Source organism: Lepidochelys kempii, chromosome 21 (genome assembly GCF_965140285.1).
Source record: "Lepidochelys kempii isolate rLepKem1 chromosome 21, rLepKem1.hap1, whole genome shotgun sequence".
Classification (NCBI taxonomy): Eukaryota; Metazoa; Chordata; order Testudines; family Cheloniidae; genus Lepidochelys; species Lepidochelys kempii.
Window position 1 is genome coordinate 13010258 of NC_136400.1, and position 142247 is coordinate 13152504.

At 46.6% G+C, this 142247-nt stretch overlaps 4 protein-coding genes, 1 long non-coding RNA gene and 1 other non-coding gene across 20 annotated transcripts; 4 read left to right on the plus strand and 2 right to left on the minus strand.

The window, feature by feature from the left end:
• Window positions 1-5795: 5795 nt before the first annotated feature.
• On the minus strand, window positions 5796-36366 carry PROK1 (prokineticin 1). 3 transcript variants are annotated; one of them, XM_073319934.2, is made up of 4 exons: window positions 36203-36366; window positions 35917-36039; window positions 12755-12880; window positions 5796-7292 (listed from the first exon to the last, which is right to left on the minus strand). In XM_073319934.2, the coding sequence occupies exons 2-4, from the start codon at window positions 35953-35955 to the stop codon at window positions 7173-7175; spliced, it is 285 nt and encodes a 94-aa protein (XP_073176035.1). In that variant the 5' UTR covers window positions 35956-36039; window positions 36203-36366; the 3' UTR covers window positions 5796-7172. The 3 variants fall into 3 exon arrangements, with proteins under 3 accessions (XP_073176035.1, XP_073176034.1, XP_073176033.2); XM_073319933.2 differs by lacking the exons at window positions 35917-36039; window positions 36203-36366 and adding an exon at window positions 35800-35903; XM_073319932.2 differs by lacking the exons at window positions 35917-36039; window positions 36203-36366 and adding an exon at window positions 24065-24245.
• A 5785-nt stretch (window positions 36367-42151) lies between these two features.
• LAMTOR5 (late endosomal/lysosomal adaptor, MAPK and MTOR activator 5) lies at window positions 42152-46806 on the plus strand. The gene is made up of 4 exons (XM_073320164.2): window positions 42152-42291; window positions 43879-43940; window positions 44882-44999; window positions 46435-46806. The coding sequence occupies exons 1-4, from the start codon at window positions 42257-42259 to the stop codon at window positions 46493-46495; spliced, it is 276 nt and encodes a 91-aa protein (XP_073176265.1). The 5' UTR covers window positions 42152-42256; the 3' UTR covers window positions 46496-46806.
• RBM15 (RNA binding motif protein 15) lies at window positions 43453-82741 on the minus strand. 5 transcript variants are annotated; one of them, XM_073320157.2, is made up of 6 exons: window positions 74017-82741; window positions 72513-72561; window positions 68187-68303; window positions 49928-61612; window positions 49118-49171; window positions 43453-46862 (listed from the first exon to the last, which is right to left on the minus strand). In XM_073320157.2, the coding sequence occupies exon 1, from the start codon at window positions 82650-82652 to the stop codon at window positions 79779-79781; it is 2874 nt and encodes a 957-aa protein (XP_073176258.2). In that variant the 5' UTR covers window positions 82653-82741; the 3' UTR covers window positions 43453-46862; window positions 49118-49171; window positions 49928-61612; window positions 68187-68303; window positions 72513-72561; window positions 74017-79778. The 5 variants fall into 5 exon arrangements, with proteins under 5 accessions (XP_073176258.2, XP_073176257.2, XP_073176256.2 ...); XM_073320156.2 differs by having other exon boundaries at window positions 43453-49171; XM_073320155.2 differs by having other exon boundaries at window positions 49118-61612.
• Window positions 46911-64305, plus strand: SLC16A4 (solute carrier family 16 member 4). 8 transcript variants are annotated; one of them, XR_013634880.1, is made up of 11 exons: window positions 46911-48093; window positions 50145-50214; window positions 50310-50422; window positions 52401-52533; window positions 53357-53500; window positions 54158-54319; window positions 55019-55606; window positions 56522-56733; window positions 58071-58164; window positions 62035-62925; window positions 63978-64258. XR_013634880.1 is itself a non-coding variant. In XM_078849809.1 (10 exons), exons 1-10 carry the CDS (start codon window positions 48022-48024, stop codon window positions 62184-62186), a joined length of 1740 nt encoding a protein of 579 aa, XP_078705935.1. In that variant the 5' UTR covers window positions 46911-48021; the 3' UTR covers window positions 62187-64278. The 8 variants fall into 8 exon arrangements, 6 of the variants coding, with proteins under 6 accessions (XP_078705935.1, XP_073176261.1, XP_078705938.1 ...); XR_013634881.1 differs by having other exon boundaries at window positions 62035-62245; window positions 63978-64246; XM_078849809.1 differs by having other exon boundaries at window positions 62035-64278.
• Window positions 82742-89439: 6698 nt separating the features above from the next.
• On the plus strand, window positions 89440-92581 carry LOC140901393 (uncharacterized). 2 transcript variants are annotated; one of them, XR_012155835.1, is made up of 2 exons: window positions 89440-90597; window positions 91621-92581. It is a non-coding gene; the product is annotated as an uncharacterized LOC140901393 (long non-coding RNA). The 2 variants fall into 2 exon arrangements; XR_012155836.1 differs by lacking the exon at window positions 89440-90597 and adding an exon at window positions 90728-90774.
• Window positions 92582-138962: 46381 nt separating this feature from the next.
• On the plus strand, window positions 138963-139069 carry LOC140901530 (U6 spliceosomal RNA). The gene has a single exon (XR_012155887.1). It is a non-coding gene; the product is annotated as a U6 spliceosomal RNA (small nuclear RNA).
• Window positions 139070-142247: the final 3178 nt, after the last annotated feature.

Below are 142247 nucleotides of genomic sequence, written 5' to 3' on the forward strand. Positions count from 1 at the left end.
GCACTCATGATAAAATGCGGAGGCTAATTTACTTGGTGGTTTGAGGCTGGATTTTTTTATATAGATATTACATGCACAATTTTTTGCATCAAATATTAATAACTAGAACATCAATTTATAATGAGATGCGGAGCTTTCCACTTCAATCCCAGGCATGCATTTGATGACTTTCAAAGAGGGAAAACTTTTCTGGTATATCGGAAGCAACCCGGGTTTGCAACGACACAAAGAGAACATTAAATAGCAAGTGACACATAAGTGCAGAAGAACTGAGCTTGGCATGTCAATAAACAATGCAATTAACCTCTAGATAGCAGCCTTTGATACCCTTGATGATGAGGTTCTATTGATTTCCCTGGCAGGAGAACATGGGTTCTTGCTTCATTGTTTGTTCTTTTTTCACACAAAGGATGGATGTGCGTAATTGCTCATCCATCCCCTGGGTTTTCTCTTCGGAGCTCCAACCAGGTTCTACGTGTCCCCCCTCAAGTTGTAAAGATAGTGTGAAATCCCAGGGCCTGGGTGAGCTTGGGGGAATGGCTGATAGAAATCTGGCTAAATCTAAGGCTGAACAAAATGAAGATGATGCTGATAGATCAGCTGAAACATCTAGAGAGTATGGTACAGCTGGGGACTTACCTCTCCCCATCTTCACCACAGGCTATAGATGGGTCTGGATCCCTGATTCCTCCTGCAGTCCCAGGTAGCATCACTTGGGGGTGATAAAGCACCTCTTTCCATCTGCGTTTGCTTCGATATTTCTCTCTGATCCAGGCCTTGCCATAATTTATCCACTGTCCGAGCCCCAGACAGGGTTACTACTTTGTGTCCTACGTGTCCTTACCCTGTCAGAAGCTGCAGTGTTTGGGAGCATCACCGTAGAATTCAGAAGCACTTATTTATTAGGTTCTTGTTTATTTATAGCACTTACTTCTGAAGACCATCCAGAGGCTACAGCTACTGCAGAACATGTCTCTCCCCATTCAGTGGACCACTGTGTGGGGAGCATATTACACTAATTCTCCCCCCGGCTTTACATTCATTTCTGGGTGCATTTCATGGTGTTGATTTTTATCTTCAAAACTGTCCAGGTTTAGGTCCTGACTAGAGCTGGACAAATAACTGATTTTTCAATTCACTGGCAGCCCTGAAAAACAGGGGGGGTGGGGGATGGGAATCTGTTTGGGTTGAACCAAAACGGTTTGGAATTTTCAGCTAATCAGAAAAGTCTATTTTTTAAAAAAGTAGGCCCAATGAAATGTTTGGGGCATTTTTTAATAAAAGTAAAGGAAATGAAGGGCAAGACAATTTTATCTCCTGCTCTCTTTAGATGATCTTTGCACGTTTTGCACATAGCAAGCCTCTGAGTGTGACCCCCCCCCTTATAAATTAAAAACACCTTTTAAATATATTTAACACCCTTATAAATGCTGGAGGCAAAGCAGGGTCTGGGGTGGAGGCTGACGGCTCACAACCACCCATGTAATAACCTCATGACCCCCCTGAGGGATCCCGACCCCCAGTTTGAGAACCCCTGCAGTAGATCAAGCCATACTATTTGATGCAGTATCTCTGTTACAAATGATAAGTTTAAAGCTTGTAAAATTGAAGACAAAGGTAAAAGAGGAAGTTACTTCACAACTTAGGAAGAGTATGTCATTAAATCTAACTAGTTAGCAGTTATAGTGACTCAACCTACATCTCCTATGTGTGAAACAGACAGCATCTGCTGTCTTACATGTTTTAAAGGCTTAGGACTGAATTATACCAAGGATTCTGGCCTATAGGTGGGTGTATATAACACTATTGTTAGTAAGCTCCTTATCTTCTATATTGTCATTACAATCAGTTTCTCTGAATACAATGTTTAGTAGCGCACCTTTCTGAAAAAGATGGTGGAACCAAAATTGCTAGTGACCTCTAAGTTTCTGCTTGATGGGTACCTATTGGAGATGGTCTAGAAAATGCCGTATTCTGGGTCCTTTCCAGTCCTAATGTAAATCTGCGACCAGCATATTCATGTGTCCATCTATTTAAGGGTTTGTGTAATTCAGTCTCCTCTATGTTGGGTGTCTAAATGCTATAACATTGCTACTTTAGTCAGTTTTCATAATACAGAGATGCTCATAAAAATGCCATAGATTCGGGGGTGCCAGAACAGTTTTTATGGGGGGGGGCGGGCTGAGAGCCATTGACCCAAACCATAAACCCTGTATATGATGGAAACCACTTGAAGCCAGGGGGTGTGGCAGCCCCCTAGTTCCAGCACCTATGTATAGATTAGCTTTCTGGATAATTCCACCTTCTCCAAGGTCTTCGCTTCAATACGGTTGAAGAATAAAATGCTCCCTCCACGAGGTGGCAACAGAAACAAGCATGTGTTCGATAAAGGAAAACGTCTGGAGTAAGATAAGTGACTCAGGATGACGGGTATGTCTGCTACGCATGTCGAGTAGAGCTTGTCCACATTTTGACCGAAAAACAGGGTTTTACAGGAAAATGTCACTTCCAGGCTACATTTTATTTTTTTTTTTCAATGGGAAATGTTTAACTGCAACCATGTTTTCGGGGTTGAGGTGCACTTTTCGGCTTGATATTTTTCCAGAACGGAAATGGAACAACAATTTTTATTAGAATTGAAAAGAAACAAAAACCAAACTTTTCAAACGTCCTGTGACAAGCGTGTGTGGGGATGGGGGAGAAACAAAATAATAAAACCTGAACAAATGTATTGTTTGAAATTTCTGGCAGGGGAATTAAAAACCCTCAGTTTTACAACCAGTCCTCATGTCTAGTGAAATTCACCCCAGTGCAGATGGCATGAGACCTAGGTACGATCCTAGTCTCATTTAAGCCCTTAGGGTAACTGTAGTGGGGTGGCTGCCCCACTCCTTTACTAGGTGGGGCTTCAGCAGGCCAGGGAGGCGGTGCACATGGGCGGCCAATCAGAGAAGGCCTGCTAAGGAGCCCATCAGAGGCTGAGTGAGAGACAGCCAATCAGAGCCAGGCTCAGCCATATATAAAGGCTGCCCAGGGAGGGAGCAGGCAGTCTCTCCCTGACTGGCAAGGGAGGAGGACAGGCTCCTTTGTGGAAAGGTAGCACCTTGGACAGAGCAGAGCTGGGGAGCTCTGGCCAAGGAAAACCCAGGCTGCTGGCCTAGGCCAGGCAGGTGCATAGGGCTGAAGGGGAAGTGGCCCAGGGACAATAGCAGGACAGGGGAGAGAAGGAGGGCAGGGAGGCTGCCACTAGAGGGTCCCTGGGTTGGGACCCAGAGTAGTGGGTGGGCCTGGCTCCCCCCCCTTCCCCTTGTGCTACACCAGGCTGAAGAGGAGCGTGGCCCCATCCAGGCTGTGGCTGGTCCCGGTGATAAGGGGCTAGACTTAGAGGCTGCAGCAAGCCACTCCAACAAGGTGCAGATCGTGTACTGCCGATAACACCAGACCCCGGAAGGGGGTGAGACTGGAGCAGTGGGTACTGCCGGAGGGCAGTGTCCTGAAGAGGATGCTGCTGAGCGGGGAGCAACAAGGATCCCTGAAGCAGCAGAGCAGACGAAGGGCAAGGCACCATGCGAAAAAGGTGCTCTCTGACTGGACAGAGCTAATTCCCGGAGCAACCAGCAGGAGGTGCCAGTGGTGGTGAGTCCTAACCCCGTCACAGTGACTTTAAAGACCATAATCCCTTATGGGGGTATATGTCATTGTGAAACTGTATTACTCCTTTTTCTGCACAGTGCACTTTTTAGAATGTCAAAGAACTCCACCTATGTGCTGCGACAGTGGCCATTTTGTTCTCAGCATTACTGCAGCTTGTTAGAGGGGGGTCATGCACTGTGCTCGCGCTCTCTCTCTCTCTCTCTCTCTCTCCCACCCCAAACTTTACTTCTGTTCATTCTTGTTGCTGTTTTCTTTAGTTTTAAAACAGTCATTCCGACTGAATGCAAAATTCTACAGGGGTAAGTGGATAGTGGTCCCTTGAATTCAATGGAGTTGCTTCCATTTACACCAGCAGAGAATCTGGCTCTGAAAGTGTATCTTGGTGTGCAAAACAAAATGAGAAACTCACTAGCAGGGTATGTGTTGTCACGTTCTGCTCTAGCAGCTGGTCCATCATAGGGTAACAACCTACTTCTGCAACACTCTAATGGTCTTACTCCTTTAGCTCAAGCCAAGCCCTTTAGTTCTTTAGTACATACAGAGAATCGTTCCACTAACGCTTATTTTATTTGGTTCCAACAATGAACTAGGATCCACATGGCATGTCCCCAGAAAAGTGCCAGATAAGTATCACATCAGCCCGCTCACCTATTATAACACTAAAGATGATGTATCCTAGTCAATAAGACTCTGCAAACTCAATATCTCATCTGATGTTCCAGATAAAATTAAGTGGAAAGAGACAGATACAGCCTTTCTCTCACCCTTTGCCTGCCTTGTCCAGTTAGATTGTAAACTCTGAGCAAGGACTGTCTTTCTTTCTATAGTTGTAAAGAATAACAGGGTCCTAACAGCAGTTGCAGCCCTATGGGTGCTACCGTAATACAAATGAATGGTCTAGTGCTGAACTAGATGGCATAAAAATTGAGACCTCAAAACACAGTTTTACCATTGTATGTTTATCATAATACAGTCAAACACACAGGTTTCCCACGTACATATTACAAGCAGAATGTTATTTTCCCAGTGAACAGGGTTTTTGAATCCATTCCAAAAAAGTTTTTTGCATTGCTTCTATCTTCTTGGAAACAAACCTCCATTTTGCAATAGCTGCTAAAATTAAACCAGAAATCAAGGTCAAATGATGCAGAAGGATCTTAAACAGGCCTTTAAAAAGGACAAGTGCATACAGGCCTCTGAACTGATAAAATTTCCTGAAGGTAACGTACTACATATATTAGTGAACAATATTTAATTGTATTTAGTATATTTTTGGAGTGAGCTTGACAGACCTAAATGTAAAGACCAGCCTGTGATATCATAATGATAGGATATCTGAAGCTTACGCAGATGCTGAGTAGGGTGTGAATAACTAAACCTTTCCTTTTTGTATTACATACTTTCCCTAAGGACTGATTCAAAACCTACTGAAGTCAATGGAGATTGGTTCAAGCTCCTAGTGAATAAATGCTAGACTTAACTGAAACATTACGATAAAAGGTTGTATCTGGGTGAGCACCTAAAGGGAAATCAAACCGTTCAATAATTAAAGGGACACACAGTATAAAAAACGGGTTGGGCTGGTTTAAACTAATGTCAATGGTGGATTCTCTGTAACTTGGAGTCTTTAAACCATGATTTGAGGACTTCAGTAACTCAGCCAGAGGATAGGGGTCTCTGGCAGCAGTGGTGGGTGAGGTTCTGTGGCCTGCAGTGTGCAGGAGGTCAGACAAGACGATCACGATTGTCCATTCTGGTCTTAAAGTCTGTCTCTCCACTATTACCCATGTTGAGTAGTAGCTGATTCTGCAAACAATCCCATGAAGAACGAATAGGACTGCTTGTGGAGTATGCTACTACACAACATGTGTGTGGATGCTAGCACCTGGTCCTATCCTTAAAACCTAACTGTTAATCATTACAGCTTGGATTAACAGCTGTGCAGAGGATGGAAGTTCTGTTTTGTGCAGGATTCTGAGACTTCAATGTTTAGCTCTGTTCTAAATCAGGGTAAAAACCTACCATATTGAAATTCTCTGCAAATGACACAATCATTTCAGGTTGATTTTAAACAATAAATTGACACAGTTGTTTAATTTTGATTCTTTATTATATTTTAATATAATAAAATTTAATGACAAGTCACCACAAAACACAAATCAAAAGATTTTATTCTGAAAACGTCTTTCCCATTTTGATATTGTTGGGGCTTTTTTCCAATTCTCTTCTAAAAGGAGATTCCACTGCAAACAACCAAATTTCGCAAAGCATTTTGATTTGATGGACCTGTATGTTCTCTCAAAATATGGTTCTATGAAAGTTTCTCTGACCAGCTGAGACTTTCAAAAATGAAATGGGGCAGGGGGGGAGAATGTACACTATTTAGTTTGCAATGTTGTAGTAGCTGTGTGGGTCCCAGGATCTCACACACACAGTAATAGCTTTTATTGGACCAACCTCTGCTTGGCGACAGAGACAAGTTTTTGAGCTCCACAGAGCTGCTGTTCAGCTTAGCATTTCACTGTGGTTGGTTAATGAAACTCGGCTGGTTAATTTCACCTGCTGTTTATTTTCAGTTCCTATTCCCCGGCACTAGTCTGATTGTAAAGCCTGTACTCACCCTGATCAGTACTTACTCCCAGAGTAGACCCACTGGATACAACAGGACTGCGTGGAGCAGCTGCTGTTGGTGTGCAGGGATGTGGGGGTTGACTACAGAGGCCAAAGTTCCTCCTCCTTTTGCAAGGTGGAGCTCTGGTGTAGACGGCACGGAGCAGATCAGACAGTGGATGCCATAAGCTGCAGCCTGCCTCTGGTCTTATATTCTTTTTATTCAAGCATCCCATAACTGTTAAGCATAAGCTCCATGCCTTACTAAGAATAACAGCACAGGGGTTATTTGGGTGAGTAAGCACTTAACCATATGAGTGAGGGTTTTTTAATCCTGAAAACCTTTCTTTCTAGTAAAACCCCTTCGTTCCGTTATATAAAATAAATGTTGGGTCTGAAGTATTGTTGACAGCATCCCCCACTTTTTTTTACATGCAGAGTGACATTTTCAGAAGATGTTGGAGATTTTCAAAGGGCAGTTAGGCACCCAGCTCATTGAAAGTCAATGGGAGTTAGGTGAGTGCACACACGCTAGTGAACAAAGCACTGGATGTGGCCTCAGAAGACCCAGGTGCTATTCCTGTCTCTGCCACTGGTCTGCTGAGTGACCATGGGTAAGTCACTTTGCCTACTTGTGCCTCAGTTTTCTCAGCTATAAAATGGGGATAATGATCCTAACCTCTTTAGTAATGCATTTTGAGATCTACTGAAGGCTGTGCTTAATCAGTGCTCAATGTTATTTGTGCCTTTGAAAATCTCCCTCTACCTGTGTTTTGTCTTTACACTCACTGTAGAATACTTGGTGGTGGTGAAGGGAAATTAAAAAAGGTGTTGGATGGTGCTCGTTTCAGAGAGCAGTGCTGCCCGGTCCTCCAGCTGGGAAGGGCTCTGAAGCTCCATCCTGTTTGCTAAAAGTCTATGTTCTTGAAGTCTACTGAACACCGGAATCTGCCATCAATGAACCTGGAGCATATAAAGTTTGGCAAACACGGGCAGGTGTGGTGTTGGCGTTTTCCAAGGAAAGGGACCTTCAGCAGAAAATGGAAGAGACAAAAGACACCGCAAAGAATGTCAGAACTTCAACCACAGAGCAATGCTAGGAAAATCCTTGGCTGGGTGAAACAGACTCCTCCCTGTAGGTGTTTCATGTCCAGTGACAATGGGCCAAATCCTGAAGTTCTTTACTCTGGCCCCAATCCAGCAAAGCACTTAAGCTAATGGATAACTTTGGCCATGTGACTAATCCCCACTGGCTTCAATAGGACTGGTCAGGCACAGTATTGTCAACGCCAAGTGCTCAAAACTCAGGACTCAAGCCCACAAAACTCAGGGACTTGACTTGACAAATCACAGGCCTTTTTAAAAAGTATTGGCTTATTTAATTAGCCTCCTAGTGTCTGAGCTTTCGGGGGCGCCCAGGTCTTGTTTAACCAGCTTTTCTCTCTAACCATGGGAGTTAGCAACTGCCTAATTTTAAAATGGAAGTTGAGGTTCTCCCATAATGGCATGACTCCAAGAGCTGGGGCCTTGTGAGAAAGCACCCGCTGCGACCAGACTGACAATAAAATGGTCAAAGTGGGCAACACTGCAAATCAAGGCCTAATCCTGTAGCTCTGATGGGCAGCACGGGTCCCCTTGCTGACCACGGGATTCCTAGCAAGAGTAAAGGGTTGCAGGACTGGGTGCTTGGTCCTGACTCGGGTATCCTCTTGGAGCTCATTTGGACCACAGCCAGCTGAGGCTTTCAACTCAGAACTCCTTACAGTCATGAGTGAATTTAGCCTGGCAACTCCAGGGAGTAGGGTGATCAGGTGTCCAGTTTTGGACCGGAACACCCAGTCAAAAAGGGATCCTGGCGGTTCTGGTCAGCACCGCCGCCTGGGCTGTTGACTGTCCAGTTGGTGGTGCTGCCATGCTACACAGCAGGGCTGGCAGCTCCCTGTTAGCCGCTACGCCACACCGCATGGCTCCCAGGTCGGGAAGCAGCCGCCATGTCCGGCTCCTAGCCTGAGGGGTGGCCGGGGGGGTGCATGTGCTGCCCTGCCTGCAGGTGCAACTCCCATTGGCTGGGTCAGGGCAGGTGAGGAACTAGCGTGAGCCTCATCAGGCGGCTATTGAGGGGTCGTGTGCTGTCAGGTGTCTTGATGGTACAGGTGGATAAATACAGTTCTCCTTCGGATCCTCCCTTAAAACATGCTAGATTCACAGGCCTCCCAGCATGATCCCCCTGCCCAGCACTTCCCCGCTGTCTGCCGCTAGGGCTGTCCTCTCACATCTCGCATGCATCTGTTAGGCTGTCACCCCTTAGGGATAGGGGCCTTGTCGCTGTACGTGTTCTGAACAGAGCAGTGTACGCTCCCCGTGCTCTGTAGACAAGTGGAGCTTCAGTCGGTGCCTTGCAGTGCATTGCAGGTCGAGTTCTGAGCTGAGCTGGGAACAGAACCCAAGGGTCCTGCATCAGAGCCCACTGCTTTCACTATTGGACAATGCTGCCTCTTTCCCTTGAAACTAGGAACCAGCATTTTTCATAGAATATCAGGGTTGGAAGGGACCTTAGAAGGTCATCTAGTCCAACCCCCTGCTCGAAGCAGAACCAATTCCCAGTTAAATCATCCCAGCCAGGGCTTTGTCAAGCCTGACCTTAAAAACCTCTAAGGAAGGAGATTCTACCACCTCCCTAGGTAACGCATTCCCGTGTTTCACCACCCTCTTAGTGAAAGTTTTTCCTAATATCCAATCTAAACCTCCCCCACTTTTACACTGGGGTGCGTGAAGTTAGGCCTTTAAAGTGGGGATGGAGGGGCTAAGGCACCCAATTTCCCTTGAAAGTCACTTTGGCTCCTTTGACAATCCCAGTGGGCAGTGACATAAGAACAGCTTGACTTTCAGAGGTGCTGGGGTTTGCAGCAGGCCCCCCCTCCTGTTTTTGTCTCATTCTGCTCTTAGGTTTCAGAGTAGCAGCCGTGTTAGTCTGTATCCGCAAAAAGAACAAGAGGACTTGGGGCACCTTTAGAGACTAACACATTGATCTGAGCATAAGCTTTCGTGAGCTACCACTCACTTCACCGGCTCCCTTAGTTCGCTTTTCATAGATTTAGAGATTCCCGGGGCAAGACTCTAGTCTGACCCCCGTCTCACCTCGGCCAGAGAACTGCATCCCAATAATTCCTGGAGCAGATCTGGTAGGAAAACACCCATCGTGATTTAAGAATGGTCCGTGATGGAGAACCCCTGTGACCCTCGGTAGATGGTTTCGGTGGTTAATGACCCTCCCCTGTTAAAAATGAATGCCTTATTTCCAGCCCGAATTGTCTAGCTTCAACTTGCTCCCTGTTCTCACAGGGATCGGAGAACCAGACCCTCAGCTGGTGTGAGCTGGGGAAGTTCCATTAAAGTCAGCCATTCTGCCTGCATTGGGACCTGCTCACAATGAGTATCCTAGAATCAGAGAATAGCAGGGGTGGAAGGGACCTCATCTAGTCCCACCCCCTGCTCAAAGCAGAACCAATCCCCAATTTTTGCCCCAGATCCCTAAATGGCCCCCTCAAGGATTGAACTCACAACCCCGGGTTTAGCAGGCCAATGCTCAAACCACTGACCTATTGCTCCCCCATGAGAGTTAACTCAACTGTGATGCATGGTGCTCCTGATTCTCCTCTCACCTCTCCAATTCCGCTGGAGCCGGTCCTGATTGCTGACATGCGTGAGAGCAAGATCAGGTCCTGTGAAGTGTAGTGGGAGGAGAAGTTTTGGAGTAAGATGTGCTGTTGTGTGGGTGTTTGTGAATGGGGGACTAATTGCACCGGATCTCTGGGGGTGAAGGGAATACTGATTGTCTCCTTGCCTCTAGACACTAGAGAATCCATAGGGACATAGGCCTGCCGCATTATGAAATCCTGTCCCTGCTGTCACAGGCAACCCTATCAGAATCCCATTCATCTACTGACCAAACTCCACCTTCAAATCACTTAGGAGGTTTGACCCCCCACTACTTTTACTGCGAGGCTGTTCCAGAACCTCTGCTGGTTAGAAACCTGCTTCTAATTTCCAGCCTCCATTTATTCCTGGACAGTTTATCCTCCGTTGTTCTTGTACCAACGGTGTCCGTTAGCCTCAATGGTTCTTCTCCCTCCTGGATATTTATCCCCTGATGTATTTAGAGAGCCCTAGGAACCTCTTGTCTCTTTCTGTAACATATAATCTCGGGCAAGCTCTCTGCTTTCCCCAGGGTGGTTCAAATTTGCTTCTAACCCTTCACCTGCCATGTGAACTGCTGAGTCCTTGCTCCATCTCCTGGTGGATGTAGCACACACTAGAGAGTAGTGGCTGGGGGGTTTGCAAATTCAGTATGAAATCCTGGCCCCATTTAAGTGAACTGGGGTTTTGCTGTTGATTTGGTTGGGGGTGTTGGGATTTCACCCCTTGATTCTATTCCTAACTCCAGCAGGGGCTGCATGAGTCTAGGCTATGCAGGATTGTAGCTGTGTTGGTCTCAGGACATCAGAGAGATGAGATGGGTGAGCTAATATCTCTAATTGGTGAGAGAGACACGCTTTTGAGCCACAGTTGCTAAACTTGTTTCCCCGCCCCGCCCCAGAAGTTGGTCCAATAAAAGCTATCGCCTAGCCCATCTCATCTCTCTGATCCTGGGCTAGCCACTTAGGGCTAGACATTCAAAAGAACGTGGCATCCATTTGGGCGGTAGAATAAATGGACAGATTTCTGCAACAGCTCATCATGCTGGCCCCAGCTGTGTCCTTGGCGATACTGGCCTGGAGCCTCTGATTATGCAGCCATTACAGGAGTGGTCTCATTGAATAAAGGTTGCAGAATCTAGACCTCTGTGCCTCAGTTTCCCCTAGCTTTAACACGAGGATAATGCCTCCCTCAGAGGGAGACTTATACAGCACATGGAGGTCCTCAATAATGAAAGGAGCTGAGCAGGACAAATTATTGGGATAAACTATCCTTTGGCTATGAGCAGCCATCGTTTAGCTGTTACCTGTTTTTGCTGAAAATTAGGGGACACCATGAGATTCACCATTAGAACAGCCAGGGTGGAAAGGGCCTGGATTCCCCAATGTCTTCAACTTCCTCCTTCGCCTCTCCTCCATTTGTCCTTCTCATCCCCCATCTTCTCTCCCTCCTTTCTGGTATTAAATGGGAAGGTGAGGTGACAGACATTTATCTCCTGTCTTTTCAAAACAATCCCTTATGAAATTTAAGCCTCGAGAATGTATCTTTATTTCCCCTTGGCGGTGATTTTAATAAAGTCTGATTCCCTTCTGAATCTTTCTCCATCTCCTGCAGGCTGATCCTGGGCAGAAAGCCCTGCATTATTTACTGAGTCTCCCTCCTAAGAGATCAATGTCTGAGGAGTTATTAGCAGAGTCCCTCAAAGGCCTTAGCGACTGGTGCTAAGTACTTCCACTTTGGGGTAATGCTAAAGCTTTTGTGTTGCGTGCTGGACAAAGCCACAGAGTTCTGAAGGTTCACAGACGTTATCCTGGCTTCTGGTTTGCTTTGTTGAGTATTTAGAATTAAATCTCAAGTGACAAAAGCACCTTTCTTTAAATAAACTGAAAGCACAGATTGAGCCCCCTGGAGCCACGTGCACAGCACGACTTGAGCTGTTAAACAGGCTTGTACAGCGCTGGCCATAGGCCAGCAGTGACCTGTAGAAGCTTTGACAGGTTGATGTTAGTAGAGTGCTGTTTGAGGATCTGGCTGGAAGCGTGAGTGGTCATGGTAGGGGTAGCTGGGTGTTAGGACTCCTGGATTCTCTTTTCAGCTCTGCATGTTTGGATAAGCCTCTGTGTGCTGGTGCAGATAGGGGGAAACTGAGGCACAGATTAGGCACCACATGTCATGCAGGGATTCTCTCCATTTGAGAGCAGAGCCCAGAGTGCTTGAGTCCCAGACCGTGCCTGCCCCACTGGAGTATACATCCACAGATGGATGGCATCGTGCACCCTGATCCCTGAAAGTCCTTCAGATTACAGTGTGATATGTTAAACTGTAAAAATTACAAGCTGTAACTTTAAATCCTAAGGGGTTTCCTTGCCTTGCTAGTAGGCTGGGGGGGGGGGTCTGTAGGGAAGTCTGCAATTGGAAGTCTGCAGCGAGCCAGTCTAGAATAAGATGGGATGAGTTGTGCCTCTGTTTTAGGGAGCAGCCTGTTTTCTCTCTCTCTGTTCTGGGTTCTTCTATGTTTATCAATCTGAATTCTGAGAAATAAGGTAATGTTACGTTGCAACCTTCCCGCAAGAGAATTCTCTGTGTATGCCATGAACATACCTTACAGGATCTGGTTAGCAGGGTTATAGCACTGCCTAGACTAATATGATGTAGTATTTTTTTTTAAATGGCACCTTTGAACTCATCCCTCCCAACAAAGAGTTGCTCTAGAAAATATAGCTGCAGCAGTATTGAAAAAGATCAGCCCCTGGGCCATTGCTTAGACGAGACTGTGAAAGGGTTAAGGGCATACCTTGTGACTGAACGGGTGGCATTCATCTCCTTCCTGTCCCAGCGGAGTGCACATCCTGAGTCCTCGAAGCCACAGGCTGATGGCACAGCATGTCCCGGCTCCACACTGCAGATCCCTCTCACAAGCCTAACGGGGAGGCAAAACAAGCATCAATTAGCCGGAGGTGCATTCAGATCAGCTTTACTGTGAGCAGGGGAAATCCCTGCTCCAGGGCAACAGGTAAATAAGTCAAGCTGCACTGGCAAGTGCTTCAAAGACAAGCATCTATCCTTAATCGGAACAAGAGACCCTTTAAAAGCCACATATCTCACGTTAAGTTGATGAGGGCTTGTGGTGAGAGTGAGAATCCGATTCTGGCTAGAAGGGCTTTACACAAGCTCTTCTGACATGTTCAGGACTCAGATGCCAAAGGGGAGGAAAGGTCTTTGTGCTCCTGAGGCTGACAGGTGATGCAGGAGGTGAGCTAGGGAAGCCAGCCATGCTGAGTTCAGCATTAAACCAATGGCTACATAATAAAATAGTCACTTATTCGTTTGCATTACAGTCAGGGATCAGGACCCTGGCGGAAATCACTGTTGCTCCCACTGAAACTAACAGCCATGCTGATTTACACCAGCCGAGGATCTGGCCCCAAATCTTTCAGTTTTTGGCTCCCAGATTCTAGAGAATGAAAGCTTGGAACCGGTAACGTGTACCAGAAGGTCATGGTTCTAGGCCCAAATATTCTAGGAAACGCTTAGAGCTAAAGCAAGCTATTTTCTTTTGACAATCTGCACAGATTTGAACTTTGGAAAGTAGGGGCACTTTTCAAATCAAAGACACAAGTGGCTCCCTACCTAGCATTGGTCTCCTGTATCCAAAATCACCAAGCTACTGTACAGTGCAGCGTGGCAAAATGCTCCATGTCTGAGACATTTGGCTAATACCGAGCAAGCTGATACCAGTCAATGCCTGAGACAGGGCGGCAGGTTTTAGCTTCTCAGCTGCTGAAATTACATGTGTGGCTAGAATCAGATCCCTTCCCTCAAGGTGCCTGGCCGTTTATTTCACAAGTGGTCCTACTGAAATCAGTGGGAGTTTTCTTTCTGCTTTGGAGAATCTTTACAGTTTACTTGGTGGTGGAGTGTCATAATTCTAGGGCTAACTTTTCATTTTTTAGAGTACCATTTGGGAATGGATGAAATGAAGTGAAAAAGGCCTTTGTTCTGTGTGGCTTTATCAGACTAAGAATAGCCACTAGATTTTTTTTTTTTTATAAGGGAAGAATAGTGGAGCTCATAACAGAAACCAGTGGGATAGAATTGCAATCTCTTCTGGAGTATTTACATGTGTGTATTGAGAGAGAGGAACTATAAAAGTTTCAATTTTTAAAACAAGCTAGATTTGATCAGTAAAGTGTAAAAACTTTAAACCTTTTAGAAGGAGAGCCTGATGCTGATCCTGTTTAAGTCAATGGTAAAACTCCCAGCTGTGGGACCAGGATCAGGCTGAAATTGCACGGAAAGGCAGGTGTGAATTATATTTTGTACATTCCTTTTTTGAAATGAAGCTCTCTTCTTTAAACAATTCTTTGGGCATAAGAAGTCTCCACTACACATTTTATTTGCAGGGAGAAGAAAGGGATATTCTAGGATTTGCTTTCTTTCATGAGAGAGTGAATCTGCTTTTTCGTATTTTAATCCTTTTCTGAATTCATGTCTCTGAAATGGAAAACAAGGGAAGCCAGGACTTTGAAATGTAAAGTAACATAAGGGGCTTTGGAGTGATGCTCAAGTGAGCTGTAGCTCACGAAAGCTCATGCTCAAATAAATTGGTTAGTCTCTAAGGTGCCACAAGTCCTCCTTTTCTTTTTGCGAATACAGACTAACATGGCTGCTCCTCTGAAAACTATTCCTCTGTGCTTTGACTTCAGCCAGGCCCTTCCAACAGCTCAGAGTTCGCTCTAACCCAAGAGCAGTTTAATAATATGCTCTCACAAAAGCAGAATGTATATACCTCCAACACAAATTAACACTATTTAAATAAATTAGGATATATTGCTTGGACTCTTGGCCTCTCTCCTTTTCTCTTTAAATTTGGATTTTTTTCTCTGGGTATAAATTAATGAGACTGACATTAATTAGGATGCTGGGGCAGATAGGCGACGCTGACTTCAGTGGCGTTAGGACTGCTTATGCCAGGGCCTCTGTCTGAAGGTGCTGTGCTCCTCTCACATCTAGTGAAGTCAGTGATGGTTTGGGATGCTCAGTACCTCCTAGGATCAAAGCCCCCAAAATGCTCATGGGCCAGTTTGGGGCTGTCTATTAACATGTCCTGACCTTTGTGTTGTGTTAGAACTTGACATTTTTCTCAGCTTGAAAACTTTTTAATATTTCTCTCCTCCCCTCTTTGACTCAAATACCAGTTTATGGCACTATAGTGTTATGAATAAGCACTTATGATTCCCCCGCCTGCTTTTTATCTGCATACATTTCTCTCTGTGGGTTCATAGCTGATAGAGTACAAAAGATGATCAGTGAGTAAGAATTTAGCGTTTAGTCTAACTCATACAAAAATCCAGTACTTTTTATCCTTCAGCTAGCCTGGTCTCACTTTGGAAATAATGTAATTAGATACGAGTGATCACAGCTCAAAAAAATCATGTACAAGTAAAACCATTATTTGTGTTACTAATAAACCTCTACAGAAACCAAACAAATGTAAAAATCATAACCCATTTTTCCGTATTTATTCTATTTCTATTTTTTTTCTAGAACTTTCTGCTGAAATGTAGGGGTGGGGGAATCAAGTCTGTTTCACTTTTGTTTATAGTCAGTGTCACTTTCAGATTCACTGGGCATCAAGTGCTGCTGGAGGAATGTTGACTTAATTCAAACTGAGTTTCCATCAGAAACAGAAAATTCAAACGGTGCAAGCATTTCTCTTGGGTTTAGGGTTGCTTATTTTTTATCACTGATATGTTGGGACCCAAAAGTGAGCTGTTAATACACACGCAATGATATTTCATTATAATTAATATAAAGACACGCTTTGAAGATATAAGCACAGTATAGATTTTTGCTGTATGTATTCTTAGTTGAGCATTCAGGAGGAAATTCTTTTCTGAATTTCAGAAAATAAATATTTTCACTGCTAGAAGATGCAATTATCTTCTCCAGTCTTAGGGAATCTTGTAGCACCCACATCTCGGAAGGAATACAAGATCTCTGACCTGTTCAGATGTCACATTAGATAGGCAAGAAAGTCAGACTTACCCCAGTGATGACTGCACATTTGTAAAAAGTTATTAAAAGGAAGAAGCACAAGATTTGGATGACCGTTTTCATGGTGACTAGGAAAATAAGGAAACTCTTCTCTCTCTGGCGTGCCAGAATAACAGCGCGATGTCTGAAGTCCTTGTCCCCTTTCTCCTTGCTCTCCTCCTGATGAGATCTGAGAGCACCCTCCCTCGCCTGGCTCTGTATATAACATCTCAGCCCCTTCAATCTCCTTCACTGATGTTTTTTCTGATGATCTCAGAATAGGCAGATGAGACCCAACTCTGCTGATGTGTGGGGGGGAAAAAAAATTAATAAACTAGAATGAGAAGACAATCATTCTACCCTTACAAATTATGCAGTTTTTAAATGATTTCTAAATCATTTAAAAACTGCATAATTTGTAAGGGTAGAATGATTGTCTTCTCATTCTAGTTTATTAATTTTTTCTCATTCTAGTTTATTTTTTTTATTTAATTTTATTAATTGTTTCTAAACATCTAGATTTGTTTTAAACTGTCCTTCTATAGCCACTATAAATTTGTGTTAGAATAAAATTAAGGATTTGCAACTTTTTGCAAAAACAAAGACAAAATTAGGCTGATTTCCCCCCCCCCCCCATGCTAGTGCAGAGTGTGCAACGTGTTGGTATCCGTGATAAGTGTGTTGTGGGGGAGAGGGGGGAGAATTGTGTGACTATATTACGTCTGAATATAGTATGTAAATATCCTTGAAAATATTCTGTGTCTGCTTATATTTGAAATATCTTCCAAAACATTTTAGGTCCAGGAAACAATATGAACACACTTGTTTAAATAGATAAATGGATTTATAGACGAGAGAATTATAACCTGTGAAAAGTCATATTGGTATTTCACATCATGGTCCAATGGACAGAGAACCCAGCTGGGTTTCAGAAGACATTCCTGACTCTGCCACTGACCTGCTGTGTGACCTGAGCCAAGTCTCTTCACCATGCTGTGCCTCAGTTTCCCTTCCCTCTAATGCTGGTCGAAATTCAGAATTTCTGTTCTGTGGGAAATTTCAAAATTTGTTTTCATTCCATACTGGAACAAAACCAAAAAGTTGCCCACAAAATGAAATTATTTCAAAGAACTATTTCAGGTCCATCAAAATGTTTTTATTTCTTACAAAACCAAAAGGTTTCATTCTGATTTTGACTTTTCAGTTTTGTTTGATAGGTTAAAAATAATATAATTTCAAAATGTAAAGTCATTTTAAAAAAAAAAATCAAAACATCCCATTCTGAGGTGGTCGAAACAGAATGTTTCATCCTTCTCTTAAACACTTTCACTTTTCTCCCCAGGGCCTGCCTGCTGGAAATGAAGTGATATTGAAATTGACGCATTGTAATGGAAAGCTTCGCTTTCAACAACCCGGCATTTTCATAGTATATCAGGGTTGGAAGGGAGCTCAGGAGGTATCTAGTCCAACCCCCTGCTCAAAGCAGCACCAATCCCCAACTAAATCATCCCAGGCAGGGCTTTGTCAAGCCTGACCTTAAAAACCTCTAAAGAAGGAGATTCCCCCACCTCCCTAGGGAACCCCCTGGAGAGAATTTGACAGCTCTACCTCTAACCCCTTTGCCTGTCTTGTCTACTTAGACTGTAAGTTCTTTGGGCTGGGGCTCTGTCTCTCAGGTCGTGGCAGCACGGAGGGAGTGTCTGGCAACACACAGCAGTGTAAAGCAGCCTGCATCCACACTGTGCTGTGTAGCAGCACGCTGCCATGAAAGACTTAGGCAGGGGGGAGGCAGCGGGAGCTATGCTGCTTTTAAAAAAAAATAAAATAAAATAACAGCATAGACATGGGTGGCACTTCCTGAGTGTGTAGAGAGCTGGGTAGGGTAGATGCTCCCAGTGTTGAGATGTCTGTCCTCACCTAAGCAGTGCCTCCCTGTCTACACTGTTCTTTATACCCATGCTGGGGGGGGCTACAGGGTTCTCTACACACCGCAGTCTGTGTACACATAGCCTGACTATATATGTGCAGCATCCAGCACGAAAGGGCCCTGATCTCAGATTTGGCCTCTAGGCACCACTGTGACGAAAACAATAAGACCGGGATAATTATACTGCCCTTCCTTTGCTCAATGCTTTGAGGTTCTACAAAAGCTCTAGCTAAGAGGTAAGTATAACTGAGGCTGACGTTTGGGGGTTTTCCAAGGTGCCTGAATCCCATTGGAAGTTAGGCACCTAACTCCCTTAGGTTCCCTTTTGAAAATCCCTGTCTGCGAGGGCTTTTCTGCCCTTATGAGAGAAACCTAGAAGCCAGATGCAGGCCTGGGTTCAATGTTCACTGGAGTCAGCGAGTCTTCCTAGTGATTTCAGTGGGCTTTGGAGCAGGAGCCTGGAGAAGACCACGTTTGTCTGTATCGGGTCCTATCCCTAGGTTGTCTTCATAAGTAGGCTTGGCAGAATTCTATTTCTGGGGGGGGGGTGTTATAATTTCAACAGATAATGTTAATTTTTAAGCATTCCCCCCCCCAAATTTTCTCAGTTTAAGTTTTCACAGTTGCAGGAAATTATGGGGGTGTCAGGCAATAAGGGGGGGGCGGACAATTATTTAATGACTGTAGACATTGTGATTCGAAAAGTTATAGCTTTTTAACCCTTAGCATGCATGCGGTCGTCATCACTGGTCAAAATACACCAAGTAAACAACCCTAAATGAAACTCGAATCCCTTCTCAGCCCTATCTTTCTTTCTTTGCCTAACTGTAAATTTCAATTCGCATGAATAGAAATATTTGTGCATACAGTGAAATCGATACCTGAACCACATTTACCAGTAAAAATCGAATCCCTCCAAGCGGCATCCTAAGCCTATTAGTAGCTGTGTTTTTATTCCTTAACCCTTATAAAACCCACATAACGGCATGAGCAAGAACTGCTACACCTGAGCCTTGCTCTGGGGGCATGGCAAACCGTTCTCTTCCCCTTTCATTTTCCTGGCTTCCCTTCTACCATTCTCCCCATTCCCAGATGCTGCATGCTATCCCCTCCCCATCACCTCTCGGCCCACTTTTGTCAAAGTGTTTTTTCCTTTTTTTTGCATCATTTTCTCCGAGAAAAGGTTAAAGCAGCCAATAAAAGGTTCCGAAGGAACAGTCCAAAAACCTGGTGGACTGAACAATTGACAGACTGTGGCTCCAATCCTGCAAGGCGTTCTGCTGGGTGGGAAGATCCCTGCAATGCATGGAGCCCTATTAACCCCGATGAGCAGAATAACTTGCAGGAGAGGGGTCTCTTCCTGAGAAGAGGGGAAACGTTCCAAAGTGCCGGTCAAGGCTCAGATGGGCATATTTGTTCCCTGGATGTTGAACATTTCCATAGCTCATCTCATAGCCTGACACATTAGCAGGGTCAGAGGCAGGCCAGCATCCCTGCAGGATGTTTCGGTCCCGTAAGGATATCAAGAATTACCTCCATTCGCGTTAGCAAAGGCGGCTTGGGTGACATCTGTGCTAGCTAATTCTCTGTGCAGCGCACTCTTGCAGCATTAAATTGTCTCCTAAAATGGATCACCGCTTGTTAACGAGCCCTCAAGTGCCTTGTTTCTCTGTGCCTGCTATAGACAGAAGTCCTCCCAATTGAGATGGGGGTCACGTGTTTGCTTGCTCTAGGAAACACTGGGGCAGGCTTCAGTGGCTGACACTGTCTTCTCTGAGAGGAAGGGTGCCTCTGTGGTTAAGGCACTGGCCTGAGCTGCAGAGGATCTGGGTTAAATTTCTGGTTTTGCCACTGAATTCCTGTGACCCTGGGCATATCCTTTCACCTCTCTGAGCCTCAGTTATTCATCTCTAAAATGGGAATGACAATACTTTAGTCTGTATGGTCTTAATTGTCTTAATTGTTTTTATTACCATAGCACCCAGGAGCCATGGAACCCATTGTGCAAGGTGCTGTACAAACACAGAACAAATGGTCCCTGATTGTAAGCTTTTTGGGGAAAAGGACTCTAAGTAGGTGTATGTAAAGTGCCTAGCACAGTGAGGCCCTGATTACAGCTATTTGGGAATTTTCTGACCATGTTTGGTTGCCACCCCGCCCCTCCCGCGGCAGGTGCTGATTCATCAAAACCAAAACTGTTCACTGGGTAGGGTCAGTTTGGACGACTCTCTCAACTTCAAAACATTTTCTAAATGAAGAGTTTCATTGTACAGTCTGAAGTGACTGTTCATTTAGAAATTTTAGTTAATTCAGACTTTTTAAAAAGTATTTTAAAAACTTTATTTTTTCAAAGTCAAAATCAAAACACATCTTTTTGAAATTACTGAAACACCTTTCATATGGCCCGAATGCAGTTTAGTTTCTGATGATCAGTTCACAAAATATTTCAAGATTTGACATTTTTGGTCAAATGACTTTAGGTTTTGTCCCGACTTGGGGTGGGAGTGGATTTTGAAATCTCCAGCTCTTGTAGGATTGGAAAACCTTCCCCATCCCCAAATCTAGCCCTGATCTCCATTGAGGCCTCTAGGGGCTACTGGAATACAGCTAATACCGACAGACTTGGCCCACAAATGTAGGCTTTTTAAAAAGCAATGTGCCCAGTTCCTATCCCATGCGCATTCTGGGGTCTCTGAGCTACTTGGGGCTGCTTATCTCATTTCTCTGTGCTGTTCCTCTCACAATGGAGGGGTTCATCCTTTGCTCCTGGTCCCCCAGGCTCTGGTGAGCTGGGCCAGAGAAGACTCACAAGGATTGTTTGGGGACCATGAGGGAAAAGCTCTAGAAGGCAGGATGGAAACTCAAAGTTGCAGCCTTAATTAATGAGCAGCTGTTGGTGCTCCACAGTATCTATGGTAATATGTAAGAGGGGGAAAATGACACCAGACACTAATGCAATGAGAAGGAGAGATGGGCTTCAATTAACAGCAGTAACATTCAGCTGGGATATTGGCGGGGGAGGGGACAACATTAAGGGGAAGGATGATCATCACAGAGCAGGACAATTTGCCTAATGAGGGGAGGGGAGTCGAGCACAATGGGTAGGGGAGAGGCCGATCCTGCTTGATGTAGAATCCTGGGGTGGGTGACCTTGAAAGGCTACTTGTAATCTATGGGTCAAGTTCTCCATTGGGGTAACACTGGGTTTATTCTGAAGCAACAGCCAGTACGTCCACACAAGTAGATCAAGTATATCCACACGGGCAGACCTACACAGAGAGCACAATCTGGCTCATGGGCTTGACGGGGTTGGAACATGGTTTATAGCACACAGTTTGGTCCAGTCCAGGCAAAGCAGAACTAAACTGTATCCTGGCTAAGGCATTGACTATTGCATTACCGTGGTATACCCTGACATACTAGATATGAGTCAGTAAATTGGCCCTATGGATATAAATCCCTAAGAGGATTGGTCCTCCTTGCTATATTTAAGGTACCTGATCTCATGTTGGTTTTGTATTGGGGCCAATCCAGTCCTTTTGTTATGAGAGTGCTAGGTCCGTAGACCGGTAAGCAGTTAGTCAACTGTAGATGGTGCTCAGGAATATGTAGCATTGTCCAGGGGTCTGAGCGAACCCATCCTTTGTTAACATTGTGCCCTGCAAATTCCTTCCTTTTTTTGCTGCTCTTTACAGACCTGACTGGAATTACTCCTGCTTCACACGGGCAGGAGTGAGCAGACTCCGCACCGATACCTCCTCCCTAAGCCTTGCATTGATGCCACCTGCCTGTTAGGGAGCATCTTAGATTGGTGGATCATCAGCCCACTGCTGCAGTGACCCCCAAGGCTGTGGACCTTGCTCTCCTATGACGGCCATCTCATAGAATCATAGAAGATCAGGGTTGGAAGGGCCCTCAGGAGGTCATCTGGTCCAACTCTCTGCTCAAAGCAGGACCAATCCCCAATTTCAGTCCCTCACATGGACAAGTTCTTCTCCATGGGTGTTTATTTAGCATGATCATCATCACTGGTCCGTTATTTCCTTCTCTTTCTCCTTTGTTCTGTGTCAGTGCCTTCCTCACGCTCTTTGCTCTCTTAGCCCAGAGCTTTAGGAAGAAGGTACCTTTGTTTCAGTACCCTGAGCACCTGGGCAGGAAAAGGGGAGCGGATGTGCTTCCCGGAGGCACCCAGAGCCAAATCCTAGACTAGGTGACCCTTGTGGTCCCTTCTAACCCTCTGCTTCTGTGATTCTAAAGCGAAACTGACCGGCTTTAATCTAAATCACCATCTAAGCTGCGTGAATTACAAATAAAGAACATGAACAGCAGAGAGAAAAAAGTGCATCCCTCCTGTTTTGAATTAATCCAAGTAATGCAGAAAAGGGATTTTTAATATAGAGGATTTTTATGTTGACAGTGTCCCTTTCAAAAAGCAAATGGGAAAATCGGAAGAGCAAAATGGTATAAACAGAGGGGGCTGTGGAGCACTGGAGATCTAGGGTGGAATTAATTCCTGGGCTGTGGACCAATGCCAGGCTTCAAAACTGGCATGAGGTGGGACTTAAGTGTGCTGGCCCCCTGAGTGAATCTCCCCCTAAGTCTTACAGAGGTCTGCTGCTATACATGGAATTGATGCACCTAGGGGAAAGTCTATTTATGCATCAGCTGTGTTCATTTCCTCATGTAGAGAATGATTGGGTCCGGCCCTGTTTGATTCAAACAGACAGGTACAAGAGAGGCTCTAGCAGGCTGGGCAGAGGGATCACTTACACCCAGCCCAGTTGCCACTGAGCATGTGGCATAAGCCTCCTCTTTGCTTCCACTAGGCAGAATTACCCCCTGTGCAGAAGGCCAAAGCGCAAAGCCCAGGCACCAGCTAAACTCCAGTTAAGCTTCCAAAATAGGACGTAAATGATGCTGAGGCCCCTTTCTGGCCCCTCTGCACTGTAGAGAATGTATCTCTTTTTGCAAACTCGGGGTACAGTTAGTCCTCACCCCCACCCCCGCAACACATACACACTGGTCCTTTCCTTTCAGATTTTTAGCACCCACTGTAGGCCCTGAGTCTGCTATTTTCAAAAGTGCCTAAGAGAATTAGGCACCCAGTTCTCCCTGAAAAATCAGTGGGAGTTGGGTGCCTGGCTCTCAAAGTGTGCTTTGAAAATCCCAGCCTTACTGCTTAGCACACACGTAGGGGCCTGCCCATATTAATCACAGCCCCATCCCACATAATAACTCAGCAGTCACTTCAATAACCCACAAATGAACTGGCTGCCGACGAGGCTCCTGCCTAGCAAGTTAACAGGGGGAGGCCATGGTTCCAGTTTGCCAGAAAGAGCAGCTTGTGGCCGTTGGTGCATTAACCTCAGACTAGCTGTGCGATTAAACCCGACAGGCGTCTGCATCGCTCCCCAGGGGCTTGTGGGGCTGCGGCTGGCCATTAATCAGCTACCACCCTGTCTCTATTCGGTTCCATAGCATTTGCTTTATGGTGACATTTACTCACCCATGAGCTCGCCTGCCTCTGGCCACTAGTGGAGTCAGCAAGCTTGTCTGGTCCCTGAGCAAGCCCAATATTATTATTATTAAGTATTTATAGAGAGCTGTAAATTTACCCGGAACTTTACAGACAGCAAAACGCTTCCACGCCTGCCCCCTGGGTAAAATCCTGGCTCTGAGGCTGAGATCCTCAGCTGGTACCTGTCAATATCTCTCTAGTGGCTTCAAGGGAGTTATGCTGATTTATATGAGTGAGGATCTGCCTGCCAGGCAGCAGAATTCACCTGGAGACAAGCCTATACGCCTAGTTCCCTATTCTCTGCATTGCCCTGCAAGCCCTTGGACAGCACAGGGGTTCCTCCAGCCAACAGCTCCCCCAGAGATGCCTCTCAAGAGCAGGGCAAACCACAGCTGGGGTGGCAGCATAAGCTATCTGCCAAGCCCATTGCGGGGGGCTGATTTTTGGGCAGGGGAAGGGGAGAGAATTCATGAGGACCCATCTCGTTGCCTGCTATCTCAGACGCATTGTACTTGGGTGGCTAGCCCGTGCCTCTGCAGCCACACTGCTAATGTTCCTGGGATAGCTCATGTCTAGCTACCCCAAGCTGGGAATTACACCTCCCTGCCTCGGTGTAGACGTACCCACAGAGAGTCTGAGACGAAATAAACCGGACCCAGATCTCCCACATCCCAGACCAGTGCTCTATCCACTGGACCATCCGTCCTTCCTTGCCACGAGATCATCCTTCCGCTCTGCTGGTGGGGTTCCCCGTGGCTTTCTCCCCACGTTCCATGTCGTCGAGACCAGCTGACCTGTGCGTGGGGCTCTTACCTGCCCTGTTGAGACAGCATCTCCAAAGGCTTTGGTGTTGGGATCGTCACCTCGCAGCTAACTCCAGGCCTCCTAAAACATGAAGCAGAGGAGACGACTGCTCACCACTCAGTGTTTATCTAACATTCTGGTGCGAGGACATCCCTGCAATTGCTTCCCAACCAAATGGGCTTCCCCTGAGCCGCTCTCCATCTCCAGTTGATTGGCCCGTCCTTCCATCTCGCGCTCTGTTCCTCCGGAGCTACTCAGGAATTGTTTTTGCTTTTGCTGAGCGATAGCGGCTAAAACAGGCGAGCGCAGGAGACATGTTACGACGCTCAGGGTCGTCTACCTATAAAGAGAATCACGAGGGTTTCTGTGAAAGGTCGAAACGGCCAGAGCTCTAAGGTCCGGTTCTAAAGCTCGCTGAAGTCCATGGGAGTTTTTCCATGAACTCCAATAGGCTTTGGATCAGGCCCTAAGTAGAATGGGAGACGCCATGCAGTTCAGAGAGAGCTCCTGTCATTGTGCTGTGCAGAGCTAAGCTGGGAATCGGAGCACGGGGGTGGGGGCGGGGAATGGAGAAAAGGAGGGTCGACGATGCAAAACAGGGGTTGATGGTAGCGCCCCATCAACATGAACTGTTTGCTGGACACCTCCTTCTCCATTGCTAAGTGGAATCGCAACCTCAAGAGGTTTTTAAAGCCCTCAATTATTAAATATTTATATTGAGGTAGGATCTAGAGGCCAGTCTGGCTGGAACCGCTGGGTGCTGCACAAACATCTAGAAAATGACCATCCGTGGCTTGAACAGCCTGTGTCCGTTCCGTGGGTGCGGGATATATTGACCGTAGGCTTAACAGGCTCACACCTGAAAGCGAGCACCCATGTGTATAGAATCCCATTCACACAGGAACTCTGCGTACCTTTAAAGCTTCCTGTTGCTCTGCTGCATTATTAGGCCTGGTGTTACTTAATTAACTCAATGATTAAGACAGAAGGGGCAAATTCATGAGAACGGCCATAGTAGATGGACCCTTGGTCTGCCCCAGCCTAGTATCCTCTCTTCCAACAGTAGCTAATGCCAGCTGCTTCAGAGGGAATGAACAGAACAGGCAATCATCAAACAGGGGCTAGGGACACCATCCCTGCCCATTCTGGCTAATAGCCATTGATGGACCTATCTTCCATGAACTTATCTAGTTCTTTTTTTGAACTCTGTTATGGTCTTGGCCTCCACAACATCCTCTGGCAAGGAGTTCCACAGGTTGACTGTGCGTTGTGTGACGAAACACTCCCTTTTATTTGTTTTAAACCTGCTACCTAGTAATTTCATTGGGTGACCCCTAGCTCTCCTGTTATGAGAGGGAGTAAATAACACTTCTCATTTATTTTCTCCACCCCAGTCATGATTTTATAGACCTCTATCATATGCACTGTTCCCTCTAAGCTGTGCGAGTGTGCGTGCGCACACAGATCCTAAGCCCCGCGCACGGCAAAACATTGCACGCACAAAAATTTTCACAGAATCACAATAATTGCACAGAAGAAATTTTTTGCACACACACCCTGTCAAAAATTAGAGGGAACATTGCCCCTTAGTCATCTCTTTTCCAAGATGAAAAGTCCCAGTCTTATTAATCTCTCCTCATTTGGAAGCTGTTCCACACCCCCAATAATTTTTGTTGTCCTTTTCTGAACCTTTTCCAAATCTAATATATCTTTTTTGAGATGGGGTGACCACATCTGCATACAATATTAAAGATGTGGGCGTACCATGGATTTATATAGAGAAAACATGATATTTTCTGTCTTATTATCTACCCCTTTCTTGACGATTCCCAACATTCTGGTCACTTTTTCACTGCTGCTGAGTGGATGTTTTCAGAGAACTACCCACAATGACATCGAGATCTCTTTCTTGAATGGTAACAGCTAATTTAGACCCCATCATTTTATAGGTATACTTGGGATTATGTTTTCCAATGTGCATTGCTTTGCATTTATCAACACTGAATTTCATCTGCCAATTTGTTGCCCAGTCACCCAGTTTTGTGAGATCCCTTTGTAGCTCTTCGCAGTCTGCTTTGGATTTAACTATCTTGAGTAGTTTTGTATCATCTGCAAATTCCAGTCTCATTTACATTGGTGTAAATCCAGAACAACCCTACGGAGTTCAACAGAATGACTCCTAATTTACAGCAGTGTGAGATAGGAATCTAGCCGAGGACCCACAATCCTTTGCAATCTCCGCTCCACTCCACTCTCTTCTCACTGTGTAAAGGCCTTTCTAATGCAACAGCATCTTTCTCCTTTAACCCCTTGCCTGCACTCCTCACTTGGACCCGCCTCCCATTGTCATTAATATTTATTGTTCATATTGCAATAGGGCCTAGATGCCCCAGGCAGGCCCCATTGTGCTAGGTGCTGGAAAGACAGCCCTCTTGCCCCAAAAAGCTGACAGTTAGCCCTGATGTGTCAGGCTATTTTCTGCGAGGGAGATTAAAACGATGGGGCCGGATTCACCAGTATGCTCTGGCTGCAAAACTGCTGTAATCCCAGTTTAACTGGCCAATTCAGCCAGGTTTATGGCTGCTTGGCCTGGTTGGAGTAGCACAAAGCAGGTGGAGTGGACCAGTGAATCTGAATTATTGAGCCCAAGTCTTCCCCGGGATAACTCAGTTGATACTGATGGAGGAACTTGGCCAAGGCTGTTGGAATTAAGAGTCAGATGGATGGACAAAGCAAGTGAAACTGAATATCACTGCAGCTCACTCTCTATGTTTTGGCTGGATTTTTCCACTGGGAGCAGAACTCCTTTCTGTGAGACTATCAGCGAGATGCTGAATTGTCTATATATTTAATTAGTCTGCGGTCTAAAAATACCCAAGCAGTTTTCTGCACTGGAGTTCAGTCCTTCCTTTGAAGCGGCAGCTGTTCTAACTCGTCCTAGTGCTTCAATAAGGTCTAACTCACGTGGACCCCAGCTAATTACTTCCAACCATAAAGAAAACAAGGCAGTAAATGGCCTGGCCCAGGGAATGACCTGGAATCAATCGCTCCGATTTCTCCCCTCAAGGATTCCTGTGGGGCAGAGAAGACCTGGGCCCTGAACCGAATCATGCAATTGAGGTTTTTCAGTCTTTTTTTGTTCCTCTTGTTTCCTTCAGCTATTTTCTGGTCCTAGATTCCAAGGCCGGAAAGGACCTTGGTGACTCTCTAGGCTGACCCATATAACACAGGCCATTGAACTTCGCCCAAACTAATTCCTAGAGCAGATCTAGGTGCAGCCTCCTATGGAAAACCTACATGGGGGGACAAGTTGCTCAGAAAACTCAGCAGCTTTGAAGCCAGGAAGCTTCCAAGGCAACGTGTCACTGGAGAAGCCAGTCTTGCGCGCTCATGGAAACATGGCCTCCCAGGTGCCTCTAGAGCGGCAGGGAAATCCCATGGACTTCGGGTCATGCTCTACGGTGCTACCCTCTTCCCACCCAGCCCCTTCCCCTTTGCAGCATGGCTCTCTCTCATGCTGCACTGATTGTCACTTCTACATTCAGTGACACATTCATGTTTTCCCTGGCTCATGCAGTGACCTATTTCAACACATCGTCATCTAAATATGAGACCAGCTGGGGTGACATTCCCCCAAAGGCTGATTGTCAGGCATTGCCTTTTCTCAGCGGGTGGGGAGGGATGCTCAGAGTGAAGGAGAGCCCAGACCTGCTGCTTCTTGTGCTCCCCACTGAGGTCCATGGAGATGCATCATTTCAAATCAGTGTCAGTAAGATTAGGTTCAGGCCCTCTCTTTTCCATTGGAATAAATACTCACTTGGGTCCAGCTAGCGACAATTGTTAGAGAGAAGAAGAGGGCTTGCCAACCCTAAACATTCAAAACTCATGAGTCAAGACCCACCCCCCCATAAAAAATCATGAGAGTCTTTAAAAGTAACGTTGGGTTCTTTTTATTTGCCTTCTGGTGTTTGGGGCCTTTAGGAATCATGTTTTTCCAGCTTTTTCCTCCGCAACCAGAAGAGCGAGAAACATTCATTTAAAAAAACCCAACAACCCCAAATGGGAAGCTGAGATTCTCACGTAATCACGGGGCTCCAGGAGCTGGTGATTTAAAGAAAAACAATCAAACATTGTGAGAGTTGCAATAAAATGAGAAGTGGCAACACTGGAACCTGGGAGGCTGTTGGATTGAAACAGTAAACGTGGACAATGTGAAAGGAAACATGATTAAATTAGACACAAATGTGCATCTCCCCTGCTCCTCCTCCTCCTCTTTTGCATTGGTTAAGCACTTGGTTTGACTCCCAATGAAGGCAAGGGGAAGAGTGCCACAGAGCCTTCTTTCTGAGGATCTCAAAGTGCTTTACCCACATTCAGTTCCAGTCTATTCCATTTCTTAGGCAGCATCCATTACCGGGGTATCCGAGTGCCTTCTGGTGATGTAACTAGCATCTGTCACATTAAAGTCCTTACTCTCAGCTGGTTCAAAGCAGCATTGCGCCATGAAAATCAAGGACATATTGGCAGCGTCACTGAAGTCAATGGACCTACACTGTTGACATCAGCTGAGGCTCTGGTCCCTCAGCACTTAAACCGGAAATCCCCAAAGAGGGAGGTAAGTTTAATCATAAGGAATTGAGTCACAAAGGGTAAGTCCGCATAGCAGGCGGGAGGTGTAATTCCCAGCGCCGGTAGACCTACACGGGCTAGCTCTGCTCCAGCTAGTGCCTAAAAATAGCAACATGGCCATGGTAGCCCAGGCCACAGCTCCGGCTAGCCGTCCGGTACGTACCCAGGGGGTTGTACTCAGCTGGCTAGCCCAAGCTGTAGCTTAGGCTGTGGCGGCCACGCTGCCATTTTGAGGCGCTATCTCGAGCGTTTGCCTCTACCCGAGCGCGGCATCACGTCTCCCAGCCGCTACACAGACCCACCCAGAACGGTTTAAGTGACTTGCCCAAGATCACCTAAGCAAATCAGTGCCAGAGCTGGAAACAGAACCCAGGAGTCCTGACTCCCCTTCCTCTGGCTCAGGACTTTCCAAGCCTTTTGCAGGCATCTCTTGCCCTAGAGACGGCATGAGACAAAGTGAGTCAGTTCTGCGACGTCTGCTGTTGGAAAGCAGCGTGAAAGCTGCACCAGCTCTGCTGACGGGTGGCATTTCTCAAAACCATTTAAAAAAATTCCTTAACTTCCCCTATCAATAACATTTTAATTTTCTCCTCCGACAAGCCAAGATCTATTGAAATGACTGCAGCAAACGCCTTATTTTGTATCTCTGAGGCTCTCCCTAGTACTCTCCATAAATCAGACTCTTTCTTACAGTAAGGCTTTTTGAGAGGTTCCTGGTGGGCAGAGGGGAGCCTGATCCCTCGTAGAGGTAAAACATTTCATGCTTAGCAATTGTCAGAGTGCATATTTCATGATGGGCTAAAATCCTCAGAACTCAAAGCCCCAGGAAATAGTTGGATCTGAGATGCTTAGGACTCACTTAGATTGTAGGCTTTTTGGGGCAGGGACTGCCTTTTTGTTTTGTTCGTACAGCGCCTTGCATAATGGGGCCCTCATCCATGGGTGGGGCTGCTAGGTGCTACTGCACCACAAATAATAAATACTATTACTAATCATGGTCACTCCAAGTAAGACCCCCTTCCCTGCTTGCTGAGAACAATGGGCCTCCTTTTCAGGTTCCGTGTTCGGCGCCAGGGTGGAGATGGGGTAGTTGAGGTAGCTTGTAGACTTTTTCTTCATTCTAGAGCTGTTCAAGGGACCGCGCAAGTCCTTCAGCGTAAATCACGCAGCCTCAGGTCTGCTCTGCCTTACGCTCGGCTTCCCAGAAGACCTAAGGCTTCAGCCAGCACAGATGAGGATGGGGAGGAGAGACGTTACCATTATCCCATGTGAGAGTCCACCTCCCCTCGCTCCTGATCTTCCTGCAGCTGCTCCAAGGGAGGACTGAAGAGGCTGGTTTTATTATAAGCTTTCCAACTGGAGTGACAACGTCCCGTCACTCCCACCTGCCAGGCTCCATGCAACCTCCGAGGTGTAGAGAGACCTGCAAGGAGTCTCCACTCCTGCCTTTGAGCTGGGGGCAGCGCTTCATCTGTGCCCGGGCTTGCCAGGGCTAAGCCCCCGGTGCCTCATAGCCCCAGCACCTCTGGGCTTGCTGCATAAACAAATGAGAAAGGTCGGCCCACTTAACAATGCAATAAATGAGGGAGCAGCATATCCAGGTTGGGCTTCTTGCAGAGATAAGTCACCTGTGCTGTGGAACTCACAAATCAAAATAACTTGCCACCATTTAAGGCCAATTTTCACAGCTGCTGCTGCTCTAATGTTCTTTCATTAGAGATTATTAGCCTTTACTGGGCATGGCTAATTTCCTTTTCATCTGAGGGCACAAACTCCCCTCTACTTCTTCCAGAGAGTTGTCTGCAAGTTGTCACAGCATCAGGAGATGCAGATGGAAATAGGAAATGCTGTGAAACCAGCCATACCCTGTCCTGGTCTCTCTAACACCCCCACAAGTGTCCACTTTCTTTAGGTTCTCTTACGGGGCCAGATCCTCTGCTGGTGTAAATTGGTACAGCTTCATTGACTTCTGTGGATCTCTGCCTGTTTACACCAGCTAAGGATCTGGCCCACTATTACAATTTTATGATGCACGTTGTAGCTGCAACCAGAGACCACAACTGAAATCCAGGCCTTATTGTGCTAGGCGCTGTATAGACATACTAGGAGATGAGCCCCGACCTGGAGAGCATACAATTTAAATAGGAAAATGGACAGTGTCTTGTGAGGTCCAATATTTCACGCGCTGGCCTGGGAGTCAGGGAGCCTGTGCTCTACTCCTAGCTCTGCCACCGGCCTGCTGTGTGACCTTGGGCAACTCACTTACTCTTTCTGTGTCTCAGTTTTCCCAGATGTAAAATGGGGATAATGAGACCTATAAAGTGCTTTCAGTTCTGTGGCGAAAGAGTAGGATATATGAGCTTGATATTGTTATGGGATATGGCATTTCACAAAGGGGTAGCTGAAGCACAGATTGATTCAGTGACTTGCACAAGGTCGCACAGGGAGTTTGTGGCAGAGCAAGGAGTTGAACCCACATCACCATGCTAGTATTTCAACAACAAGATTAACCTGCATTGCATGCCCAGGTGCTCCAGCTATTGACCTTTACCTGGACTACGCATCACTGATAGCTGAGAAACAAGAACAGAGGTTTGGGTCTCCAGTTGTGACTTCTTAAATCAAGGAGAGGCTGGTGCCACGGGATGAACAATGATAATTCAGAGCACACGTCAAGTGCCTCTCTTCCTTGTTCTCCAGCTGCTATTACCATTCAGGCTCTTAAACAAAGGATATTCTGGCTCAAGGACAAATGAAGGGACTTTCTCCAGGGTGATTGACAGAAACATAGTGTCACAGTTATGCACGACTGCTCCCCTGGAGTTCAGCACCACGACAGGAAAAGTGTAGCAGAGTTACCGGGGCTGTTCAGAAGACGAGAAAGCAAAGCTTGACCCTCACCCTCCGCAACTGTAAATGGAGCCTTTGAAATAAAGACGACCCCTGAACTGCCCTCGGGGAAATCTACAGCAGCAGGAGGATTGTAACCCACACACAGCCCACCCCAGCAGCACTTGGCTGGACACATTATCCGGCCTTTGACGGAACGTGCTGATAAATGTATGGAGCTGTTGTCCCGGCCACTGCTGATGGAATCACGTGGTTCTCCTCTGTAAGATGCTTGTCTGACTGGCTTCATAAAGCCATTCCCAGGAGAAAAGAAAAGGTTTGTGTGTTGTTTGTATATATAGGGCTAAAGGCCTCAGCTGTGATCGGTGCCCATTGTGCCAGGCGTTGTACAAACACACAGTGAGAGACAGGGCCCTGCCCGCAAAGAGTTTACAGTGGAAATAGACAAACGAGACAAAGGATGGATGAAAGCAACATGGCTCAACAGTTTAGGACAGGAAGTGGAGAAAAATACTGTTTCCTATTGAAATTGCAAAGGCGTTTTAGGGCAGCAGGATATAATCATTTCAGTTATAATTTGGCGAGGATGGGGGGTTGTTGGTGTTTAGAGTGCAATCAGCCAAAAACACCAATCAGGACTGAGGTCCTATTGTGCTCGATGCTGTACAAACATGGGGACTTCTCCTCTCACATAAAAGGCTCTGGGATCTTTAATGTCCCCCAACAGCTGTGCTAAGATTTTTGGTGCTCTACCAGTTGGAGGTGGCCATGAATAGATAAGCCAGAAGCTGCAATTCCAATCACTATCCCCTGAGCCATCTGGTCCCTCTGGCTTCTCTTCTTGTGGAACGGAAGGTGATTGTTTTTGTGTTTGTGGTGTTGTTTCTGATCAGTGCACTGCCAGGGTTCTTTTCTGTCTGGTGCACCTCAGCTGCCGTGGGATCTAATCGAAAGGTATGTCTTTTTTGCCTGAGGGTACAGCGTCTTCTTTGTTTCCGCCAGAAATATTTAGTCATGAGGCTTAGCCACATAGAAACAAGTGAGCAAAAATTTGCCGCTGGAATATGATGATCTGGGGTTGATGCAACCTCCTCTTTGCCATCCCATCTTCAGGGGGAACTATTTGCCAGAAGGGGCCATTCAGTTTCCTAATCGGACCTCCTGCATAACACAGGTCCTTCAATTCCCCGAGCCCCCAGCATTGAGCCCAATCATTTGTATTGGGCTAAAACATCTCTTCCAGAAAGACATCCAGCCTTGATCTGAAGCCTTCAAAAGATGGAGAATCCACTGCTTCCCTTGGTAGTTTGTGCCAATGGGTAAATCACCCTGACTGTTAAAAATTTGTGCCATATTTCCGGATGGATTTTTTCTGGCTTCAGCATCCAGCCATTAGTTCTTTCTGCCTGTGCTGAATTGACTGATGGGCTCCTCCAGTTCAGTTTGCCCCATACTATTTAGCACATGAAACTGGCAGCCAGGGAATTGGGGTATAAAGCAAATAAAACCTCCCTCGTGCCTGGGCTGGGGGTGTGAGGGGCGGCTCATCCCAGGCCCATCCTTAGGTGGTGCTGACTGCGAATGGGGCATGCCCAACAATGTGCTGACCCGGAGCATCCCCTCAGCAGCCTTTGTGGCATCTCTGGAGCCCAGAGTGCAACCTGGAGCTCTCCTGCCACTCCGGGGGGGGGGGGGGGAACCCCCCACCCTCCAGTCTGGGAAGGTGGCAGAGAGTGCTAACGCTTCCTCACCCTCCCTTGGTGTGAATTCTCACCCTCACTGGGACACAGCGGAGAAGGCCGGTGATTGGGGTGGAAGGTCACCATAGCTGCTGGCATAACCCCGTAATGCAGCCTACACCGATAGAACGGGGGTTTTCAGTCAGTGAAGGAACGTTTCCCTTGGACAACAGTAGCTATGCGGACGGAAGCGTATAGCATAAAACAAGTCTGAATTACAACATTGTAGCGAACACCTTTTTTATAAAGCCCACCTTTTTAGCCCAGTGTAGACATGGCCTCAGGTCTGGTGCGTACAAGGAAGGGTTTGCCGGCACAGCGATGCCGGAGTAACTATGCTCGTCTGCAGAGCAAGTAACAGGGCTGCAAGCCAGGGTGTGAATTTACAGGACACGAGCTTGCTGCGCTGTAACGTCCCCCGAGGACGCTGCTACAGGGCACTGAAAGGACCGGCATGCAGCTTCCATTACAACGGCTTGAAAGTGTAGATTCACGCCCTGATACTGTGTCCACCCTAGGGCTTTTTCTGGCATTGCTCTGTTGGTTAGGTGGGTGGTATTTTTCCTCACACCTACCCAATGTAGGTAGCCTAGGCCAGCAAACTTTTAAGTGAAGATCAGGCCTTAGAGGGACACTTCTAAGGGTGGAAAACCAACCTTCCCATTTAACATCTTCATCTGGGACACAGCACGTAGTCATCGCCGGCCTGTCTGAAACAGCTATGTCCAGAGAGAGGGAGGGAGGGAGGAATATGGATCATCTGCAAGCATGAACCCTGATGAATTTGGCAGCAAACTGAATTGCTGAGGGGCCTGCTTGTTGTGTGACTTCAGAAGCAGCCACTCGCCCTGATTTCCCCTGGGGGAGGAGGGTAAATTAAAAGTCTCCCCTTAATCCTGGCCTTGTGAACATTCTGATTCTGACATTTCCAAATCAATAGGCACCGTCGCTGGAGTGACTCTCTATCCTTTGGTCGACTTGTGGGCTGTGCATTGTTTAGGCTTGCGGCAGGCAGGGCCTCTTTTGTGCTGCGACAGATCATCTCTTTCTGGGGTTGCATCTGTGCCAGTGAAGTTTGCTCTGTTTCCCTTCTGTCTGGCGTTGTGCCTTGGGTGATTTGAAAACCAGAAGGTGAATGTTATAAAGCCAGAGGGGCTTGGGCACGGGAGCCATTGAAAATGGATATGGGGGGGCAAACTCTCACTGGTCATGTGTTCCCCACGTCTGGATTGGAGCGTCTGGATTGGAGCTACCTCTAAGCCTGAGCAATGAGGCTTTCCTGAACATGCCCCTATGCAATTGCTCATCTCTGATTGCTAGGGAGCCAGGCCATCCGGGCTGCAGAACCTTGACAAATTCCGAGCTCCTCAGCCAGGCACAACTCACATTAAAATCAGAAGGCGTTTGCGTGTGTGAAGGCCGGGTAGAACTGGAGCACCCAGGTTTTTGTTTGCTGTTGGTGTCACTCAGTTGACTTTAGGCCTGATTTACACTGGGATGAGCCAGAGGGGAGTCAGGCCCCCCCTGTTTCTTTCCAGCCCTCTGCAGCCTGTGCATACTTTCTCTATGGAGCATTAGGAGTAAAGCTAACCGCTCTCTTTTCCTCTCCTCCTTGCTGTTTGTTTTGCTTTCACCCTCCCTCCGTCATCTTCGTCGTCTTTTTCCTTTACGCTGCTTTCCCTGGTGAGGGTCTGGGTGGCAGCATTGAGAGTAGGGAGGACTAGACCTCCCTTTCCTCTGCAACAGGTTCCAGCTCCTCCTGGGGGATTGCCCAGCGTTCCCAGGCCAGCCAGGAGATATAACCCCTGCAGAGTGTCCTGGGTCGGCCTCACGGCATCCGCCCAGTGGGACATGCCCGGTAGAGTTCCAAAGGAAGCATCAGGTGCCCAAACCACCAGGAAGCATCAGGTGCCCAAACCACCTCCTCTCGATCCGGAGGAATAGTGGCTCTACTGTGAGGCCCTTCTGAATAGCCAAGCTCCTCCCCCTGTCTCAGAGAGTAAGCCAGCCACCCTGCGGAGAAACCTCTTTTCCTTCGTTTGTACCCGCGATTCATAGATATTAAGGTCAGAAGGGACCATTATGATCATCTAGCCTGACCTCCTGCATGATGCAGGCCACAGAATCTCACCCACCCACTCCTGCGATAAACCTCTCACCTATGTCTGAGCTATTGAAGTCCTCAAATCATGGTTTAAAGACTTCAATCTCATCCTTTAGGTCGTTACCCAAAGTTCATGACCATCGGTGAGGATGGGGACATAGATCGACATGTAAACCGAGAGCTTTGTCCATGAACTCAGCTCCCGCCTCACCACCACAGATCGGTACATCACCTGCCTCACCGCCACACCCATCCGCCGGTCGATCTCATGCTCTCGCTTGCCATTGCTCCTGAACAAGACCCCTAGATACTTGAACTCTTCCATTAAGAGCAGCTGCTCCCCCCTCACCTGGAGCGAGCAGTCCACTTTCTTCCGGGAGAGGACCATAACCTCTGATGTGGAGGTGCTGACTCATCCCTGACGCTTCGCGCTCGGCAGCGAAACGTTCGAGTGTGCATCGGAGATTGCAGTCTGAAGAAGCAAGAAGGACAACATCTGCAAACAGCAGAGATGCCACCTCCGAGTCCCCGTACCAGATGCACTCCACAGCTCGGCTTCACCTTGATATCCCGGCCATGAAAATCACAAACAGGAGTGGGGACAAGACACACCCTTGGCAAACTCCAATACCCACCTTAAATGAACTCGACTTAATGCCAAGAATGTGAATACAACTCTCACTCTGAGAATAGAGGAACCGGATAGCATATAAAAGCCCAGTGCTCTGGTTCTACCCAGTCCTCTCACCAACAAACTCCTTTTGATTTAAATGTGAGTTTTGCCTGGCTGAGGAGCTTGGAATTTGTCCCCATGAAGCCCAGCCTCTGGTGAGCTTAAAAGGCAGAGTCCAACTTGCTGTGAATGGTTGGTTGCCAATGAACCAGAAAATACAGGCTTGCAAAATACCCCAAGAGAACAGCTACCAACCCCTGCTCTCACCGCCTCCAGCTGCCCAGCTCCAGGCTCTCCCTTCTGGGAGCTACCACAGGCCAGACAATGACTCAGGACTTGTTTCCCCAAATTAAAGAGCTGATGTCATTGGCCAACATGTGTATCTTCCTATATATCCTGTTTTCAGGCATGGGAGCCATACTCAGAGCTGGGGTGTCTAGAAGAGTTGTGAGGTGTAATGACAGCTGGATAAGGGGTCTGAGTCCCAGTGAGTCTAGAGAGTTTTATGGGTGTAACATACAATGAAAGGGGCTGGTCAACTCTACCTCCAGAGGGTCCCTCTTGACTGACTGCTGAATTTGACCTTGGATCGGCTCCTAGGGTGACCAGACAGCAAATGTGAAAAATTGGGACTGGGGATGGGGGATAATAGAAGCCTATATAAGAAAAAGACCCCAAAATCGGGACCATCCTTATAAAATCAGGACATCTTGTCACCCTATCGGCTCCAGAAGGCATTTTCACACCTACAGTAAGTGAAAGTTCATCTCCTTACTAACAAAGCTCATATCTCATGGGCTCCAGGGTGTGTGTTTTGGTCATTATAATACCTATAACAGCATCTTAGATTACAGCGTGCCTTCAGACGTCATAGATACAGTCAGGAATTGCTTTAAACCCTGAAATGCAGCCACCTCTGGGGTGGAATTTGGCAGCTGCATACCCGCACATAACAACACGGTGTAAGAGCTGACGCCCCCCCCCCATTGAAATCGCAGGAAGAAGAGGATGCAGCTCAGCTGGTACGAATGGGCATAGCTCTGAAGTCGGAGCTGTGCCATTGATGCCAGCTGAAGAGTGGCCCAGCTGCGTACAAATAATGCTGTGGGATCTCCAATCCTAGGCGGTTCACAGTAGCAGCTGAGTAGCTCAAATGGCCACAAGGGGTCACGTCTCGGGCTTACCATCTCCTCACTGAATTTGGCTTTAGCAACCTTGATGTGCAAATATTAAAGGGTATCGAAAGAGATGCTCAAACAGATTGTGTGTTAGCACGGGAGGATTTGCTGCTATTTCGTCATGGTTACAGCCAGGAGTCCCCTACCGCTTACCGGCTATGTCAGGACAACCTCTCTGAGCTTGTGCTGCCCTTTGTGTAAACGAGTGACCAATATGGCCGGGGGCCCCAGTTCAGTCCCAACCTGACTAATGCCCAGTTCTTCCCCCAGGAAGCATCAAGTGCAGAATTCCTCCCTCCCCCTGCCAAACACCCATCATTGCAAAATATCTTTCTGCCAATGTTACCGTCAATCGAAGACATCAGCTGCAAATGGCCGGGCAGAGGCTGTGCACCCATTTGCATAGATGTCGAGGGAGCATTAATTCAGACCGGCATTAGCCTTCAGGGCAAGAGAATGCTTCGGAAGGTCTTCTGATGGCTGTAAGCCACCACTGCTTAGATCTGGTCTTCTCAGGTGGAGGCTTTGGGATGCCAACCCCAGCGCTATTTACTTACATGAAAGAAAGTACCTGACAGTGAACTGATGCCTCTGTAGTGTGAGCAGAAGACTTTCCCACCCTGCTTAGGGTGACCAGATGTTCTGATTTTATAGGGACAGTCCCGATTTTTGGATCTTTTTCTTACATAGCCTCCTATTACCCTCCACACCTGTCCCAGTTTTTCACATTTGCTGTCTGGTCACCCTAACCCTGCTCCAAATAAAGTCTACACACATGCACAAGGTCAGACTTCCCCTCTTCCTGGATAATGCCGACAACAATGGACCATAAGCTTTAGCTCCCAATTTGCCTGCAGGGTCTCCTTCTCTGTCTGTACTTCCCTCTGACCAGACAGTCACAACAACTGTTGTTATGGTGATAATCACCAGAGTGTCCCGTTACAAAGAACTGTACATGTTCTTTTCCTTAGCATGCGAGCAGTGTTTGGTCCTGGAATTTTCAATATTGTGTTCAGGGTAGTCTTAGAACAGCTAGCGAGGTTCTTCTCTGCCTTAAACTCGCCAACGAGCATCAATTCATGGGGCAGAGTTGCTTGCTGCTAACTGGGCAGCGGTGGCTGGGCTGAGATTTCAGAAATAAGGGATTGCCTGTGTGCCCACCTCTGTTCCAGGACTGCTGTCTTCGGCGTAAATAAACAAGTTACTTTACGAATATACCCAGACTTATCCCTGAGATCTCCGCCAATGGGAAGCTACCCTGCTAGGCCCCCAACATCTGCTGCTGCTCGGCAGAGAGATGACGCTTTCCTGGGGGAATGAACACAATTGCACTGCGGGGCTTTCTTCAGGATTCTGGGTAGGCTGGTAGAGGAAAGTGTACAGCATTAGGCATGTGTACGTGATGTTCATGGAGTACGAGTGCCTGGGGTGAATTGCAAATGTAGGGTGAGCAGTGCAGGATTTAGGAGGGCGAGGGAATTGCCCCAGGGCGGCTGGATGCGCTGCTCCCTGGGATGATGGAGGAGGTCTGGCTCTGTTTCATATCTCCATGTCCACAGAGTGATAAATTTTTATCTCCCCCAAGTAATTGACACTGCCTGCCAGCGAGGGCCAGCGCCACTCTGACAGATGGGATATTTTGCTGCTGGCAATTGGAACTATCAAGAGAGGCATTATTCTCGCTGCCTCCGACTTTCTCATCAGGGCGAGAGTGCTGAAGTGCCAGAATTAACGTGCCATTTGATTTAATATGCAGCCCCCAACACTCAATTCAGATCATTACACAGGAAAGCTGGGACCAACCAACTGGGGCTGGCCAGAAAGGGAAGGCTGGAATATCATTTCTATTCCAGTCTGAGTTGCGGGGAATGTAGTGTACAGGAATTGGGTAGTATCCCTTTAAATAAAATCAATGGCCCAAATGAGAAGGTGCTGCCCCAGTGTGGAAGGATTTGACTAAGCCCTAGATCTGACCATCCCTTAATGGTCTAGTTTTTGACGTTGAGCTTCTGGCTTCTGAAGCACCTTGCCAGTTAGTGGCATGCCATTTAAACCAGTGGTACCCAAAGGTGGGTCAAACGCAGTTCACTTTGCCTCTGATCTCGATCACTCTTCCATGGAGCAGACCCCTGAGCCTGCATCTGCCACAGCTTGCAGGCTTGGGCCCTCAGCTTAGATATGGACGTGGGGCAAGCCCTGACCAATGATTCTAACCTGCAAGTTTCAGGCAGGGGCAGAATTTGCCTGCCTCACGCAGGGCCCCATTGGCCTGGCAGGAGCTCCCTCGCCCCCCCCCCCCCAGCTATGGAAGTCAGACTATGCCTGTGGAATAAGGGAGTCACAATGGAGGTTCTTGGGTCTCATCTTCATCTCCCAGGAACTGAAATCCTATAATAGATGAGAGGCTTCAGCACCAGCTGAATGGTCTTGAATAAATTTCCATCTGTAATTTCCAACAGCGACCTCTGTAATGAATTTTCCATTCATTTCCAGCTCCTAATTCCATTTGCTGTGGGGATGGGGCGACTCATGGCGATTTGATCCAATCTGCACTCCCACCCCGCCAGCGTCACGCTGCCCTGAACGCATCACCCTGCAGCCAAGGAGGCATTTACGCCAATGTCTCTTACGCAAGGCGTCTTCCTTTCCATTCGTCACGTCCGCCCTGCGTCAATAGGGCAATAAACCAGCTTCAGAGTCCAGCTTAATAGGGAGGAAAAAATCCCAGCCCTATAGATTCTGGGTCTGACTCACCGTTGTCCTGCTCCAGGGGTGGCCAACCTGAGCCTGAGGAGCCAGAATTTACCAATGTACATTGCTAAAGAGCCACAGGAATACGTCAGCAGCCCCCCATCAGCTCCCCCACCCCCCTCCCAGCGCCTCCCACCCACTGGCAGCCCCGCCCCCTCCCTCCCCGCACCTCCCGATCAGCTGCTTTGTGGCGTGCAGGAGGCTCTGGGGGGGAGTAGTGAGGGCACGGCAGGCTCAGGGGAGGGGGTGGGAAGGGGTGGAGTGGGGGCAGGGCTCGTGGCAGAGCCAGGGGTTGACCATTGAGGCCCGCCCCCCGGCACATGGGAAAGTTGGCACCTGGAGCTCCAGCCCCAGCGTCGGTGCCTAGACAAGGAGCCGCACAGTAACTCCTGAAGAGCCGCACGTGGCTCCGGAGCGACAGGCTGGCCACCCCTGTCCTGCACCGTGGGTCATCGCTTACACCAGTGGGCAGAAAACAAGACCATGCTGATCTGGGAGCCTTTTACCCCTGACTTCCAGCAGTATAAATGACAACACAAGGTGCAAAGTAACAGACACCGGCTTGGTGCAGGGTAGCTGTCACCTCAGCGCCTCCTGTTGGGACAAGCTGGAAGCGTCGTAGTTATGAACTCCCCCCCGCCCTCCATTCCCGGCAGCTGGGGAGGCTTGGATTGGAGTAGCTGTGGTTTCAGCCCTCAGGAGCCATGAACTCCCATGCGACCTGGAACCCAGTCTCTACACAGCGCTTAGCTCGCGTATGCGTATGCTTGTGCCGGCTGCTGGTCAGGTATTTTGTTTGGAAAGGCCTCTGCATACCGGATTTAGGTGTGCGGTTCCAGTCAGTGCGGTCTCCATTTGGATGCAAGTGTAATGCCCTCCAGGGGGGGAGTGAAGAGCGTCACACCTCAGGAGATGGGCTCCTCTATTCTATCGCTTACTGAAAACAAGTGTGTTAAAGTATTAAACACCTGCCATGTGCTGGTGTTAGAGCTCTTACACATGAGCTCAGGGGCCTAGAGGAGGAGCAGGCAACGGAACAGGGCCGGGCCTAGATTGGGCATCTGCCGTGGGATTTTTTTCATTCCAAATCAGACTACTCATCAAGCCCTGTCTCTCGCCGTAACCAACAGCTGATACCTTAGGGAAGTGGCTCACCTGGGGGCACTCAGAGATCTTCCAGAAGGAACTCAACTCATCTAGATCAGTGTTTCTCAACCGAGGGGGTGGCAGCCCCTGGGGGGGGCGGGGGGTGTCATGGGACAGGTTTAGGGGGGTTGCAAGTGCAGGGCTGGCAGCAGGGGGCAGCAAGCAGGGCAATTGCCTGAGGCCCCATGCCACCGGGGGCACGGCGAAGCTAAGTTACACGCTCGGGTGGTGGGCCCCGGGCTTCAAACGAGGCTCACAAGTGGAAAAACAAGCTCAGGTGTCACACGGAAATGTAAGTACAGTCGATGTATTTGACAGTGGTAGGGTTAAAAATGAGAAAAAAAACGTCGTTGTTCAGTACTAGTGGCTGTGAGACTTTTACATTTTGCGGTCTGATTTTGTACGCGAGGTGTTTCTAAGGGAGGTGGATCTTGGGGTTATGGGAGGGACAGCTCAGGGGGTTGAGCATTGGCAGGGTTGCGAGTTCAATCCCCGAGGGGGCCATTTAGGGATCTGGGGCAAAGATTGGGGACTGGTCCTGCTTTGAGCAGGGGGTGGGACTAGGTGACCTCCTGAGGCCCCCTCCACCCCTGATCGTCTCGGATTCGGTGAAAGGAGCGCAGGAGGGTGGAAAAGTCGGGGGTCAGGGCGCCACACCCCGCTGGCCTGCCGCAGCAGGAAGCCCTGCCCCGAGGCGGGCTCGAGCAGCCCGGGGCGCCCCGCCAGGGGGCGCTGAGAGCCGGCCGGCCGCGCTCCCGCCTCCCGAGCCCCGGTCGCGCGCCTGCAGAGCCGCCGCGCGCCTTGGAAAGTGTGACCCTCCTGAGCCGCCGTCCGGGAGCGCGACTCGCGTCGGTCGCGTGGGTGGGGCCGCGCAGGAAGGGCGGGCGGAAAAGGGAGAGACCGAGGACCCCCCCCCCCCCGGGACGGCGCAGCCGAGCAGCATGGAGGGGACGCTGGAGCAGCACCTGGAGGACACGTACGTGCCAGGGACCGGGGGCGCTGGGGCGGGGGGCGCTGGCTGGAGGGAGGGGAACGTGGGGAGCACTGGGGGGAGGAGCGCTGGGGCGGGGGGGGGCGCTGGCTGGAGGGAGGGGAACGTGGGGAGCACTGGGGGCGGGGGGCTCACTGGGGGAGGAGCGCTGGGGCGGGGGGGCGCTGGCTGGAGGGAGGGGGAACGTGGGGAGCACTGGGGGCGGGGGGCTCACTGGGGGAGGAGCGCTGGGGCGGGGGGCGCTGGCTGGAGGGAGGGGAACGTGGGGAGCACTGGGGGCGGGGGGTGTATTGGCGGGGGGAGGAGGAGCGCTGGGGCGGGGGGGCGCTGGCTGGAGGGAGGGGAACGTGGGGAGCACTGGGGGGAGGAGCGCTGGGGCGGGGGGGGCGCTGGCTGGAGGGAGGGGGAACGTGGGGAGCACTGGGGGCGGGGGGCTCACTGGGGGAGGAGCGCTGGGGCGGGGGGCGCTGGCTGGAGGGAGGGGAACGTGGGGAGCACTGGGGGCGGGGGGTGTATTGGCGGGGGGAGGAGGAGCGCTGGGGCGGGGGGGCGCTGGCTGGAGGGAGGGGAACGTGGGGAGCACTGGGGGGAGGAGCGCTGGGGCGGGGGGGGCGCTGGCTGGAGGGAGGGGGAACGTGGGGAGCACTGGGGGCGGGGGGCTCACTGGGGGAGGAGCGCTGGGGCGGGGGGCGCTGGCTGGAGGGAGGGGAACGTGGGGAGCACTGGGGGCGGGGGGTGTATTGGCGGGGGGAGGAGGAACGCTGGGGTGGGGGGCATTGGTAGGGGGAGCCCTGGGGATGCCGGGGGCACTGGCGAGGGGAAGGAGGACTGTCGGAGGAGGGCTGGGGACACCTGATTGGTACTGGGAGGGGGGTTGGCAGGGGGTGGTTTGGGGACACCAGGGGTGGGGTGGATGCTGGGGTGGGGAGGGCAGAGCATTGGGGTTACTTGGATTGGGGGCATGTGTTGGGTAAGTGGGCACTGGCATAGGAAGGATCTGCAATGGGCATACCTGGGTAGGTATGAAGAGGGAGTGGTGGGGTGAGAATGATTTCTGGTTGGTAGGAAGTGGGGGTGATGATTTTATGGGGCACAGAGGGTAGGAATTTTTCAAGGGACTGGCAAGTGTTGCTCTTTTCTCCCCGGTAATTGAGAACCCTCTCTTCTTCCTTATCTCTCTTTTTTTCTCTCTCCTGCTTCCATGGAGCAGGGTTTCCTGTTGACAAAAATCCTTGAGCTTTTCTGCTCTCTTGCTCCAATGGAAGCAAACCCCCATTCTGAACAGGGGATTCTCAGTGAGGCTTACCCCATTGCCTAACTGAGCTGTCATCAAATTAACCAGCATTTCTAAATAATGAAATGCATTTTGCAGTTATGAAAGTTCCTGCTTTCCCTCCACCCTGAACTGTTTTGACACCGTTTCAAAGGGAGCTGTTGTCCTGTTATTGGGCTGAAAAGATGGCACTTCTTAAACTGTTTCAGATTTATGTGAGGCTCACACTGCGGTCTTGACTTCGTTTCTTTCCCCTCTAATACTTAAAAATTGCTGATCTCAGGTTTTGTCTTTATTAGAATGAAGAATCCCTCAATCGTTGGAGTCCTGTGCACAGATTCACAGGGCCTGAACCTTGGCTGTAAGTAACAAAGCAGCTGATTTGCTTCAGAAAATGGGCCCCTTTCCACTTTTGTGTTGTACCAGGAACGTTTTAATGTTGAAATATTGTACATGCTTTAAAATACACCCTAGAAAAATAAATCTGCTGTCTGCCAGCGTCGGGCATATCCCTGCAATTTCTGTTTAAAAACTCTCCATTTCTTACTCCTTTAAAATCCTGTGTTTTATTCTTGCTTTCTCCTGTCCCAATACTTGAAATATCAAAGTGTATGTGGTCTGCCTGCCTGCCTCTCTTTACCAGTGATTGCCAACTAACTCATTTTAAAAAAAAACAACTAATCTATATAGGGGGAACAACTAGCCTTTGTTTCAATAATGAAATTATTTGTATTGCTGTAGCTAGGGCTCCTTGGTGCTATGGACCAAGTTCCAGTTTGTCCTAGCACACACAACAATCTAAGTATAAGACACAGCTGTTGCTGATTTGGTAACAAATATCATCTGATCACTGGCCATTTAATTAAAAGGTGGCTCAACATTTGGAATGAGGACCCCAAGAATGAATTGTAATTGTAAAGATTGCTGTTGACATAGGTATGTTGATGGGCTTATAGGTAAAATGATTAGCCTCTTATTTGAGTTAAAATTAAAAGAATGGGCTTGCCTGAAATAAGGCAGCATTGGAAACTGAATGTTAGGGTATGCTGCAAATATGACTATGTAAATCCACCAAAATCACAGTTGTGATGACCATATTTATCTGGGAAGGGTACAGATAACATGGTGGTGTACGCTGGCAGGGAAAACTCCTTTGAATGCTTTAGCAGTTATTGGGATAACCTGACAAATGGGTTAAATTAGGGCACACAGTTCAACTAAATTCTTGGGCTGGCTGGTTATGTAATTACTGCAAAGTAATGAGGGCTTTTCAGCTTACATAAAGACTTGTGTATTGTATAGGTCGTGGAACCCTTTCAGATGAACATGCAGGTGTGATCTCAGTTCTAGCCCAGCAGGCAGCCAAACTCACTTCAGATCCTACTGATGTTCCTGTTGTGTGTCTGGAGTCAGATAATGGGTGAGCATCTGGAGTTGTATGTCTATCATTCCCTTTTCTTTTTGGTTTGCCCTGTATCCTATCATTAGGATCTTCTGGGAATATTAGATCTTTAGAACAGCCTCTTTCACTTCAAGGTGGTTCTGCTCATGTGTCCCTGGTTACAATGACAGATATAAGGCTAGAAAGCTTCACCCCCAGTGGCACATATGGCAGCAACTCTAGGAAGGCCATTCTTGCCTTTCTCTGGAGCTTGAATGTGGATTACTTATTAAAATTGGGGCCCTAAGGCAATGGTGAATGTAACCTTATTTCTATACCTACTGCATGCTTTAAAAAGCAGAGAGGCTGCTGCCAGATAAGGATACAATGCTACCTATTAGTCATTCCTGCATCATGTTTGTAATGGCTACCTAAATAGACCTTACGATCCTGTTTTAATCCTCCTGAAAACTTTTCACAAAAGGGAGACCCGATTCCTAGGAATCTCCCCTACTTCAAGCTTTTGGAGTATGTGGAGGTGTTGGAGTTAGGTGAGAAGATTTGAGCCCAAACTTTTTCAGAGTAGGCAGAGATGGAAAATGGAGTCCTAGTCCTCTGTGCACAGGATCTAGTCCAGGGGTCTTGGCAACAATTTTTTTGGTGGCCTCAGTGTGGCCACAAACTCTTATTGGTGGCCGCTATGACACCTTTTCCTAAAATTCCTAATTAACTTTAAGAAAAACAAATAAATATGCACGTATACATGTCCAAATCATAGTAATTTATGTATTTTTATTATTCAGTCTGTGAAAAACCATGTACAGTTGTCTGTGTTCTTTACTGGACCTAAACAGAAAAGAAACAAACAAATGTGCTTTGCATGTTCTTGGGGGGGTTTTTGTTTTTGCTTTTTTGGCTGCATTTTCTTTTCAGACTTGCTAGCTAGTAAGTCTGCATCTGTGAAAAGTAATATTTGTATGTTTATAATCACTTTTCACAACAGCAGCCTTGTTAGCTAGGAGGCAGTGAAAAGTGATATTAAACATGCAAATATTGCTTTTCACAATGGATTTACTCAGCCCTGGCAAAGGGTGGGGGGGGGGGGGGGAAGGTAAATGAAGCTGTGGATAGGGAGGCAGTGGGGGTCCAGGAAGGCAGCAGAGGCCAGGGTATCGAGGGGGATGGAGTCTGCTGCCCCTGGGAAGGTGGGGAACATGAGTTCCCCACCTTCCTCTGGCTCCAGAGGGGGGCAGGACCCAACCCCTGCCAGCAGCCCTGTGGGAAAGGCTGTGGCTGAAGAAAAGCCCCTGGTGGCAGCATTTGAGAAATGCTGATCTAGTCAGTGCTTCCTCTCTGACAGCATGCAGCAGATACTAAACTTCTACTAGTGACCTGCAGATAAGCTGCAGTGTGAGAACTCTTCAGGACTGTAGTAGCTATAACTGTCTTGAACAATGGTTTCTGTTTGTTTCAGGAACATCATGATCCAGAAGCATGACAGCATCACTGTGGCAGTGCACAAAATGGCATCTTGACCTTTCATCCATCAGCTTGATTCTTTTCCACCCTTGGATCAACTCGTTGTTGGACTGATCTATTTCCTCTGCTGATCTAATACAGAAAGTGCTTGCAGAACTAAATTTGGGCCAATCTTAAATATGTGGTAGCTTCCCTCCTTATTTAAACTGGTACTGTACTTCAGTCAGGGTCTTTAACTTCCAGCACAGCCCAGAATTTACTGTCAAGCATGGAATGTGGTTTAACTCACCTTGCTTGTGTAATGATCAGATACCCTAATCTGTGGCCTTACTTGTTGAATTCAATAAATTATACATTATAAAACACACAGCTGACTCTGTAAGCTTCAGTTGAATGCTGGTTTGTCTGAAGCTCAGTGACTAACTATAGAGAGAGAGAGAGAGAGAGACTTTTTTAGATTCATCATCCTCCCCCTCCAACTAAGGTGGTCATCTTACAATAAAGATCCCTTGGACTTCCCAATGTCTCTCAAACATCAGGCAAGCGCTGATTTTTTTCTAAGATAAACAAGCAGAAAAGTTTACTCATGCAGGTTACATGTACACATCAAAGAAAGAGCCAAGCCCCATTAAGATTCTTTGTAGACACCTTTAATCCCATTGACTAAAAATACATACATTTATAAACAGTTTCCTTGTCTGTTACAAATGTCTTCGTTTAAAACTGAAGTTTTAAGTTTAAACTTCACTACTTAACGGGGTTTTGCTTCTTGGGTTACTGTTTTGACACTGGAAATGGATTTGTCAAGCTGTCAATTTCACATCAGGAGTCTCACACTTTAGCCCCTAATGATACTGTTAAAACAGCAAAGGCTGCAGGGGAAACATTGTTTAAAAAGCCCCTCCCTTGGTGTTCAAGTGGAAACATTTGTTTTAGGTATGGTAAAAGTTTACTTACAAAACCCAGATTTGAGGCCAAATTTGACCTGACTGTGTCCCAATTACTGAACCCATGGAGGTACACATATCTCTGCTGCATGATTTTAAATCAGTATAAGAAAGGTGGCTTTAGTTAGGTAGTGGTGGCCTCAGAGTGGATAATGTTGACATCAATCAATAATACTAGACCTAGTGATTCTTAGCATGCTATTAGCTGGAAAATGGTGCAACTGTTAGTCCTAAGTCTCCGAGCAATACAATCCCTGACAGGGACATGGCCAAAAGGATCCCTACTTTTCAGACTTCCTGTTTGACTGTTCCTTTTACATTCGGTACCCTCAGGCCTCCTGTAGTGCCAATGGGGACTAAGTAGTACTCTTACAGCTCTGTTGATTATGGTCTCTCTCCATTATAGCTTTGACCAATACCTCATCAAGTCTTTTGTAAGGAAGTGAAATGTCCAGTAGTTTAATTTTTCAAGTGATCAATCATAGCTACCAAACAATGCATTAAAGAAAGTACAGTATATTCTTAAACTGTCCAGGATGCATTAAGATCCTCTTAGTTTCATTCTTATTTGGAATGAATACATAGTTACTTAAGGGGAAAAGTTACATTCGCTGAGGAGTGGACACAGACAGCAGATGTATTCTCTCCCCCAGCCCTTCCATCAAACACCACATACTGAGAAAAGCTGTCAACTATCTGCTAGTAAGGTAAGTTGTCAGATTTTTCTTTAAATTCATTTTCATGTTTATAGGCTCTTGGCCCTTTGTACAGCTTGCTCTTTGCTGAGTGAGGGCTGTGGTATTTTGGAGGGGGTTTAAAACACATTAATGATAGTGAAACAGTTGCGGCTGCTTTGCCAAATCTGAGATCTGACAGGATCTGTGCTGGGGATCACAAGCTTTTGGTGTTCCAATTAAAATAGGGTGGGGCACCGAATCTTTACACAGCAGAGTGGATAACTGCGTAAGGTAGAGGAATAAAGCAGGCTGAGTATAGAGGAGATTGGGTAACACAGGAATACTATAGTCTAGGATTGTGGGGGCTGGTAAGCTTGCTCCCATTGTGTTTCTGTTCTCATGTAGCAGATTTCCTAAGCCACTTCCAATGGGAGCCTCTACAGCCAGAAGAACCTCCATGCTGCTGCACTGAAACTTATGCCACTCTTTCTGAAGTGACCTGAGCTGCTGCAGGAGAGCCTAGGATTGCAGATGAGGGCAGCAGGTCTCACCTGTGGCCACTGCTAATTAATAATCTCACTCACTGAGCTCTCCTCCCCTGTTTGCAGCACAAATCTGTCTGTGTATAGATCTCCACTGCAAAAAAGATGTTTTCCTTTGTTTAACAGTATGATATTACATGTTAGCTAGTCTACTGTAAAATCCTAGAGGAGACAATACATTACAAGATAACCAAGTAACATCAACATTTTATATTTATTTATATAGAGAGTTAGTATTCCGATAAGGTCTATCAGTGGTTGACCTTATCTGAATACTACAGTGCGTTGCCTCCACTAGGGTTTTACAGCAGGCTAGCTAATGCATGTTAGTTTCCCTGCAGTAAAAACACACCATTTTTGGCAGTGAAGACATTCCTTTAGCCTGGAAGCACTGGGGCAGGTGCCAAGCACCATGCCTCACAAGGGTCTCTAGGCAGTCCTTGTGTCAGGACTATACAAACATTCAATAACAGTGAATTAAGAAATAAGGAATATGATCTTCCTTATGCTACCTGATATACAGCAGGGAGGGAATCCTTCTGTCTCTGGTTCCCCATCTCTACCTGCTGTGATAGACACACACAAATTCAGATGTGGCTCCTGTACTGGAAGCTGGTTTTGTACACTGATGCCACCTACTGGGCAGCATGGTGACTAACAAGCAAAACCTCATGCCCACCCTCAAACCTTCCCTTGCAGTTTTTGGGCAGCACTCTAAGGACTCAAATTTCCTCCAAGCAGGATACTTTTAGCAAAGAGCTTCGAGCTTTATTTCCCCACCCTCAGTCTTGGGTAAGGGGTGGGGCTGAAATGCCTTGGATATGCTAATTACTTCCTGAGGGGAGGGATAAAGTCCAAAAGGCCCTGCACTTAAGGGGGCTTTTTTTTCCCTAGCTCTGCCTCCTTTGCTTCGTGGCTTCTTTTAGAAGAATGAGCCCTGTGTTCCCTAGTACAGAGAGGAATTAAGGAACAGACTTGAACTAACTCAGGAGGCTGTAGCTAGCCCCAACAAATGAAGACAGATTTTTCTTAAATCTTATTTTTGCAGCATCTTATGCTATGCATCATCCAGACGGTAAGAGAAAAGTTTTGGGTTACAATCCCGCTAACCCCCTTGCATGTCTCAGCTGTACTATGAGGCAAAACTCCTAGAGCAAACTCAGTAATGGACAGAAACCTCACAGATAAATGGTGGAGGAATAAAACAGCACAGAGGCAATGGGGTTGGGAAGAAGTTCAGAGGGGCACAGGCAGATGGTGAAGCAGGCTCCCTAGTTCTGGCACAGATTCAATGATGTATACGTACGCCAAAGGAAACTTACCTGAACATGCAGGAGTCTTCTTTACTTGGGGACAGCTATAGTCTAGAAAGGAGTAAAAGTGTGGGAGTTAGAAGACCTGAGTTCCATCTCCAGCTCTGCCACAGTGTGACTGTGCAAACTTAAGTGCCTCTTTCCCAAAGGTATAACCGCGCCTAACCAGCTTTAAAAAGCAACTTGTGATCTCTGACTAAAGGCAAAATATTGTCTCCCATGGCAGCAGCAGCAGAGGCTGGTGAACAGGAGGAAGGATAGATGGAAGCAAGTATCAGCTTTTGTTTTTAAAGTAGGTCAGTCCTGCAAAGTGAATCCTGAGTCTTGTTTCCCTAAAAGAGCCTGATCAGTAAGGTGAAGTGTGACTATTTCCTGAAATTCTCATTTTCAGGAGAAAGGAAGGGGGCAGAGAATCGGCCAACAGCAATGAAGGAGGAGGAGGAACAGCAACCCATAACTCCTGATGGAGGATGGGGATGGATGATAGTGCTTCACTTCTTTCTGGTAAGTAGAGAGAACCTTGTGGGACCCTCGGGAGTTAAGTCCTGGGAGGAAAGAGATGCTTTCACAGGTTGTGTTCTCACACAGAATGCTTCTTAGACAACAAAACCAGCATATGATGCACACAGTGTTGATTCTAACATGCTCATGGCAGAGACTAACATTGCGAAGGAGGGCTAGAGTCCTACTTTAATGAGTCTAGCACACTGGTCTCTAACTTTACACGTAGAGATTATGCTCACAGTGAAATGGGTAACTAGTTCTGAGAAAGGATTGATCTCTGTCCTTCATTAAAAAGCAGTTGGACTTGGTACTCTTTGCTTGTGACAGTTTCCTCTTCCCCTCCCTCCACCCCACAAGTCTCCAGAGGTACACATTGTCACTGTAAAGATCATACAGCTTTCCTATTACTTCTGGTAGCTTGATAACTATAGAGGAACCCAACTCCGGTCTCCTTCATGAGGCTCTGTGGGGAAAAAGGCCACGGATCCTCAGCTAGTGTAAATGCAGTTACATCAATTTACAGCAGCTGAGAATCTGGCAGGGATGGCATTTACCAGAGCTGTTTTTTAACCCGGTAAAATCACGGTTTTTACCAACTAGTTAGCCCCAGTTCAAAGTATTTTCTATTTTAAAAAACTGTTTCATTAATGTTGCTTACCCTTAGTTACATATTCAAAGTGTGGTTCCATAAGGCAGAAGATTCTGAGATTAATTTAGGTTGTTCTACAAATACAAATTAAAACTGCAGTATACATAATACTAAACTTCAGAATGTCCGTATACATTTTGGTTAGGTATTTTCTCAAGGTAGTTATAGATGTCTTGACTCATTTATTTTCACATTTATATCTAGCAATTTGATAAGTTTTTTTGCAATCTATATTTTTTAGTAATTTTCATTAGTATTCTAACAACTTTATTTTTCCCAGTTTAAACTGGTATTTACCAGTGCTCTGTCCCAAACTAGTTTTTCCCAGGAAATTGCCAACCCTGGAATCTGGCTCACAGTCTGTATACAAGAATCAATTGCTAAGCGGCTGCAAAACAACAACGCATTTACCTGCAATTTGGACGTTAACATCAAGTAGTACATAGTTATTTCTATAAGCACATTTTGACCATGGATGTCAAAGCACTTGACAAGCTTGTTTAGCTAAGCCTCCAAGGTAGGGAGCCTTATATTACCCATATTTCAGAACATCACAGCTCAAAACAGCAATGCTATGAATAGAAGCTAGGCATCCTGACTCAAGTGTGTTCAGTATATTCTACTACCTGCTTATTTTCCAGTCAGCTACTGGAAAAAGAAAATTACGCAGCATGGCAGTTTCTGACTGGGAAATCTTTCCAATGCTCATGCCAAAAAGCCAATCAGCTCTGATCTGTCAATGACTACTGAGATTTCCAAGAATTAAAAAGCCACCCAAGTACTTATTAAATTACTGACAATAAGTGTTTAACTATTTCAAGATTTTTTCAGTCTCTAGTTTTTATAAGAACTAGTTATAGAAATATGCCAAATAGTGTTCAAAGGAATCTGAATTTTTAAACACATCTCAAGTGCAATGCCATTCTGGTCTCTTGTTGGAAAAATGTCCATATCGTGTAGGCTTTGCTCCAGTTAGAATGTGGGCACCACTGAGACCTAGTCACTGAAAGTCTCTCTCACAATCCTACCAGACAAATGTCCCAATTTCTGCCACTAAGCAATGCTACTAGATGGCTTAGAAAGCAGCAACGCTGTCCCATCCCAATATTGCACCTACTTGCAATAATGGGAGGAGGGAAAAGGAGTGTGTGTGTAATGTAATTTATAGGGGAGGAAAGGGAATTTTTTTCCTGACTCTAACTTGTCATCAGCTTTTCTCCCAATACATGAAGATTTGTCACAGTCCTGAGGAACAGGGAGAGGATATTGTGGCCAGGAATCTATTTCCAACTATGTGCAGCCTTTCACTTGTATCTGCTTTGGGTTTAGGTAAATGTGCTTGTGATGGGAATGCTGAAAACCTTTGGAATTTTCTTTGTGGTCTTTCAAGAAGAGGTGGGAGGCTCTTCAGAACAAATCAGTTGGATCGGCTCCATCATGTCCTCTCTTCGCTTCTCAGCAGGTCAGCAGGGATACGCAAGTTCAGAAAGTAGCAGAGGCCGGTCTACACGGTTTGAAGTTTACGTCCATTTGATCGCATTAAATAGCTGACATTAAATGACCTGCCAAACTCCTAGTGTCTACGTGACAAACTAGTGCAATTGGCACATTTGTTAGCACTCCTAGAGAGTCCAAAAATTAACTGGGCCTGGATGCTGAACAACCTTCCAGGGCTAGAGGGCAATCACTCCAAAGCAGGGTTCAGTAGCACTAAAAGAAGCTATCAGTAGTACTATCATACCGGTTCTTTGAAGACTTCCGTCTGAAGGACAGTGACTCTTGGCTGACTAGGGGGAAGTGCTCTTGTCTACACCAGCACTCTAGGGGAGCTGATCTGGTGGTGGTAGCCCAGGGAAATCTTTGAAGAAGAGGGTTTGCATAAACACAGCGTTTGACAAGTCACTGTGCTTCTCTGTACAGGATTGGCTATGCTAATCTGATCCATTTAGTGCAGTATCCTACCTCTAATACCCAGTTTTTCAAAATAAAGTAGTCTCTCTCCCACCACGAAATAATCCACCAATTTAACTGAGCACTGCTGTCTAAAGGGGGAAGGTTGAGGAAATCCTTCCTGACCATCTCCAAACAGGAGACTTGATTACCTTTCTCTCCACTATCCTACTTCATAGATCATAGCATGAGTGCTCCTTGCAGCTCTGATGGAATTCTCAGAGCAGGATCAGAGAATATCAAGACTACTATCCTAGATGTTGTTGTACCTTGAGCTATTGTGTTTTTCCTCTAGATCCTCCAACTGCTTACCTCACTACTGACTTATCTTCCAGGTCCACTGGTCACTATAGCCTGTGGGAAGCTGGGGGACCAGCTGACCTCCATCATTGGGGCAGGTCTAGTTAGCAGTGGTTGTCTGATCAGCACACAGGCCACTAGTATCTCCTTCCTGTGTGTGTCTATGGGACTGCTATTGGGTGAGTAACTTCCTACAGCTCACAAGTTTCGCTCTGGCTGCCTTTTTGCCACTTTCCTGAGTAATGAAAGCATTTACAAAAGTGCATCAGCAGATCCAGACAACTGTTAATCCACGTGGCTGCTTGATTATCCTATGGCTATTAGTGTATCACCCAAAGGCTGCAAAAAGAAGACAATTTCTTCCCTGCAGGCTTTACATTCAGGAATGCCTAATGACACTTCTGACTTACTACAGCCACTGTGTGAATTTCAGGTTGTTTTTTTTTAAACCGACTACATGTAGCAAAGCTTGGTTTTTTAAACACCACGGGTGAAATCCTGATCACTAAGGCCAGGATTTTGCCCCATGTACCTTGGAGAGCCACGCCACTGCATTTTACCTGGGTTCCCAGAAAGCACTATTGCCAGTCACCAATCCCTGCTACTCTTCATTGTTTCTAAACAGGCACAGCTTGGGCATTTCCTTGTGTGCGTCACATCCACTCTCCTGCCACATATAGCAAGGACTCTCTTGTCTTTACAATACAGCTGTTAGTTGAGGTGACTCATTGAGGGTAGGTCTTGAATTAGAAGTTCTGCTCCTCACTTGCATGAGATGAAAATTCCACTCCACAAGAGTCACTGCTTGGGCACTGACCTTCTTTCTTCTATTTCAGGGCTGGGCTTTGCTTGCTTGTATCAAGCAGCTGCTGTGATGACTGCCAGGTACTTTAAAAAGCGACTGGCTCTATCCAATGCAATTGCACGCTCAGGAATGGGACTGACATTTGTACTAGCACCTTTCACTCAACTTCTGATAGATTTTTATGGTTGGCAAGGTAAATTGGTTTTTACTTTTTCCACATTTCACCATCAGCACCAGGTACCTATCACTCAAGGTGACCTAGAAGGGATTGTTGTTTTAAAGATTGTGGGGTTGGTTTTTAGCACCTTCTGCTAGAGAGGCTAAGCTACTTTGACATATCAGGAATGGCAACTCTGGTTGTCTTAAATCTTTAAGAGATCCTTCTTCCAAAATGTAATCAGTCACTGAAGTTATATTGGTGTTAAACAGTGACTATAAATTCCTCTCTTATTTGCTAAACTTTCTTGCCATGTTGTACTTTCGCTGCTCATCGTGGAGTCTGCCAAATGAGACAGACTAATTTTTTTAAGAATAGTAGAGGAGAAAAAACACAGACCTTGAAACATATTTAGTTCTTTCCTTCCCCTTGTTTTAATTTATTAGGCAGGCAATGGGATGGAGAGTAGCTATGTTTCTTATCTGCTTCCCAGCTAGAGTCTGCTTTCTGTTTGACATGACATTGCTTATTCACAAGCAGGAAGGTGACTTCACCTCGGGAAGAAGTCTCACAGAAGGACTGATGCAAGACAAATACTGTTTTTCTTGCAACAGATAATTCCGTGTGTTCAGTATAAAAACAGAGCCAATTCTAAACACAAATGTTTGAGTGTATTGATCAGAGCATTATAGTGGGGGGAAAAACCACTTATCTTCCTTCCCCCTCTTCTCTCAGGTACCCTACTGATCTTTGGAGGGATCATGTTAAACCTTGTGCCTTCTAGTATGTTACTGCGACCTATCATCATCAAGAATCTCCAGGACTTTTCTGGTAGAAATGTAGACAGTGGATCATTAACACAAAGTAAACATCCAGCAACTCTTACAAGCCACCTAGATGAAATCAGTACCACAGAAACACAGTTTAATACTAGACTGGATTCTCCTATGCAAGATTCCACTGTCACAAACAGGCTCCAGGCAGCTGGAACATTAGGATCACTAGTTCCTGTGAACTCTGCTGGTCTGGAAGGGCCTGAGAGAGAAACCTCCAACTGCTGCTCTCCTGATGGAGGCAGTGACAGGGACTGTGGCTATAACCACCTTCCACTGCAAAAGGAATGGAATTCCCACTTATGGCCAGTTCCCAGCAGGCAGCCTCTTCTTGATTTCTCACTGCTGAAAGATCCCTTCTTCTGTATTTTTGCCTGGTCATTTTTATTCAGCCAACTGGCCTACTTCATTCCCACCTTTCACCTGGCAGCAAGAGCCAAAACCTTGGGCATAAATGGCATGGATGCCTCTTACCTCATTTCAGTGGCTGGTAGGTAAGAGTCTCCTAACCTTATTTTAAGAATATATTTGTATTAAAGAAATGTAATAACCCCCTGAGAGCAAAAAACAGTATAGCAGTCAGCCAATCCTGGCTGCTATTGTGACCTCTCCAACTGTTACATAAATGCAAACAAAGAATTTTACAGGCCTGCCTATTTTAAGTACAGCTGTTGTACATGAAGGCTGTCTACCTCAAAAATCAAACTTTTCTAGTTTGTGGTGTGAGTGAAGATATTAAACTTCAAAATATGCAAATAAGATAACATTAAGGAAAGTAGCTTCACTCTCAATCATTAGGTAAACTTTCTTTGTACAAAGAAAGGGCTCTGTAAAGTGAAATCAACATCCTTGGAATGTTATTTAGGGGCTACTTGGGCTAAAGAGGCAACTGATATAGATTAAGGACACTAGCAGGAATACAGGTAATGAATATTCAGTGGTAATCATCACTTTCCTGAATTTGAGACTAGTACATATAACATATCCAGAAGGTAATGTATATTTTATTAAAAGCGGCCCTGCACTTTTAAAAGTGTTCAATTTATGCGTCTTCATTATGGATTAAGGTGGGGTTTGGTTTTGTTTGATCAGGAATGCCAAGTTTGGTCATCTCTGATTTTGCTGGATGTCTTTGTACACGTCAGGTTTACTGTAACTCTCTCACCCTTTAGAGCATCCTCTCTGAACTCCAGATGCCTACTGGATGCTTACCAAGCACTGAACAATCTAAGAATCCCATTCTCCTCTCTTGTGATGTCATATCCTAAATGTAAAACATCAGCAGAATTTTCTTGACAAACACTTCACGCAAATGTTTTTGTAGATTATGAAGAATCAAGAGCCCAAAACCAATTTCTAAAAGATTTGGCTAGAGCCTTCACAAGAATTTTCTGTTTCTCTCTAGGGATTACAGAGACAGTCAGCCAATTGCTTTCTGGTTGGATTGCTGATCAGAACTGGATCAAGAAGTATCATTACCATAAGACTTACCTTATTCTGTGTGGCATCACTAACCTGCTGGGTCCTCTTGCCACATCCTTTCCATTACTTATGGTCTACACCATAAGCTTTGCCATATTCTGTGGTGGATACCTGGCTCTGCTGCTCCCTGTACTGGTGAGTAAAGGATCTCATCAAGAGGTAATACAGTAATGCTTTGCACTTCCAACTGAATATCTCAAACACCTGAAATCCTGTGGCCTGATTTTCAAGAGTGATGAACACCCACAGCTGCCACAGATTTCAGCCTGAGGGTTGTGTGCTCAGAACTCTCAAAAATCAAACCACTGGGGACCTTGTTAGTTTACTGCTTTTAGGATTACACAGTCATTTGCAGGCCAGACACAGCAGAGGCACAGTATTGGGCACTTCAATGTATTTCCAGTGACTTAACTCAATCACTTGGCTTCCCAAGTCCTGTCTCTCAATGCCATAGTTCCATCTTAGGTATTGCACTCTGTCCAGTAAAGACAATAAGAACACTAAACTTCATTCATTTGTAACATAAATCAAGATTAGTAAAATGAAGGGCCTGCATTGTGCAGAAGGTCAGACTACACTATCATAATGGTCCCTTCTGACCTTAGTCTGATTCTATGAATGCCTATGACCAGTTAAGGCAAACTGCAGTAGAATATTGCTGCATTTTCATGTAGCTATGTACCTGTACAAATCTTGCTTGTGCATCACATCCCAAGAGAGTGAGTTTAAAATATCTTCAAAGACAAAGATTACTAATTTCAAATGTTTGTACAGCCAAGGGCTAGAAATGCATCAAGCATCCTAATGTCAATTTTGGGTTTAATTCTGTATGGACAAACTCTTTTCAAACTTTAACAGAGTGAAGAGGAGACTCCCCAGAGAAACACTTTTCATTCTAATGTGTCTGTACATTGTATAAAGTACACGTCTAACGCAACCTGATACAACGTGGGTTCACATACAGCGCAGTAAAACTCCAACACACTGCTCTGAGCAGAATATTAAAGGGGTGGTCAGGGGCTTCCCCCCCAGGATCTGGGAGGCAGGAGCTGTGGGGACTTTTGGGGGTCCCACAGTGGCCTGGGGGATTAGCGGGGTAACAGGAGCAGCCTGCTCCACTTCCCTTGCCCCAGCTGTGTTGCTCAGGGGAGGGATCCCACCTCACTCACCAGCAGCAGTGGAAGCTGAGCAGCCCAGCCCCAGCCAGGTGAGCGCGGAGGGCGTCCTTTCCCCCAACCTTCCCGCAGTCACCAGCAACAGGAAGCGGTGGAGTGGAGCAGGCAGGGGGTGTGGATAGGGGTCAGAGCAGGGGGGTTGGGGTGATTAGAGAGAGGTGGTCAGAGAACAAGGGGGGGCAAAGCAAGTTCAATACAGTGCGGTCTCACCTATAACACGGTGAGATTTTTGTGTCTCCCGGAGACCGTGTTATATCGGGGTAGAGGTGTAATAATTATTTCTGGTTCCATAAACAGGTAGATCTTGTAGGTGTCCCCAGACTCCACAGTTCTTTAGGATTTGCCTCATTCTTTGCTGGGATAGCAGCCATCGCTGGACCTCCTATAGCAGGTAACATATAAGCAATATTTTCCCTCTATTCTCTTGATAGAAAATACTTAGTTCTTCTCTAGCATCAAAGTACTTACTAGGAAACATTTGAGAGCCAAGGTGAAAGGTAGTTAAGATGACACTTTTCTTCAAAAGGTAAAACTAATTCCTAACAAAAGCTGTAACTTGCAAGTGAATGAGTTAATGGTGGTAAAACATAGAGCATTTTCTTTAGCTCTGACCCTCCCTTCAGAAGAAGAATTGTATTCATCTAAAGAAGAGTAAAAAACTGACTTTACCAGACTCAAACTGTTATTTCAGTTTAACTTGATGCTGAAGGGGTGATGTGGTCCCAGCAGCATGAGGGGAAGGTGCTATATTTGCAGTGCTTTGCATAGAACAGAGGGGACCGAAATGGTTCTAGCTGTCATCTCCTGACTTGACTAAGGATTCAAAATCTTCTCTGCTAAACAGCTTACATAGGCTCAAATATAAGCCTTCCCCCTCCCCTCCCCAAAATACCATCTTATTCTATATATAGTGTGGGGCACATTTTGGGTGCTATATTGAATATTTTTATTAAAGTCAGATATTTCTTTATCCACTTAAATTGAGGGGGAATTGGCATGTTTCATGCACCTCTGCCCAAGGCAAAGCCTGTCCTTCACTGAACCTTTCACCTTACCTTCATATCTGGATGTGGGATCAGTATCTTCAGTTATCCCCAGGCTAGTGTTTTACAGTGTATGGATAAAACTGCCAGGTCAAATACCAGTGAGTGAATGGCATTAGGTCATCTATCTTGTTCCTTGTATGTATCCCCACCCAATAATCTGCTTCATTCCAAGTCTGCCTCAAGTACCTTATGTGGGGAATTACTTCACTTTGTATTTTCTTTGGTCTACGCATCATACATGGCGATTGCACTTTCAGCTGCTTGTAACATATCCACTAATTGGTGATGTCTCCTTTATTTCTAATTTTTTATAAACACTAACCATTAATAGTTTATTTTGGGGGGGCAGGGGAGTGCGAGAGGAGGGTGCAGGCTATTCATATGGCAGCTCCTGGCAGTCCACGTCCTGCCAATACAGCTGAGATGGGAAAGGGCCAGCAATAGGAGGGAGAGGAAACCAGGCAGAGGAACGAAGCAATCTAATTTTTCCCGCCCCCTCAATTGTGTGTCCCATAAAAGGGAAGGGAAGATTTTTGGGGGGAGGGAGAAAGATAGCTCAGTGGTTTGAGCATTGGCCTGCTAAACCCAGGGTTGTGAGTTCAATCCTTGAGGGGGCCATTTAGGGACTGGTCCTGCTTTGAGCAGGAGGTTGGACTAGATGACCACCTGAGGTTCCTTCCAGCCCTGATATTCTATGATTCTATAGGATCAAGCACATGATTGTATGTTCAGGGTACAATCCTATGATCTAAGATTTTCCCTTGAAATCAAACCACCCTATGCTAAAAAACTTGCTCCTTGCACTTCACACTGGAAGTGAATTCTGGTGAAAATGAATGAGGCTTGTTACTGCTATTAAAGATGGGTCTAGGGTTTCTCTTCCTGTGATTAAATGAATTATTCCTAACTTATCTACAGTACTGAAGGTTAATTTAAAAATTTCCATAAACTCAAAGCATCTACTACTCCTAGTACACTATACACAACACCAAGAAGAGGTGAAGGATGCATATTTTACACAACAAAACAAAAAACCTATCAAAACAAATACTAGAAAAAGAGCTACTTACCTGAAAGACTCATTTCCCAATTCTTACTTCTAGATCCAAAAGTCAAAAGCAGTGGTTGAACACCCAGAGCTAAAAAGTCTGATGCCTCACCAGCAAGTAGGGACCACTTACCTGCTCATCATACAAGGGACACCTGTTTAAGCGGTGAAAACTTCTGACATTCTAGAAACAAAACTAAAGATAACACAGGAGAACAAAACAGGCTGATTCTTAGAGGCACAAACAAGCATAGGAAGAGAACCATGTTAAGCTTCGCAGGAACAATACAAACCAACTACCATGCTTTTAACAAAAAAGTTACAATTCAAAGCAAAAAGCCACTTTGCAGCAAGAGAGCACAACAGGCACCTCCAGCTCCATGACTGGTGATAAAAGGCATGATAGCTATACTTAAACGTATAGCAAAGGCATATGCTGTGAGGGGTTAGAGCGTTAAGTTACAGAGGAAGGATTTATCAGCGCTACTTACGTTTAGAGCAAAGATGCTTTTCGAGATTTCCACAGGAAACTTTGCATCCCCTTTAGTTTCTCTCCAATTCACAGACTAATCACCTGCAATCTGCTTTCTCCAGTCAGTAAGCAAAAAGAGAAACCATTAAGATAGCTCTCTGTGATCAAAGCCTCTCAGATGTATGTGCTGCAGAATGTACTGTAATGCCAGCTGGTAAGAGGTGGTAGGCAGGCACCACCTACTGATGAATTTGAAATCAGCTGAGTTGCAGAGAAAACATGAATGTGTGTTCTTTCCTTTACGTAAGTAGGTATTTTTCAGTAAGCTCTACCCATAATGGGTTTAAAAACTGGAGCTCATGTCATTTCATTCTGGACATCTTAATCCCATGATTCCAGAGTTTAAAGTAACCCACCCATCTAACAGGTTTCAGAGTAGCAGCCGTGTTAGTCTGTATCCGCAGAAAGAAAAGGAGTACTTGTGGCACCTGAGAGACTCAAATCTGTTAGTCTTTAAGGTCCCACAAGTACTCCTTTTCTTTCCACCCAACTTTTGTACAGCAAGCTTCTGTACAATATGAAGTCACCACATCCTATGAAATAAAGTATTTATCTCATCCCATTAGATTACAGATAACATCATTTAAAACCTACAAGTTCAGGAAGGGCCCAAACAATATCCCTGAGAAAATGAGACAAGATGTCACTGTAGTGAAGTGATGATGCAGGGAATTGAAATATCCCAATTAGTTAACTTGAGTTCAGAGCAGCAGTTAGTGAGATGCAACTACAGGCTCATAAGCGCCTATTAGCCTTCATCTCTTAACATGGCCATTAAAAACCTTAATTACATTTAAAAATGATTTTTCCCCTCTTCATATTTTCCTATTTTTATTCACGTCTAAATTTGAGAAATTATTTTTCTATTACTGTCTAGGCTCTCCCCCCACAGACAGAACCACCAATTAAAACAGCCATGTGGCTAAGGAAAAGTAGGGGCTCTTACATATTTCTTCCAGATTGGAGACTAGTTTTAGAACCTCTGATATACTGGGCCATATCCTGAACTGGAGTAACTCCACTGGCTTCCATGGGTCTGGCTCATCAAGTCTTCATGTTATCAACATGCTTTGTATATCCAAGTGTCTGTCTACACTGCAATCAGAGGTGTGACTGCAGCACATGCAGACATAGCTTGAGCAGTGGCAACACAAGGATGTCACGGTATTCACCAGCAGTGGCTTTTACCAAGTTAAATAATGTTTTGTACCACCTGTGGAAAAAACTAGTTAGTCCCATTTAAAGTATTCTCTATTTTAAAAACTCTTTAATTAATACACACCACATTCCACTTTGATTCAATAGATTCAGAGATTGATTTAGGGTTGTACAAATAAAACAAACCTGCAGTAGGCATAATGCTAATATGTAATCTAATACTGAGCATTGGAATGTCTGGAATGCATCCAATGAAGTGAGCTGTAGCTCACAAAAGCTTATGTTCAAATAAATTGGTTAGTCTCTAAGGTGCCACAAGTCCTCCTTTTCTTTTTGTACGCATTATGGTTCAGTATTTTCTCAATGAAGTTATGAGTCATAGCTCATTTCAGTTTTCAATGTTAGTAAACCTTCCAGGGTGTAATAATATGTGGGAAAGTCCAGCAGCTTTAATAACTGAACCCTCATCCATTGCAGGTTGGCTGTATGACTACACTCAGACATATGCCTGCTCCTTTTTCTTTGCTGGAACCTGTTATCTCATCGCACCCATTTCCTTCTTCTTTGAGCCTTCAGCCCATAAGTGGAAGCTACGGAAAGAAGCGGAGTTGAACAAAGTGAGCACTTAGTGGCGAGGCTCTGCTGCAGTTGAAAGAAAAGAAGCCTGCCTTCAGTATATGATCAGAAGGTGATAATTAGGACAGACTTTTCACTAATAAATAAAACATGGCAGAAAAATGAAAACTGACATTTGTCGCAACAAAAGACTCAAATGATCTTATTGTCCATAAATGTTACTTCATGAGCAAGTGGTGTTTAAGATCAAGATGAGCCCAGCAAGATATGCATTTTGGCTAAGACTTTTTAGTTCCTAAAATATCCTCAGTTTGCCATGAAGTCTAGTCATCGCTTAAAACAACTTCACAGCTTCTGTTCTTCCCCCAGTGTACGTTATCTCATATGTTTAACATGATTAGTAAGAGCCTTTGTATTAGGTAATTCATTTCTGCTTTTCCAGCTTGCTTAGCCAGTGTCCTTAGCCTGAAGGGTTATCTAAACCCAGTCAGCCCAATATATGGAGTTAAAAACTGACTCACCTTTCAACATAAAGCAGATGAGACACTCAAAAGTGCTAAAACATAGAGGATCTTGTTAATTAGGTTAAAAATAACTGGAATAATGATCCGGGGAAGAGAGTGCACTAAAGAGGATTAAATTTAAGCTTCAGTGAAACAAAGATGGAGTCCACAAAAACCGGTTTTTCTGCACCAAGAAAACATTGTGACTGCTAAAAGTTCTCCTGACCATTGGCATGGTACATCTTTGTTAACACACAGGATGGAACCAAAAGTAATTTAATTAAAGAAGGTACTATGATATGATAAAGTTAAATTCAATCTTCTTTTCATACAATATAACCAATTATTTGATGTGCTGGGTATATTTTCATTAAAAATTTAACAGCACAACTGAAATTCTTGAGTTGGAAAAAAAACCTAGAAAAGGAACGGGACAAGAAAAGAGACCCTTCTGATACAGAGAATGGGGAAACCAGCAACTCACTTCTAGCCCCATAAGTTATCATACTCCCGTATAATGCAAAAGGGAAGGTATACTAGGTCAGATGGTCTTTTCCTGTTATTTGTATAATAGTCCCCGAGGCCCAATCCAGACTGTACTTGACACTGGGCAAATGACTTAAGATAATTTTTGGTCCAAAGATTTTACTATCAAAACAGAAAAAAAATGGGTGGGAGGTACAGAGGTGAACACATTTGCTCAGCATTACACAGAAGGTAAGCAGCAAGCTACAACCAGAACCCAGGTCTCTGGGCTACCCAGTTGGGTGCATTGTGTACCAGGCCACGCTGCCTAATGTGTCATACAATAGCAGGTTTAAAGGACTGCAAGGCAGATATCAAAGGCTCCTCCGATCTCCACATCCCTCCAAGTGACTGGGGCATGCACACACTACATGCAGCTGTCGGAGCCAAGGCAAAAATTTTAGCTTAACCTTATCTGGTTGGGCCTACGTATTAAATGAGTCTCCAGATAGTCTTATTTTACATTCCATACAGAAATAGAAAAAAAAACAAAAAACTGGAAGGATTAAGAGGTGTGTGCGCATTGCAGGGAATATATTCTTACTTTCTCCTAATGATAGAGAAATTGAATATTCTCTGAATATTCCCAGAAAGGGAAAAAACTCTAGATATCTGTGTATGTGCTCTAAGGGGGGAGCGTGGTGGGGGATTTCTCTTAACTTATAGCAATCAGTGCAGCTCTTTCCACACAAGCAAGCATCACTATCGTTAAACATCTAATTCCATTTATGCCCCAAAATATCGTTAGTATCCTTAAATATTTGGGAATATTGTATTTCTGTTCTCACTTAGCCTCCACTCTTTGTGTTTATCTAGACACTTCACACCAGTTTGAAGGTAGCAGAACAAGAATGTTTAAAGTGATCTCTGAAGGGCAAGACCTAATACAGCAGCTTTAGCTTTCTTCACACTGCAGTGACTTCAAGCTTTGCAATATCTATCACCAGCTATTTGAACACTTATTAATTTTCTGGAATCTGCAGTATTTTTAAATGAAAATTATTTTGGTCAATGGCACAATCCATTTTCTACCATTAAAAGAATTTTCCATTACAGAAACCTCTCTTTAACATGTAATTTCAAGTATGAAAGCAAGTGGTGTATATTTAATAAAAAAAACTACTGAACATTACAAGTTTATTAAGGATCTAAGACATTGCTGAAGGCAAGAAGATTCACGTAAGGATAATGGGCTAAATTCAGCCCTCATCTAACTCCACTGATTTCAAAGAAAATCTGTGCCTGCTTATAGCAGGGAAAAATTTGGCTTTAAATCTGCAAAATTTGTCAAGTATAAATATTAAGGTACCTGATTTTTCAAAGATTCAGAGCACTCATAGTTTCAAATAATTTCAATGGAAAATGAGGCAATGAACACCTCTTATAGTCAGTCCATTAATCTCTAACTGTAGCATCAAATGTTACCCTAGGATTTGGGTGTGTGAACTAACTCTTAAATCCATGACACAAGACATATGCACTAGACAGGGATTTCTAAGGGTCCTCTTTCAACTCAATGCGGTTCTAACAACATGTTCAAGGCAAGGAAATTCTCTTAAAGATAGTGGGTCAAGTTCAGCTCTCAACTAACTCTGCTGATTTCAAAGAAACTGTGCGTGCTGAAAGAGAACACCTCAATGAGTTAAATAGGCTTCAAAATCTTTTTTAAAGAACAAGAGCAGGTATTTTGTGGGTTACTCCTAGGTTATGTCTACACTAGCAGCACTTTGATGGTATAACTACACTGGTAGATTATACCAGCAAAGCTCTCTTAGTGAGGATGCAGTTTATAACAGCAGAACTGCCCTTTTGCTAGTATAGCTTATTTTCCTCAAGGGGGCTGGGATAATTTAAAATCAGCAAGAATTCAGTTTGCCAGTATAACTGTGTCTACACTAGGGGCTTTTGCCAGCACAGCTATGATGGTAACAAATCACTCCTCATCAAATCCCTGACCAGCACAGCTATGCCATCAAGATTTTGTTGTGTAGACCTGACCTCAGATTAACATTTTGGGACAGATGCTTTTGTCTCAATTTTCAAAGTGCCTGAGATTCTATATGTCTATAAAATTGCATATTAGAAATGTGTTAAAAACAGAGCCAACTGTCTTGGACAGGGCTGAAGACTTTTTAACACCTACTCATCTGAGGCCCAAGCACACTAGCCTGGATGAAGAACACCTAGACTGCCATATACCTTTATCTTCACTATGATTCTGTGAACGCCAGGCAAGACTAGTGTGGCAGCTGTGTAGCAGCACTCACTAATGCCAGTGGGAGGAGAGGTAGATACGGAGGGTAGGGATAGGATACAGAGGGACCTAGACAAATTAGAGGATTGGGCCAAAAGAAATCTGAGGAGGTTCAACAAGGACAAGTGCAGAGTCCTGCACTTAGGATGGAAGAATCCCATGCACCGAATGGCTAGGCAGCAGTCCTGCAGAAAAGGACCTATGGGTTACAGTGGATGAGAAGCTGGATATGAGTCAACAGTGTGCCCTTGTTGCCAAGAAGGCTAACAGCTTTTTGGGCTGTATAAGTAAGGGCACTGCTAGCAGATCAAGGGACGTGATCATTCCCCTCTATTTTAGATTAGCGAGGCCTCATCTGGAGTACTGCGTCCAGTTTTGGGCCCCACACCACAAGAAGGACGTGGGAAAATTGGAAAGCATCCCGCGGAGGGCAACAAAAATGATTAGAGGAGAGGCTGAGAGAACTGGGATTGTTTAGTCTGCAGAAGAATGAGGGGGAATTTGATAGCTGCTTTCAACTACCTGAAAGGTGGTTCCAAAGAGGATGGATCTCAACTGTTCTCAGTGGTACCAGATGACAGAACGAGGAGTAATGGTCTCAAGTTACAGTGCAGGAGGTTTAGATTGGATATTAGTAAAAAAGTTTTTCCTAGGAGGGTGGTGAAGCACTGGAATGGGTTACCTAGAGATGTGGTGGAATCTCCTTCCTTTGAGGTTTTTAAGGTCAGGCTTGACAAAGCCCTGGCTGGAATGTTTTAGTTGGGGATTGGTCCTGCTTTGAGCAGGGGTTGGGACTAGATGACCTCCGGAGATCCCTTCCAACCCTGATATTCTATGAATGCAGGATCGGGTTCCCAGGTGCTCCATCTTGCTTTTCACTTTTAAGTGGTCATTACACTGCACCTGCACTGTGCGTGATCAAACAGATATCAATAGGCCACTGAACACCTTTCAGGGAGTAACTGCTTCCATTAACAATGATTGAACCAATGACAAAGGCTCTTTCGCCTCATTATCCTGAGCCATGCAATTCATTTCTTCCTCTCCCAAGCCTACCTTTTGCATGTTCTTAGGCTCCCCTTAGATGCTTTCATGAGGAAAAGTGAAATACAATTCTTATAATCAATGAGACTTGTAGGAGTTGATTCATATTGTTGTTCCTATACTTGAGGATCTGTCTAAGAGCAGTTTTTGGGAGATGGTGAAGTGAAAGACCAAAAGGATAAATACCACATCCTAAGGTACAACCAGACTCAGAATGGCAACAAGACTCACTGGGATGATAAATGATTCCTTCAGCCTGGGATATTCAAAGGTGCCTAATTGAGTTGAGTGCTTACTTCCTTTAATGTCAATGGAAGGAGTTCCCTTAGCCTTCACTGAAAAGCCTAGTTCTATTAGATCCAAGCTCCTCCTCAAAAAAAGGTCCAAAGGGGAAGGTCTTTAGTTGGTATTTTTCATCAGCACAGGATTTGGAAAGAGTGATCAAAATATGAACTCAGGATTTGTCCAATGGAATAGTCACAGTATTATTCTCCTGAATAAGAATTACTATGGGTTTTGGGGTACTCAAATGTGCCATAAATAATTAAAATAGATCCCAGCCAATTTAACCACTGTGTGACTATAACCCATTTTGCAAGTTATAGTAAAAAAAAAAAAAAAAAAGTTTCCTTTTCATGGAGTCTAATGGGCCATTTTACTGTGAAAGAAAACGTAGTGCTCAGGAAGAATTCCTGTTAGACAGCTCTAGATGCTACTGACCCAGTGACCAGGCCGAGATACTGTGAGTTCCCTTATACCTCCTTGGCTGCTTGCACCTCACTCCTGACCCAAAGGGGCCATCTCTAAGTGTGAAAGGAGAGCTCATCATCATTGCCCACTGAAACCCTTGCCCTTGCTGCTGAAATTGCCAGTGAGGGCCAGTTCGGGCTATTTAGCGTCAAATGTGGTTGTAGTTTGTTATATGGACACCTGTCGAAGCTGGACTAAGACCCTATTGATTTCATAGGTCATGCTTAAAGATTTGTCAGAGGGGTGAGAATGTCATGGATACCGTAACTTCTTTGTTTCTCAATGATTTCAATGTGGGAAGGCTCTAGGTAGGTCACACCCCATTGGCCCAGAGGGGAGGTAGTGTCAGAGAGTAAGCCAGCCCCACACTCACCGCACAGCAGGGGTATGGCCAGATATTTGAGTGAGTGGCACTGTGGCCTGATACAGAGTTGCAGCAACACTCACTGCTGCTCACGCCTGGAGTGAGTGAATACAGGTCGGGCTCACACTCAACTCCCAGACCCAGACCCATGGGACAAGAGCTGCTGTCATCTGGGGCGAGTGTGGTCAGGCTCACTCTCTCTCCAGCACAACCTCCCCTCCCATTCAGGCCGTCCCCTTTCACCATGCCAGGATTAGTGTTTAGTGCCAGGGCAGAGGGTGCTGCTGTGGGTGCTCATGGCAAGGAGGCAGGAGCAGAGGAGAAGGATGCTGGCCTATGATTATAGCAAGGTACAGCTGAATTTCATTTGTCACAGAATTTTTTAATCAATCAGCACAAAATCCTTGACTTTTACTAAATTTATTGTGACTACTCTGATTTTTGATAAAAATGCAGTGACAAATCTAAAACCTTAGTCATGGTGAACAGCCAAGATTAAAAAAAATTAAAAAACTCTCATCTTGGTGGCTTTTTTGATTTGTTCTGTAGAAAAAGGAGGTCACATTTGCAAAAAAGTTAAAATAAGAGTTTATACAGTATTTTAAATCCTTACCTTATGTATCTGAAGATCCAGTACCTGTCTCCACAAAAGCAGAAATCATTGTAAATCTGTTAGTACTCTGGATCTCAGTGGCGAGGTTTCAGTTCCTACTTCCATATCTGTGGAAACCTACATTGGATCATCAAAAGTCAAGGTAAAGGTTTAAAATATAGCTTTAGACAACTCCAAGGTACACAAAACAAGTCTTATCCCTGCCTTATAGTTTTTACAGCAACCTTTTCAACCAAAAGAATTTAGATAACAGCCAAACATAAGACCATATAAAGAAAAGGAGGACTCGTGGCACCTTAGAGACTAACCAATTTATTTGAGCATGAGCTTTCGTGAGCTACAGCTCACTGTGAGCTGTAGCTCACGAAAGCTCATGCTCAAATAAATTGGTTAGTCTCTAAGGTGCCACGAGTCCTCCTTTTCTCTTTGTGAATACAAACTAACATGGCTGCTACTCTGAAATAAGACCATATGTTGTCAATGTCAGCTGCTAACTGCTTGCTAAGCTAAGGCCTTGTCTATGCACGGAAATTGACTGGAATATTTATTGTGGAATAAGCACAGTGATTAGTCCAGCATCAAGTGACTTACTCCAGAAGAGTGTGTCCACATGGGGAGCTATTTCAGAACAGCTTATTCCAGTCAATCCCCTGTGTAGACAAGGCCTAAGTGACAAATTCCCAAGCCAACTGAAGAATTAAAACCCACTTAACATTTAAAAAGTTGACGGCATCATGGCCAACCAGTTTGAGCACAAGGACTCCTCACTTCAATCGTAGCTCTGCCACTGGCCACCTGTGACCTTAAGCAAGTTACATCACCACTTTACCTCCATTTCCCTATGTACAAAATGGGGCTAATGCTATTCACTGCCTATAGGGATACTGTGAGAATAAATATTTGTACAGTTTCAAAATGTAAAGCATGTATAGTGAGTATTAGTTATGGGAAATAAAAAGCATATTTAAAGTTTTACAACTTTTTAATAAGAACTCATGCTTTTTAGCGGCTACATTGGACACCCACACTTTTTTTGGCTGATTTAAGGTACACACCAAGACCCCCAAAGTTGAGTACTTGGCATAACTACACCCCTTAAGTTGCTGCTTACTTGTGCCCTAATTGAGAATAACATGATGTGAAAAATAATCAACACACACTCAGGAAAAGATGTGACAATATGGCTTCCCATCATGCAGGCACTGGGAAGCAGGATGGTTTTCCCCTCCTCAGTTTGGCAAATGCTTTGTATGGTTGTGACTTGATTTGTCCCCATACACAAGCACTGATAACAGGAATACTCAGAGCTCTAGGAACAACAGTCTCTAAACAACATGAATGTGCATCTGTGTTCACTATTGGTTTAGATGAGGAAAAAAGTTTCCCCAACAAAGTTCTGCAGAGCGAAAATGGGAAAGCTTTTCTTTTAAAAAACAAAACTCTGTAGTTTACAGCATGCTTGAAAACCCGAGAAAACCGGAGGCGAGCTTTTCAAGAGTGCTCGGTGTTGGCTTAACTCTATTTCCACAGAAGTCAGAGGGAGTTTTGCCATTGACCTCAGTGGGAACAGAACTCGGCCAACAGAGTACTTCTGAAAGTCCCGCCCAGGAGTTTTCACTTAGGTTAAAGTCTAGGGTTTAAAAGGTTCACATTATTCTGAACTAGTTGGTGAACTATTGGTGTAATACATGAAAGGCAAAAAATTCTGTCTAATCTATGGGTAAAGTTTTCAAAAGCATCTAAGTGCCTCAGGAGCCAAAGCCCCGATGTAAGGTGGATTGAGGCCGCCTCCTGAGTCACTTAGGCACTTTTGAAAATTTTACCTTTACACCAGTGATACTCAGACTGAGGCTTGCGAGCTGCAAGTAACTCTTTAATGGGTCTCCTGTGGCTCTTTGCAGCTTTTACTATGTTATTAACCGACTGTAGTTGATAAGATGATAATACTCGGTCAGTCATTTTGCAGTGAGAATACACACACACACACACACACACACGATATTTCCTGACATACTGTTTAAATATGAATACATAGTACCATAGTAAATGAAATAATGAATTCATACTACTATGGTGCTTTTGGGTAATGCTGATCACTAATTTGGCTCCTGAACCACTGAGGAGTGAGTATCACTGCCCTAGACTATTTTTTCATCTGGGCCAGCAGGAACTAGGATCACAGCCTGGGCTAAGAGAGACAAAGAAGAGCATCTATGTTGCTCAATAGCAACTTCTTCCCAGGGTCACTGAGTGCCCCCCCCAAAGAGGGGGGGAAATCCATCCAGTCCAAGTATTGTTGAGGCAATGAGATGAAGCTGTGGGCAAAGAACAGCTGCAACTGGGAAAATCCCCATGGATATAGAGGATCTAGTTTTAGATGCTAGAGTTCAGTAACATTCTAGAGCCAACTGCTTTCATGTGTTTTAGAAAGCTATATCTAGAAAAGCCGTATGTGTGTGGAATCAGCACAGTGCAGTCAGGGTAGCTTCCTGGTCATGCCAGGCCCTTCTAGTCTAGTTCAGTTTGAAATGAGAAAGACCAAAAGGCATTTATTAAGAAATATTTGACAGTTAGGAAGCATGCTGATACATCCATCCTCATTTCAAATGAATTTTAGTGTTGATGAACATATATGGGATTGACAGACACAGAGAATGAAGTCTTTCATTCATCCACGCAAGAGTGGCAGTTCAGGAAACACGTTAGCTTCCTTACATTGCCCCACCAACGTGCCTCAACCCTGACAAAGTGGTGATCTTTTAGGGCCAAAAGGAAAGTTCATTTTCAATTCCTTCTCCACTGAAATTGACAAGGAGTTCATAGCACTGAATGAAGACTCATTTCACATATGCTGACCTGGGCTAAGTTTAAATAACTGACAGAGCAATTCCTCGGCCACAATGAGCTAGAGACCTCATCACCACCCACAATACAATAGCCCATTGTATGAGGACTTAGGAGTCAAGAAGCACTATCAAATCCAGATCTTCACAATAGCTTTTGGAAGCCCTAGGCCATGGAAGGATAGGTGTTTCACACACCAGAGGTCCACCTGGCACCCTAAATCTAGTCAAGAAGTAGAACAATTTAGGGTAGTCATGTCTAGGTTTGATGTGATTCAAATGTGTGACCTGGAGATTAGAAAGAAGGTGCAGCCTAAACATGAAATACCTAAAAGCTTATTTGTTGCACACTGCAGAACCCACAAGGAAATAACCAATACAAGGTTGCTTCCAAGACTAGACATCATTGTCACGTGCTGCAGAGATACTGCCCTGAACAGGACAGCACATGTATCTCTTAGTATTAATTTAGATAATGCTGCCTACATGCTAGATACTTTAGTCATCATCATTAAATAGTCAAAGAATCACACTGAGAATGCAGCAACTCTGAACCAAAGTTAAAATCTGAAGCCAGACTGATCTTCAGTTCAGGATGTAAAACTAACATGAATGTAACTGATTCTCCAGTCAAGTTTATTTTTTGGATTTAAGTAACATATCACTTGGGTAAGCACTTCACTGGAGGCAATACAAGGACTAGCCAGCGAAAGGAATCCAGACTGTTTCCCATATAATTAGTTCTCTGTTCCTGCTTGAGATGCCCTGACTTAATCAAAACGACATCAATTAATATCCAAACATCTCAGGTCCCTCATACAGGGCCCAAGCTCCCATTAAAATAGTCAATGGAAAGACTCCTTTATGCTCAAAATGAAGTTAGATTAGATCCTCTTTGGTTTATGGTTTACTGGAGTGAGAGCTGAATAGTATCTTATCAAGTGAGCAATAACACAGTTCAAGTGAATGCCTGGCAGACTCCTTCAGTTACGATGTAGTCGGCCTAAAACATTCCTGTCTTCTCAAAATATTTGTCCAAACTACTCACAGTCTGAAAACCACTGTACATACGGTTTTTTTCAGTTCTCTGGGACAGTGTCTCTCCAAGATCTAATTTCTTGCCATTTTGCAATAAAATGTTAGTTGTATAGCGTTAAGTGTTACACAAATCTTACTGTGAACGTTAGCAGCTGTTCAGGTTTAAGAGCAGACTGAACTTTTTTTTTTTTTTAAACTTATTTACAACACAGCTGCAGCAGATAAAGAGCACAGTTCCAAAGAAACATGGGTGTGAATTCAAATAGCCAATTCCCCTCTTGTTTGGCTAGAATCAGTTTACACGGCAGTGCAGTTAAATGGTTCATCTTATAAATCCATTTTCCCATTAAACTTGTTTACCTGAAGTTCCACTAGCCAAATTAATTCAACGAATAAGCACTGTTAACCTTTAAAATTATTAATTTTAACAAAAGTGTGAAGTTACCTGGCACGTTAAGGCGTCCCTCTAACCAATCCAGAGGGGCTGAACAATCCTGTGAAGAAATAACTCACTATTACAGAACTGCCATTAGAGAATCACCCTGCGCCACACGCCAACACTAATTAAAATCACTGGGGTATAAGTATCTGATAATACAGGGAGAGGAGAAATAATCTCTTAATTAAGGAGATTCATACTGATGTTGAATACAGCTAGAGACCTCTTATGGATTAGCCTCCAGGGGCATCACATTGCGTTTGCAGGAAGTTGAAGTTCCAGCTTCTCACATCAAAAGGACATCAAAATCTGACAGTAAATGCCAGATCGCTGATCCACCCACCCAGATTGCCTGTCTCCATTATCCATCTTCTTGAAGATGTCCCAATTATTTGGATTATATGAATAAAACTCCATCACCCTGTCTGGGATTGATAATCCAGGCATGTCAATGCTGAAAATGTTCAATCACACCTCTGATTCATAGTACTACTACAGGCCCACGGTCAACATACCTTTTATAAATGGAATTAAAATTATTGTACCAAATTTAAGATTTAGATGGCATATCTGAGCAAGGTGGGAGAACAAACACTGAGTAAAAATGTCTTATTTCGGACTACGATGAATACACAAGCTCCATATGAAGTTGGAGTTTTCTAGTTATTACATATCTAGAACAGCTCCAGACCATTTGGGTTATGCAGCTTAATCCTACACTTACACCAGCATACCACAAACAGAGGAGCATCTTTGTTGAACCACTGGCCAGTCGTCAGTGTACCAATATACACAAACACACACTCCCCATGCCAGCGTTAGCCCATTGGGGGCCCTAAGCAGGAATATTTCCCACCCCGATGCACACAAATTAAGTAGCACTGTGGGTTAAGTTAGTGTTTTCATTCAAGCATTAGGTGAAGGATAAGAGGTAGGTCTATGCTGCAAAAAAAGACCCATGATAGCAAGTCTCAGAGCTTGGGTCTACAGACCTGGGTTCACACTACAGGGCATGCACATCCCCCCTCGGACACTGAAACCCATCACCCCCACCAGGCTTCAGAGGCCAAGCTCTAGGTTAAACAGAAACAGCCACGCTGCTATTTTTAGCCCTGTAGCAAAAGCCCCAGTCTGCAGACCTGGGCTCCAAAACTCATTGCCACAGGTTTTATTTTTGAGGTGTAGACATACACTACGCTGCCAGAAAACTGGAGGTTTTATTCATGAGACCAGTGTCTTGCACCTCCAGTTGCTAGAGGTGCTTTGCAGCCTTTAACATGAACTCCCAGGACCAAACTAAAAAGTAGCATTGAGTGGTACTGAAGAGTACAGTCCAGTCCCCAAAGATTGGTGGTCATGGCTCTTTGATCTGGAGTGAACACGTTAGTAAAAATTAGTAGGTATCCTCAGGGGTGGAGGATAAACAAAAACAACAAAAAAAAGCCACTTAAATCAATAAAACCTTCTCCCTATAAATCACAATTCAGTTTGACCTTTAAAACCCCCTTACCTGTTTATAAGAGATTTATACAGCTGTTTGCCACGGGAACGGACACCTTGCAGAACAAAATCATGGCATCCTTTGTTGATAAGGACCTGTTGCCTAGCAATCATCCTGCATGGATGAAGGACAGGACTAGGGTTCTTTATCCACAGTAGATTACGATTTCAAGGCAACCAGAGCAAGCTCGCATCTCAAGGTGTCTTCATCTGCATGTCACACAGCGACTAGTTAATTCTAACAAAGACTGGCAAATATAACACGAGAGGTTTCTGAAGCCAACGATGCAGCAGTGTTAGCTTCCTCTTGAGCTCTGGTGTTGTCAAATGCCCCGAAGTCTCCTGCAGCAAACACGGAGTTGTACTCCTGTACTGGAACAGCCTTCCAAAGCTCAGGAGCCCCCGTACAGGATAATGCAGGAACTACAGCATACAATTTTTTCAAAGGTGCTTTTCCTCTCAATCTGTACTACAAACTGAGGTGACTGCAAGCAAACGTGCAGCCGTACCTATGAAACGATCAGGGTGCATGCACATCCAAGGCGTGTGGAACATTTGCTTCAAAACCGGCCAAAATAAGGCACTGATACCAATGCAAACGTTTTAATTACAAACGCTAGCTCTCTGGAATTCTTCATCCATTCAGAACTAAACCCATCACTGCATAACTCTGGTGACAAGCCCCTGGAGATGGAGGAGCTCCTCAAAGTGTGTCAGGAAAGGTTTTATTAACATTTAACACTTTTTAATGAGACTCATTTTTCTTTTCTTTTGGCAATTTGGTGCAAAGGTTTACGTGCATGATTCAAAGCAATTTCAAACTTTTTCTTCAAATTAAAAAAAAAAAATCAAAACTAAAGCCAAACAAGTTGGGTGAACAAAATAAATCAGAAACTTAAAATTCAGGAACTCCAGCTCTTCAAACCAGCGAAGCCCCAGACTTGCACACTGTTCTGAGGCTTTTATGGTGTTTTCCCTGCTTCTTGCATGCCCGCATCAGCACCGTTTCCTCGTAAAGATGAGGAGTTAGCAGCAAATGACCCCCTTCATTGCAATCAAAGGGAGGTGCCACAGCAACACAATGAACTAGATTCTTCAGATCTGATACAACAGGCTGGTCAATATGAAAGTGATGGTCTCCCTGCTTCTTGCTCAAGACCCACAACTATCAGATCAACAACTGAGCAGCAGCAGCAAGTACCCCTTAGCTGCAAACAAAGGGGTCAAAGGTTTGTCGTCAATTCACTTCCAGGCAGAAAAACATTTTCCTCAAAAGAAACAATTTATTTAGAATGAAACAAAATCAGCTCAACTGTGAGCGCATGTTTGAGTGACAGCTACTTTTAAGCTGTGTGAGCCATAAAAAGGGTATTCCTTTACTTTTCCAGAAATCTTGTGTACACAGCACAAAGCAAAGAGGTCATTTTTCCACTTTAAAACACGGGCATTGGCATCACAATAGCAGATACACAACTTTTTTTTTTTAAGCTGCCATTTTAGTAAAATGCACAAATACTAAACAGATAAGCTTTCTTCCACCAAGAGGCCCATGTAAATTCCACACGAGCAACAATTTCTCTTCGCAAAGGTCCATTAGAGCTTGGAATCCCATGTTATCTTCCACAGTCCGCCAGCTTTGCTTGCAGGAGGAAAGAAAAGGTAAACATTTGTACTGAAACAACAACAGGTTTTCCCCTCCCCACACTATACATATGAACATAAAGAACTACAAGGCCTTTCTAAGTATTCTACTTGGACTTGGAAAAGCACCAATACCACCCACTGGCACAAAACCTTGAAATGAAGTCACTTTCTATGTATAGATGCATAACAAGTAGTGCAGGTTTTTTGGACTGCTGTTAAACCAGGTTTACAGGATTGAAGATATACAGGATTGAAGATATTCAACAGGTTTCTAACAGGTAACGCAACATGTCAAAAATCAGCCATGAGGAAAACCAACTGAATGGTTTATAATTCACTTGATTTTCCTCAAAGGACATTTCCTGAGGGCAACTTCTCAACAAAAACATGAAATGTAGTGTTACAAGTTGATATCTTCTCATTTTGCTGTATAATTCCAACAGCAGGATGCAACTCCATTATTGTAGCAAAGAGGTCAAATCAAGGATGCCACCTAATAAACAAAACTTAAGATGTTACTATTCAAGTAGTATTTCTAATCCATCATTTTCATACAATTCGAACTGCATGGAATTAAATTCATTTAACATTTTCAAAACGATACGGTTTGCTTTGCTTAAGTCTACACAATGACTACTTTTATATCAAGTTTAATGATTCATTGGAGTCACTGTCCTTGGTTTTTATTTGTAGAAAGTCATTAAGAATGGGAGGCAGGGGGAAAGAATCCCAAATCCTCTAGTTACATGGCAATGATTTCTTCAAGTCTGGCTTCTTTTCATAGCAGGCTCTTAGCAGGCTCCCGATAAGCACTGCTGTCAACACTGAATTGGGAAAGGATGTCCCCAGCAGCCTTCACTCAAAACCTCAGAAATCTTTAGACCCTCACCCCCCCATTTTGTTCTCCACTCCCCACTAATACTCAAGGCCCTACACACCACAGCTAACATCAGCTAGATGGTTCCTTAAGCTACGCAAAGAACTTGTGTTCTCTCTTCTCTGCCCTCCATAGGAGGCTGCCTCCAAAATACCTTCAACCACTATTGGCAAGAAGAGACCTCTAACTGAACTCATACTTCTTTAAAAAGGTTTAAGACCTATTTGTCTGTGTTGCGTGTACTTCTCGTCTCTCCTCTGCGATCCTTGCAAGGGTGACATCACTGTCTAAACCACAGGAGTCTATACCTTGCAATAGTTTGAGGTAGCCTTGAGATTCACACCACAGCTGCCAGCAAACAGACTGTACACTAGATTCAAGCAAACAAAGCCGTTGGCTAACAGCCAAGAGAGTTGTATAAAGTTTGCGATTTGTAAAAATCGCAAATATTAACAAAAGTATGAGTCACTTGAGGTTCTTTCCCCAAAGCATAAAGCACACTATGAAATGATGATTCAGGAAAGGGACATCCCTTTTCCACGCTAATTCAGTACATTGTAACTAATGAAATATAGGAACATCAGCTGCACACAGCATTAGAAGAGATACTGAGCTCTTACTAGAGCCACATAATGACAAATATAACCAGAAAATGTAACTCTGCTACATCTGTTCTGCTCTATACAGAAGTGGCATTAAATTTGGACTTCTGCTAGCAATCAGCCCTGGCAAAGGAGGTTTAAGTGGACAGTTACTCCAATGCTGTGCGCTTCTATAGCATAAGGGAAAATACAGCCAAAAGAGCTGTATTAGAATCGATGCAGCCTGTGGCTAAGTGCTGGGTCAAAATGTTGCCAGTTACTTGTTTTGACTTTATGTATCCATAAAGGGTGTTCAAATCCTTGTTTGCAAAACAGAACAGCAAATAAATCAGATTTAACAGAAGCAGATACCTCATTAAATAAGAAACCAAGAAACCTGGAGTTTGAAGTACAGTCTTGTCTAATCCATATTAATATTCAGTATAGCACATCTCAAGCTCAGAGGCCAGAGATAACAAACATGACTGCATAATTTTCAAGGAAAAAGGACAGTGCATCTAGATTGCTCTTTCCTGGGAGGACTTCCCTAAGTGTTAGTTGTCAGAGATTTGCTGATAAGTGTACTTTGACCCCAAGTTTTGTTGGTTTCTTTAAAAAACAAAAACAACCCCCCCACACACACTAACAGGTGTTTTGTTGCATCTGACAGTAACAAACACTGCTCTTGGCAAGTTTAAATATTGAATACAAACAAGCTTACTGCTAGTATTTTACATTTTTGAATTCCCAGTGGTAAAGTTGGATAGGTGATCTTTAAAACCCTAAGAGTAATTAGCCCAGTACTTTAAAGTGATTCTAACTTCCTCCTGTATCACAAATACAATGAGGAAACTCACTGTAAATGCAACAAATGCTTAAAATACAGTGAAATAGGCAACACAGCATCTGTGATGAATTACATGATAATATGCAACATAGACACCTGCTAAATCAAACATTGTTTATCACAAGTGGTGAATATGCTGTATTACCTAAAACATATGGAGCATCCTTTATGTAATTGGTGCCATTTCCAAAAATATAACAGTTTTCATTGTTAATAGCAAGACAAACAGCTGCATTCTGCCTTCTATAAGCCTATTACGTTCATGCTGAAGGACAATCCAGAAGTCCTGGAGTATTAAATGAGGTTTGTAATTTTAGTCTAGAAAAAAGTAAGGAGTAGCTAAAACTAGTTTTAGTCAGTAGAGAACAATGAACACACTACAGGGTCTGAGTAAGAAGACAGTGTCACTTTTACACAGCCACATTTCAAAAACCATAGTATAAACCTAGGCAAAAAAAGTGAAAGATCATGTTCTTGTTTCTACAAAGAGGTTTGTACAGTGTAAATAAGTATATTCATATTTACACTTCATTTGGGGACTAGCTAAGTTGGGGGCTTTAAAATGTTTTGATATCTGTTTTTTTTCTAGGTTTTATCATGATAATAAGGGAAAAAAGCATAGAGAAAAATGAAATGAACTAGGTTGGCTGAACAAGGTGAACTGCTTTTTCAACATTTTGGAGAACTTTTAATATTCTGCCAAGATGATAAAAAACACTGCAGTCCCTATGACTATGAAACCTCACGTAAGGCCCACTGTACAGTATCTAAAAGAAGTCCTCAGAAGACAGACAGCAGTTTCTTTCTATTAACAAAGAGATAAAATGGTGATGAGAACTTTACATAGTTTAATTTTCACAGAATTAAAAGCCCTCTCTGAAAAAGTATACTTGTTTGGAGTCTGCATTGTGGAATCCACTGTACCTGCAACTCTGAAAAAGGCAGTAAAAACAACAACAAAAACCCATCAAATGATTAGCTGTTCTTAAAGCACCTACTTGTTTCTTGCATACAATAGTAAGTACAAGACATTCAAGGTTTGTGACAAAGTCCTCACCTATTTACCAAAATGCTGTTACTGCTACAAACCCAAAGTGCACATATGGGATACAATGGAACTCAGAACAGCAGGAACACGCCTGTTAAAAGCACACCTTCTGGGCATGCATTTCTGTGGACTGGCTGAAATCCTCAAATCAATACCTACTAAGGAATTCAATGTTCGAGCTCCAGTGTACCACAAGATGAGGTGCTAGTCACCTAAAAGAAATCAACCTTGAGTCAGTCAACTCAAAGTGAAACCATTCAGGTTCCTGATAAAGGACTTATTTAACTTAGGGCTACTGGTCTAAGGCCTTCCCAGAATTTCAAAGACTCAGAATGAGTCGATGCCAGTCCACTATCTGGTCTGTTTAAACGACTTAGTGCTTTAAATCTGGTCTTTTAAGTTTGTAATTCTAGAGGAGTTTTTAAACCTGCTTTTTTTAAAAAAAAAAATCAAATGAAAAAAGAACAAAAGTTAAAATTAAAAAAAAGTGGGAATTTTTCATTTTTAGTTGAAGCAGGCTTAACCTCCCTGCTACCCTCACTGATAAGGGATCCTCAAAATATCCTACTCAGGCTAAAGGCTAAACCTCCTTGGCTTCTAACTATAGAAAAATGTAGTTACAGAAAAACAGGCGGGGAAAATTGGCTACAAATAAAGATCGAATTAAAAATAATTGTGGGGCTTGCTAAGGCTGTATCCCATAGCACCTGGCACACACTGGAAGGGCTGTGTGGAGGAGAAATAGGCAGGGTTGGGTACAGAAAACACAAGGGCTTTAGGATGCACCACGGACAATGATCATGACCAGATAGTCGTCCTCTGATTTGGCCAGGGCCTTGGCTGTGGAGTCCAGGAACTGCTGGGAGAAGTCGCAGGGTGGGAAGGCGTGCAGGACCCCGCTGTTCTCCTTGTCTTTGTTGCCCCCCACAGGGAGGCTGATCACTCCGGCAGCCTGCTTTTGCTTTAGATAGGACACGAGGTTCCTGAGCGGCCTCTGTGTGGAGGTGGTGGCAGCATCACTGGCCCCAGATGAGGAGCGGTTGTCCGAGGTGCCAGGCACAGCCAAGAGGATGGCATAACCATTGGGCCCTGCCACTTTAATACGACGGGTGACCTCATCCAGCTTGGGCTGGTCCAGGCGGAGACGCTGGGTGATCTTAAGCTGGGCTACTTTACCACCAGTTGCTCCCTCCACCAGGAGGCTGCTAGCTACACTGAGGTCCCCCTGAAGCAGGTGCATGTTGGACGGGAAGTTGCTATTCTTCAACAGGAGCATCCCCTGCCAAGCCAGGCATAGTTTGGGGGACCCGCCAGCCTGTGACGTTCCATCTTGCTGCTGCTGCTTCTGGGGTGGAGGTTTAAGCCGGGACCCTCCACCACTGCCCCCTTCCGTGGTACGCTCGTCCTTTTTGGCTGGGCTCTTGCATTCCTGGGCAGCAACTGCTGTGGAGGTGCGGTGCTTCCTCTCTCTTTCAGCAGAGTTTTTGCGGTCACGCTTTTCATTCGGACCTCTTTCAAGACTGCCCCTGCGTGGCTCCCGGACAGGTGACGGCCGCTCCAGCAGGAGCAAACGGGAGGATAAGCGTTCTGTGTCGCTAGCGTAGCGCTCCCTGCTCCCACCAAGATCAGGACTGCGATCTTGGGGAGAGGCCGTGGCCAAACAATGTCGCTTACGGGACACAGATGAACGCTCGCTATCTGGAGAGCGGTCTAAGTGCCGGCCACCGTCCTCTGCCAATCTTCGCTTCCTGGGTTGGTCCCTGCTGCTGCTGCCACCGCCCAGCTCCCTCTCTCCTCGGTCCCGCTCCAGGGACCAGCCATCCCGCCGGCGCTCCAGACTTTCCAGTGGGTCGTAGGCAGCTGCTCGATTGCTCCTGTCCCGTACAGGAGGTGGTGGTGGCACCCACTCTGCCTCAGGATAGAGATCTCTGTCGCGGTCTCTATAGAGCAGTGGTGGTGTCCTGTCCCGTGCCCCCCGAAGTGGGTCTGGGGGAGCTCCACGGTGAGCCCCAAAGGCAGCTGCCTCTGCTACTAGCTCATAGTGGGCAGGCGGTGGTAGGGTTAGCGGCTGCAAGTAGGGTTGCTGGTAGCGATGCTCAGTGTCAGCAAAGTCCACTCGGAGGCGCCGGTCTGGCCCACCCAAAGGGAAGCCACGCATATGGGCACAAGCGGCCTGTGCTGCGTCCAGGCTCTCATACTGGATGTAAGCCCATGAGTCACCTTTACGATAGTCAATAGTGCGAATGGTGCCAAAACGGTCAAACTCCCTCGCCAGAGCGGCCAGTGGCACCCAGGGCCCAAGGCCACCCACCCAAAGCCTAGTGGTAGGAGTGGCTTTGCCATAACCAATTTTGATAGGGTTGCGCAGCAGCACCTTTCCAGACATGGCTAGCTTGGCCCGGTGTGCCATGTCCAGATTCTCAAATTTGAGGAAGCCATAGGTGCTGGTCTGGCCACGACCCGGACGCTTGATGTCCACTTCTGTGATGACCCCGAAGCGGTCAAAGGCCCGGCGCAGGTCCGACTCGCTCACGGTGATGTCCAGGTTGCCCAGGAACAAAGTGCGGTTGGCTCTCTGATCATCCTCAGGACTGATCTCCTCCTCGCCAGCAACGCCAGCACCTCCCCCTCCTCCTCGGAAGCCCCCAGCCGCTGCCACTCCAGCCACTCGCTCCAGCCCATAGGCTGGCCGCACACGGGTATCATAGAAAGCCCCGTAGTCCCGCTCCCTCTCCAGCTCCCGAGGCAGGGGAGGTGGCGGGGGCAGGCGGCCCAGAGCGAGTTGCTGTAGCCGGTAGTCCCTGTAGCCCAGGCCCCCTCCTCCACCCGCCGGCGACAGCGCCCTCTGGGTGGCTCCGGCCGGGGGGTGCCTGACAGCGGCGGCCGCGGCCGCCGCCACGCCCACGGCCGCGGCCCCGTAGGGCGAATGGGAATCCTTGTCCAGCAGGGCCGGGGAGCGGCTGCTGCGGCGCCGGCTGCTGCCCCCGACGTAGACGGCTTCGATCTTGAGCGGCCGGTCGTAGAGCACCAGGCGGCCGCGGGCGTGCTTGGCGGCGCGGGCGTCCTCCGGCCGGCGGAAGTTGACGAAAGCCACCCGCTCGTCGCTGGCGCCGCTGCCCGGCGGGAGGCGGCTGATCTTGACGCTCACGTCGCCGAAGCGCTTGAACTCGTGGAAAAGCCCGTCCTCCACCGCCTCGTCGCTCAGCGCCGAGCCCAGCTCGCTGATCTTCAGCGTCTTGTACTCGCCGCTCCCGCCGCCCGCCCCGGCCGCCTCCGACGAGGAGGAGGCCGGCGGCGCCCGGGACTCACCCCCGCCGCCCCGGCCGCCGCCGCTGCGGGACGACTCCGCGTTCTTGCCGCCGCTGTAGCCGTGGCGGCCGCCGCCCGAGCTGGCCGCCGCCGCCGCCCCCGACTCGTACTCGCGGCTGCCGCCCCGGCTGGCCTTGTCCAGGTGCGGGCCCCGCCGGCTGCTGCTGCTCTCGCCGGAGCCGCCCGCCGCTTTCCCCCCGTTGCTGCCGCCCGCGCCGGAGCCGCCGGGCTTCTTGCTGCTGCGCTCGGCCCGGGCCGAAGACGAGGAGGAGGCCGAGTCCTCGCCGCCGCCGCCCCGGGACCGTTTGGCCTTGGCCGGGGAGCGCTCCTTGCCCTTCATGGCGGCAAGCAGCTCCGGGACGGGTTCCCTGACTAACCGCCGCGCTCACACACCCGCCGCCATCTTGGACCCCGCCGCGGAAATGGGCCCCGCCCACCTCGCCCCCATTGGGCAGTTAAATCATCACCCGCCCCCCTCATTGGAGAGTGAGTCTGTCAGCGATCAGCGGCCCGGGCGTTCCCAAGGTTCGCCAGCGGAAGGCCCACCCTGCCGCAGCACGCTGAGGTGGTGATTGGCGGGGAGGTCTGTCTCTCGTCGCCGATTCTCGCGCTCTCGGGGCTCCCTGGCGGACGGCCCACCTCGAAGGCTCTTATTGGACAGCTGTGGAATCGCAGCGTTCTGATTAGACCGTGTATCTGTCAATCCTAACGGTTCTCGCGCTCTCGCTGCCCGACTCTTTCACGCGCCTCGGTCAGGTGGCAGAGTCTCTTTTCTATGATTGGTGGAGCTATCTGACATTGCAAACGGTTCTACTTGTGCCACCGACATCCCGCCCCGCCATTTCCCATTGGTCAGAGACCCTTCACCCTTAACATTTAATTAGATGAGGGTTCCTTCAATCTTAACGTTTCGTCGCGAGCCACCGTGATCCCGCCCCCCCCCCGCTCTCATTGGTCACGGGAAGCCTTTCCCTAGCGATATGGTAGGATGCAGTCCACGTCTCTCCCGGCTCAGCGCGGGTCGCAGCTTGTCCCGCCCCAAGGTCATCATTGGTCGGTTGAAATCTTCCCTCGCCATCTGATTGGATGGGAAAGACTAGCCCGCCCCACGGATAGGCTGTGGGAGATGTCAGTCACGCTGGGGCTGGCAGTCAGGAAGGGGAGCGCACGCACGTGTTGCTTGCTGTGCCCGGCCCGGCCCTGCCGGCCGCCTCATGCCCGCTGCCGGCGCTGGAGCGGGGCGGGGCGGGAAGTGAGTGTCTGCCTCCCACCCCCAGCCCCGGGCCCGGTTCGAGATTTTCACGTTTTTCCCCCAATCAGACGAAAAGTCAAAATTTCGAAAACGTTCCCGAGCCGGGGAGAGCTCAGGATCGGGCCCGGTAATCCGGGGAGAGCTCAGGAGCGGGCCCGGTGATCCGGGGAGAGCTCAGGAGCGGGCCCGGTGATCCGTGGGAGGGGAGAGCTCAGGAGCGGGCCCGGTGATCCGGGGGAGGGGAGAGCTCAGGAGCGGGCCCGGTGATCCAGGGAGAGCTCAGGGGCGGGCCCGGTAATCCGGGGAGAGCTCAGGAGCGGGCCCAGTGATCCGGGGAGAGCTCAGGATCGGGCCCGGTGATCCGGGGGAGGGGGAGAGCTCAGGAGCGGGCCTGGTAATCCGGGGGAGGGGGAAAGTTTAGGACTGGGAAATCCAGAAGAAATCCTGGCACCAGGTGCAGTAATGTGCGAGGTCCTGGCATCAGGCCCAGTCAGTAATCTAGGAAAAAGAAGATCATGTCTAATAATTGGCGGGGGAGGGGTGCAGGATCCATCTGATAATATGGGGGGGGAAACCCAAATTCAGGTCCGATAATCCTTGGGAACACCTGGGCTCAGGTCCGATGATCTGGGGACAAAATGCGTTTGGGTCCTATAATTCAGTGATAGCTCAGGACTGGGTCTGATAATATGGAGGGGGGGATGGGAAACAGGATCGGTCTGATAATCTGAGGAAAACATTTGGATTGGATCCAATAATACACCCATATTGGGTTTGATAATCTGCGAAAAAAACCCAGATCACGTTCCTGTACTCTGGGGGAAAAATCCCAGATTGGTTTGATAATTTGTGGGGGGGAAAAACCAATTGAGAAAAGGGGATCAGGTCTGTCAACATATTTCTAATCTGACCTTTTCATTTGCATGAATTAACTAAAATTTTGAAATAAAATATCCCTTCGAACTAGTAAAATGATATTTTTGTTTTGCAGACATCCAAACCGATCATTTCGAGAATTGCCCATTGTTTTTCATTCAAAATTTTTTAAAGTGGGAGATTTGTCAAACCTAATTTTTTTCCCACCAGTGGATTCAGTCCCTGCCCTGAAGGGCTAACAATAAACAAGCAAGATAGGGTGGGAAAAAAGTATACAAGCTCCAAGCAGATGAGTGGGAGCTGAGGCACAGAGCCCCTGATGTAAAGACCACTGAATTCAGTCAGAATTTCCACTAATTGAAGTTGAAATGGGTTTTGAATTACACCCAGGGAAATTAAGCAACTCATTCTAGGGCCCCATAGAGAGTCTGTAGCAGAGACAGGAGCCAAACTCTAGGTTTCAGCTCTATGCCTTAACCACAAAAGCACCATCCGTCTCTACTTTCCATGTCTCTGGAGAGCAGATACAATGAAATGAGTGAGGTTTTCTTTTTAAGGGCGCAAGATTCTAAGTGTCTTTTTAAAACCCCGATTGCCAAATCCTCTTCCTTCAAATGGCATCGTCCTCCAAATGTGAGACGAGAGGCAGATCTGGATGAATGGGCTGATTTTCCTCCTCCTTTAATTGCTGCCTTTTTAAGGGATTGCAGCAGCTGGTTCCTCAACTCTCTTAAAAACATCACTAACCAGAGAGGGCAGTATTAACGGGGGATTATTAACTCAAGTAGCTTGCTACAGATACGCTCTCCCTTACTAAACTTTATTGAGGGGACCCGCACAATTCTTCTGCCAGTTATAATAGCCAACATTAGAAACAACCTAAGGGGAAGAAAAAGAGTGAATAATTAAGTCACAGCTACAGTATAATTATTAATATATTTGCATCTTAATTTTCCTAATCCTGCCCCTCCTCCGCCCCCACCCCCAGCTAAGGGACTGAATACGGTGAAACTACTGCTATTCTCCTGTGCTGGGGACTGCATCTCCTGCATGCAACACATACCAATGCCTAAAAAGAACAGGAGTCCTTGTGGCACCTTAGAGACGAACAAATTTATTTGAGCATAAGCTACAGCCCACTTCATTGGATGCATAGAATGGAACATATCGTAAGATATATATATACACATACAGAGAAGGCTAATGTAGTGCCCATCTTTTAAAAAGGGAAGAAGGAGGATCCAGGGAACTACAGGCCAGTCAGCCTCAACTCAGTCCCTGGAAAAATCATGGAGCAGGTCCTCAAGGAATCAATTCTGACGCACTTAGAGGAGAGGAAAGTGATCAGGAACAGTCAGCATGGATTCACCAAGGGCAAGTCATGCCTCACTAATCTAATTGCCTTCTATGTCGAGATAACTGGCTCTGTGGATGAGGGGAAAGCAGTGGACATGTTGTTCCTTGACTTTAGCAAAGCTCTTGACACCGTCTCCCACAGTATTCTTGCCAGCAAGTTAAAGACGTATGGGCTGGATGAATGTACTACAAGGTGGATAGAAAGCTGGCTAGATTGTCGGGCTCAACAGGTAGTGATCAATGGCTCCAGGTCTAGTTGGCAGCCGGTATCAAGCGGAGTGCCCCAAAGGTTGGTCCTGGGGCTGGTTTTGTTCAATATCTTCATTAATGATCTGGAGGATGGCATGGATTGCATCCTGAGCAAGTTTGCAGATGACACTAAACTGGGAGGAGAGGTAGATACGCTGGAGGGTAGGGATAGGATACAGAGGGACCTAGACAAATTAGAGGACTGGGCCAAAAGAAATCTGATGAGGTTCAACAAGAACAAGTGCAGAGTCCTGCACTTAGGACGGAAGAATCCCATGCACTGCTACAGACTAGGGACCGAATGGCTCGGCAGCAGTTCTGCAGAAAAGGACACAGGGGTTACAGTGGACGAGAAGCTGGATATGAGTCAACAGTGTGCCCTTGTTGCCAAGAAGGCCAATGGCATTTTGGGCTGTATAAGTAAAGGCATTGCCAGCAGATTGAGGGACGTGATCGTTCCCTTCTATTCGACATTGGTGAGGCCTCATCTGGAGTACTGTGTCCAGTTTTGGGCCCCACACTAGAAGAAGGATGTGGAAAAATTGGAAAGCGTCCCGCGGAGGGCAACAAAAATGATGAGGGGACTGGAACATATGACTTATGAGGAGAGGCTGAGGGAACTGGGATTGTTTAGTCTGTGGAAGAGAAGAATGAGGCAGGATTTGATAGCTGCTTTCAACTACCTGAAAGGGAGTTCCAAAGAGGATGGATCTAGACTGTTCTCAGTGGTAGCTGATGACAGAACAAGGAGTAATGGTCTCAAGTTGCAGTGGGGGAGGTTTAGGTTGAATATTAGGAAAAACTTTTTCACTAGGAGGGTGGTGAAGCACTGGAATGCGTTACCTAGGGAGGTGGTGGAATCTCCTTCCTTTGAAGTTTTTAAGATCAGACTTGACAAAGCCCTAGCTGGGATGATTTAGTTGGGGATTGGTCCTGCTTTGACAGGGTGTTGGACTAGATGACCTCCTAACGTCCCTTCCAACCTGATATTCTGTGATTCTATGATTAAGGTTTCAGAGTAGCAGCCGTGTTAGTCTGTATTTGCAAAAAGAAAAGGAAGACTTGTGGCACCTTAGAGACTAACAAATTTATTTGAGCATAAGCTTTCGTGAGCTACAGCTCACTTCATCGGATGCATTCAGTGGAAAATACAGTGGGGAGATTTATATACATAGAGAACATGAAACAATGGGAGAGACTGTCCAGTTTGACCAATGTACATGGCAGAGGGGCATTGCTGGCACATGATGGCATATATCACATTGGTAGATGTGCAGGTGAACGAGCCTCTGATAGTGTGGCTGATGTGATTAGGCCCTATGGTGGTGTCCCCTGAATAGATATGTGGACACAGTTGGCAAGGGGCTTTGTTGCAAGGATAGGTTCGTGGGTTAGTGGTTCTGTTGTGTGGTGTGTGGTTGCTGGTGAGTATTTGCTTTAGGTTGGGGGGCTGTCTGTAAGCAAGGACTGGCCTGTCTCCCAAGATCTGTGAGAGTGATGGGTCGTCCTTCAGGATAGGTTGTAGATTCTTGATGATGCGTTGGAGAGGTTTTAGTTGGGGGCTGAAGGTGACGGCTAGTAGCGTTGTATTATTTTCTTTGTTAGGCCTGTCCTGTAGTAGGTGACTTCTGGGTACTCTTCTGGCTCTGTCAATCTGTTTCTTCACTTCAGCAGGTGGGTACTGCAGTTGTAAGAATGGTTGATAGAGATCTTGTAGGTGTTTGTCTCTGTCTGAGGGGTTGGAGCAAATGCGGTTGTATCGTAGAGCTTGGCTGTAGACAATGGATCGTGTGGTGTGGTCTGGATGAAATGAATAAATGGACACAAATCAGAGAAAAGAATAAATGGACACAAATCAGATGTCAAGAATTATAACATTCATAAACCAGTCGGAGAACACTTCAATCTCTTTGGTGACTGGATTGCAGACCTAAAAGTGGTAATTCTTCAACAAAAAAACTTCAAAAACAGACTCCAATGAGAGACTGCTGAATTGGAATTAATTTGCAAACTGGATACAATTAACTTAGGCTTGAATAGAGACTGGGAGTGGATGGGTCATTACTCAAAGTAAAACTATTTCCCCATGTTTATTCCCCACCCCCCACTGTTCCTCAGACGTTCTTGTCAACTGCTGGAAATGGCCCACCTTGATGATCACTACAAAAGGTTCCCCCTCCCCCCGGCTCTCCTGCTGGTAATAGCTCACCTTAAGTAATCACTCTCCTTACAGTGTGTATGGTAACCCCCATTGTTTCATGTTCTCTATGTATGTAAATCTCCCCACTGAATGCATCCGATGAAGTGGGCTGTAGCTCACGAAAGCTTATGCTCAAATAAATTTGTTAGTCTCTAAGGTGCCACAAGTACTCCTTTTCTTTTTATGATTAAGGTGGAATTTGCCATACAAACTGTCAGAGGCTAATTAATTAAGATGAGCTATTATCAGCAGGAGAAAAAAAACTTTTGTAGTGATAATCAAGATGGCCCATTTAGACAGTTGACAAGAAGGTGTGAGGATACTTAACATGGAGAAATAGATTGAATATGTGTAATGACCCAGCCACTCCCAGTCTCGATTCAAACCCAAGTTAATGGTATCTAGTTTGCATATTAATTCAAGCTCAGCAGTTTCTCGTTGGAGTCTGTTTTTGAAGCTTTTCTGTTGCAAAATTGCCACCCTTAAGTCTTTTACTGAGTGGCCAGAAAGGTTGAAGTGTTCTCCTATCGGTTTTTGAATGTTATGATTCCTGATGTCAGATTTGTGTCCATTTATTCTTTTGTGTAGAGACTGTCCGGTTTGGCCAATGTACATGGCAGAGGGGCATTGCTGGCACATGATGGCATATATCATATTAGTAGATGTGCAGGTGAACGAGCCCCTGATGGTGTGGCTAATGTGATTAGGTCCTATGATGATGTCACTTGAATAAATATGTGGACAGAGTTGGCATCGGGCTTTGTTGCAAGGATAGGTTTCTGGGTTAGTGTTTTTGTTTTGTGGTGTGTGGTTGCTGGAAACTATCTGCTTCAGGTTTGGGGGCTGTCTGTAAGCGAGGGCTGGTCTGTCTCCCAAGATCTGTGAGAGTGAGGGATCATTTTTCAGGATAGGTTCTAAATCTGTGATGATGCGTTGGAGAGGTTTTAGTTGGGGGCTGAAGGTGATGGCTAGTGGCGTTCTGTTATTTTCTTTGTTGGGCCTGTCCTGTAGTAGGTGACTTCTGGGTACTCTTCTGGCTCTGTGAATCTGTTCCATTCAATGCATCCGATGAAGTGAGCTGTAGCCCATGAAAGCTGATGCTCTAATAAATTTGTTAATCTCTAAGGTGCCACAAGTCCTCCTGTTCTTTTTGCGGATACAGACTAACCCAGCTGTTACTCTGATACTAATACCTTGCTCTGAAATAGCATTTTTCATCAGTAGAACTCAAAATGCTTCACAGACTTTAATGCATTAATCATCACAATACCCCTGTGAGCTGGACAATGCTATTAGCCCCACTTTACAGAAAGGAAAACAGAAAGGCTAAATGATTTGTCTGAGTTCACACAGGAAATCAGTGGCAGAACAGGGAATTGAACATTGGTCTTCTATGGTGCTTCAGGCATCAGCCAGGCTCTGAGGAAAAGCAATAACCATGGCAGTAGAATCCACAAACTTACAAATGAGGCAGAGAATTGCTTGAACTGGCTGGCACTTGGTGCCAACATGAGCAATGAGGTTCTCCCAGAAGATGAGATGAGACTTGTCTTGGCGAAAGCTCAGACGTTCAGAGAAGCATTTGGAGCTGTGGAGAAGGCAGACAGAGAAAAGCGAATGGACGCGCAGAATGGGCAGGCAGACTTCATGAGTAGCGCCCAATCACTGCACCATTACTTGCTAGAGCTTGTATAGCGCTCGTCTCACCCTGCACCTTTCCCTCCCCCCGCAGGAGCATGGGGGAAAGGGGAGCTCCAGAATGTCGCTCACACCCATTTGGGCACCCCAGGCTCAGGGCTCTGTGTCTAGGGCATGCAGCTTGTTCTCTGTTCCCCACCTTGGTTTGGGGGGTGAGGCTCTGGCGCGCACTGATGGTGCCTATTCTGCATTCCTCATCCTGATCTCAGTGCTTGTGGTATGAACTGAACAACCTCTCTTTGGTCTCAGCGCTGTTTGCCTGAGTCATGTCCATTTTCAGCCCCCTTACAGTCGCAGTACTGCCTGCCTTTAATATGGACCAAGTAGACCCAGTCTCAGCTCCCCTCTGTCTCAGTACACAGGGATTTAGGTGTGGCAATATGTAGTGTTACCAGCCCTCACTTTCAGATGCTTAGAAAATCATTGGAAGAACAATGGGATCCCCTAAGCCTGAGTTAGGTGCATAGGCTCCCTCTTCAGTGAATGGGGAGAGACAGGCACCTCAGAATGGGATCTGCTGGAGATGCTGCCGAGGGGGTGGGGGGGCCATGCTAAGCCCTACCCTTCACAGAGTTTGGTCCCTATCTCTGCTTGCAACTCTACCTCTGCCGCCAACAGCTCTGTGGATACTTTGCTGCTGCTCGGTTATATGAGGTAAAGCTGTCTTTTGCTCTGTATATTCTAGAAGTGGGTGAAGGGATAGAAATGTACCAGTTTTCGTGTGCTCCAACTTCCCTTGTGTAGCTAAGTAGTGCGGCGGAAGAGTGTGTTAATGCACACAGAGATTTCACGGGCATCCTTCAGCGAGATCTCCAGGAAACTTTCCTGCAGGTACTTGCCAATCCTCTGCTGAAGGTACCTCGGCAGAGCTGCTTTGTTCCTTCCCCCTTTGTAGGAAACTTTCCCTTGCCAATCGGCAATCATATGTGCTGGGACCAAAGCCGCACACCGGAGAGCAGCATAGGGACTGAAGCCGCATGATGCATCCGTGCTTACCCTCAGGAGTCTTACCTCCTGGAACCTTACCCTGCTTACCCTCAGGGGGCTTCAATGACCCCCGCCTATGGAAAATGGTAGCAGAATTTACAATATTGTCCCTAGTTGCCTCCAGAGATCCCCTTAAAAAACCACCAGTGGTTTTCAAACTTTAGCAACCCAAGGACCCCCATTTTGATTTTAAAATTTTTCATGGACCCCCAAACCCCCTGCTCAGCCTCAGGCCCCACCCCCACTCCATCCCTTCCCTCAAGGCCCCACCTCTTCCTGCTCCCACTCCACCCCTGCCCCTCCTCTTCCCCACCTCTTCCCCTGAGCGTGCTCCATCCCCACCCCTTCCCCTCCCTCCCAGCGCCTCCTGCACGCTGCTGAACAGCTGTTCCCTAGTGTGCAGGAGGCACTGGGTGGAAGTAGGACGAGTTGATCAGCGAGGCCTGCAGACCCCCTGGAGTACACTTGCAGACCCCCAGAAGTGTGCAGACCCCAGTTTGAGAAACTGCCCCATCTTGAACGCTAAACATCCCTGCCCCCCGGGCCACATTTAGGGTGTTCACCAAGGTGTGTGATTGCTAAGGGACAGTGAGAAAGCGATTCATATGTAAAAAGAGGTATATTTTACTATAACGATTCAATGCTGTGCGTGAACTAACAGTCATGCTTCTGTTTCTTGTGTTTCTGCAGATGTGGCCTTCAGGGGAACCCCCTATACACTGGTGGAGTGCCTCTGCTAGATAAGGAAGCGACCAAGGCGCAACAAAGAGGACAGGTGCAGGCTGCTATGACCATAGGAATATTTTCCTCCTTTAGGTCTAACCAGCCATAAAGGCAGCACCAGCACACTTTTAATCTGCCAAAGGCACATTCTATGGTCATTCTGCTCCTGCTCAGCCTATTGTTGAAGCACTCCTTGCTGCTGTCCAGGTTTCCTGCTTAAGGCTTCATGAGCCATGGGAGTAAGGGGTACGCTGAGCCTCCCAAGATCACGTGGGCATTTCAACATCCCCCACTGGAATCTGGGAAAGAAAGTCCCTGCTTCAGCTTTCTGTACAGGCTAGTGTTCCTGAAGATGCACACACAGCAGGTCAGGCAATTCTGATTCCTGTTCAGAGTGGGAGTTCATGATATACTGCATGACCATCCGTGATATGTGTTTTACTGTGACCACAACAGTAGAGAGCAGTGTGTGATCCATCCTTTCAGACAGAGACGGCGGGTGTACAGTAAACAGGGGCTGTTGAAAAATGCTGCAAAACGCAGTCAGAAGCTCATGCAATGATGGGACAGAAAAAACTGCATCATGGGACGTTGAGCCTGCACCCATGATGCACTGGGATCCACTCCGCCTTCCCACAACACCTAGCTGCAGAAGGTGGCGAGTAGCACAATGGGATGCTACCCACGGTGCACTGCTCTGACTGTTGATGCTAGAGCCCCAACTGTGGATACGCTCTGCCACCAGGAGTGTTGTGTGAACATGCCCAAACGATGTAATTATACAAGTTTTTGATTGTCAGTGTAACTTGCGTTGACAAAACTGTAATGTAGATAAGGGCGTAGTGAAAGCTGATGGTTCTGTTTTAACCTGCCTTGCAGAGTGTTCACTTTTTGTAGGTTTAAATTACACACCCTAATCTTGATTCAAGCTACTTTTTGCAGAGTCTCTCCTTTTATCATGGTGTCAGAGGAGAAAAAGGAAAGGAACCAAAGGGAAACCAAGGGTGGTTTATTGATCCTTCAAACTCAAGCTCTGACCAAATACTATTCAACTCTAGAGTTGGTTGAAATCTGTTCATCAGCAGAAAGAAAGAAAATATTTGGTTTTGTTGAAAAATTCTGCATTTTGTGCAAGCTTATAGAAAAAAGTATTGAGAGCCTTTTGAATTTTCCCCCCTGAAAATACGTACATTTTTTCACCTAGTGCTACTCAGCTTTCTGTTTATCCACCCGTGAAATAAGTCTGATAGTAGTTACCTATCTCACTGTGATGTTTGGAGCCTTAAAGAACGGTGAGCACCTTAATAATACTTAAGAGAGTGTTTTTCATCTCCATGCACTTCACTGAGGGGGTGGACCCAGTATCATCTTCCCTGTTTTACAGACATGAAAAGCAAGGTACCAAGTGGTGAAATGAATTGCTAGCGATCACAGAGCAAGTCTATGGCAGACCCAGGGCAGAACTCAGAACTCCTGACTCCCCGTTTTGGGCTGTAGACGCTCTATCCAAATGAAACTTTAATAGTAGTTAAAGGAAATAATGCAGTTATTTTAAAATGTCCACACTCTCTTCCAATGCTGGAACTCTAGATACTACAGCAGGGTGCTGGCTAATCAGGAGAACCAGAAAGTGAAACTGACCAGTTTTGTTTCACAGGTCAACCTGATGTACAAACAAGCAAACAAAGTGTATCACAACAAGGGGAAGGCAAAGTTGCCATAATCCCCAGGGGAAAAAAAAGGAGAAAATTCATTTGATAAAGCAAGTTTCAGAGTAGCAGCCGTGTTAGTCTGTATCCGCCAAAAGAAAAGGAGGACTTGTGGCACCTTAGAGACTAACAAATTTATTTGAGCATAAGCTTTTGTGAGCTACAGCTCACTTCATCGGATGCATTCAGTGGAAAATACAGTGGGGAGATTTTATATACACAGGTAACATGAAACAATGGGTGTTACCACAGACATTGTAATGAGAGCGATCAGGTAAGGTGAGCTATTACCAGCAGGAGAGGGGGGGACGGGGAAACCTTTTGTAGAGATAATCAAGGTGGGCCATTTCCAGCAGTTGACAAGAACGTGTGAGGAACAGTAAGGGGAGTGGGGGAATAAAATGGGGAAATAGTTTTACTTTGTGTAAAAAGAAAAGGAGGACTTGTGGCACCTTAGAGACTAACAAATTTATTTGAGCATAAGCTTTCATGAGCTACATCTCACTTCATCGGGTAATGACACATCCACTCCCAGTCTTTGATCAAGCAGCAATTCTATCAAATCAGTCCTAAACGGTCTGAAATATCCAGTTCTGCCCTCAATAGCGGAAAGTGTGATGGTCACTTACTGTGTTTCTGGCCGAAATGTCCACATTAATCCATATGTCACGTATCCATGGAAATAAAATGGCTCCCCAGCTGCAGCTTAGTAGAAACCAGAGGTGGAACTGAATGGGATTCTTTTTCCCTGACAGTCCACTGGATGGCATTTCTCCCCATCTTTATCATCTCTTTTCAAAGGAGCTGGTATCCTATAACACAGGGATTCCTGAATTTGGGGGGGCTGGATTTCAAATTAGGGGTAAAGAACTCCAATGTGTTAGTCTTCTTTATGCACAACATGCCTTGGGTGGCATGTGACCAGGATTCATCACCAAATTTGGTCCACTGGTTGGATCATTAGCTTCCCCGGATTAGGCCGGGTACTGACAGGGAGTGCGACATGAACACTGATCCATGCCCCACAAGTGTTAGTAGGGACCCAGGAGTGATCAGAACTGTATACTGGAAATATAAATCTGGCTATGTCTGTGTCTATGGAAATTAGGGTCTCAACCTTATCTTAAGATGTGTGTCAGAGACAGACCCACATGTAATTAGTTGCACAATCATAAGGGAGGTAGCTCTTGCAGATATAATTGTCCTGGAGTGTATGGAAGACACATGCACAGAGGTCTAGCCGGTGTTCTAGAAACAAATTAAGGGTTACTCAAGAATCTATTTCCAAATCACGTTGACCATTATTGTCCATTTGGAGCTGCTTTACTGGGTTTGGAGTAGGGTGAGGTAGCAGGAGAACATACAAGACTTGACTTCAGTTTTATGGACCAGATTCTGAGCGGGTGTAAACTGACAAAGCTCCCCTGACTGCTACATTAATTTGCAACAGCTGATGATCTGGTCCTGTGTCTATTCAGAATTTGTGATGGTCCTATTTTCTTCATCTGCTGCAGTTTAAAAGTGAAATATACAGTAATTACTTAAAAGCATCAGATGATGATTCATAGTTTAAAAGACACACTGGGTGAGTAATGACCATGTATCCTTGAAGGGCCATCCACAGAGTACTGTGACATTTAATGTGATTTCAATTTTGCTTCCAAGTTGCTCTTTTTAAATTGGATGTCTTGCGATTTTCCATCTCCATCTGAACTGCAGTCAGACGCCGGAATTCCGCAAAACGAGCCCAGTTGTTGGATGTTCAGCAGCTTCAGTACATTGTGTAAGAGTTTTGGCACTGATGAAAGGAAAGGCAGCTTTTGAGAACCCTGGAAAATGGAGTTTTTTAATCAGTCCAAGAAGCAATCTTCCAAGAAGCAAGCAGCAATCTTCCCCTCATGCTTCTTACAGAAGTGCCCTGTATCCGCACGCAGTTAAGGTGTCAGCAGATGGCTCTTAGGAATATGTTGCATGGTTTGTGGGTTTTGTGGGACCTATGAAACTTGTCCACTGCAAGTGGCTTCCTTTGATAGCTCTTCGCCATACTGCCTGAGGTGAGGGGTCATTTCAGACTCCATGCCCCTTGAAGCACGGCCTTTCTGCTGGGATTGCCCACTGATGCTGGTTGTGGGGATGGGTTTTAGGATGTGTGCACATGACCACCAAATTCATTTTGCACAAGGACACTCAGCACCTCCATGACTGGGACTGGCACTTGATTTTACAGTTCACGCTGCTCCCAATGGGCTCAGCCATCTAGCCCCCCTCTTCTGCTACTTAGAATAAACTTTGACAGGGAGTTGAGAGGCACCACTCACCTGTTTCCCCTCATCCCTAAGCCATATGCAGCTTGTGACGGGGTTCACTCACCACTGTGGCACCTCCTGCTGGCTGTCTTGGGGATTAGCTCAGCATGTCAGTGCACCCTCTTCGGGTGGTGCCTCACCGCTGTCACTCCTGCTCTAGGACCCAAGTCTCTCCCATGTCTCTCCAAGGGCCGTGGCATTCTCTTCAGCAGCATAGCCCTCCGGCCATGCCACACGCTGTGTTCCCCCGTTCCGGGGGACCTGCAGTCCGTTGTTTAGCCACTTCCCACACTGGCTACTGCAGCGAGTTGTCTGGCCACTTCCTCATGGTCCCAGCATCCTCTTTGCCCTTGCCTCAGGGCCTCAGCCTGCAAACCCCAGCAGCCAGCTGGGAGCTGCCTCTCGCTCCCTGCTAGCAGCACTGCTCTGTCCAGGGTTCTGGCAGTTCTCTCAGCCCTCCAGAGACACCGTCCTTCCTCCCTGGACTCCCAGCAGAGAACTGCCTTCCTCTGCCCTGCAGCTCCTGTTTTTATATGGGCCTGCTTGGCCCTGATTGGCTGCTCCTTTCAGTCCTTCTCTGATTGGCTGCCTCCTGCACAGCCTCCCTAGGGCTCTGTTAGCCCCTTAGAGCCCAGTGTGGGGCAGGCACCCCATCGCACAGCTGTTGCTGCCTCTCTATTCTAAAGAGCTGATCTTGGAAAAGCAGAACAATCAGTTTGACACAGGAGGAGATGCAATGAGGATTACAGGGTCAGATCCTCAGCTGGTGTAAATTAGTGTCATTCCATTGACTAATGTTGATTTACACCAGTTGAGGATCTGTCTTCTGACTGGCTAGAACTGTTATAACCATCTAGGTTTCCATTATTCAGGAAGCTGCAATTCAGTCACAGCGGGTGCTTAGGGATGTCAAAATACATTAACCTCACTTAGACAGGGCCTTGAGAACATCCTAGGAAACAAGACTCACTAATGAGCAGTCCTTCACTGTGACCAAGTGCTGGGAGGGAAGAGAAAGGTTCTCCCAATTCACCAGCTGGAGAGGGCAAGTCTGTTGATGACCTTCATAATGTCTTGGGGCATCCCTGCTAGACCTCTGACCCAGGCACTGGAACAAAGGTTGCCCAGACAGGATCCTCACCAGGTTGGCCCCTGAGCCAAGAGAAGGTGTGATGCCCCAGGTTGTGTGGCTACCAGTGCCTTGCAGACATGTCTGTAAAGCTCCTACTTCCATACATCACTACTGAGTCTCTTTCCCAGGAACCTGGGACATAACACCGCACCTCTGCTTTTCCATCTGGAAGGAGAGTTGAAACCCCTAACCCCTAAACACACCCCTCTGACTCTGCATGGAGAGTTCCTGTCATTTCCCCTCTCACTGGTGGGCAAGCCTTGCTCTCCTCCTCTGATTGTCCCATCTGGGTGAAGCCGTAGACTCCTTTTGTTTTTAAATACATTCTTGTGCCTAATTTGATTGGCTTTTGGACTTCACTTGCTGAGCTTCAGCCTGTAGGAGGGCCCCAAAAGAAGGCAGCTCTTAACAGCAGAGTAACTGTGCAAAGCTTCCCCTAATCAATGGTGCCTCTCCCTCTAGCTGGAGTAGCCAGGATTGATAACATGAAAATAGCCTCATGTGTATCTATGAGTTGGTTTGTTTTCTTCCAACAGCTAGAGGCTTGATTCTCCTCTTGTCCACCCTGTTGTAAATCAGGAGTAACTTCACTTAAGTCACTGGCTAAAGAAGTATCAGGGGGAGCCGTGTTAGTCTGTATCCACAAAAACAACAAGGAGTCCGGTGGCACCTTAAAGACTAATAGATTTATTTGGGCATAAGCTTTCGTGGGAAAAAACCCACTTCTTTTACCCATGAAAGCTTATGCCCAAATAAATCTGTTAATCTTTAACGTGCCATCGGAATCCTTGTTTTGGGCTAAAGGTGAGAGAACAGGCCAACATTTTCCATACCAGTGGCCAGCAGAGGGCAGAAACTGCACACGAATCCCCTGTCCCTGATTGTTCCATTCAGTGTCCAATCTCTTTCACTAGCCTGGGCTGGTAAACCAGGGACCCTCATCCTGCTGGAACTAAGGGAATTCAAGGGAGCCAATGGGCCACCTGCAGATTCTCCCCAGTGAGACGTGTGGGGCTTGGAACATATTCTGTCACCAGGGTTATTCATTCTGAGCATAGCCTTGGCATTGTTTTTCAATCAAGTCGTTAGAGCTAGAGTTTAATAAATAATGAGGGAACGTATGGAGCCATTAGCATGATAACTGTTCACTTTCTACCCTAACCCTCAGAGACTGATGGAGAAAAAGCGAAGAGAGGAGTAAGCCAGCTTACAAATCACAAGGCCTGGGTGATCTGATCTCACATGTGACCAGAGAGGGTTCCGGGGTTGAGCTCTCTGCTGGAAAGTGCTGAGCCATAGACTAAAGAGGAGGGATGGTTCAGCAGTTAAGGCATTAGCCGTGAACTTGGGAAACCTGGGTTCAAGTCCCTACTCTAGCAAAGCCTTCTTCTGTGACTTTGGGCAAGTTACTTCACCTCCATGTGCCTCCGTTTCCCACCTGTACAACAGGGATAATAGCCCCGCCCTGCCTCACAGGGTAGATGAGGCATCCCAGTTGTATTTATCCATATCAAGCACTCTCCTTGCATGTTGACACATCGTCTGAGAGAGCATCACCGTGTCATGACATGATCAGTTTGTCCTGCTGGGCAAATAACAAACAGATGGCAGCTCTGCCCAGGAGAGAACCAGCACAATCGTGGTATTTAAAACCAACCAGAACAATGGAGGTTTGGGTCTCATCTGGGCTCACCCTGTTATTTGGGCCTGTCAAGCGCCTGAATAAAGGCTGATTTGCTCCCTTGCTCTGACCTGAAATCCAAACCCCCAGCTGGCCGCCTTTCGGGGACAAATGGCATTTCGCTCTCTGAGCAAATAGCAGCGTTCATCTGTGTCAGGAGAAGCTGTGAAAATCCAGCCGGTGGCACAGGACTCAGCGGGAGCGTGGCAGGCGGAGGTGTGGGAGGTTTTCTGGCTCAGCCAAGTAACCTTGTCGGAAGACGAAGGGATGTGGCCTGTAGCGAGCAGCACGTCAGTTACTTGAATGGAGCAGCTGGGAGACAGGATTCAGGGTGAAAAGATGATGAGCATGAGGTGCCCAGGAAAATGGCTGAGCTTGTCATCATCAAAATGGTACCAAGAGGACTCAGGAAACTCATCCCGGTGTGAAGCCCTGTAAGCAGGCACTGTAGGCTCCTCTCACTTACACCAGTATAATTCCATTGACTTAGGAGGAGTTACTCCTGATTTACACCCATGTCACTGAGAGCTGCATCCGGAGGACATTTTCCTGCTAGAAAATCCCAGGGCAACTCAGTCCAGTGGAATCCAGTGTCTTCATGATGCCCCACGTCTGACCATCTCCAGGCAGCTCTTCCCAGGAAGCTAGGTGAGTCAGGTCTAGAATGGTCACCGCCAGGCCCCAGGGATGCCCCCCTGAAGAGCTTGGGCCGGCTGTCAGGACAAACTTGCCACACTGCAGCGTCATGGTGTTCACATCATGAGATTTTTCTCATGGGGGGGGAGGGGGTTGTGGTGCGGTAGCACCTCACAATGCAGTGTCCACACGCATGTCGACCATGCTCATCACATGGCCACTTCAGCAGCGTTGCTTCATGGTGCAAAGGGCACTGTGTCCGCATGCCACAGCAAAATGCACTGTCAATGTGCGTTTGTGTGTGTGTGGTGGGCGGGGGGGGCGGGGGTTGGAACCCAGAGCTGAAAGGAACGGAGGCAAAAATGCCACTAGAGTGATAGCATTATAGAAACGTAGGGCTGGAAGGGGACCTCAAGAGGGATAGCTCAGTGGTTTGAGCATTGACCTGCTAAACCTAGGGTTGTGAGTTCAATCCTTGAGGGGGGGGGCGCATTTAGGGATCTGGGGCAAAAATTGGGGATTGGCCCTGCTTTGAGCAGGGGGTTGGACTAGATGACCTCGTGAGGTCCCTTCCAATCTTCATGTTCTATGATAAGATGGTCCTCTCATGCGGAGACAGGACCAAGTAAACCTCGCCCATCCCTGACAGGTGTTTGTCTAACCTGTTCTTAAAAGCCTCCAATGCTGGTGATTCCACAACCTCCCTAAGGAACCTGTTCAGTGCTTAACGACCCTGATAGCTTCCTAATATCTAACCTGAATCTCCCTTGCTGCAAACGAAGCTGATGCCGTCTGTCCGACTCCCCCATGGACATGGAGAACAATTGATCATGGTCCTCTTTATAACAACTTTTTGGCTTTGCCGTTGCTACTTTACAACTGCTATTGAGTTTTACGTGGAAAATGCTCAGAGACTCTGGTGATGGGGGGCAGAATAAAACCCTAAGAGAGAGAACCACGCCTTGTGGTTCTGCACCTGGTTCCGAACTGACACTGGGGTGGGGGGGGGAGGGGGAGGTTTTCCAAAGCGTTCAGGACCCAGCGCCTCCCTTAGTGATCTGATTTTCCACATTGCTCAGCACCCAGTGCCCCTGATGGTGCATGCTGCGCCCTTCTGAAAACTCTGGGCCGTACAGACAAGGTGAGAGAAAGAAAGGGCACAGGGAGATTAAGCGGTTTGCCCAAGGTTTGTACAAGAAACATTCGATAGAACAGATGACAGAACCCACATCGTTCGAGCACCTTAAACAAAGGAGCATCCTCCCTCTCTGGTATGGAGGCAGGGTTGTCCAGTGGTTAGGGCATGAGCCCAAGCTGTTTGAGACCTGCACTCCATCTTCCCCAGGCTTCCTATGGGACCTTGAGCACATTACAGTCTCTCTGTGCCTGGGTTCCCCATCTGTGCAATGGGGATAGTAGCCCAGGGGTGTTATTTGTACTAGGTTTTGGGATGTGCTCAGATACTACAGTAATGGAGGCCATATGAGTAGCATAGATAGTGAGCACCCTGCTACTTAGGCATTGGCTGTGTTAGCCTGTGTCTTGCTTACTCAACTCTCTTGATTCCGCCGTGCCGCACCAATTCGGTGCCCCATGGCTGCAGCTTGATTGCCCACCTTCTTTTCCCCTGCTCCTTTAGCATCTCTGTCCCCTACCAGGAGCTTTCAGAGAGGTCGTCTGCAATACACCCAGGTGGGAGCACAAAACAGACACAAAACAAACCTCTTCATCGCCTCCGAAAGGTGCCAGGTCTGTCTAATGCCTCTTAATGTGTTGGAGCGATGAGTAATCCGGGCAAGGTTTCACTTTGCAGAAGGAAAAAAAAAAATTCAAGAGAACCCAGGGGCTGCCAGCTTAATTTGTCATTTTAATGAGTGAAATCAGAATGCATGATTTGAATGCAGCTTGCTGGCAATCAATAAACTCTGCAGGTCTGTAACAGGACACTCAACAGCATTCAGACTGCCAGGGCCCCCAAAGTCACTGCAGGCATCTAAGAATCCCACTTGTCTTTATTAAAGCATCCACCGTGTTTTCTTCCGTGTCACCTCTGGAGAGCGAAGAGACAGCATGTCAAAGCCAATGAAGCACAGGGAGAGGATGTTGAGAGCCCCTAAGGTCTTGGGTTTCCATGAGAGAGCTGCTGGCTCTCGGCGAGGCTCCGTGGTTGTTTCAGGAGACCCTTTCCTGCAAAGGAACTGAATCCTCCTTGAGAGGATAAGCTGTGAATAATTCATGGCCTCCGGTTAATCACATGGCCCTCTCAGGCTCCAGGACTGGGAGCTGAGCACTAGGGCTAGACTCTGGGAGATGTGGGAGGAGATGTATGGTCTTCTAGTCCTGTGCTCCACGGTGTTAGGTCTCAGGAGATCTCTCTCCTGCCCTTGTGACCAGGCAAAGTGTCTTCTTTCCTCTCCCAACCTGATGTGTAGTGAGAGGGGGCCAAATACATTCCCCCTCCCCACCTCCAGGATGGGTCCAATGGATTTTCTTTCTCTGCCACCCTGGTGTGGCTGGAAAGATAGGTAGGAAATAGCCCAATGCTTGGGCCAAGGGTGAGTTTTGAGCCCAGGCCCTTTGCAGTGAAAAAGAACAAGGTACCTGAGCTAAAGTACTAAGGCTATTTGCCAGATGCAGCATCAGACACCGACATTGCCTTTGTGGACCAGCCAAATAGAGGACAGTGAGTCACACTCAACCAAGGCGGGTTTCATAGACACAGCTTAGAGAAACAAAGAGCAGCCTGGGGAAAAACGACAAGGGGAAAATGGCATCCTGCCCGCTTTCCATACAAGACATGGCATTTCACCTCGAAATGTGAGATGGGCGGAAGGCCACGTCTTCCAGGAAAAGAAGGATGAACCTCAGGCAGGGCAGCCAACACAGTCCCCTTCCCAGGGTGGAATTTGGTTTCACTGTAGGCTTAACTTCCCCCTGCTCTAGAGGAGCTATACGGGGCAGCTGCATGGAGCATGTGGGCTGCATCCGCCCTGAGGACTGTCAGGAAGTCTTCCATCATCATTGGAGCACCAATGCAGATGGTAGCAATGGTAGCAGTTGGATAGGGCTCAGGGATCTTTATCATTGTGTTGTCTAACCTCGCTCTGTCAGGCGTGTTGGTAAGAATGCTGATGGCTGGTCTACACTAGCGCTCCTCTTGTTGATGCAATGCGGTGAGAGTTCCCTAAAATCCTCACCACAGACAAGACCAAAGAAGGCGTCATTCTCCACTAGGTGGGATGTGTTCAAAGTGGGACTTTGCAGCTAGCTTAGGGAGGGGGACTTTCTTCTGCACTTAGAGGGTAAAGATGAAAACTGAGAGTTCCCCTTCCATTATGTATGTCCCCATCAATTCCCATGCTGCCTTAGACAGTGATGGCCCAATTCAGTGGTGACGTGTAAGAAGGCCTCTGATTTTGACCCTATGGGACAGACCCTCAGCAAGAGGGAAGTTTATTGACTTCAGTGGAGCTATGCCAAATTTACACCAGCTGAGAATCTGGCCCTGTGTCTCGTGACAGGCCCAGAGGGGATACATGCAGGAAACATGATCATGTCAACTTATGGTTTCCTTTTTAGTTCTAGTGTTATTCAGCCCCGTACCAAAGGTCTGATGCATTGAATCCCTGACTCCATCACACAGCTTGGGCGTTGTAGGGTAAGGCATCATTATTTTCCAAGACCTGATCATCTTACATTCGGAGGCCTTACTGTGTATAGGGCCAGGGGTTGCGAGTCAGGCCCCCTCTCCAGTCTGCCTCTCAATTTTGTGCCTCAGCTTCTCCCTTTGTAAAATGGGAACCATTATCTCTGTCTGTCTCAAGGGGTGTGCGGCTGACGTATAATTAGTTAATGTTTGGAAAGTGCTTTGAGATCCTCGGATGAATGACCCTGGCCTCATGTAACTCAGTGTCGCTCCACTGAAGTCACAGCAACGTCAGTTCACAGCAGCTGAGGAGCTGGCGGGCTGCACAACAGCTGAGTGCTATTACATTTCCCTTCGCTGCACTGCAACTGCGGCTCATCTGCCCATGTTCCTCGTCTCTCCAGCTCGTTAGGCATTTCATTACCATTTTGATGCTGCACCTTTCTATGCTTTCCCCCCCGGTTTTGGATGATCAGCAGTTTCCATCAACTTCTGCACATTCCCTTTCCAGATCATAGATACACAAATAGAGTAAAATCCCTTCTTAAAGGGACAGTTGCTTCTAGTTACCTCCTTCCACCTGAAACTGCTTCTACTCAAAGCACCCTGGCCCAGAACCTCAAAGGCATTTAGGTACCTAACTCCCCAACCAATGGGGAGCTAGGTGCCTTGGGCATATAAATCCACTCTCAGTCTCTAACCACCATGGGTGATGGCATCAGGGGGGCGAAGTCCTACACTTCTTACTCATGCAAATTGCATTGGGCCACATTCTGCTGGGGAATGATGGAATACGTTTAAACTATATGTTGCATCCCCCCCTAGTCCATGTGGAGGAAAACAGCCTACTACTGATACCAGCTGAGGGAGTTACTCCTTTAGCTCAAGCAGTAGACACCTGTGCTTTGGTACAGAAGATCTCAGTTTCAAACCCTGCTGATAATCTATTGGTAGGGGGTTACTGTGCTGGATTCCTGAAAACCTCAGGCTGGGGGAGGGGAGCGGTCAGTGGGAGCTGGAGGTGCTCAGGATCTGGCCCACAGACAAGTTCTGAACCTGGAACAAACCTTTTTAAGAGGCTCCGATACATTTGCTTCACTCTTTCCCCCTTACTTCCATACTTGCTGATGGCTCTGCCTTTCCAGGATCTGGCAAGGCCTGGGAAGTACCAAAATCTGATGGGAAAGTGCTCCCATGGTATTTCCACCCCACTCTGGAGCAGGAAATAGCAGAAATCTTGCCAGGACACCTGTTCTCATATCACTACTGCAAAGCCAAATTCATCCCTCCTGGGAATAAGTGGGAAGAGCTCTTCAAGTCCACAGACCTGCCCTCCACCTCTCGCACAGGGCTCAGTCTGACCCAGTGGGTTCAGAGAGTTGGGATCAGCTGTGAACGAACAGCCTCACCTTCATTTTCTGGGAGCAAAATGCTGGTTTTGGTCACACCACGTGCGGCTCCTTGACCCCATTTGGGCAGGTGTAACCATCGGAAGAATTTGCCCCTGGGATTTTACCCCACTCTTTCAAGATTCACCCACCACTAGCCCAGCCGCCTCCTCCCTCCACTCCCTGCCCATGCAGAATTGTTGCCTGCAGCGTATTCTGCATACTACACGGCCACATTCCTTCTCGCTGACCTTGTCAATTACCCCACCGTGCTGCTGTATCATAAGCCATTTCCACAGACATTATTCTGTCCAGAGCTCCCTCACCCACGGACGGTGAATTCTTGTGATATTTTTTTTTAACTGACTCGTAGGGATATTTTTAAATGACCCGTGAAGCTATTTTGGTTTAATTTCCCTTTTGCTTTTCTCCCTCTGTCGGATCGCCTTGCTCTCCAGAGACGGCTTATTTTCATCTCTCCTACACATGAGACAAGCTGGCTGGATTAAGACAAAAGCCTTCCCCAAAAAAACGATTAGACATACATGAGTACAAATAGGATCTGCAGCTCTCCGAGCTAAGGAAACAATGATAAGAGCTCTTGACCCTCATGCTTCAGGGTATCAGCTGATTACCAGCTGGGGGATCAGGATGACATTTTCCATTCCATGGTATGCCCAGGTAAGTGAGTTATGGGGCGCGGGGAGGTATTTCCCTTTCCTCTGAGCACAGGTGGGCTAGGAACTGAATAGAGTGTTATGGGTTCCATACCCAAGAGTGACTCTAGGCTTTCACTCTGAAACAATTTGATTTTAGAAAGGAAAACAAGAAAAACACAGAGTAAAAAGTGTCCATGGTAAAGACCACAGCATCTTTGTGTGTCTTCTCTGTAATAGTCTAAGTCTATCTATCCCTCCCTTCATCCTCTGTCTCTGCATCTGAGGCATTTATATGGCATCGGTCACTTCTGTAGCACCTAGACATGAGTTGGTCTTCACCCTTCACTGTAAAGTGAAGGCAGGTCAGCCCAGCCACTCTGATATCTTGACCTGCTGTTATTGGGACTGCCTTCATTATCTATTTTCCCTTCCACAGGAAAGTTTGTTTCTAGCCACTGCTCTCCTCTTCCTCTGGTCTTATGTGTGAGGCCCAAAGAACTGGATGTGAGGAGACCAGGGTTCTATTCCTGGCTCTGCTATTGACTCACTGTGGGACCTTGGTCAAGACATGTCACGTCTCTGTGCCGCAGTTTCCCCAACTGATATATGGGGGTAATTGTAGTTCACCAGGATATTGGCAATCTGGTTATTAATCTATGTAAAGCATACTGAGACCCTCAGGTGGAAAATGTATTTCTAAGAGCGTGAGCTCTTTGGGGCAGGGACTGCGTGTGTGTATACACAGCCGCTAACATATTACAGATACTACCAGAATATAAATAAAAAGAAGGGGAAGCGAGATTATTACTTGGCACTGCTTGGAGAGAAATAATTTAATGTACCTAATGTGCCCAGCTCCCTCTAGCAGTCCCACTGTCCCCTGCTCTTACCTCTGGTTACTTATGCACTTGAGAAAACTTCTTATCATTCATCAGCACTGCTGGGGCAATTTGCCTTTCAGCTAGTGCCCCTGGGGCTTGTGCTCGGTTCCTTTCACACCCAAGTAACGTCACACTGTGAACTCCATTCCTCCCTCCCGCCCAATGCTTTATCACTTGCGCAGGAGTCACCCTCACCCTGGATTGCTTTTATTTTTTGCATGGCCTTATTCATCCACGTTGGCCTGTTGTTTGCACCCTGTGTATGTTTATTAGAGGGTGGCATTTGCAGCCCCGGGGGCTACAACAGTAGATGGTGAAACGCATTCCACTTCTCCTCTGTGCATTTCCCTCCATCGTTCCAGCCTGTGGATTTCATCCAGCATGTCCCCCTTAATTCCAAACTTTCCTCTGACGAAATCCAGAGTTAATTTTACCTGCTACCTTCCCCTCCTCCTCAGTCACCTCCTAGCCCTTTGTATTAAGTGAAGTGCTGCATTGCTGGTCTGTATTACCTAGCAGGAAAATGGCAGCAGCATAACCCCCCCGCCTTGAAGTTTGTCAGCTCCTGGGATCATACTGGACTGAGCCCCCAGGGGAGGGGGCATACCCTATGGACTATAACTACCACAGCTCCAGACCCCCTGGACCTTAAAATCTGGGGCAGGGACAGAATTGACTGGAAACTCCTGCAAAACCCAATAGGAAGGCTTCTGTTGGGGTGATTTATACAGGCAGTTTGCTGGGCCAGTTATGAGATAGGACTGCTCAGTCCCTTGGTGGGCAGGCTCAGACTGACACAGAAGCAAAGAGACTAGATGTAATTAGTGTCACTCTTAGACTCACAGACATTAAGGCCAGAAGGGGCCATTATGATCAGCTAGCCAGACCTGCACATCGCAGGCTACAGAACCTCGCCCACCCACTCCTGTAATAGACCCCTAACCTCTGGCTGAGTTACCGAACTCCTCAGATCACGAATTAAAGATGTCAAGTTACAGAGAATCGACCATTTACACTAGTTCTAACCAAAAAGAGACCCATGCTGCAGAGGAAGGCAAAACACTCCAGGGTCTCTGCCAATCTGACCTGTGGAAAATTTTTTTCCTAACCCGAAATATGGCCATCAGTTGGATTCTGAGCATGTGGGCAAGACCCACCAGCCAGCCACCTGCGAAAGAATTCTCTGGAGTAACTCAGAGCCCTCCCCATCTAGTGTCGAATCACCAGCCATTGGAGATATTTACTGCTAGCAGTCACAGATCGGCCATATGCCATTGTAGGCAGTCCCATCATCCCATCCCCATTACCATTATCAAGCTCAGTCTTGAAGCCACTAAGGTGTTTTGCCCCCACTACTCCTGTTGCAAGGCTGTTCCAGAACTTCACTATGATGAAATCTTCATCTAATTTCAAGCCTACACTTGTTGATGGCCAGTTTATATCCATTTGTTTTGTATCCACATTGGTGCTTAACTTAAATAACTCCTCTCCCTCCCTGGTATTTATCCCTCGGGTGTATTTATACAGAGCAATCATATCTCCCCTTAGCCTTCTGTTGGTTAGGCTAAACAAGCCAAGTTCTTTGAGTCTCGTCTCATAAGGTAGGATTTCCATTCCTCGGATCATCCTAGTAGCCCTTCTCTGCACCTCTTCCAGTTTGAATTCATCTTTCTTAACCATGGGAGAACAGAATTGCACACACTATTCCAGATGAGGTCTCACCAGTGCCTTGTATAACGGTACTAACACTTCCCTGTCTCTACATTCTAGGACTATATTAGCCTTTTTCACAGCCACATCATATCGGTGGCTCATAGTCATCCAGTGATCAACCAATACTCCCAGGTCTTTCTCCTCCTCTGACACTTCCAACTGATAGGTCCCCAGTTTATAGCAAAAATTCTTGTTTCATCGCATTTCTATTACTCCAGTTTTCAAGGTCTTGGGTCTTTTGAGTTTGGAGCTGATTAGAAGCAGCTGAACAGCTCAGGGAGTCTCTACTTAGCTCCTGGTCTCCATAAAGAAAGACACTGAACTGCCATGGGATCTAGTGCATGGTCAAGCAGTTCCAGCCCTACAGAGACCAGTGGTCAGAGAACCAGTCCAAGGCTGGCTACTGAGAGCCATCTGAGACTTCCACAAGACTCCAGACCAGGGAGCCAGGAGAGGGCCCCATTCATTTTCTTTAAGCAGCCAAAAGTTTGCAGCGCTGCTACACCCATCTCCAGGCTTATCCTAGGCATTCCATCTGGCTGGAAGAGTGCCAGGGTGGGGTCTGGGGGTTGTGGTACGGTTCTGAATGGGGGGAAATTTTGTTTTATTAATGTGGTATTTATTAATTAACCTTACCCTTCCCTTCCCTAGAGCCTCTATTTCCTGCTGCCAGTAAGGTCCCCTTTGTTATACTGTTACTTAAGGGTGTGGCATTTATTTGTTGGGGGCGTGGATTAATGTATTTTGTTGTTTGTGCACCGGGTCATAGTCCTTGTTAAGAGCGATAGCAATAGTCAGTTTCCCCAGGGACAGCACCCTTTGTGTTCCAGGCATAGTGAGGGGGTCACTGGGTGTAGGCACCAGGCGTCACAACAAAGAACCCAAGCCCCAAACTCCTACAAGAAGAGTGGAGAAGCCACTCCAAGTGATAGGCATCAGGGACGGGGCTTGAGCCACACATTGGAGAAGGGGCTACAAACAAAAAAAATCCAGTACTACACTGGAAGGTAGGGATCCTGGTCTCTGCTGAAGGTACTGGAATCCATCATAGTAAAAAGTGAAGTCAACACTGTTCTTTCCCCCTCCCCTGGGACATCCTGACTATGAGTTTTATCCAGGAGAAAGTTGTACTAAATATTTGGCAACAGGATGAAATTTACATGCCCTGAGCCAAGATTTAAGCCTAGGTCTCCAGAGACAAAAGGCTAGTGCACTGACCCACCGTGCCGCCTAGATCTCGATTCCCCTGTCTTTTAGGCCCCCAGTCCCACAGTTCCCAAAGGCCTGTAGAATTGAATGAAAAAAGTCATGGCATAACGGTCAATTACACGCACGTGATATGTTCCTGCGGTGAGGTGGAGGGGAGGGGCTCAGATATGCTGCCACCTGCTGGCCAGCCAGTATTTCTACCTTTTCCTGTGATCTTTTTGCTAACCAAGTGATCAAAATAATGAATTGTTGCAAACTGTGTCATTCCAGGTTCGGAGACAGAGGTCCCCCAGTCTGGTCAGCTCTACACAAGAACGGAGGCAAGGATAGAGTCCCTTCATAATCCAGGAGTGTTCGGATCTGGGGTTTTGCTTACCGCCTCTCTCTCTGTAATAACACATTTTAACTGTTAGCTTGTCCATATTTGAAGATCTCAGAGAGCCTCATGAAATATAATGAAGCGAAGAGGAAAGATGCCTCACTGAGCAAACACCAGAACTAGGATATAAATGAGCTGCATAACTAGGCATGGGATCTGAATCTGAATTTAGTTAGGGCTTAAAAAAAACCCACAGAGAGTTTTGGGAAGGGATTTATAACTTCATGCTTCAGGTCTTAAGCCAGTCTCTGAGGAGATGTTCATGGGCTGTAGAGGGGCCCAAATCTTCTGTAGGTAGAGTTTCTGGCTCTTTCCTCTGAAACTTCTGGTGCTGGCCACTCTCCCAGACAGGAGACTGAACTGGTGGACTCTGGGCAATTCCTACATTCATGTATAATCAAATAATTGTGTCACTCTGCCACCAATATAAGCAATTTCTCTTTTGGACAAATGTCCCAACTAATATCACTGAAATTACGCTCCCAGTGGGTTCTGCTGCTGCCTGTTTAGCAGCAGCTCTAGGGCTCAGCCCCTGTGATCAGAGCTCACCTAGCTATGTCTGTCCCTTCTTCAGTCCACCATCCTTCTCTGGACAACCTGAAAGATATCCCTCCTCTGGACTGGAGGGGAAAATAGTGCCACCACCACGGCGGAGACCTGCTGCCAATGAGCAGAGAATCCAGCACTCTAGCAATGGGGGAGAATAGGCTGAATGTTGAAGATTAAGACCCATTCGTAGATTCTAAGGTCAGAAGGGACCACTGTGTGACGATCTAGGATCATGCCCATCGCTATTAAAAATCTACCAACCTCATCCCAGCTACCACTTTCACTCCTCGTGTCGGAGAGAGGCTGTCCAGGTGAGGCACAGACCGATTGTCCTTTTCATCTAAGGATCTCAAAGCACTTTACAATCACTGCATCACATTCATGCCTGCTGTAACTCGACTGACGGCCTCAGTACCAGAAATCAGTTTGGCTCATTCATTCATTATTATGAGTAGTGCTGAGGAGCCCCCCCATCAACGACCACACACCTATGCCCTATATAAACAAAGAATTGTTACATCTCACAACAGGGAAGTGTTATCCCTGGTGAATTAGCTGAGCTCCGGAGGGAGGAAGTTACACATAAGAACAATATTGTCAGACATATAGATGAACATAAATTTGTTGAGGAAGAGTCAACACGGTTTTAGTAAAGGGATATCATGCCTCACCAATCTACTAGAATTCTTTGAGGTGGGGTCAACAAACATGTGGACCACAGGGATCCAGTGGATATAGTGTACTTAGATTTTCAGAAAGCCTTTGACAAGGTCCCTTACCAAAGGCTCTTACGCAAAGTAAGCTGCCACGGGATAAGAGGGAAGGTGCTCTCATGGATTGGTAACTAATTAAAAGATAGGAAACAAAGGGCAGATATAAATGGTCAGTTTTCAGAATGAAGAGAGGTAAATAGTGGTGTCCCCCAGCAAAGGCGCCAACTCTGTGGGTGCTCCGGGGCTGGAGTATCCATGGGGAAAAATTAGTGGGTGCTCTGCACCCACTAGCAGCCAAGCTCCCCTCCCCCCTTTCCCCACCTCCTCCTCCCTCCCTGAGCGCACCGCGTCCCCGCTCCTCCACCCATCTCCCAGTGTTTCCTGCCCGGCCGCCACCAAACAGCTGTTTGGCGGCATTAGCAAGCTTTGGGAGGGGAGGGGGGGAAGGGGAAGGAGTGGGAATGTGGTGCGGTCAGAGGAGGAGGAGGCAAGAATTTGGGGAAGGGGTTGGAATAGGGGCAGGGAGGGGGCTAAGTTGGAGCGGGGACTTTGGGGAAGGGGTTGGAATGGGGGGTTAAGAGGGGGAAGAGGAGGGGCGGGGCAGGGCCTCATGGAAGGGGTGGAGTGGGGGCGGGGCCAGGGGAAGAGTGGGGGTCAAGCACCCACGGAAAAGAGGGGTAGTTGGCGCCTATGTCCCCCAGGGATCTGTTCTGGGACCAGTCCTATTCAACATATTCATAAATCATCTAGAAAAAAGGGTAAAACAAACAATGAGGTGGCAAAATTTGTAGATGACACAAAATTACTAAAAATAGTTAAGTCCCAGGCAGACTCCGAAGAGCTACAAAAGGATCTCACAAAACTGGGTGACTGGGCAACAAAATGGCAGATGAAATTTAATGTTGATAAATGCAAAGTAATTCACATTGGAAAACATAATCCCAACTATACATATAAAATGATGGGGTCTAAATTAGCTGTTACCGCTCAAGAAAGATCTTGGAGTCATTGTGGAGAGTTCTCTGAAAACATCCACTCAATGTGCAGCGGCAGTCAAAAAAGCGACCAGAATGCTGGGAATAATTAAGAAAGGGAGAGATAATAGGACAGAAAAGATCACATTGCCTCTATATAAATCCATGGTACACCCACATCTTGAATACTGCGTGCAGATGTGGTCACCCCATCTCAAAAAAGATATATTGGAATTGGAAAAGGTTCAGAAAAGGGCAACAAAAATGATCAGGGATATGGAACGGCTTCTGTATGAGGAGAGGTTATTAAGACTGGGACTTTTCAGCTTGGAAAAGAGATGGCTAAGGGGAGATATGATTGAGGTCTATATAATCATGACTGGTGTAGAGAAAAATAAGGAAGTGTTATTTACTCCTTCTCGTAACACCAGAACTAGGGGTCACCAAATGAAATTAATAGGCCCCAGGATTAAAACAAATAAAAGGAAGTATTTCTTCACACAATGCACAGTCAACCTGTGGAACACCTTGCCAGAGGATGTTGTGAAGGCCAAGACCATAACAGGGTTCAAAAAAGAACTAGATAAGTTCATGGAGGACAGGTCCATCAATGGCTATTAGCCAGGATGGGTAGGAATGGTGTCCCTCGCCTCTGTTTGCCAGAAGCTGGGAATGAGTGACAGGGGATGGATCACTTGATGATTCCCTGTTCTGTTCATTCCCTCTGGGGCACCTGGCACTGGCTAGAAGACAGGATACTGGGATAGATGGACCCTTGGTCTGACCCAGGATGGCCATTCTTACGTTTTTATGTAGCCAGTCAGTGGCAGAGCTGGGAATGGGAACCCAGGAGTCCCTTGGCTCTGAACACTAGATCGCTTTCCCTCCTGAGTGCTGTGCAATTCTCAGCTGTTCCCTTTCGGGATGATAGGCTGAAAGGTTACTTAGCTCCCTCCCCCACAGTGGCTGGGCGCTGCACAGAGGCAGGACCGGCTCTAGGCACCGGCAAAGCAAGCATGTGCTTGGGGGGGCACATTTCCAGGGGCGGCATTCCGGCCACCCTTTTTTTTTTTTTTTTTTGGAAAAATCCACCAATGTATGGAAAACAAACCAAAACATGAAGATCCAAAAAATCTCCAGAAGTGCGACAGGAGCGTGACGTGAAAAATATCGTGTCACATTGTGACATGGTCCCTCATAATGTGAACGTGCATAAATGTGTAAATGTTAATGGTTATCGATTGATTAAATCAGGAATCACGATTACTTGTCTGTACTGTGCCGCCCTATCGGCGCCATTCGCGCCAATTTCCATGTCGCGTCAGTACCAGTGGTTATAGGGCTAAAATGCCGGGACAAAAACGAAAACGACTTTCCAGTGCTGCCTACTGGCAACAAAGAGAAAAACGACAAAAAATTAGAAAAAAACTCTCTCGTACTTCAAATAAGTATTTTTAAAAAGTCGACAATCAAGGAGAAAGCTCTAAGCAATGCATTGAAAGTGATTATTCATGAACTGATGAAGACCAGTTGAACCAAAGATTATCTTTATCAACTGATAACGATGAACAACAATCCGACCAAAGATTATCTTCGCTAACTGATAAAGATGAACAATCACAATCCATCCAAAGATTTACTTCTTCAGCTGAAGAGTCCAGAAACAAAGAACTGTTATCCAAATCTAAAACTGAAGAACAATTATTGGAAGGTGGAGAGACTGACATAGGATCGGATCCAAGTACTTGGCCGACAATAATTACTGATGCAATGCTAATGATTATTGTGAAAAAACATCCTTCAAAACTAGATCCTACATTTGAATATCCTTTTAATGAGTCCAATCGTCGATTTATGCCATCCAGTATGAAGAAAAAAATGAAAAATGGGGAACAAATTAATAGATCGTGGTTAGTGTAGTCACACACCAAAGATGCAGTTTTTTGTTTTTGCTGCAAACTGTTCTGTAACTCGGACGTTCTTTTAGCAACTGCAGGTTTTAATGACTGGCGAAATTTGCATCAGCATTTGGAAGAACATGAAACATCAAAAAATCATTTACACTGGTTGACAAATTGGATTGAGCTGTCAAACAGATTACGTTCCGGTATAACAATCGATGCGGAACAGCAACGTCTACTAAATTCAGAAATTCTACATTGGCAAGCTGTGTTGGAACATTTACTGGCAATCATTAATTTCCTAGCCAAACAGTGCCTCACATTCCGTGGATCCTTGGATATTTTATATGAGAGCAACAATGGAAATTTCTTGAAATTGGTTGAGTTATTGGCAAAATTTGATAGTGTTATGGCTGAGCAGTGAAAGATGGAAAGATTCCCAACCATTATTTGGGTAAAAATACACAAAATGAGATAATAGAATTAATTTCTAATGGAGTGCGTAATGAAATTTTATCGGATTTGAAGCACGCCAAATATTACTCAATTATAGTTGACTGTGCTCAAGATCTGAGCAAAACCGAGCAAACGTCAATAGTTTTACAATTTGCGAAACTTGATGAAAATGCAGAAGCGAAAATTTGCGAACACGTTCTAGAATTTATACCAGGGAATGAAACTATTGGGAAAGCCCCCACCGATGTAATTCTACAGCGACTGGAACATTGTGGAACAGCTGTAGACAATATACGTAGCCAACGGTACGATAACGGCTCAAACCTGCGGGGACGACATGCAGGTGTACAGCAAAGAATACTGAATTTAACTAATCGAGCTTTTCCCGTTCCTTGCCATGCACAGTCGCTCAGTCTGGTTGTCAGTGATGCCGCCAAATCATCTAAAGATGCCGTTTCATATTTTACCAAAGTGCAAGCCATTTAAAAACATTTTTTAGTGCTTCCACACACCGTTGGGCAGTCTTGAAGAAGCGTCTTGAACAAAAACTCACACTTAAACCTCTAAGTCAAACTAGATGGGAAAGCAGGATAGACGCTATTAGACCATTCTGATATCCATCAGGAGAGATTTACGATGCACTATTCAAAATGAGCCAGGACTTGTCGTGTGTTCCTTCATTTCGACGTGAAGCTGAAACATTGCCTCAGAAAATGATGGCATTTCAATCTTCACGTTGCACAGTTATTCGGCATAATATTCTAAATCAAATTAATTTGACCAGCAACATTATGCAGAACATAACCATAGGACTTATCCGAGGCAAAGACGATTTTGAATAAAACACTGGAATATTTTAAAAAATACCGTTCAGATGAAGAATTTGAAGAAACTGTCAAAGAAGCAACAACAATAGAAGAGAATCTTGATTTTGAACCGACGTGTGCCCCTCAACGATTCATTCGTCCTCGGAAAAAAACAAGACAGTTTCGTCATGAGGCTCACGATGATCCTACTCTCGATCCAAAAGAAAGGTTTAAAGTTGAATGTTTCTATTGTATTTTGGATGTAGCTGTAACTTCCACTGAAGAAAGATTTTTATCAGTTGCACGGTCATTGTGAAACTTTTGAATTTTTATACGATACTGGAAATATTAAAAATAGTGTTCAGAAGAAGACCTCATGACGCACTGCTAAGACCTACATTTAGCGCTCAGTACTGATAACGCTGCTGATATTGATGGAGTAGAATTATATGATGAATTAATAGTTTTATCTGAGCTAACAAGTCCTAAAACTTCTCCTCTAAAATTATTAGAATTTATAGCAAGAAATTATTTTTTTCCACTCCAAACCCTGCTCTAGCATTATGCGTTCTTTGAACATGACCCATGTCCGTGGCTTCTGGTGAGGGCAGTTTCTCAAAACTGAAATTACTAAAAAATTATTTGAGGTCCACCATGTCTCAAAATCATTTGTCAGGTCTCACGTTAATTTCAATTAAAAGCACCATTGCAAAAAATTTAGATTTCACTGAATTATTAAAAGACGACGCAAGTAGAAAAACCAGAAACATTCAGTTCATATAAATTCTTTTAATTTATGAGAGACGAGGCGCACCGGAAGACACTAACGTTCTTCATTACAGTTGAACCCAAATTGTTTGTAATTGTGATTTTGTTAACCTGAAATGAGTACACTCGTAGGAAATTGTTTTATTTCACTAACTGCAAATTCTCTGTTTTCATTTTTTTTAAAAAAACAGTCAAAAAAACCCCAAACCAAAACAAAAAAACATTGCAAAGTGCAAACATGCGTAAAAGCCACACAAAAAAAGTGGGGGGGGGCAAATTTTTTTTTGCTTGGGGCGGCAAAAAACCTAGAGCCAGCCCTGCCCACAGGTAGGCCAGTCAGTCAGAGATCTCCTGTCTGTTCCACAGGCTGCACAGAACATGAATGGGCTGGGCACACTGCAGTCATCTGCTTTATGCTGCTGTGAATAAGAAATACTTCCATTGACAAAACAGTGGCTCAGAGCCAGCCGCTGACAGCACTGGGGGCTGCTCCAAAGCCCTGATCCAGTCAGGCAGCAAACAAACTGAAGCAGGATAACCCCCTCCCTGCATATTCCACTCGCCACATCCCACTGATTTGCAGTTAGAAAATCCAGGTGGAGAGAAATGGAAAGAGATGTGTGAGTGCCCTGCAGCTGGGAGAGGGAAAGAGGAGGTGGGGCAGATAGCATGAGCCAATAGAGGAAAAGAAGAACGAGTGACAGGAATAGAAAGAGAAATGGCCAGATCTCAAGGGCCTCATTCAATATTTACTCAGTTTTAACTCAGGAGGAGCACGGCATAAAATATTATTATAACAATCGTCTTGAGCACTTACGCAACATCAATATTAAAGCCTTTTACAAAAAGACAGGTATCCATCACTGTCTGTTTCCAGGAGAGGAACAGAGAGGAGAAATGACTTGCCCCAGGCCATGCAGTGAGAGCAATGGGGCTTGGACCCCAAGGTCTGACTCCCAGTCCTATTCACTAAGCGCCCCGTCCCATCCAAGTCAATGATGCTTCTGTTGATTTCAGTGGGAGCAGAGGCAGGATCATGGCACTTACGCCACTGACCTGGTAGGAGGCACTGTGGAGCCACCTCTGTTAGGCGCAGTCTCTCCAGGGGCTGCGCTATCCCTTGCAGGAGAGTTGGGATGTTCTAGTGCTCAAGGCTCTAGTTTAGGACCTGCGAATCCTGGGTTCAGTTCCTTTCTCTGCCACAGCTTTCTTCTGTGGCCCTGGCCAAGTCACTTAGCCTTTCTATGCCTCAACTCCCCAGCAGTAAAATGGGGATAACTGCCCTTCCTGACCCCACAGAGGTACTGCAAGGCATTTTGTCATGCACCTTTCCCCTCTGCTGGGGATTAACTCCCTGCCTCCTCCACCCCTCTCTACGGGGTCACTGCATGGTCTCTCTTCAGCTGCCCAGCCCCAACTGCCCATCTCCAGCTGCTGTGAAAACATCCAGTTCCCACGGTCCTCGTAGAGCAAGATGAATAGCACAAAAAGTGACCTGTCGCTATTTCCACGAATAGCCATAGCCTATTTGCCCCTTCATTTCCCATGGGGCCATGTTATTCCTGTAGCATTCAATAGTCATGAACCCTACACACCATAATGAGTTTCCTCAAACACTGATTTGCCTGAAATTCATAACCAAAGAGCATCCCCTGCTCCTCCTCACTCTGCTGTTCTGAAAAGTTTCACCATCCAGGTAAGGAACAGAAACAATAGCATGTGACTTAGGACCAATCACGCGCTATGAATATCTTCAGGACGGCGGAAGGGGAGGGGGAAACACAGTTCACAAATACCCCAGAGGCTGAAGTCTGTTCACATAAATGATTGAACTAACACAGAGTGCAAGCCACACTCACTGTAATCTGCTAGTGGCAGCTAGTCCACACACACAGGACAACAATGAACCTCCTACACTGGCGGTCGTTTAGCTGGAGCCCTAGACCAGCATGCTTGCCGATGCAGAGTGCTCAGGTCTGACTCCCAGCTGCTTACCACCCAGCCAGGGGCCCAGCCTTGCATCATGAAGAACAAAGACACCAGGGCAAGCAGGATTGCAAACACGTCACTCAGAGAGCACAGGGTTCCCTTTGCTGCATCACAGCTAATAATCTGAGCAGCTCAAATGCCGTCCCTTCCTCTGCTAAATGGGGAATCTCCCTCAACTGCCCAATTCCAGGGGTTGTCCCCAGCAGCCTGATTCCACTTGTGGCTCCGACGGTTACACCTGTGGTGTAGGGACGTCATGCAACTTTGGTGGCCGAGCGCAGCGACTGTCTCTTTAAGTTCTGGATCCTTCTGAGTGGCAGAGTGAAAGTGACCTGTCCGTTGCCAGCAGCTGGAATTGAAGCTTGAGAGCGAACCCCCCAAAAGGGAGCGGGCTGGGTGTAGCTTGTAAACAAGGACTCGCTGTGCTAAATGGATTCCTTTCCGTCATTACTTTATTTGTGGTTATTCTGGGCCAGTTAAAGTCATTTTAGTTAATTAAACAGGGATATTTATCTGATTGGATTTCTGGGAGACAGAGCAGCTGCCAAATTGACATGGGCCCATTCCAGCTGCTACTCCGCAACCGTCCAATTCCGACTGCCTGAATGCACAGTTCCAACTGTGCCTGCCCAATCCAACCGCCCTTGCCAGACTGCCCCGTTCAGACGACTCAGTTCCAGCTGCCAAGCCACCCAGGTCCAACTGCCACTGCCCAGATCTAACTCGCAGGCCCCCGCTGCCCGATTCCAAGTGTCCTCTCCACTTGCCCAAGGAACCCCAATCTACATTTGGAGTGGGAGAATTTAGGAGGTGGCGCCATCTTTCCTCGAGAATCATGGGACGTGCACATCTACCTGCAGCGCGAGAGCCGTCACTCCTCCTCGGATCCCCACGCCGGTAGTCAATGCACATCGCCACGCTCCCAGGCGCGCTTCTCTCCGACAAGAGATTTTTCACCTGTGCCCCAAGCCCCTCAGCACTGTCTTGGCAACACAATCGGTTTATTCTGGGACTCAGTGAGTTTCTGTTGCTCGTGAGTTTATTGGCTGCATCCATCTGAGGTGCTATTGCTGACAGGTCCGCTAATAATACTTAGCACTTACACAGCACCTGTTCTCTGCAAGCAGGTCTCCAAGCTGTTTCCCAGGGCAGGTAGGTGTCACCATCCACATTTTACCAGTGAGAAAAGTGAAGCACTCAGAAGTCGCAGTTTGTCCAAGGTCACCCAGTAAAGCACCAGCCACGCTGGGAGAACTCAGGAACCCTGGATCCCATCCATCGGATAATGCTGGCTAACGTAGCCCCAGGTGGCAAGCCCACACAGCTGCATTGTGGCACAGAGATGGCTATTTATGGGACCGTTGTCATAGCATCAGTCAATCCATCTTAGGGGGCTTGTTTGGTGGCAGCCTTGTGGTGTTGCTATGTGTTGGTGTTGCTATGGGAGACCATTCAGTGTAGTAGGGCCAGGAGCTGAGAGCTCGGAGAACTCACTGCAGGCAGATTCATGAACAGTGTGAGCCCCTCAACAAAGAGGGGGCAGAGGAGGAGACCACATGCCTGCAGGGGAATGAATAGGCCCAAGTGACAGCACAGCCAGACAGCTATACAGGGCACTGAGCTGCGCCCAGACCAAATTGCTTACAGTCCTTGTGCCAGTTCCCCGGGCACAAGAAAGGACCCTGCAAACTGAAGCAAGGACAAAAGTTGACATCTTGCTGTTGTTTTCTGGGATGGGTCTGCACTCAGCAGTACATCTGGGCTCGGCCGGTTGGGAACACGGCTGCATTCCTTTGCTTTCGGACTCAGAGTCAGGTGGATTTTTGTCTAGCTAGTATCCTTTACCTTCAGTTCGGAGCACGCTGGTTGCTGTGCACACGTCAGGTTCAGACCCACTCAGCTGTTTGCCCTAGGTCACCAAGAGAGCGTCGCCTTGTGCTCGGATGACAGATGCCAATGCTTTTGGAGCAAGAGGATGCGAGTTCTAGCCCAGCCCTCACTGGGAAGCCCCAAGGGGCATGGCATGCAGAAGGACAGCTGTGGCTCCTTGGCGGGCTGGGCTAATACCAAGTCAAGAAGTAGCTCAAAGGCATTGCACGGTAAACAAAATACTGAAGATTCCTCGGGTCCTCTCCACAGGGACTGGGTGTCTGCTATTGTTCCACAGCTTTTGTCCCAGTATCTAGCAGTCCCTTGGGGCACAAAAGATCCCTTATTCCATCACCTGAACAAGCACCATCCTGTGTGCCTGGTACAGGAGTTCCAAGGACAATAACTGAGTAAGGTCACAATGCAGAGCCATTGTGTAATGCGAAGCCAGATCACTCAGCTTGATGATGGTCGTAGAACGTCCGTCCCTTCTCCTTGCTTGTACAGCCCATTAAAGCTGGGCGACTCTTAGAATCATAGAATATCAGGGTTGGAAGGGACCTCAGGAGGTCATCTAGTCCAACCCCCTGCTCAAAAGCAGGACGCATACCCAATTAAATCATCCCAGCCAGGGCTTTGTCAAGCCTGACCTTAAAAACTTCTAAGGAAGGAGATTCCACCACCTCCCTAGGCAACGCATTCCAGTGTTTCACCACCCTCCTAGTGAAAAAGTTTTTCCTAATATCCAACCTGAACCTCCCCCATTGCAACTTGAGACCATTACTCCTTGTCCTGTCCTCTTCCACCACTGAGAATAGTCTAGAACCATCCTCTCTGGAACTACCTCTCAGGTAGTTGAAAGCAGCTATCAAATCCCCCCTCATTCTTCTCTTCTGCAGACTAAACAATCCCAGCTCCCTCAGCCTCTCCTCATAACTCATGTGTTCCAGTCCCCTAATCATTTTTGTTGCCCTTCGCTGGACTCTCTCCAATTTATCCACATCCTTCTTGAAGTGTGGGGCCCAAAACTGGACACAGTACTCCAGATGAGGCCTCACCAATGTCGAATAGAGGGGAACGATCACGTCCCTCGATCTGCTCGCTATGCCCCTACTTATACATCCCAAAATGCCATTGGCCTTCTTGGCAACAAGGGCACACTGCTGACTCATATCCAGCTTCTCGTCCACGGTCACCCCTAGGTCCTTTTCCGCAGAACTGCTGCCTAGCCATTCGGTCCCTAGTCTGTAGCTGTGCATTGGGTTCTTCCGTCCCAAGTGCAGGACCCTGCACTTATCCTTATTGAACCTCATCAGATTTCTTTTGGCCCAATCCTCCAATTTGTCTAGGTCTTTCTGTATCCTATCCCTCCCCTCCAGCGTATCTACCACTCCTCCCAGTTTAGTATCATCCGCAAATTTGCTGAGAGTGCAATCCACACCATCCTCCAGATCATTTATGAAGATATTGAACAAAACTGGCCCCAGGACTGACCCTTGGGGTACTCCACTTGATACTGGCTGCCAACTAGATATGGAGCCATTGATCACTACCCGTTGAGCCCGACAATCTAGCCAGCTTTCTACCCACCTTGTAGTGCATTCATCCAGCCCATACTTCCTTAACTTGCTGACAAGAATACTGTGGGAGACCGTGTCAAAAGCTTTGCTAAAGTCAAGAAACATATTTAGAGTCTGGCCAGAGCAGAGTTGTTTTCCATGTGCAGCACAATAAAAGCACAGGGCATGATTGGTTGCTGATGCCTGGAGTAGAAGGGAGCGGGACAAGATATGGGGCTGTTGAGTTTAGGGACAAAGTATAAGTGAATCTTCCAGCAGTGGGGTTCTGGCCTTTTCCATGCACAAGTGCCTAACTGTTATGTGTGTCACAAGATGTGGGACCTGATTCTGATCGCACGTACACTGGTATAAATCAGGAGGCACTCCACAGAGGTAATATACACTATACAAAGCCAGTCAAAGTGAGATGAGATGGCTACATATAGTAGGCACTTATCTGGCCTTCATTGCCATGGTATCTCGCAACATCCTTGTGAGGTAGGAAAGTGCCCTTATCCCCATTGTACAGATGGGAGACCGAGGCACAGAGAGACAGAGGGTATGTCTATGCTACAAGTGAAGGTATAATTCTAGCCTGGGTAGGCATACCTGCACTAGAATCATAGAATCATAGAATATCAGGGTTGGAAGGGACCTCAGGAGGTCATCTAGTCCAACCCCCTGCTCAAAAGCAGGACGCATACCCAATTAAATCATCCCAGCCAGGGCTTTGTCAAGCCTGACCTTAAAAACTTCTAAGGAAGGAGATTCCACCACCTCCCTAGGCAACGCATTCCAGTGTTTCACCACCCTCCTAGTGAAAAAGTTTTTCCTAATATCCAACCTGAACCTCCCCCATTGCAACTTGAGACCATTACTCCTTGTCCTGTCCTCTTCCACCACTGAGAATAGTCTAGAACCATCCTCTCTGAAACTACCTCTCAGGTAGTTGAAAGCAGCTATCAAATCCCCCCTCATTCTTCTCTTCTGCAGACTAAACAATCCCAGTTCCCTCAGCCTCTCCTCATAACTCATGTGTTCCAGTCCCCTAATCATTTTTGTTGCCCTTCGCTGGACTCTCTCCAATTTATCCACATCCTTCTTGTAGTGTGGGGCCCAAAACTGGACACAGTACTCCAGATGAGGCCTCACCAACGTCGAATAGAGGGGGACGATCACGTCCCTCGATCTGCTGGCAATGCCCCTACTTATACATCCCAAAATGCCATTGGCCTTCTTGGCAACAAGGGCACACTGCTGGCTCATATCCAGCTTCTCGTCCACTGTCACCCCTAGGTCCTTTTCCGCAGATCTTGATCTTTCGGATGGAACCTGGAGCTTCCTGTGAACTGGGCATTCTCCGGCATGGGGGGATATGGAAGCCGCGGGGCACGTGATTCCGGTTCTTGTCCAATCTGTCTTGTTTTCAGCTCCAGCGCCACCACCGTCTCTCCCTTTTTCTCTCTCTGTTTCCCCCAGGGAGTCAGGCCAGCAGCTGAGATAATTTACCGTTTAATGTGGGCAGATGGCTTAATTTAAACAAAACCAGAGAGGATGGAAGTGAGTCTGATGAGCTGAGCCCCCCCTCTTCAAGGATGCAGGCACAATGCTGATGCTTTGCCCTTCCCTAGCGCCTCTCATTTGCAGATCTCCAAGCACTCTGGGGGGAGTTTTCAAGGCTTTATAGGGGACGTGTATGCCCAATTTCTGATCTGAATTTGACATTGAAATCCCTCCAGTGGCTTTGAAAATCCTACCCTTTCCATGCATAAATTTAAGTTTCCCAACACCCCTATGAGGCAGGTCAGTATCTTTATTCCTCTTACACAGATGGGGAAACTGAGTCACAGAATGATGAACGGACTTTCTCCAAGCCACACAGTGAATCAGTTGCAGAGTGAGGTATATAGAACCCATGAGTCCTTGAGCTTGGAGATACTATGCCTACTTAAAAGACTTCAGCCTAAGGAGGGGAAATGATAGCCATATGGTATTTGACCAAGGATGGGGGCTTAAGGGGTATTCTTTAAGTATATTGCATGCATGGGCCAGCATGGATGAGGTTTTCCACCTCTCGCATGTAGGATTCTGCCATTTCAAAGTGGCCAGAGGTGACCCTACACCACCATGACTGGATAGAGGCACATTTCAAGGAAAGCTCCAGGTCCAGTGTATTTCCTGTGAGCCATGCTGATAGATCCAGTGGGAGATTTTCCAAGGCTACAAAGGGCAGTTAGGTAACCAGTTCCCATTCAAAGCCACTGGGCCTGAGGTGCCTAACTTCCATTTCTGCCTTGAGAGATCTCCCCTCCATCCCCCCTTGCTCTACATGTGCTACTTTATTTGGGGAGGAACCCAGTCTTTGTTTAGTTCTCACTCCACCCTCCACCTCTGCATGCACAATGGTTTTCCTTTCCCACCAAGAAAAGAATTCCCAGTGTTAGACAATAATTATGTCAACGGAGGACAGGAAGTGAATGATCCTGTATCTTGCTGAAGCTGGCTGGCTGGCTATACTGTGATCTCCCAGACCCAGTCAGGACTAATGCCTTGACCCTTTTGAAAAGAGCTCTGATCTTTAATCCCTTCTTAAAACTCTCCTGTGCTTGATACCTACCAAAACCTTGACAATGGTCAGACAACTGATGAGCTCAGACCGCTGCCGATCATTTCATTGTCTCTGTGCACATCCCCCATCTGTCTATCAGTCTTCGCCCTTATGCGTCGATTGGAAGCCAATTGGGGCAGGGACCATCTATGTGTTCTGTGTTTGTACAGCCCCTCGCACAATGGGGAATTAGGTCCATGACGGAGGGGTGGAGGAGGGGGCTTAGTATTTTGTATTGCAATAGCACCTAATAACCACAAGTGGTCGGGTCCTTGATTTTACCCCACATCCAGATCACAGTCTATCCAGCAGAGGCCTTGGCTCACTACGACCTTACGGGGAAGAGTGCTGAAACAAAGAGATGCTGCGCCATGGGGGTGCGCATGTGACAGACATTAAACGATCAGCCCCCTTGAAATGTTCTACTCTGAAGTCTCCCATCCAAGTCCTAACCCAGCCCAGATGTTCTTAGCTTGTAAGGAGCACACGGCAATGTTACGACCTAGACTCAAGCTGCCAATTTATCGTGCGTAACAGTCACCACTTAGGAACCATGCTACACATCCTTATCTGCCAGTAGATGGCGCACTTTATACCCACTCACTATATACGCATGCACAGCCATTAACAGCTGTATCCCCTTTATATTTAGCATTCCTGTAGCAGGTTGCCTGGCTGGAGGTGATTGCTTTAAAAAGCGGCCCGCCCATGGAGTTGCGACTGTGCGGCTCCGTCAGTTCCCGTTCCCTTCTCAGCAATGACAGCTAATAATAATATTAATCATACTTGGAAATGGGTAGAATATCATGATCTGTGGAATGCAGGCTGATCACAATGGTTCCCTATTGCCTTAAAATCGATGACTCTTATTTAGATCACTTTACGAAAGAAAGTCAGTGTCATCATCCCTAATCCACACAGATGAGGAAACTGAGGCACAGAGCGATTAAGTGACTTGCCCAAAGGCTACAGACTAAGCCAGTGGCAGAGCTAGGAATACAGTCCCAGTTCTCCTGGCTCCCAGTTTAGCATCCTATCCCCTGGACCACGCTGACATCATCTCTCATCAGCATCCCTGAATGGCTGATCCTTGCAAGAATCTCCCACTGACATGACTGATTCTAGCGAAGCATGGCTGGATATTCCACCCTCCCCCCCCAGCAAGCATAATTTTCCTTGCCATTAGTCTAATTATCCCCCAAATCCTGGCTCCCCACCTCCTCACTTCCAGCCTGATTACACAGTAGGCTCGGCCAGAGCCGCAGGGCGCTGGAAGGATGCTCAGTGTCCTATCGACATGGAGCAGCTGCTTTGAATTGTGGCTGTTGGCCGTGATTAGTGGGGATGATAGACGGCCTGTGCTCATTTCCCTCGCTCTGACTCAGAGGCCACAACATGCTGCTGCTCAGAATTTCAATCAGCCCAGGCAATGCACAGCCACCTGGAACTGGTGTGTCTGAGTAGCCAGGACTGGCCCTTTCCTGCCTCCAGAGAAACCACTTGGGAAGCGCAGAAGACCTGTACTTCCTGTCGGAGAAACAGATTAAAGGTCTATCTACACTTCAGTCAGGAGATGCAACTGCAGCCCGTGAAGGCAGACCCGAGCTAGCTTTGATCTTGCTTGAGCAAAACTAGCTTGAACAATAGAAGTGAAGCCACCAGTGTGATCACAAGCAGCTATATGGGGTAGCCCTGCTCACCTGGGACTCCAGGTACATACTCAAGGGGCTGCAGCCCATGCTGCCTGAACTTCACCGCTACAGTTACTCAAGCTAGCTTGGATCTAGTCTGATCAAAGCAAGACTGGGTATGTCTACCTATGAAGCAATCATACCTCTCCGTGGTAGTGTAGACATCCCACAGTGTTGCTTATATTCAACATGTGGGAACCTCAACCCCCTTGTATATTTCTGGTGGGGCTACAGAGTGGAAGAAGGGGTAGAGGGGAAAAGTTTGGGGTTCCTTTTCAGAAAGCGGGATCAAAGCAGCTGGCATATTGCTGAGGAAGAGGGGGATGAAGGTGCAAAATATGGGGACTCCTTAGGAAGACTGCGGAAAGGCTTTGGACAATAAATAGGGTACCCCAAATCTCCATGGGGATGTGGCAAGGTGTGTGGTCTCTGAGAAAAATCTGGAAATCCTATCAAATTGGGAGACCCGGCTCAGCTGACTGGTTTGATCCTGTCTTAACCCACCCTTCCCATGGTTATGATAGCAACCAGCAAATCCACCATGGCAGGGGATTATCAGAAGTAGCCATGTGAAGAACCAGACAGCTGTTTGAAACTCATGGTTCTGCAGAGGGCTCTGATCCACCCAGGTATTCTCTGAGGTGGTAAAACCCAGAGGGTTCTGTCTCTGATCAGGATGGTTACTACAAAAATATCCTCCAATAATGACTCTTATTCCAGCACAGATTCCTCCCAGAAGGCACCATTCCTTCCCCTGTATGAATCAAGCAATGCCCAGTTAAGAAAACAGACAGAGAGGAAAGCCCTGACAGACAAAGGGACAGTGGGTCGAAGCCCTGGCCTTCCCCATCCCACCCCACTTCCTTCTTCCCATCACCCTTTGCAAGGCTGCATCCGCATCTCTGCAAAGTTTCAGCTGTAACCCAGCGCAGATGGTCTCGTCCCTGTTTGAGATTCTTGGCGTGGCAACGCAGCAGGCTGGCGTGCTGAGCGAGGCTGCCAAGCAGCTGTCACAGCCGATTTCTCTAATGAAAGAGGCCTTGCGCTCCAGCCGAGTGGCTGATGATGATCAGCAGAATGGGCGAGATGCGCTCTTCCCTGCATGAACAAGGGTCACGGAAAGCTCCCCTTGAGTTCTCCCTCACAGACAGCAGAAGCTTTTGGTTTCCAAGAAAGTTCTTTTGCCACCTTGATGCCCATCTACAACACAGACCCTGTGATGAGGGAGGCTGCTCCCTGCTTACTCACCCAGCTGCACCATGGCTCAGCTTTGAAATGGATGGGGAGCCTGAAAGACCAGGGAGCCTGCCACTGGATAATCACGGTGCTAAAGGAGCATTCAAGGAAGATAAGGCCATTGTGGAGAAGCTAAATGAACTCTTTGCATCAGTCTTCATCGCAGATGATGTGAGGGAGACTTCCAAAACAGAGCCATTCTTTTTAGGTGACAAATCTGAGGAACTGTCCCAGATTGGGGTGTCAATCAAGGTGGTTTTGGAACAAATTGATAAATTAAACAGTAATAAGTCACCAGGATCGGATGGGATTCACCCAGGGGTGAAAGTAAGGGGATACGGGCTGGCACGGCGTACCGGTAAAAGGTAGCCGCCTGTACCGCTGACTTTAACGTCGCTGCCCCTTTTGCGCCCCGCATCGGCGGCCCTGCTGGGTCCCTACCAGCAGGGCCGCCGATGCGGGGCACAAAAGGGGCAGCGAAGTTAAAGCGCTTTAATGTCGCGACCCCTTTTGCCCCTCCAGATGCCACTGGTGGTGGGGGGGGGCAGCAGGAAGAAGTAGCTGCTCTGGGGCAGTGCCGGCCGGAGACCCGGGCCCTTTAAATCGCCGCTGGAGCCCAGGGCAGCATGGGCCAGGGAGAGCAGATGGACTGGCTCGGGGAGGCTGACCCCCAGCCCCGCCCCTTCCACCCAAGGCCCCGCCCCTTCCGGGGGCGGGCAGAGCAGCCCCATATGGTAAGAGCTGCATTTTACTTTCACCCCTGGATTTACCCAAGAATTCTGAAGGAACTCATATATGAAATGGCAGAACTACTAACTATGGTATGTAACCTTTCACTTAAATCAGTCTCCGTACAGATGACTGGAGGGTAGCTAATGTGACGCCGATTTTTAAAAGAGGCTCCAGAGGTGATCCTGGCAATTACAGGCCAGTAAATCTAATTTCAGTACCAGGCAAATTAGTTGAAATTATAGTAAAGTACAGAATTATCAGACATAGATGAACACAATTTGATGGGGAAGAGTCAACACAGCTTTTGTAAAGGGAAATCATGCCTCACCAATCTATTAGAATTCTTTGAGGAAGTCAATAAGCATGTGGACAAGGGTGATCCACTTGATACAGTGTACTTGCATTTTCAGAAAGCCTTTGACAATATCCCACACCAAAAGTTTTTAAGCAAAGTAAGCAGTCATGGGATAAGAGGGAGCATCCTTTCCTGGATCAGTTTCTGATTAAAAGATAGGAGACAAAGGGTAGGAATAAATGGCCACTTTTTACAATGGAGAGAGGTAAAGAGCAGGATCCCCCAAGGATCTGTATTGGGACCAGTGCTGTTCAACATATTCATAAATGATCTGGAAAAGGGGGTGGCAAAATTTGCCGATGATTCAAAATTACTCAAGATAGTTAAGTCCAAATCTGTGGAGAAAGTGAATAGGGAAGTGTTGTTTACCCCTTCGTATCACACAAGAACCAAGGGTCACCCAATGAAATTGATCGGCAGCACATTTAAAACAAACATAAGGAAGTTCTTCCTCACACAACGCACAGTCAACCTATGGCGCTCGTTGCCAGGGGATGTTGTGAAGGCCAAAAGTATAACTGGGTTCAAAGAAGAATTAGATAAAAGTTCGTGGAGGATAGGTCCATCAATGGCTATTAGCTCGGATGGTCAGGGACACAACCCCATGCTCTGTGTGTCCCTAAGCCTTTGACTGCTGGGTGCTGGGACTGGATGACAGGGGGCTGATCATTCGATAACTGCCCTGTTCTGTTCATGTCCTCTGAAGCACCTGGCATTTGCCACTGTGGAAAGACAGCTTATTGGGCTAGATGGACCACTGGTCTGACCCAGCATGGCTGTTCTTATTTTCTTACGTAAATCCAGAGCATATTAACGTTAACCTCTCCCATTCCCTGTGTATTGGTGACTCCTGGTTATTGACATAGTGACTGGGCCTCCGATGAAGTGAGCTGTAGCTCACGAAAGCTCATGCTCAAATAAATTGGTTAGTCTCTAAGGTGCCACAAGTCCTCCTGTTCTTTTTGGGCCTATACAGTAACCCAGGGATAGCAAAGTGGGCCTACACTGGAGCCTCTGGCCTTCCTCCCGTTTAATTAACTGGATGGTACTCTGTACTGCCATTCAGATGGCTCTGTTCTGATTTACACTAAGGCCTTTTCACGCCCCTCGGACAGAGTATGTAACAGGACCTTAGTGCAAATGAGAATCAGGCTCTGCATTCTTGCACGGCGCCTGGCATGGGGGTCCCTTGCCTGGCTGAAGTCTCCAGTAACTTCGTCAATGTAAATCTCCAACAACAATAAAAACAGCACGATCCTAGAGAGGTGTAGCTCACCGTGCAGGTGTGGGCCAAAATGGAGCATTGTATGTTGGGACGTGTAATCTGCGACTCAGCTGCAGCCCTCAAATGCCTGGCACATTGTCAGCGCAGCAGGCGAAGAGAGGTCACTTTCCCAGGGCGTGGGGGCATGTGACAAGGTGGCTGCTGGGATCCCGGCAGCCGTCTCTGCAGCATCACCCCTCATGCTCTGAAAGAGGTGTGGGGGCTTCATCCCTGAGCTTCCCACTGCATGCAGCACAAGCTGTCGTGGTGCTCGGAAATTACTGTGCGGATCCATCACCTGCTCTGAGCTGTTTAAAGCAACTATCTGTAAATACGGAGCCTTTTGCCATCTCAGCACAAGGGAGCAGGATGATCCTCCGAACTGCCAGATCCCCGCTGGAGGCCCAAAGGGGACTTTTAGGGTGCCGGAAGGAGAATGTGGGGCCATAGCCTTAGGAAGTGTAAATCGACCTAGCACCGTTGAAGTCATTGAGTGGAGCTACACCAATTTACCCCAGAGGAAGATCTGGCCCCTGGAGTTTGTTTTTGCTTGCCATTCCCACTTCTTTCTTGGCTCATCCAGACTGGCTCATCTTCCCGCTCCACTCTGAATCAGACCTCTATTGAGTCATCCACCCCACTCCTTGCAACACAGCACCCCTAGTGCCACCGAGGTGGGTACCACTCTCTGCAGGGCAGCTCTGTGCTGAGACATTGGGCTTAGCCTTGACTCAGAGGAGAGAGCATCCCCTGCTAAGCCATCCACCCCACTCCCTACAGCACAGCACATCCCTGGCACGGCTCCTGGGCTGGATATCACTTCCTGCAGCACTGCACCCCCCCTGCACCATGCTGGGACATGGGGGCATGAAAGGGGAGCATGCTCCCTGCTGAATTACCTTCACTTCTCCTTGTAGCACACAGCATGGGGGCCCTCGGGTCAGCACTGACTCCCAGGACAGAGGGCCTCTAGTGAGCACCCTGCTCCCTGCAAAACAGCACCCACTCCCACCACACGGAAGCATTGGGATCAGCACTCACTCCAAGGGGACAGCTCTCTCTACTGAATTAACCGCATCAGCTCCTGCTTCCCTTGCTCTCCAAGTTCTGAAGTGTTCTAACCTTGCTTAGCCTGTGAGCTCTGACAGGATCGCCGACACAAGATGGATCTCGGCTTTGGATTAAAACATGCCTGGATGTGAGAAATACAAGAGGAAAACTTGACGCAGATACAATACATCTGGCTTTTGATATACCCACGAAGGCATTCTTTTATCTAGATCTTCAATACAGTAATCTGGGGAATAGCTACTAGATACCGCTGTTTTCTACCGATCCCTCTGTTTTAGTAAAAAGAAAAGGAGTACTTGTGGCACCTTAGAGACTAACCAACTTATTTGAGCATAAGCAGACTAACACGGCTGTTACTCTGAAATCTGTTTTAGTAAACAACCTCAAGACAGATGTTCTTACTCAGTAACAGTAAGCAGCAAAATCTCTTTTGGCTTAAATGTTTAATATCCCAGCCCTCCACAGAGAAGGGGGATTAGGGAAGGAGAGTTATAATCAGATGAAAACAACTCGTTACCTAGCAAATGAGCTGTTTTAGGGGGCGGAAAGTTGGGTGCCAGGGGACAGCAAAGGGCTGGGAAGCGTGGGCCTTATAAATCTATTTTCGTTTACTATTAGAGAAAACATGCCCACTCGTTGGCTATCAGAGGCTTTACCTGTGAGAGTTATTGCAAAATTGACAACCACTGTAAAATTAGATTCTTCATGCCTCCCCGACCCACCATCTCTCTACGCAGCTTCTGCTGTGGTGCGGTGCATTTGTAACTGGAGAAATTTCAGAGGCATTCCACTACTCCCTGAAAGTCACTTGAACATTTTTTAATGATGCATGTTCCTTGTCGCCTTCGCTTAGAATCGAGATCCTTTCAAGCCAAATGCTCTTTGATTAGGCAAGGGAGGCAGACGGTATACACTGGCCCCCAGTTCCCCTCCCCTCACAAGAGAGCTAAATTTAAAAGAAGATAGCGACAGTATGTAGCACAAAGGTATGAAAGTCTAACAATTTCTGTGACTAAGGCAAAATCTGTTGCAGTAACAACAAACCCTCCAAAATCCTGTCATCAAAAGTTTACCAATGCTATTGCAATTGCTATCACACACCAGACCAGTGGGCCATCTAGTCCAGTGTCCTGGCCCCGATTCAGCAAGGCACATACCTAGTTTTAAGCTTGTGACTTAAAAGGGCCGTACCAAATTCACAGTCCATTTTGATCAATTTCATGGCCATAGGGTTTTTAATTGGTCAATTTCACGTTTTCAGCTGTTTATCTCTGAAATTTCACAGTGTTGTAACCATGGGAGTCCCAGCCCAAAAGGTACATGGAAGTGGGTCTGATCTCACCCCTTCTCTCCGCCTCGCCCCGAGCTGCCATGCAAGGGAAGGACCAGTCCTGTCTCTCCCCAGCCCAGCAGGGACTTGCAGCGAGGAGCCTCCTGGCTGGGGTGCTCCCAACAGCAAGGGGGAGATCAGATTTCTTGAGGAAGGGCTTATTTCATGGTCTGTGACAGGTTTTTCACAGCAGTGACATTGGTAGGGTCCTACCTATTCATGTCACCCGCTTAGAAGTGAGACACATGATTAATTACCTTGCCAATTTGGGGCCCCTGTCTCAGACAGTGGTATTAGTACCAGCTGCTTCAGAAGAAGACACACTCAGTTATGGAATAATCCATCCAGAAGGGAAGTTTCTTTCTAACATCACCAAGCTCTGAAAGTTAGAGACTGCCTTATGTCCTTCTTTTCAGAACCTGACTGATTTTTCCATTGTTCCAAGACCTAGGGGTTTGGGTCTTTGATCATTTTGTAACCAATTGATTAGGATATTATTCTCAAGCCTCCCCAGGAAAGGGGGTGTAAGGGCTTGGGGGGATTGCTGGAGGAAGAGGAACTCCAAGTGGTCCTTCTCCCTGGTTCTTTGTTAAATCACTTGGTGGTGGCAGCATATCTCAGTCCAAAGACAAATAGAGATTTGTGCCTTGGGGAAGTTTTTAACCTAAGCTGGTAGAAATAAGCTTAGGGGGTCTTTCATGCGGGTCCCCACATCTGTACCACAGAGTCCTGAAGCAAGAGGGTTACAGCATTTCCAGACTTCGAGGCATTTTTAGAACACTTTCACATGGTGCACAGTTAGCCTGTGGAACAAGATACCAGCCACAAGATACCAGTGAGGCCAAGAGTTTAAAAAGGCTGGAAGTTCATGAAGGTAACAAGAATATCCAGTTGGAATGGTTTCATAGAGTTTGAAGCCGGAAGGGAGAAGTAGATCATCCAGTCTGACCTCCTGTAAACATACAGCCATTACATTTCATCTCCAATAGCCTTATAGAGAGCCCAATTACTTTAATCACACGCTTCAGTCCTCGGGAGACTAAACTGTTGTGGCCACAGGCAGAGAACAGGAGAGCCTGATCTTCCACCAATGCCAGGGGCTCCTGCAATAGCAGGGTGTTGATTAGGTGAAGACATGCTCAGAGGATCCTAGCGGGCAAGCCACACTCCATGCAACTCTGAGGACCCTGGGCAATCTAACCAAGAGGAAGATTCACCCTAAATCTGGCAGTCAGTTTCACCCTGAGCATGGGAGCAAACACATGCCAGCCAGGCATCTAGGAAAGATAAATCTCTGGGCCATCTCAGAGCACTAGTCCACCTTGTTCAGTGTCCTGTCTCCAGCGGTGGCCAATCCCTGATATTTCAGAGGAAAGCAGGGAAAAAGAAACCCAAAACACATCTGGCCAGTTGTGCATCGGGGAAAAACATTCCTTCCTGGCCCGTGCAGACGACCGACTGAAGCATGAGATTGGATTAAAGTCATAATACAAAGCTTCACGTGTTATGAGCATTTTGAGGGTAACACAGAGCTCCCTGTTCTCTCTATGGCCATAAGGAAGGGGATGGATAGCAGGATTCATAAATTCACAGACACCAAGGCCGGAAGAGACCACCACAATCATCCAGCCCGACCCTCTGCGCAGACAGGCAGTAGAATTTCTCCCAGAAGCTGGATTAAAGAATAGCCTTTAAAAAGATCCCTGATATTGTTTTAGAGCCCAACACTTCCCCTGGTGAGCTGTTCCAATGTGTCCTTCCCCTCGCCATTAGGAAATTGCGTCTTATTTCAGGGTTAATTTTGTCTAACTTCAGCGTCTTGTTATGCCCTGGTCAGCAAGGCTGAAAAGCCCACCACTATCAGATCTGTTTGCCATGTGTGAGTATCTAGACACAGTCACCTCTCAGCCTTCTCTTTGATACACTGAGCTCCTCACATCAAAAGGCTTATTTTTTTTCCAGCCCTTAGATCATTTTTGTGGCCCTCCTTAGGACTCATTCCAGTATTTTCACATCCTTCTTGATGTGTGGACACCAGAACTAGACAAGTTATTCTTACAATGCTGTGTCCAGAGACAAGATCATGTCCCTGCTTCCACTTGATATCCCCTGTTCAGACATCCAAGGATCACTTTAGCCCATTTTGTCAAAGCAACGCACTGAGAGCTCATGTTGAGGCGATTATATGCTATGCTCCCTCTGATCTTCTGAGTCAATGCTGTCCAAGACAGACTCTTTCAACCTGCAGGTATCATCTGCATTCTTTCCCCCCAGATTTATTATTTTGCATTTGGCTATATTAAAATGACTTTTATTGGAGTCTGGCCATTTAACCAGGTGATTCAGATCACTCTAACAGTTTATTTCCTACCCTGTCAATATTTGGGTCATCTTCAAACTTTATCAGCAAAGATTTTACATCATCATCCAGATAGTTGTAAAAATATTAGAGCAGCATTGGACCAGCAACTGATCCCTGGGGTCCCCACCAGAAACGGCCCCCCTCCTTGATGTCTCCTTGTTAATAACTACATTTTGAGATCTATCAGTGAGCCAGTTTTTATCCATCTATCTTGATCGCCATATTTGGGATCGAGAAGTAATTTTCCTCCAGGGCAGAGTGGAAGAGGCCCTGGAGGTTTTTCACCTTCCTCTGTAGCATGGGGCACGGGTCAGTTGCTGGAGGATTCTCTGCTCCTTGAAGTCTTTAAATCACGATTTGAGGACTTCGATAGCTCAGACATAGGTGAGAGGTTTTTCGCAGGAGTGGGTGGGTGAGATTTTGTGGCCTGCGTTGTGCAGGAGGTCAGACTAGATGATCATAATGGTCCCTTCTGACCTTAATATCTATGAATCTATATTATTCAGGGAGAGTTTAAGACAAGTGCCTTGGAGAAATCCAACTACTGTATACTATATCAACACAGGTTTCAGAGTGTTAGCTGTCTTAGTCTGAATATATACCTGCCTACTGTATTTTCCACTCCATGCATCTGATGAAGTGGGTTTTAGCCCACGAAAGCTTATGCCCAGATTTGTTAGTCTCTAAGGTGCCACAAGTACTCCCCATTGTTTTTATATCAACACAATTGCCTTATTCAACCAGACGCATAATCCTACAAAAGTTTGTTTGGCAAGATCTAACTTACATAAAACCATGATAGCTGTTGTTAATTATACGTCTATCTGTTAATTTTTTGTGGATAGAGTTTTGTGTAAATAGTTTTGGCAGGATTAAATTTTGATGTTTTTTATAATTTTGATAGATAATATTAATGTTTAATACTTATTTTAAGCAATTTTTATCAATTTATTATAAATTATTTATTATTATTTATTTTAAATTTTTTATCAATTTAAATGTTCACAGCTGCACCAAGTTATGGTGGGGGTGTTGGACAATAATTATTTAATGACAGTAGACATTAAGATTCAAAAAGTTAAAGCTTTTAACCATTCAAACACAAACTGTCAAAATATACAAGGTAAATATACTTAAATCAGACTCAGATTAGTTCTCAAGCAGCAGGCCTTTTTATTTTGCCTATCTGTACATTTTTATTATGATGGATGGAATTTGTTTTGTCAGTTTGTGGGTGTTCAGTGAAATCAACATTTACAAATAAAAATTTAATCCTCCCAAACCTACATATTAACCATGACATTATTTTACCTGGGACTGACAACAGGCTAGCTCATCTATAGTTCTCTGGGTCATCCTTTTAAAACATTGCAACGACATTGGCAGGACTCCAAACCTTTGGAATTTCCCCAGTAAAGATGAAAAAATGAACCAGAGTTTTGGAAGGGCTATAAACCTTCCTGCTTCAGGGCATGAACAAACCTCTAACTAGTTGAGGTCAGGAAGTAATTTCCCCCATGGGCAGGTTATTCCACAATTGTCAGTTGAGGGGATAGGTGTCTTGCACCTTCCTCCAAAGCAGCTGGTGCAGTACACTGTTAAGAGACAGAATCCTGGGATAGATCCCAGATCTGATCCAGTCTTGTAATTCCAACGTTTCTGTGTTTGTAGTTTTTTGGCATGTCAATGATCCTCATTTAGTTCATCCACATGCTTTCTAATCCACATGAGAAAGCAAAATGCTGGGATCTAGCCCCAACTTTCAGCAAATATTTTTTAAGAATGGATAATTTGGAGAGGTTTCATATTACAAAGATTTCACTACTTTTTTCTTTTTTGTTCAAATCTATCCTACCTTGTACTTACTGCATGAAGGATGATCACAAATAATCAGAACCTAGCTAGAGGTCGCAAAAGAAATGATCAAAGTCCGTTGTCGGTTGCATTTGCCTTGATTTTGTAGTTGTGGGGGTGGTTTTTCCCTTGCTAGATGGCAACATTCAGTCATTCACAACAGGACTCCCAATCAGTAAGGGCAGAGTTTTTAAAAACAGCCTTCTGAGCCCACAAGCAGGGTCAGATTGTCCGGACAGCAAAGTGCTGGGGGCGGGGAGGGAATCTTCCCTGAGGTGTCACAATGAGAGCTGAGCTCTTTTCAAAATCTAACCCTTTCAGCTGGGGCTGAGCACTTGCAAATCTGTCTGCACCACTAACGATGGACTATGTAATGGGACTGCCCCGCCTGTCCTGTTTATTCCTCAGTCCTAAAGGCTCTCAGCAAAAGAGCCATTGCCTAGCTCAACTGACCCAATGAAGTCCATGGGGAGAGGAGGACACATTTGGTATGTCTACACTGCAATCAAACACCCGGGGCTGACCTGAGTCAGCTGACTTGGACTTGCCGGTCTTGGGCTACACTGCAATTTTATAGCCTTGAGCCCTTTCACTATCCAGTGTCAGCCTCTCATCTGCTTCTGTTTCCACCCCAGTGCCAGCTGCTTCCTCCAGAGACCACACTTCCCCAGGAAACAACGTCTTGCATCTGAGCTGTACCCTTTGAGATACCAAAAAACAAACCGCACCCCCCACACCAAAACCAAGGCCTCTTTCAAGCGCACCGCCTCCCTTACACGCAGCGTCTCTCCCCTCGAGGGCTTCTAGGCAATCAGTTCAGCTAATGGAGGGATGAAAAGGGCTTTTGTGACGTGCTTTATATTTTCGAAGCCATGGAAAGACATTTCTAATTATCGCATAAAAAGGGGCTCTCAGCCATGCACTCCTCTGTTCACCGGGTAGGTGCAGCGCAGCTGAGTGGCTGCAGATCCTGGCCCCACCGTCGCTGTCAGAGCCACCCTGCATTTGTGTCTAAATGCTTCCCTCCCCTGGCAGATTCATTCCATTTATGATCATGGTTTGCTGTCTCTTCTCCCCCATCCCTTCCCGTATGGCTGTCCCTCCTCTGCCCGCCCCCAGTCTCTCTGTTCCTCACTATGCCTCTGTCACACTTACTCCCTTGCATTTTTTAAAACCCTTCATGAGCTCGATCTCACAGACCCTGTGTCTCTCTTTCTATTTCCTTCCCTGCTCCCTCCACTCACCTAGTGGTGACTCGGCATCACTGGGGATGCAAGAGCTTTCTCCTCTGCAGTTTCTGGAAATAGACTTTTGGCTGGTTTCATCTGCTCTCCAAGGGCCAGCTCCTCAGCTGGGATAAATCAACATTGCTCTGATGCCATCACTGGAGCTACACTGATTTACACCAGCTGAGGCTCTGGCCCGGACACTCAAATTTGCTTAACTTAAAGGCCCAGATCCTGGACTGTGACCAAGGAGCACTTGGTGTAGCTCAGGATCCTGGGGATTCTGTGTCAGGCTGGTTCCCAACATGAACCAGCATGAGCGGGGGGCTCGGACCACCAGCCCTGTGCATGCGGGGGTAAGGATCTGTAGGGGGAAGGGGGGGTGGGGGGGGCTTGGGCTGGCCCCAGGTGCCAGTGGGGAGGGGGACCTCAGACTGGACCTACATGGGTGGGAGGCTGGGCGGCCTCGTGTAGCCCCATGTGTGTGGGAGCGGCACGGGGTCTGTTGCAGGTGCCAGGGGAGGGGACCTCAGCCCAGCCTGGTGGGAGGCTTGGGAGGGCCCTGCATGGCGGGGGGTGGGAAAAGGGACTCAGGCCAGCCTAGGGGTGTCCCATTTTCCCTTTGGGAAAATATGGTCACCCTAAGTATCCCCCTAAAACCCTGTCAGCATTACAGCCTCCTGATATCTCCCTCCAACTCGGTCTCTGGCGGTGCAATTATTTCCCCCCCATATATCTCATCTTGCATGCCCCTTCCCTCCCCCCACCCCCCAAAATGAATTTGTGCCTTTTATCCCCGTGTAAATACAGCCTGGCTCTCTGCCCCCCTCTCGTGGCTGGATCACAGAAAGGTTTAATGGCAGGTTTCAGAGGAGCAGCCCTGTTAGTCTGTATTTGCAAAAAGAACAGGAGGACTTATGGCACCTTAGAGACTAACCAATTTATTTGAGCATAAGCTTTCGTGAGCTCACAAAAGCTTATGCTCAAATAAATTGGTTAGTCTCTAAGGTGCCACAAGTCCTCCTTTTCTTTTTGCATAAAGGTTTAAGGCTGCTGCAGACTTTGAGCCATGCAAAAATAAAGCATCTAAAAAAAAAAACAACAGTTTAACCTTATCTGGGATCACAAACCCGAAAATCATATGGCTAGCGCGCTACAGGGCGGAACTGCTGCTCTTTGGATCCCGTAACCGCATGTCCGGACGTCAGCATGGTTTCATTTTTTTTTTTAAGTGCCGCCTTCATGATGAAGTTCCTGGGGTTTGTACTGGTTGAAAAAAAATTTAATTGGGGATCGGTCCTGCTTTGAGCAGGAGGTTGGACTAGATGACCTCCTGAGCTCCCTTCCAACCCTGATATTCTATGATCTGGGGGTTACAGCGGACCACAAATGTAACGAGAGTCAACAACGTGATGCGGTTGCCAACAAAAGCTCGACCCGTTCTTGGGGGTGTTTGAACAGGAGGGCTGTGTGTCAGATGCAGGTGGTCGTTGTTCCGCTCTACTTGGCTCTGGTGAGGCCTCTGCTGGAGAACTGTGTCCAGTTCCGGGCTCCACACTTTAACGAAGATGTGGAGACACCGGAGAGAGTCCAGAGGAGAGCAACAACAAATGAGAAAATATTTGGAAGACCTGACCTATGAGGAAAGGTTAAAGAAAGAAGAAGAACTGGGCACGTCTAGCCTTGAGAAAAGAAAACTGAGAAGGGGACCTGCTAACAGTCTCCAAATATGTTACCTGTCCTCTTTAGAACAGCCCTTATCGATTGTTCGCCGTGTCCACTGGAGGTAGGACAAGAAGCAATGGGCTTCACCTGCAGCAAGGGAGATTTAGGTTGGATATTAGGAAAAACTTTCTAACTCTCCGGATAGTTACTGTGACAAAGTTCCTCCTCTGCCTTGGTGGGTCCTGTGCTTATTGGTGGATTTTCTCGCCTCATAGGTTCATGGCAGCCCTCAGTTTGGCCACTTTCGTGGCTCAAATCTGCCGTTCACTCAGTTAGCCTCATCACTGGCCAGCGTGGGGAAAGGAAGAAGAACAATCCCCACAGTCTCTGCTGGTCCACCTAGTGGATCGGGGAACAGGCCAGAGACCTTCCCCTCTGGTGGAACCCACAGTCCAGGTCAACTCCTCCGGTATCAAGTAGGGAGTTGGGGGGGATGGGGGGAACCTGGGCCCACCCTCTACTCCGGGTTCCAGCCCAGGGCCCTGTGGATCACAGCTGTCTACAGTGGCTCCTGTAACAGCTGCGTGACAACTACAACTCCCTGGGCTACTTCCCCATGGCCTCCTCCCAACCCCTTCTGTATCCTCACCACAGGACTTTCCTCCTGGTGTCTGATAATGCTTGTACTCCTCAGTCCTCCAGCAGTACACCTTCTCACTCTCAGCTCCTTGTGCCTCTTGCTCCCAACTCCTCGTACGCGCACCACAAACTGAAGTGAGCTCCTTTTTAAACCCAGGTGCCCTGATTAGCCTGCCTTAATTGATTCTAGCAGCTTCTTGATTGGCTGCAGGTGTTCTAATCAGCCTGTCTGCCTTAATTGTTTCCAGAAAGTTCCTGATTGTTCTGGAACCTTCCCTGTTATCTTACCCAGGGAAAAGGGACCTACTTAACTTGGGGCTAATATATCTGCCTTCTATCACTCTCCTGTAGTTGTGCTTGCTTCGGCAGCACGTATACTAAAATTGGAACGATACAGAGAAGATTAGTATGGTCCCTGCACAAGGATGACATGCAAGATCACTCTCCTGTAGCCATCTGGCCTGACCCTGTCACATAACGCTCTGGAACAGGCTTCCAGGGAAGGTTGTGGAATGCCCGTCATTGGAGGTTTTTAAGAACAGGTTGGACAAACAGCTGTCAGAGGTGGCAGAGGGGTTTACTTGGTCTTGCTTCAGTGCAGGGGGCTGGACTAGATGACCTCTCGAGGTTCCTTCCAGCCCTACATTTCTATATTACACTACAGCCAGAATGTCAGCATTCATCTCCAAGCCAATCTGAATTAATTTAGGGAGCGAGATTTTTATTACAGGCTAAATCGAATGTTTCATTCATCTAACTAAACAGAGAGCAGCTGCGGCTTTTTTGCCGCAGCTCTGTGGAGTCATGCAGGGATTGCACAAGGGAACATAGCTCCTACTCACAGGAGAGTTACTGCATTCGTATTATTAGCAATTGTTTGTATTACAGTAGCAATAGAAGGTCCTTATCAAGGTCCAAGGGCCCCTAGCGATAGACACCTTACCAATAAGTATTTATATTTATCATTATTAGGGCCACAGCACTAGGATGCCCAGCCATGGACCAGCACCCCTTCCTGCCTACTGTACTGACGCAGAACAAAAATGCAGCCCCTGCCTCAAAATGCTTACTGTCTAGGGGTGACATCCTAGCCCCATTGAAGGCAATGGGAGTTTTGCCACTGACTTCACTGAGGCAGGGATTTCACTCTAGGGTTCAGGTGAAACAAAGAGGTGTGGGAGGAGGGGATGGGAGGAAGAGTAAATGGAGCACAGAAGAATGGACTTCCAGGCTTTCAAGTGATGGAATTATGTCTAAAACTATCCATCCAGTTTGGCAAGATTTGCTCTTGCCCCGTCCCCCGGCCCCATGCCCGCTTATTGCTCATGCTTTTAGTACCTGTTATACCCAGCCCCACTCAGCAAAGCATTTAAGCATATGCTGATCTGTGGCCTGCCTGCCAAGAGCTCGCTCCATTATTTCGATGGCAGAGATGATGGTCTGAATGCAGGCTCCAGGAGCGGCACAGTCCTAGATGGTAAGCTCTTGTGGGGCAAGGACAGTCTTTTTGTTCTATGTTTGTACAGCACCTAACAAAATGGCATCCTAGTCATAAATAATTAATGACTGAATGGTGCAGATGCGGGTGACGATTTGGTGGTGACGATAGGAAGCAGGTTCAGAAGATGCGGGAGCAGGAGGCCAAAGAAATTCAGGGTCCGTGTCAAACATCAAAGTGTGCTGGAATGCAGTAAATTCATAATAGACCATTAATACGCCTCAGATCCTGCATCTACCCCAACTGCACCTCGCTTTGCACAGACCGCAGTCCCTCATCAGGACTCCTCAGAGTCTGCACACAAGAATGAATCATAGAATATCAGGGTTGGAAGGGACCTCAGGAGGTCATCTAGTCCAACCCCCTGGTCAAAGCAGGACCGATCCCCAATTTTTGTCCCAGATCCCTAAATGGCCCCCTCAAGGATTGAACTCCCAACCCTGGGTTTAGCAGGCCAATGCTCAAACCACTGAGCTATCCCTCCCCCCAGCGAAACCTGGCCCCTTGGCAAGTTTCAGCAGGTTACTGAAATATTAGCATTGGTAGATTTCTGAAGTGCTGCAATTTGTTTGTGTTTCAGGCTGTTCTGCAAATGCCAGGTTCTGGGAGCAGAAAGCAAGAGATGAAGAATAGTCGGCCCCAGAAAGAAACAAAAGGCTAATGATGGAGAGAACGGTGAGCGACAAGCAACGGCGAGAGGCAATTCGTTTGTGCAGGGGGTTGTTTGTTTTTTTTTAAAAGACCCTTCAAGACAAAAAATGGACGTTTGTTATTCTCCAAATACGAATACACTGGAGAGATGGGTTTTTACAAGGCACAAGCCAGAGAGACGCCAGCTGGTAGGAGGGGGTCCACCCTTATCCCCAGCACCCCTCAGAAGTGTAGAGAGAAGATTCCTTACCATCTGGGCAAAGTAGGACCCACATGGTGCCTCCTCTCTTCCCCATTTTGTGGCTTTGGGGGAAAACGGAAGAGAGGAGCCAGCCAGAGACTCTAGCTGGAGCGGGGACCTTCTGACATTCAGAGAACACTGTACAGTTTTGATTGGACTTTCTGTGCCCTGTGCGGCTTGGCTGTTTGCACCAAGGACCTCGACGCCAATTAACAGAGAGCATGGGGTGGTATCTACATAATAGTTCACCAGAGTGTCATGTGAGGTTGCTCTTGAAAGCCTGGGTCACACTGACCACTGCGAGATGGATAATTGTGAAGAATTACGTGTAACTCCTGAAAATCACGTTCTTAAGGTCTGTGACTTGGAGTGGTCACCAAAAGGCAAGAAACAGGTTTCTTTCAGGAAGACGATGTCTGTCTATTGGTCTGTCCCCATGTAAATTGAGTACTGCATACTTCACACTGAATGCCTATTTACAGTCTGAGCAACATGCTAATCAAGTAATTGCAAAGTCTCCAGGGAAGATCCTAGACAGGGAAACACAAGCAGTGGGGTTAGGCAAGTTACCTGGGAAAAAGCAACCATTAAGGTGGGACACGAGAGAGGTCTACAAACTCACGAATGGTGGGGAGAAAATGAATGGGGAAGTGTTATTTGCCCCTTCACATAACAAAAGAAGTAGGGGGTCACCCAATGAAATTAATAGGCAGCAGGTTTAAAACACAAGGAAGTACTTCATCGCACAATGCACCGTCAAACTGTGAAATTCATTGCCAGGGGATGTTGTAACGGCCAAACGTATAACTGGGTTCCAAAAAGAATGAGGTACGTTCATGGAGGATAGGTCCATCAATGGCTATTAGCCAAGATGGTCAGGGCCACAACTCCGTGCACCAGGTGTCTCTAAACCTCCAACTGCCAGAAGCATCTGGCAGTGGCCACTGTCAGAGGCAGGATATGGGCCTAGATGGACCATTGGTCTAACCCAGTACAATCGTTCTTATGTTCAAGTGAAGATAATGGATTTTTGAACTACAGTATAACTGTGGAGACAAACACTGGATCGTTCCACTGAGGATTGAGGAGGACAGTGTGCTTGTCTCATGAACAGAAGACCACAGCCAAGCCTGGCTGTGACGCACACTGGAAGCACTGGGGGTGCACATTTGCTCTGATGATGGGACAGTGTCTTGTTAGTAGAGGTTAGGCTCTAGTAGGTGTGTTATGATTTTATTTTTATAGTAC

What these genes read in the sequence shown, in the direction of transcription:
- LAMTOR5 (XM_073320164.2), top strand. Translation starts at nt 42,257, where the DNA reads ATGGAGGGGACGCTGGAGCAGCACCTGGAGGACAC. An exon ending in GAGCAGCACCTGGAGGACAC is followed by an intron (nt 42,292 to 43,878) that starts GTACGTGCCAGG and finishes TGTCTTTATTAG; the next exon opens with AATGAAGAATCCCTCAATCG. An exon ending in TGTCTGGAGTCAGATAATGG is followed by an intron (nt 45,000 to 46,434) that starts GTGAGCATCTGG and finishes TGTTTGTTTCAG; the next exon opens with GAACATCATGATCCAGAAGC.
- PROK1 (XM_073319932.2), bottom strand. Translation starts at nt 24,166, where the DNA reads ATGATCTCGTGGCAAGGAAGGACGGATGGTCCAGTGGATAGAGCACTG. An exon ending in TCGTCTCAGACTCTCTGTGG is followed by an intron (nt 12,881 to 24,064) that starts GTACGTCTACAC and finishes CCTCCCCGTTAG; the next exon opens with GCTTGTGAGAGGGATCTGCA. An exon ending in GCCACCCGTTCAGTCACAAG is followed by an intron (nt 7,293 to 12,754) that starts GTATGCCCTTAA and finishes TTTCTGCTGAAG; the next exon opens with GTCCCTTTCCTTGGAAAACG.
- SLC16A4 (XM_078849809.1), top strand. Translation starts at nt 48,022, where the DNA reads ATGTATTCTCTCCCCCAGCCCTTCCATCAAACACCACATACTGAGAAA. An exon ending in CTCTCTTCGCTTCTCAGCAG is followed by an intron (nt 52,534 to 53,356) that starts GTCAGCAGGGAT and finishes CTTATCTTCCAG; the next exon opens with GTCCACTGGTCACTATAGCC. An exon ending in CGCTGGACCTCCTATAGCAG is followed by an intron (nt 58,165 to 62,034) that starts GTAACATATAAG and finishes CATCCATTGCAG; the next exon opens with GTTGGCTGTATGACTACACT.
- RBM15 (XM_073320152.2), bottom strand. Translation starts at nt 82,652, where the DNA reads ATGAAGGGCAAGGAGCGCTCCCCGGCCAAGGCCAAACGGTCCCGGGGC.